This window comes from Pinus tabuliformis, chromosome X (assembly GCF_031772625.1).
Source record: "Pinus tabuliformis cultivar Carrire ecotype Pingquan chromosome X, CPIR1, whole genome shotgun sequence".
Classification (NCBI taxonomy): Eukaryota; Viridiplantae; Streptophyta; class Pinopsida; order Pinales; family Pinaceae; genus Pinus; species Pinus tabuliformis.
This window is the reverse complement of record NC_142308.1, coordinates 954544578-954688756: the sequence shown is the minus strand read 5'-3', so window position 1 is coordinate 954688756 and position 144179 is coordinate 954544578. Positions and strand designations below refer to the sequence as shown.

At 38.0% G+C, this 144179-nt stretch overlaps 1 protein-coding gene across 2 annotated transcripts; it reads right to left on the bottom strand.

Moving 5' to 3' along the window:
* Positions 1-34465: 34465 nt before the first annotated feature.
* Positions 34466-137478, bottom strand: LOC149142859 (homocysteine S-methyltransferase 2-like). 2 transcript variants are annotated; one of them, XM_089451399.1, is made up of 7 exons: positions 136930-137478; positions 60399-60455; positions 60026-60255; positions 59742-59871; positions 44057-44260; positions 35398-35469; positions 34466-34841 (listed from the first exon to the last, which is right to left on the bottom strand). In XM_089451399.1, exons 1-7 carry the CDS (start codon positions 137104-137106, stop codon positions 34674-34676), a joined length of 1038 nt encoding a protein of 345 aa, XP_089307525.1. In that variant the 5' UTR covers positions 137107-137478; the 3' UTR covers positions 34466-34673. The 2 variants fall into 2 exon arrangements, with proteins under 2 accessions (XP_089307525.1, XP_089307524.1); XM_089451398.1 differs by lacking the exon at positions 136930-137478 and adding an exon at positions 109635-110518.
* Between the last annotated feature and the right edge of the window lie 6701 nt (positions 137479-144179).

Below are 144179 nucleotides of genomic sequence, written 5' to 3'. Positions count from 1 at the left end.
TGCTTGGAAGATCAGGGTGGAAGTGATATTGGATGATAATGATGTCTTGGAATATGTGAAAGGAAAAGTACGTGAGCCTCCCAAAAATTCTCCCGCTACTGCCAAGTACAAAAAAATAGAGAGGTGAAATCAAAGCCAAGAAAATTCTTATTTATTCTTTGAAAGATCATTTGATTACTTATGTTGGACAATAGAAGTCTAAGGATATATTTGATAGGTTGGTTGGGATGTATGAGATCAACAATTTGAATCATATCCTTTCCTTGAAGAATCAGCTCAAGCATATTAAGATGAACAAGGGGGGATTTGTGCAATCCTATATTATGAGGATATCTCATCTAAGGGATCCATTATAGGCTGATGAAGAGCCTATATCTGATAGAGAGCTGGTGTTGGTCACTCTTCAAGGTATTCCTCCTATTTTGTAAACCTTCATTACTACTATAAGCAACAATGATAAGTTCCCGACATTTGATGAGCTAATTGGTAAGTGCACTCAAGGAGAAACAAGGATGATATCTAGAGGGAGGATTCAAAACCGTGAAGAAGGAGAGCCCTCTCTGTTGTTCAAGACAAGATGAGGAAAGGTAGAGAGAGACCATATAATCCAAGAAAGTATTCTCCACAATCCAAGAACTCCAAGCGAAGGTATAGAAAAGATAGATCTCAATTTGAATGCTTCAACTGCCACAAGCATGGTCACTATGCTTGAGACTTCCCAGAAAAGAGAGATGCTCCAAGATCTAATTACAAGAACAACCATGGCTCCAACAAATTCATGTTCAATTATAGAAGAATAGGTGATGATAGAAGAAGGAGGGATGATAGAAAAATAATAGATGCTCCTAGTGATAATGAAGTAGGTTATCACTGCAAAAGAGGTCAAGGAACTCAAGGTATGGAAATAATGTTGTTGCTACTCAATTTGAATATAATCTTATTTCTACTCTTTAAATTTCTTCTCCTCCATATTTGTGTGATGGTTGGTAGATAGTGGGGCTTCTAGACACTTATTTGGATGCTAGGAAGTCCTCTCAAATATGGTTTAGAGGGATACTAATCTAAATATTATCCTTAGGGACAACTCTAATCATCCTGTGAGGGGATTTGGTCCTGTTAAATTTCATTTGGACTTTGGGGAATCCATTATTCTTCATGATGTTATGTATGTTCCAGGATTAAAGAATAACTTGGTATCTATATTTTCCTTAGAAGATAAAGGGATGAGAGTTTCCTTCATTAGAGGAAAGGTCGTCACTTGGCCTATGGAGTCTCACATCAGGGATGAATTCACCTTGGGATCTAGAATTGGAGGACTATATAGAGTAAATGGAATACCACTTCGAGCATTAGTTCATGATATCAATCATCAAATTGAGCTACAACACCAAAGACTAGCAAGCCTACACTATGAAGCCCTGCCTAAAGTTAGAATATTGGTTACATGGATGCCTGATGTTCAATCTATTCATGATGTTATATGTTTGGGATGTGCTAGTGGAAATAAGTCAAGGGGGCCACTCCCCTCTAGCAAAAGAAGGGCCAACGATATTCTAAAACTCATCCACTCTGACCTATGTGGACCCATGCATTTGCACTCCCTTGGTGGCTACCTCTATTATATAATTTGTATTGATGACTTTTATAGGAAAACATGGATATTCTATTTGAATAATAAGGATGAAGCATTTGACATGTTAAAGGACTTCAAGGCATTGATAGAGAATCAAACATGGAAGAGAATCAAAGTTTTCAGGTCTAACAATGATGGAGAATATACCTCAAATGAGTTCGTTGACTTTTCGAAGGAGGATGGAATCAAGAAAGAGACTATTGTACCATATAATCCTCAAAAGAATGGTGTGGCTGAAAGAAAGAATAGGGTTATCATGGAAGCTTCTCGAGCCATGTTGCAAGATCAAAAACTATTGAAGTTCCTTTGGGGAGAAGCTACAAATACAACATTCTATGTTCAAAACAGGGTTCCTCATCAAGCCTTGGGTGACAAAAGTCCCGAAGAAGTGTTCACAGGTGTAAAGCCCGATGTTGGTCATCTAAGGATATTTGGATACCTTGTGTACTTTCATGTGCCAAAGAATAAGAGGAACAATTTGGAAGACACCAGAAAGAAAGGTACATTTGTTGGATATTGTGAAAATTCTAAGGCCTTTAGAATATATGTGTTTGGTCAAAGGAAAATCAAGTTTAGTAGGGATGTAACTTTTGATGAAGATGTTTCCCTTGGAAAAGCAAGGGACCTTCCTTTGCCTCCTCCTGTTGAAAAGAAGGATGATGACATGGACCTACTAGAAGGTCCTTCTATGCTAGAATCTGAGAAGGATATTGTTGATGATCCCATGGAGCCTATGGACCCCTTGGATCCTCCTCCATGTGATCCCCCTACCAGGAAGAGACCCCTTTGGCTTCATGATACATTACAGGATGTTGAGAGACATGCCAATACCAGAGGAACCTTTAGAGAAAGCAAGAAGCCATGTTGGTACCAAGGATACATTGTAGCTATGAGCACCATCATACAAGTTGAACCTCCCACCTTTGAAGAAGTAGTAAAAGAGAAGGTTTGGAAGGATTCCATGGCCGAAGAGTATGAGTCTATTATGAAGAATGATGTGTGGGATGTTGTTCTGAGACCCAAAGGAAAGTTTTTCATGACTTCAAAGTGGTTGTACAAGATCAAGCATGGAGCTAATGGAAGTATTGAGAAATATAAAGCAAGGTTCATGGCTAGAGGTTTCTCCCAGAAAGAGGGAGAAGATTATGATGATATATTTGCACATGTTTCCCACTATACCACTATTAGGTCTATTGCTTCCCTTGTCGCTAGTCATGGATGGACTCTTCACTAAATTGATGTGAAGATTGTGTTTCTTCATGGCATAATCCAGGAAGAAGTATATGTTGAGTAGCCTCAGGGATTTTAAGTGAAGGATAGGAAGACTCATGTTTTCATATTGAAGAAAGCACTATATGGTTTGAAGCAAGCACCCAAATCCTAGTAGTGAGCTTATGATTCTTGAGTGCAAGAGGGAGTTGGCCTCTGAGTTTGAAATAAAAAATATTGGTTTGATGCACTACTTCTTGGATTAGAGGTGTGGCAAAGACCTGATGAGATTTTCCTTTCTCAAGGAAAATATGTCGTGAAATTATTGGAAAGATTTGGAATGGTATAATTCAAGTCCCTAGCCACACCATTGGATATTAACCTCAAGAAGTTATATGGAGATGATAAAGGACCTAATTGGTGAATCCCTCTGAGTATCAACAATTGATTGGGGCCTTGATGTTCCTCGTCAACACCTATCTTGATATATGTTTTGAAAATAACACTTTGATTCAATTCATGACTAAGCATATTTATGCACATTTGGTTTCTTCCAAGCATGTGATAAGATATTCACATGGGATGATTAATCTTGGTTTGAGATATATTTTCAGAGATGTAAGACTTCATGGGTACACAAATGTTGACTAGGTTGGTAATATTATTGAAAAGAAGAGCACTTCAGTGTGTTTCTTTAGTTTGGATATTGTCATGATTTATTGGATGAGTAGGAAACAAATTTTGTAGCTTTGAGCACAACTAAGGTAAAGTATATTGTTGTTAGAATGGCTAGTTGTGAGGCTATATGGTTAAGGAAGCTCTTTAGAGAGTTATTTGAGTAGGTACTAGATATGATGGTGATATATTACAACAAAAAGAGTGGGATCTGATTAGCAGAAAATCCCATGTTTCATTACAAGCCCAAGCATATTAAGATAATGTATCACTATATTCGAGACATGGAGTAGAGAGGAGCTATGAGACTCCATCATATTTTGACTGATGAGAAGATAACAAACATACTCACTAAGGCTTTGCTGAAAGGGAAGTCCTTGGTCTTCAGAGAGTAGCTTGGAATAAGGGAGGTGACCCTCTCGGGGAAGGGTCCTGACTGATGGAAAACACAGAGCTATGCTCTTCCCACTTGTTTGAGCTCATAGGGAGAGGAATTCAGCTAGAGAACTCCTAAGGCTGAGGGAACTTGTGGACAATAAGTGTATGATCCTTACCTCATATAAAGTATGTATCTCTCCTATTTTCATTGCAGGGTTGTCTCTGATCCTTACCTCATGGTAAGTGTATGATAAGTGTATGATCCTTACCTCATAGAAAGTATGTACCTCTCCTATTTTCATTGCAGGGTTGTCTCTGATCCTTACTTCATGGTAAGTGTGTATCTCCCCCTACCAAGTATACACCAGTATGAATCATACCCACAAGTTGAGCTTGTCAGTATTTCCACCCATCTGGCTAATGGGCGAGGAGACTTGGGCATGTCTGATACTTATCTCTCATGGTAAGTGTGTATCTTCCCTAAGTGCCTTTCGTTGTGTTTGATCATTACCTTTCACGGTAAGTGTGTATCTCCTCCCAAGGTAGTGTATGCAAGTGTTCTACCACTGAATCTGAGGGTCAAGTTAGGAAGATCAACAAGTAATAGGATAGTTGTGATCCTTACCTCTCGGTAAGTAGTATCCTGCCTATTATCCTTGGATAGAGGGTGGTATCTTGAGCTCCCCTGTGATGTCAAATTATTCTTTTTTAGATTTGAGAGTTTTCAAAAAATGAGCAGATATGAAACATGACTTAATTCAGTAATGACGATGATAATATGAGATTTGTGATGGAGTCGGAAATTTCTCCCTCGCTGAGAACGAGTGTTAATTTTGGAAACTCAAGGAGAAATTTCCTCCTTTGGAAAACCTTCATCATCCAGAGAAGACCCTCTTTCCCTTGGAATAATTTAATTTGGTCAAGGAAGAATATTATTTTTAACGAAAAACCCACAAGGTCACAAAAGTACAAGTCAACCTAGACAAGGAAAAGCCACCTCCAAAATCACATATAAATACAAGACAAGGCAACCTCATTTGGACATCATCATCACGCATCTTCTTCTTCTCTTGTAGGTTCAATCACTTCTAAAAATTGCAAGTCTACTTCACACATGTGGAGAGGAGAGAGAAATTTTCATATTAGGCTAAATTTTGTCTTTGACCAACCTTTGACTAGTGTTGACTTTTGATCTTTGGGATTGGTTTGACTATAGTTTTTGCATATGTTTTGGAGGTTGAATGTTTTTGCAATGAGGACGAAATTTTATGGGAACTTTGACCTTAGTTGACTACAGTTTTGCAACTAGGGTTTCAACAAACTTTGACTTTGACCAATTTTGGGGCACTATTTTGGGATTGTTTTGACTACATTTTGACCAACATTTAAGGCCCCCTTTTTTGGACAGCTAATTGAACTCTTTTGGGGGAACGTTGATCGTTGATCATTGACCATTTGGGATTGTTGTTGCTACCATTGAATTTAACCAGAGTTGTAGATTTGACTATTGGGCTCATCATTTGGATATTGATTGGTTGGTTTTGGTTAGTCAAAGAATTGACTTTGACTCTTGGTTGATGAATTGGAACATTGTAATCTCTTTGTTGAACATTTGATAAGAATCTAATAGAAGAATAATTTGAAAGGGTTTTCCCCCTTGTGGGGTTTTTCTCTGGTCTTTGACCAAATCTTGTGTCTCTTGTTGTTGATCTTGGTTATGTCCTATTGTACATTGCATTTATTGTTATATCTACAATTGTTATTTTTTATTGGAGAAGAAAGAATTGGGCTAAGTGATTATACTAAACATAGAAAAATGGAAAATTAAGAGTTAATAAGAAGCAAGGGGAGATAACATACAAGACAAAGGAATGTGCAAAATAGTATGTGCATACAAAAATACAAACAGTGTGCGAGAGAACACTCAAAGATGCAGACCTAAAATGTGAGAGAGCTTGCATAAGACAAAAAGTGTGTAGCATATGCACAAAAGCATGAGCACGCTAAGGAGCGTGATGTGAAGCGAAGACCATAGAAGAGTAGGTGGAGATATTGTGCAAATTGGACTCTCCATTATTAGGTGGATACATTGTGGGCTCTCGATTCTTGTAATGTTTAGCTAGTTGGGACACTGTGCTCTCTGGACTCCTATTTAGTGAGTGCAGACACTGTGGGATTTGGATTCCTGTAGTGTTTAGTTGGTGGAGACATTGTGTTCTATGGAATCCTATTTAGCAGGTGGAGACATCATGTTCTCTGGATCCCTGTGTGATTTGGCTTACTTGTATTGGTGTGAAATTCCCTTGAGCACTTAACTCCTCAGACTTTGAATCCAACTTAGGGGTGGTCAGCTGCAATAATGGTTTCATTTTAGTTGGCCTATGGTTGGGTGGACAGTTTAAGTCCCTCCCTCAATTTACATTCATTAAATTTATACAAATAAGTGTATATTCTTACATATGTGTTGCATTATAAATGATGGAAACTATTTGATATGTGTTATAGTATTGAATGTGTCAACATTGGAGGAATGTGATATTCTTATTTTTCTATGATGAGTTGCCTTATATTTATGTTCTCATGGTCATGAGGGGCTTGGATGCCTTTGTATTTGTTGATATATTCATGAAGTTTAGAGCTAATTTCATGGTTATGAATGATTTCTTAATGTGTTCATCAAAACCGTCACAATGCATGGATTCCATTGTTTGGTATGTTATGAATATCATGGATATCTGATTGTTTAAGACTATAAATTGTCTTTGAAATGTATGATGTATCATTGGATATGAGAGTGTTGTTTGGGAACCATTATTCGGTATAATATGATGTTGTCGTGTTTGAATTTACAGAGAAATGTTAGTTATGGTTTAGCTTATTTCAGTGCATGATAGTAGGCATGTTGATCCATCCATTGATTGTATTATGGCTATGTATAACGTTTGGTATGCTTATTGTTTGGGTAAGGGTTTATCTCTATAAAATGGGGGTTCTGAGTAATACCCTGCTTTAAGGAGAACCTTGGAAAAGTCCCTTCAAGTTCTTATAATTTATATTTTTGAGTATTATAGAAGATTAGACTTGTATCTGAGGTCAAATAAGTTATTGGTTGGAAGTGGTATCCGATCCAGATGCACTTTAGGTCTAGCGTATGTATACGGGAATCAAAGAATCTGGTTAGTTTACATGTGCATCTTTGTGAATGGAGTGGATTTGAAGTAATCCATATATCTCACGAAGAATGCGAGAAGGAGGTAATATCTGGCGAGGGCCCCACTTAGGCAAAGTTGGAGCTGAATGTTATATATTTTGGTAAATGAATTTACGATCTAGGTGATCTAAGTGTTCACACACAATGCAATGTTGGCGGCATTAGATGTTGAATGGGTCAGATCTCTACGAAAGCTATGGATCAATATTGAAGATTTGAAGTGGGGCTTGTTTGGGAGAACGAAGCAAAAATATGTATTTTGTATCTAGTACTCGAGGTGGGCCCAACCTAATGGAATGTTTGTGTGAGCCCAGATTGGAATAGAGTGAGATTTTGTAGAATGTGTATTATATCCGAGGTGGGGCTAGTGTATTGGAATAATCACATGAGGATTGGACATCCTTTGGTGATGTGGCATATGAAAGTCTACGAGTCTGGGAGATATGCCAAAGTGAAAATCCATACACTCTTGGATATCCCCCTAGACCATATGCAAAGGAAATGTTGCATTACACAAAAGGTTCAACCTTATGGGGCCCATGAGTTGGGTTGAGGTGGCAAGGAAAAAAATACATGGCTATGGCCATGTGGACGCCATGTAAATGATGTGGGTGACATGGCAGAGCCATGTGGATCTCAAATGGGTGCCACATAGTAGTATCTTGCTGACATGACAAGAGTTAATTGGTTGAATCTTTAAAAGGGTATAACTTTCAATCCAAGAGTTTGATTGAAGTGAAATTTATATCGTCAAAAATCTCTTGACAAGTTGAACATGATGGTGGTTTTTATTTTGGGTTTGGACAAAGTTTAAAAAGAAATAATTTTGTAACCCAATCTTCATAATGAGGCCATGGAGTTCGGGCTAATTAAAAGTAACACCTTCCATAGCCTGAGGAATTACAAGGGGTGGGAGGGGGCGTTACAAGAAATAAGAATGTTGATCATGGCAATTGATATGTAGCACAATCCCAAGAGGAGTAGCCCATCAGGACACACAATTTCAAAAGAAGTACTTGCTGCCAAAGAGAATCATGTTGTTGATCGTGGGAATCATGTGGGAATCAATCAAATGTAAGAAGAAGAGGAGAATCATATGTAAAAGGAAACATAAGCACAAAGGGAGCCTAGGAGAACTCAAAGGAGAAGTAAGCAATCATAGGAAGTCAATATCATTGTTATCTCAGTTAAGAGAGTGCATCCAAAAAGGGAAAATTTATATTTCCCCACTATTATCAAAAGAAGAAAACATAATGAGAGTCGAGTCCTATAAGCAACCCCAAGGAGAAAGTAAGTTGTAGGAGAAGAATGATGAAGGGGAAAGTTTGCAGGATATACAAAATTGGCATCAACACCAACGATATTAATTGGTGTCAGCATATCCATTAGTTTCATACCATCAGTAGTCAAGAGCTTCGATTATTTTGTATTAAAATAGGGGGAGAATTATCAATAAACAACATCAATTCAGGGGTAGCTAGGAGATAGAGATACAATATTAGATATAACCCATGGTTTCCACAAGGGGAATTAGATAGCAGATTAGGTGGAAAAGTCACAAATAGACAAAGACAATCAACCAAAGGGAAGATTTGATGGGAAGGAGAAACATCCAAGGTATAGTTGCACAATTGTGCAATGACATAATAAATTGGTCTCAACTAGCATTGAATTTCAAAATAGGTATCATCCATTTAATCATAGTCGCAGACATAGCCCCTGATGTCAAAGGAGGATTTAAAATGGGAATATGTGCATATTTAGTTGGAATCAAATGAGCCTAGACCTTATGAGGTGTTGTCGGTGTCATTGATTCAATGATATCAAAAGTTTCACACCCAACCCTTTTCCCTTGATGTCAAATGAAGGGAGATTTGGAGAAAAAAGAAGGAGAAATTGATTATTGATGTGGTATTCATCCATTAATATAGAGCCTAGAAATTGGCATTATGAAATAACTTGGTGCAAATCTTACTTGGTTCAGAGCTTAAACAAAAAATTGCAATTGTTGTAGAAGGATTGCAAATCAGTTTGTGAAAACACTAGTAGGTTGGAAGACATTACTCAAGTGCAAAAGAATGTCAGGGGTTGCAAGTGCTCCAATAACAAGGGTTTCCATCAATGACAAAGTGTTTGTTGTCATTGATGTCAAAGGTAGCTCAAGAAGATCCATGCCAAGATCAGGCAACTGGAGATCAAGTAAAGTAAGCTCCGAAGGAGTCACAAGTAGATCAAGGGGTATAAGGTCATGCAAGTAGATCAAGCAGTAGAAAGTCGAGCAAGAAGATCAAGTGGAAGAAGGAAAAGAAATCATATCAAGTGGCAGAAGGCCGAGAAGGTTGAATTGATCATCCCTTGGTCATCGATCCTTGTCATAGAGGGCCAATAGGCTAGTTCCCAAGGGGTAAAAATATCTTATACCTCAAGAGTATCATCTTTGTTCAAAGGTACAAAGTCTCCTTCACTTAAAAAATGTCACCAAGTCTAAGCTTGTGGGAGTAATACTTTGTGGGAGAATGGATTGTGCAATGAATGGCTTGGAAAATATTTTGCACAATAATGAAAATTAACTATGGGTTGTGAAATTTGCAGTGTGAAAAACATTTGAGTAAAATTTAAATGACAAAAAAGTGTGGAGGTATAAGTGTTGAAATTGATTGAGGGTGGTGCATTTTGGAGGATGTTAAAATTAGAGAGCAAGTTAAATGACTCGAAAGTGCGAAGGTAATAAATAATTGTTTTAGAAAAGTGGTCTGACTATTTTGACTTGAACATAAATAGAAAATAATAAATTTTATGGTAAATGAAGTAGAGAAGTGGGTAATAAATTATTATTTATCATTACCTAGATACATGGAAAGCTTAGATTGGTTGTAGTAGATGATCTAATAGATGACATGGCAAATGATGTGGAAACTATGGGTCCCATATTGGGTCACATACTATTGGGACACCATAGTGTTGAAGTGGTATGGAAGTAGATCGATCTGAAGTGCGAAGTATCGAAGTAATAAGAAATTAGCCATCAATCACAAATGGCCAAGATGATCGTTAGTTGAAGTTCTGTCTACCAAGAATCGCAGTACAGTGTCATGTATGAAAGTTGAGGCCGGTATCTAGTGTGATGTGGAAGGTATGACGAGACATAGATGACTTAGAAGAGGACCACGTGTTAGGTACTCATTGGTCCACGATGTATTGATTTGGCAGACTCTAAGGTCTTGGGATTTCCACCAAGGTAGTGTTTTGGTAAAGGTTTCTTGTGTATTTTGGTTTGGCCAAAATAGTTGACGAACAAGGATTTGCGCCAAAAATATCAACTCCAAAGAACCACCCCCAGTGGGGCCCTTACTAGGCTACCAAAGTATTGAGATGTCGAAATATAATGTGGCTTGCTGAAATGGTTAAAGGACCCATGATACCACAAATGAAAATCATGGATCTATACCCATGGTAATAGAGATCGTAAGCTATAAATACTAAGTTAAACATTGTAGCAAGTTCTTACCTTAAATATACAAAATGATCAAGAAAATTGTAGCAGATCAAGTAAAGAAGGGAAAACTAATTGAAGCAAAGGAAGCCTAAGAAAACATGTGGAAGAATGAAGTGTGGTAATAGTGCCAAGTGTGCAAAAGAAAAGATCAGAACAGATTTGAATGCATTGGAAATTAATACATTTATGTGATGGATCCGGAAGGCATATATCTAAATCATTATACTCATAGAAGCCTACATTCAGAGCATTTTGAGTTGTAGTTGAATATGAAGTTGAGTTGACAGCAGAAGAGAGTGTGAGTTGATGATGTGCAATGCGAGATCTGAGCTAGTGTGGTGATTGTAGGATGAAATGCAATCTAATGCAATGTCACCAAAGATTGCAAGAAATATCATATTGTCACTAAGGTAATGGAAATGAAATAATATCAGAGATATAATAAACTTGAATGTGTAAGAATTAATGTGGATGCATGTGGATCTAAGTTTGAAAATTTTATGAATATGTTGGTGCCTATAAATTTGGGGATCAAAGTCTCCTTTAGGTTAGTGCGTGTAAATCTTATGGGATCTATGTCTCCTTTGGGTTGGTACCTATAAATTAGGGGATCAAAGTCTCCTTTAGGTTGGTGCCTATAAATCTCAAGGGATCAGTGTCTCCTTTAGGTTGGTGCTTGTAAATCTAGGGATCAGTGTATCATTTAGGTTGGTGCCTCTAAATCAAGGGTTCGTGTCTCCTTCAATTTGGTTCCTATAAATCTCAGGGGATGGTGCCTATAAATCTCAAGGGTTCGTGTCTCCTTGTAGTTGGTTCCATTATGAATATAATAGTAGGTTGGTGCCTACAACAATATTCAAACATAAGTTTTGTGGTTTTATCCATTAAAGGGTTTCTATGTACATCTGGGGTTCTTTTGTGTTTCTTATATGATTGATGTTTTGAATGGTTTGAATTGTTTTATATTGTCAATAATTTAAAATATGTCACTATACTGATTCACCTCCCTCCCCCCCTCTCAATATAATGAACATAGCCTAAGTATCTTCATTGATAAGGTGACTATTCTCTAAAAATAAATGTTTTTGACTATGCCAAAGCTAGGATTTTAATTGAAAAAGTTGTAAGACAAGAAAAAAATTGCATGTGTATTTCTAGCCCATTTCATGGTCCAAAAATCAATCCTTACTACCATAAAGAAATTCTAGTAGTAAATTTTTGATAGCTAGATTTAGACTATTATTAAAACTAGTTTACTTTATATTATGAACTAATATAAATGACATAGCAAATATGCCCAAGCATGAGAAATAGATAGCTCAACATAATAATCATATTTCAAGTGGATGGCTTTGGTTAAACAATTATGATTTTTAATTAGAATATAAACCTAAAAAAAAAATTTGGATGAATTGATAACAAGGGAAGAAAGTCTTAGTTTGTTAGACGAAGTGTAGGTTAGATATATCGAAGTACGAATTGTGGAACAAAAAGGAAACAACATGCAACTTAACTAGGTCCTCCCATAAACCACTCTAAGGAATGTTTCCATCAATAAATAAAGGATGACCCTCCTACAAAGTACATTTTGAATTTAAAGGCATCCAAATATAATATCATAAGTAATTATAAGAATTTCAAACATTCTTTGTGTCTAATACTATAGACTATAATTAATGAAGGCCCTTATAGTGGTCAGTGTCTATTAGAGTTCTTAGAACCATATCTCTCTTATAAATATTTGTGTGAAATAGGTGAATTGATAAAGTAAAACTGTAGTGTATGGATAGTTTTTTAATGTATATTATTAATCACCCAATGTCCATAGTTTAGCTATTTTGTTTTATTTATAGAGCATTTTATCCAAAATAATATTTCTATAATGATCAAAATTTTTCTTTCTCTCACACCCAAGCAAGCCTTATCATTGCAATGCAACACAATTTATGGTTCAAATTCCGAATTGATCTTATCCATTCCACTATTGAAGCATTGATGGATGTTGAGAAACACCTAAATACATGCTCTATTCACACTTCACCAATTTATTTCAAAAAAATAATGTTCTAATGGTCATGGATGGTGCTCCTTTCTAGAAAGAATTCCTTGCAATACACCCTATGGCACACAAATATCTTCCTCCATACATTGTGATTAAAGATATAGAGACATTCTGTGATATTGTAGAATATTTTGAAGACAAAAATATTCATCATACATGCCAACATATGGAGGAAGGATAGAGAAAGTGTGTTCAAATCATAGAATATTTCATACTTGATCATATTTACCAAAGTTCTTGAAAAGAGAATATTTCTACAAGCATTGTTGATTTATGACACTTGGCATGAATTGGGAGTCTTGATCCCAAGTGGTAGATCTATATATTCAAGCATTCCATCATTTACAAGGCATCAAGAAAGCTTGGGAGTTTGATTTTTGAGTAACATGTCTTTGCTCGTGCAGCCTTTGGTGTTCATAAAACTTGGCTATTCACAAAGTCTTCTAATCTTCCCCATGTTTGTGGCCTAAGTCTTTATATTAGATGAGAGTCCATCTAAGAATTAAAATTAAGGTTTGCGTTGGATTCACATTCTTTGATCTTGTCTATATATTTTGAGGTGGACCACCACCTAGCTTGGCACTTCCCAAGAGTTGAAATTAATGTTTGTGTTGGATTCACATTCTTCGATCTTTGTTTATATATCTTGAGGTAGACTAACACCTAGTTTTCACTTCCCAAGTTTGACAAGGCTCATAATATGAAAAAAAGATATGGTTTGGATAAATATTCTTGTATCAATGAAATATATTTCTCCAATATCCTATTGTGTTGAGTTATATCTAAATTTTGGAAGTAATTGAGAAGTGATTGTGCCAAGCAAAAGATTTTCAAGAAAAAAATATTAAAATATTAGGGATCTGTTGTAGTAGCTACAACCACCCACCAAAATTTTGGCCTGCACCCAAATTCGGAGCCTCCCTTGAGAGTTTCACTTGATGGTTGCATACACTCGGGTTCACTCCGTGAGCTCATCTAATCCTTCGCACCCACCTTGCTTGTTCGTTCCACCCAAGCTTTTGCATGTTGATGTGAATGTCTTGCTTGCAACCATGTTCTGGTCATGCTCAAGGTCTTCGCTTTGTGTGTACATGTTATGTTCACTATGAAATCATCTGTCGCACTTACACATGGAGTCCCATTCACTGTTGCGTTAGCGTCATCATGGTTGATCAACGATCAATAACGAGTGTCACGCTTGTCGCTTACACCATCGGTAAGTCATGTTGAACATGTGTGTCTGGTTGGTTTGAGCTGTCTCGTTGTCAAGTCACGAGGGTGTGTGTTGTAAGATCAAATTTTCATCTTTCACTCGTTCACACACTTAGTCATCTTGCTGAAGTTTTGACAACTAGACTCCCCTCTGACATCTAGACCCTGCCATCGACTCAATCAACTGTCACCCAAAACAACATGGAAGCACCAAGAAAGTCTTTTCAAGCTGCGTTGCTTGCAAGAAATTCAATCAACCTTCATGCTGGCCATCCGGAGAGTCGGACCCAACAACCACCCCGGGACTGACTCCCCTCAAAAATTGCGCAGAGGCTACTGACCTTGCCCACCCCGTTGACTAAAGAAATTGCACAGATAGGTCGGATAGTCACCAAGTTCATGTCCCTATCTCCCTTAGAAAATTACGCAGTTTTCCCAGTCAGCCCTCCCGATAGTTGACCGACTGCTCCTCCAGAAAAATGTGTAGTTTTCATGAGCAGGCCTTCTATTGCCCAACAGTCCACTCAGCTCAGAAATTGTGCAAATATGATCACTAGGTTGGCCTCCCAGCCTTAGTGTAGTTTCCCTCGCCAGTAGCTCCCAGCAGCAGACTTCTAGTTCCCTCCAGGAATTGCGCAGTTTCTGTTGCCAAGCTCCTAGCAGTTGACTGCTTGTTCCCATAGCCAATTGTGGAGTTTCTGTTGCTAGTGACCCAGCAGCCAAATGTCAGTTCCCTCCAGGAATTGCGCAGTTTTGGCTTCCAAGCTCCCAGTCAGTTCCTCCAAAAAACTGCGCAATTTCTGCCTGTTGATCCTCCATGCAAGCCCGACCTATTCCTCCAAAAAATCACGAAAATTTTGTTGTCAAGCCCTTGCTTCCCGCTTGTTCCGAAAGATGTGCAGATTCTGTTTGCCTTGCCTTCCTGCAGCTCGGGTTGTCCCTCCCAAAATTTGTGCAGTTTTACCTTCTAGCTGAGCCAGACCCTGCGGACAATCCTTGATAACTTGGATTTCCCATCTTCATCACCCAGTGACTCTTGCACAGTTTTCATCAGCAATGCCCAGAGCCATCATCCCACCTCGCAACCTTGCTGCCTATCCCGGTCACCTGCATCCGAAATGAAAATTTTTCATGGTAGACTAGGAGGTTTTTCGATTTGATGTCATCTCGTCATGAGTGACTGTAGGTACAGGTACACCAACAAACATGGCACGATGACAAACGAGATCAACGAAGGGAGCACATGCAAAAGGAAAAGTTCACCAGTGGAAAAACGAATGATGCATGCGAAGAGATGTGCTTGCGAATGGATGATCATGAAAAGATGTGTTCATAGGCAAACGGATAAGCAAACATACAAGATGTGCTCATGGACGGACGAACTGACAAACATGCACCTTTCACGAACAGATGAACCTATCAAGCTTTCCAACATACAAGCAAGGAGCAACGTGCCAAAGCAACATCAAGCGAACCAATTACCATCGAAGACTCCACGCACCTTTCCATGTGGAGGTGAAGTTGTGATAAACCATGAAGACATCCATCACCCAGCAACGTTGCAGCTCGACATGCACTCCAGCAGCAGCACGAATGTACCAGCACTGTCATGTCGAGTCATGTCTTCCACATCTCTACTATGGGCCATGTTGTCAAACAATGTAATGTAACATGGAAGTCCAAGAGACCCACTTATTGTACAAAGAGTCATGTAAAGTCGAAAAGTCATGGAAGTCAAATAGTCATGAGGGTAGTCGAACAACCACAAGGGTCAGTTTCACCCTTGGCTATAAATACCCCCTCACTTATACATGAAAGGGACTTTTCACCTCAACTCCTCCCACATAGCCGAGAGAGTCTGTAATCTTTTATTTGAGGAGTAAGTAGTGGCTCCAACGCCCCACTCATAGGGTTAGTGATGTATGGTGTAATGATGTGTCTTGGAAGTTTCACTTAATTAAGAAGCTTTCTAACAGGCCAACACGTTTTCACACATGTATTGTAACTATTGTAAGACTAATATTGAACACTTGTAATGCATGTTTCTTTAATCTGTGTTGAACACTTGAACTATTTCACTTGTCGTAATACATAATCTGTTAATGGAAATGTGTTGTATATGTTGTTAACGCTATCTCGCTCATGGTGGATATCTCCCTGAACATCAGACAAACCTATCACATAAAGCTTGTTGTAACAATCGTTGCACTCATTTGGACTCATCCATTCAGTGTTGTACGTGTTATCTTACCTTGTGTGTTGTGACTGCCGCATCCATGTGGACTGCTCCTCCGGAAGTTGTGCACGTCCTGTCGTGTTGTGTGTTCCTAGCTGAATTGGGACTTCATCTCAACCAACTTGGGACTCACTCTCACCCTCTCCCCTTTACAGTGAAAGAACCATTGACACAAGTACACTAGCATTCACCAGGCACGCGAACCTCACTTCTCGAAGGAAAAGCAGACCACTCACCTGTGCTGACAAGCAAGAGCTGAGGCAAATCCTTTAGACAATGGCAACTGGGCCATCATACCAGATGGGACTCCCACACCAAACCATGTGAGGTCTAGTTGGGACTTCATACCAGGGTGATCCCCTGAATGTTGTTGGATCCAACACCATCAACATTTATGGTGCTAGGAGGGCAGCAAGTTGTATATGGCTGAACATCCTCTCGCACTCATTCATCAACCATCTGGACAAGGCAGTAACTCGCACTCCCTCTCACCTACATGCAACTTTCCAGTTGGTTACTCATCACTGCCCAGGATCGAACACAAGATTTCCTATCATCAATTTTGCTCCATCCGTCCCATCACTCGCCAGTTCACAGAAGTAGTCGGACTGATCCCAAGCACACAACATCTTCCATACGCATCAAGGAAGCCAAAAGCCACTCCTATAGGAGTTTTTGTATCGAAGGTCTGGCAGAAGCTATTGAAGACGGAGAGGAACCTTCGCTCTTCCAGCAAGGCAAACATGAAACTCTTGTGATCTTGAGATCAGAATCCGTTACAGGAGGCGAAGGGGAAGGCAATGAGGAGGCAGAGGCGGAGACGAACCAACGGACTCAGAGCCAGAACCATCTGATTCTGAAAGAGAGGAGGAGGATGATGAAGAAGAAGATATGGCTAACCCAAATCTAGAATGCATGACTCAGGGACCATTGTCTCTCTCGGCTATTTTTCACAATATTCCGAAGCGGGCAGAGAGGATGAACATCAAGTTCGACCCTGTCAGCACAGTGGAGGCAGAAGACCATTTTGATAACTTCTACCTACAACTGCAGAACCTTGAGGTACAACATGCCGACATAGCTTGTAGATTGTTCCCATGTACCTTGGATGGTCGCGCAACTGCATGGTATCACAACCTTCCACCAAACTCCATACAGAACTGGGGTGCATTCAAATGCATGTTCCTTGAAAGTTTCGTTGATGACAAGACTCCAACTATGTTACTAAAAGAATTGGGAAGCCTGAAGATGGAGGGGAAAAAAAGGTAAAAAACTTCTACCAGAGGTTTACACGCATATTGAACAAATTTGCAGCAAACACCAAACCTCGTGACTCCATCACTGTTGATTACTACACGTCCACACTGTCGACCAGCATTGCGCAGTTCTTCAAGTGAGCTGCGAAATCAACACTTTTGGAAAATTGTGAAGAGGCTATTGTTGTAGATAAATACCTGCACATGATTGGAGTTATCAAGGATGATGAGCCAAAAAACGACTCCAAAGATGCGAGCAGGAAGTTCCAAGTAGTTGCGAGCATGGATAGAGACAAGGAAGCAAATGATATTGAAACCCTCACTTGCCTCGTCAAGAAATTAACAACAGAAGTGTCTGAGCTTAAGCAACGGAAAACGGACACATCTGCAAGCAACCATCTGCCCAGATAGAGACAAGGAAGCAACTCATCAGGTAGCAACTGGTTCGCTCAAAAAACTGTGTAGGAGTAGCTGGATGACAAAGATAATGATGAAGGTATTTCACCTGATGAAGCCTCAAGTTTTGAGCATGTGGTGAACGCATATTAGTGCTCGCAAGTGATGTCGAAGATGAACACCAAGAAGCAACCCCAAAAGCAAAATGACCATTACAATCTTAGAAGTAAAGGGGCTCCCCCTACACTTGGGGAAATGTAAGAAAATATAAGACTACTAATGAGGAAGGCTGACCCACCAGCTGCCCCAAAGTAGGAAACACAAAAAAAGTCTAGGAAGATAGCAACAGACAAGAGTATATCCATGAGAAGCAAGTTGTAAAACACTCTATCGGATAACACGAACATCCGTTCTACCCCAGACACCTCGGTGAGTCTACCACCTCTGGAGTACAACATTGTAGATGACATAAAGAAAACTCGACAAACCTCAATTTGTTCAATTTATCTAAGATCCAGAGTCAGTGAGACATCCTATTGCGTGCATTGGGACATGCAACAATGGACAGTGTAGCCTCTACCAGCAAGGGAGCAAGCACACCTCCCGAATCACTTTCCACCGTGCTCAACACACTCTGGATGGAAGAAGCAAACTCAGGTTGCCCTCCATTCCTGCTATCATTTGAAATTTTTAACTGCAATGTTCACAACTACTTGGTTGATTCTGGCGCGGCAACCAATGTCATGTTGCTCTCCATTGCGAAAAGTATCAATGCACAATGGAGCGAGACATCCGCGCGGATCATCCAACTTGATCGAACATCAATACCAGCCATTGGTGAACTACGAGACATGATCATTCGACTATCTCATGACGGTCAAGTCCACCAATGCATCAACATAGTTTTTGTGGACATCTCGGAAGCATATGGTCTACTACTCAGCAAAGACTGGTTGAGCAAGCTGGACGGGTATTTTTCTACAGACTGGTCGCACATGTGGCTTCCGTACAAGGGAAAATGCAACCAAATCTAGGTAGTGTCAGAGAGGTATATGAAACTCAATGTCACTCCCCTTAAGGGCGAGAATGAATCGTTGGTCTTCGCAAAACTCATGCTTAGAAACTGCCTCCTGGAAACAACGTTGGGGTGTTATCCTGCACAGCCAGCTCCAACCCCACCAGACACGCAGTTGGGACTCCTTCCTTGCCCAACTGATGGTAATGAAACATGTATAGTGCATTGTACCAATAGTAGCAGTAGTAGTAGAAACAGTAGCAGCAACAATACTAGCATGCCAAACAGTCTGTGTACAGACAAGCCGTGGGCCATGGATTTTGATGAATCAAAGACACATGATAGCTCAAGGACCGGGTGTATCTCAGTTGCCCAAAATAACAGAAAATGCATGATTTCAAGTTGCTTGAAGTTCGAGTGCACAAACAACATTGTTGAGTATGAAGCACTCATGTTGAGCTTACAAAGGACCATCAGCCTCAACGCGGTTGCACTCAAAGTGATACTGCACCCCAGGAGAAGTGTTGATGATTTCAAAGACATAACAATTGATGAAGATATGCATGAGCAGCCCTTGAAAACTGCAGCTAAGGGAAAGAAAGGCAACCCCACCCCCAAGGGTGTGATTTCCCTCAACAAGCTCAATGATTCGCAAAACTTCTTTCGAGGGCCAAGAAATAGTAGAACCCACAGGTCCACCACTATGAATGAACAAAGCACCTTGGGAACCAATCACAATCTAAAGATAGCTAGTCTCAATACAAATGACACACCACAGTAGTGACAATTCTTTGACTGCTTGATCAAACAGCACTGAGATGTATCTACATGGATAGATGATAACCTGAGTACACATTATACGCAATCAATCTAACATGGGATTCTAGGTAAAGGAGGAGTCAAGTTGTTGCAGCAAAGGCCAAGTGAAACACATATGTCGTTTGAACTCCTTATACAGAAAAAATTGACTAAGATTTTAGATGATTGGATTACTTGCAAATTTCGTCATCATACTTGGGTTTCTAATTTAAATCCCGCACGTAAGAAATCTGGGGAAATCCGCTTATGCATTGATTTCAGGAACTTGAACTGCTCTCGGAATAAAAACAACTACCCTGTGCCATCATCTGAGCCTATGTTGCATGCAGTATCTGAAGCAGTGGTGTCATCTTCACTTAAAGGTCTTTTGGAATACCACCAGGTTCCGGTAGCAGAGCCCAATGGACTTACATTGGTCCATGAGAAACTTGGCACACACACATGCCATCTACAATCACTTGACGGGAGGGTTGACAACCTTCCTGTCAACAGCCAATATCTCAAGCATTACTTCCAGTAGGTCGGGCCATGCCCTGTGCCATGTACATAGTCTGCTTAATGCTTATTGTTTTCATCTTGTTTGCTTTGCTTACTATCTTTAATTTCACTTTGTTTGTTTTTCTCACTATTTTTGTTTACATTCGTTTTGTTTGCTTGATATATTACTATTTTTGTTTCCGAAAAAAGTGCTACCAACTACTACGTTCTAGCTTTTGAATTGAGTATGTGGTTGAAATTGAAGAGACTTGTGACACTGCAGCACTTGGCCAGTATTATGTCTATCTTCTCTGTGCTTGGTTGTAACCTTCAACCGATGAAGTCCTGAAGGAAAATACGAACCGTCTGCAAGGGAAATTTTGTTCCAACCATGAACCTGTGTCCACACTAGGAATCCCTGTGCTTGTACTCGGCCTTCTGCTCTATGTGTTCAAGCTCATCCAACTAGTAGAAATGGAGAAGGGGAAAATTTGAACAAGAAAACCTATGTCATAGGTCTTACATGCTTCTTTGAAGGAACAACCTCTTCTTCTCTCAATTAGTCGAGATCCCTCTTCCGCCCCAAAAATAAATAAGTGTCTATGCACAGTCCTCTTGAAAAATACAAAGGCGAAAGAAGAGAAAGGCTTCCTGCACAGAGAGGTGAAACATGCAACTCCACCGAGGTACTTACCAGGCTCGTTGGCAGTGGAGCAATGTGTGTGTTATTACGTGACTCCATCGGGGTACTGTCCAGGCCTGCTAGTAGTGGAGCAACATCAGAGATGAAAACTTATACTCTGAAAACATTCAACTCGCGAGCTAAACTACCCTTCCCGGATTCGAAATATGGAGATCTAAGTTGAACTTTTATTATGTTGACTGAGTCGACAAAAGGTGAACCATGTATGTCCATGGGGTAAGTGGGGAAGCCGAAGTAACCCACACAGTGATTCAATACTCCCCGAATGACCAAGGCCTTGTGTTAATGATGAACCAAAACAGAGAAGTTGGAGTTTTACCAGTGTGTCGGCAAGTGTTGTAGCGGCTACAACCACCCTCCAAAATTTTGGCCTGCACCCAAATTCAAAGCCTCCCTTAAGAGTTTCACTTGGTTGCATACACTGGGGTTCACTTCGTGAGCTCGTGTAAGCCTTCACACCCACCTTGCTTGTTCATTCCACCCAAGATTTTGCATGTTGATGTCAATGTCTTGCTTGCAAACATGTTCTGGTCATTCTCAAGGTCTTCACTTCGTGTGTACATGTTATATGCGCTATGAAATCATTTGTCGCACTCATATACAGAGTCTCATTCATTGTTGCGCAAGCTTCATCACGGTCAATCAACGATCAATAACAAGTGTCGTGCTTGTCGCTTACACTGTCAGTCAGTCATGTTGAACATGTGTGTCTAGTTGGTTTGAGCTGTCTCATCGTCAAGTCATGAGGGTGTGTGTTGCAAGATCACATTTTCATATTTCACTCGTTCACACACTTAGTCATTTTGTTGAAGTTTTGATGACCAGAATCCCCTCTAACAGTCGGACCCCGCCATTGACTCGATCGAATTTTACCCAGAATAGCGCAGAAGCACCAAGCAAGTATTTTCAAGTTGCGCTGCTCGCAAGCAATTCAATCAACTTTCATGCTGGCCACCCAGAGAGTCAGACCCAGTAGCCACCCTGGGACTGACTCCCCTAAAAAATTGTGCAGAGGCTACAGACCTTTCCCACTCTACTGACTAAGGAAATTGAGCAGACAGGTTGGACAGTCACCAAGTGCCCGTCCCTGTCTCCCTCGGAAAATTGCGCAGTTTTCCTAGTCAGTCCTCCCGACAATCGACCGACTGCTCATCTAGAAAATTGCGCAGTTTTCATGAGCATGCCTTCTGCTACCCAGCAGGCCTGCCTCCCAGCCTCAGTGCAGTTTCCCTCGCCAGCAACTCCTAGAAGCAGACTGCCAATTCCCTCCGGGAATTGCACAATTTCTGTTGCCAAGTTCCCAGCAGCTGACTGCCTGTTCCCCTTGGTAATTGTGTAGTTTCTGCTGCCAGTGACCCAGCAACGAGCTGCTAGTTCCCTCCAGGAATTGCATAGTTTTGGCTACCAGGCTCCCGGCTAGTTCCTCCAAAAAACTGCGCAATTTATGCCTGTTGATCCTCCATGCAAGCCCGACTTGTTCCTCGAGAAAATTGCACAAATTTTGTTGTCAAGGCCCTGCTGCCCTCTCGTTCTGGAAAATGCGCAGATTCTGTCTTCCTTGCCTTCCTGCAGCGCGGACTATCCCTCCCAAAATTTGTGCAGTTTTTCCTTCCAGCCGAGCCAGACCCCGTGGACAATGACTGTCAACTTGGATTGCCCAACTTCATCCCCTAGTGACTCTTGCACAATTTTCATCAGCAGTGCCCAGAGCCATCATCCCGCCTCACAACCTTGCTGCCTTTCCTGGTCACCTACATCTGAAATGATCATGTGTCATGGTAGACTAGGAGGTTTTTGCATTTGATGTCGTCTCATCATGAGTGACTGCAGGTACAGGTACACCAACAAACATGGCGTGATGACGAATGGGATGAACGAAGGGACCACATGCAGAAGGATAGGTTCACCAATGGACAAGCGAATTATGCATGCTCAGAGATGTGCTCGTGAATAGATGATCATGCAAAGATGTGTTCCTGGACGGATGAACGAGCAAACATACAAGATGTGCTCATGGATGGATGAACAGACGAACATGCACCTTTCGGAAGTAGACGAACTTGTCAAGCCTTCCAACATACAAACAAGGAGCAACTTGCCAAGGCAACATCAAGAGAACCAATGACCATCGAAGACTCCACGCACCTTGTCATGCGGAGGTGAAGCTATGATACACCATGATGACATCCATCACCCAGCAGCGTTGCAGCGCGACCTCCAGCAACAACACAAACGTACTAGTCATGTCATGAGTCATGTCGCCCACATCTCTATTATGGGCCATGTTGTCAAACAATGTAATGTAACGTGGAAGTCCAAGAGACCCACTTGTTGTACAAAGAGTCATTTAAAGTCGAAAAGTCATGGAATTCAAATAGTCATGAAGGTAGTCGAACAGCCACAAGGGTCAGTTTCACCCTTGGCTATAAATACCCCCTAATTTGTACATGCAAGGGACTTTTCACCTCAACTCCTCCCACATAGCCAAGAGAGTCTCTAATATTTTCTTTGAGGAGTAAGTAGTGGCTCCAACGCCCCGCTCACAAGGTTAGTGATGTATGGTGTAACGATGTGTCTTGGAACTTTCGCTTAATTCAGAAGCCTACTAACAGGCTAGCACGTTTTCACACATGTATTGTAGCTGTTGTAAGACTAATCTTGAACACTTGTAATGCATGTTGCTTTAATCTGTGTTGAACACTTGAACTATTTCACTTGTTGTAATACATAATTTGTTAATCGAAATGTGTTGTATGTGCTGTTAACGCTATCTCACCTATAGTGGCTATCTCCCCAGACATCAGACAGATCTTTCACATAAAGCTTGTTGTAACAACCATTGCACTCGTTCGGACTCATCCGTGGAGTGATGTATGTGTTATCTTACCTTGTGTGTTGTGATCGCCGCATCCGTGTGGATTGCTCCTCTGGAAGCTGTGCACGTCCTATCGTGTTGTGTGTTCCTAGCCGAGTTGGGACTTCATTTCAATCAACTTGGGACTCACTCTCACCCTCTCCCCTTTATAGTGAAATAACCATTAACACAAGTGCAATAGCATTCACCAGGCATGCGAACCTCACTTCTCGAAGGAAAAGCATACCACTGTCCTGTGCTGACAAGTAAGAGTTGAGGCAAATCCTTAAGACAAAGGCAAACGAGCCACTATACCGCATGGGACTCCGACACCAAATGGTGTGAGGTCTAGTTGGGACTTCATATCAGGGCGATCCCCTGAATGTTGGCAGTTCCAGCACCGTCAACATGATCTCACACTTGAGGAAGCAAGAGAAGGTAGAGTGAGCCATGTAAAACTTCCATAACCACTAGTAATTCCAAGTGTCGTATACCAATAGTTTTTCTTTATCTTACCTTGTTAGAAAGGATAGATAATTACTTTACAATAGTCTAAAATGACAAATAGAACTTCAATATTTCCAGGATAATAGAGAATACCAAATTTTTATATTAAGAACTATATATTTGAAGGTTATGGCACATGAAAACTATCCCTAACTCTTGCTCCATTTACTAAAATGATATAAATATGAAAATGTACCATGAACATAAAAAAGACAAGACAATGAAACTCTTTGGAATATTTGTGTATCAATAAACATAGTTTTGATTGCTTTAAAATGTTTAAAAATCATAAACATAGTGCAGGTTATGGCACGTGAAAAATATCCCTAACTCTTGCTCCATTTACCAACAAAATATAAATAGGAAAATGTATTACGAACACAAAATTTGGAAGATATGTGGTATCAATAAACATAGTTTTGATTGCTTTAAAATGTTTAAAAATCCTAAACATCATGTTTTATCACAAATATGATTATTCACCTCGTTGGGTAGTGTGGCATCCAAACCCATGGACATTGTAACTTGTATTATAAGTCGTTTTAATACTTTGGGTAGAATAGCAATAAATTTCTATACATTGTAACTAGGACGTGTTTTGTTAGGCATGTAAGTCCTACCTCTAATGAATTATCATTATCATTCATTAGAATAGTGTAAGCTTATTATTCCTTCGAGCCCTTATTATCTTTTATATATACATTAAGAAAACAAAATTGAATTATCACCGTATTTTGTGCATTTATATATTATAGTAGGAGATTGCCCCCTTCAAGATATTTTTTACACGTTTTCTCTTATTTGATTATTTTGCTCACAATGTTTAATACTAGAATAGACAATACTCGATTTTTCTCATTCAAACAAGTGACCTTATTATTTTCTTTACAAATTACTTTCGCAATGTTTGAATTGCATGGAAATTGTAGGGTTGGAAGGAGTGAAGCGTATTTGGTCAACATTTCAAAACAAATTCCTTATAGTCTTGGAATTACAAGGAGTGCAAGTTAGGATTTTTGTCTAGTTCTAAAAATAGACTTAAATGGGTTGTTTTAGTGACCCAATGATAATTAAAATTTGGTGAGGCCTAAATTGTGTTCTACTCGTGGAAACTGAGACAAAATTGTACCAACATGCTTCAAGTCCAAAATTCAAAGAAATATACAAAACAGGGACATTGTGGCAATCTATTCAAATTTTCTTATTGAAAGACCTCGAAATCAGCAAGTTTTGGGATAGTGGCCATAACTTTTGATTCAAAAATCCAAATTAGTGAGCCACGTGACATTATAAAGAAGACATATTAGGATTTTAGAAGTTCTAAATTCAGACTCAGAAGTGCAACACTATTGAAGATACATCACATACAAAGTTAGCCTATGAAACAATGCCCAAATAAAATACCTAAAAAGTATGTGATCTCAAAATTGTTGTAACTTGTTATTAGAAAGTCTTATTAGAATGATTCAAAATACGTTCGAAGATAAAATATTGGAGAATATATTTGTATAAAAAAATAAAAAATAAAATTACGATTTGGGATAATTATTTAAGATATGGGAAGTTGAACTCATATTTATATAGTAAACCGTAACCTTCATAATTATAGCAAGGTGTCCAATCATGATGTCTAGACATAATAAGCCAACTTTTTGTCCATCTAAAACTACAAAAAATCTGTCCATGGTACATGAAAATGAATATTGGGAAATTTTCATTTATCCCTTACAAAAAGGGAAAATGATCGCCATAATAAAAATAATAATAATTAAAAAATAAATCAAGGTACTAATTGATGAACTCTTGGAGATCTCAAGATGCAAATGGAAAGCACTAAGGACCTTGAAGACCTCAAAACAAGAATGGTTGACAAGGAGGATTTTCAAGATCTAAAGATAAACATGACAAGCAAAGAAGATTTAGAAATTATGGAGGGCATTATGAAACAACAATAAAATATTTGTATCATATATTATCCTCATCTAGAAGAGGATAAGGAAACTAAGATGATCAAGTCTTACTCGCATATGGAGAACACATTAACACATCTGGAGCATAAAAGGATTGAGTCTCGAAGTCTTGATCATTCATCACATCAAGATTCACACAATTGTGGCTTCAACATAAGGTCAAGGAACTACATTATTCCCAAGATCAATATGAGGAAAATTCATGTTAATGATCCCATGACATGATATTTGAAATAGTGCACTTTATGTACACCAAGTGCACTCTACAAAAAGTAGCTAATGCATCATTATATTTAGGAATTAATCAATTTGTGTAGTGTTTAGGGCTTTGTGAACAAAAAATGGATTTTATTGCCTTGGTCCATTTTTACATATCAATTGATAATACATTATGGAGATAGTATGAGCAACATGTTATTTAGCCAATTGATGAATCTCAAGCAAAGATGTTTAGTTAAAGACCACAATCAACAATTTCACAGGTTGAATCTTAAAGAGTGAAGGACCTTGGATGAATTATTTGTCTCTTTATGGGTAGTCTAAAAGAAAGTAGTTAACATGGGGTGATTATCTTGGAACTAAAATCCTTGGATAATGATATTAGCATAGAAAATATATTTGACAAGAAAAATATGGTCACTAAAAAGGCTTTCACTCATATCTATAGAGATTGCAATCTTCTCACTCTAACCTAAGAGGTTGAAAACTCAACAAATGGAGGAAAGAAGAGCAAAATGAATATGTTTCAATTGTGATGGAAAATGAAGTAAGAGGCACAAGTGTGGTGAGAAAAAATTATCATCCATACGTTGCAAAGGGGAAGAGTAACAAGAACTAGAACTTTCTTAATACCTAGAACCAAAGGAGAATATTTCCACCATATCTTGTCATGCTTTGATCAACGCTAACACTCTCTAAACTCTCAAGGTGGAAGGATGTATGAAGGTAAACAAAGGTAACCATGTTAGTGCCAATAATTTCATTGATCACAAATTTTTAAATTTCTCAGTTGCTTTATATATCCAACACTAGTGTTTCAAATAATGATCGCAGACGGAGGTACCATAAACTCTTGAAGGAACTGTCATAATATTAAGATCAACATGGAAAACAACTCCTTGAAAAACTCAATGATCAATATTTCCATGGGCGGTGTTGATATGGTCATAGGGGTCCAGTGGTTAAAACCATCAGAAATAGTTACAATGAATTTTCAAGGATTTTTCGTGAGATTTTTCTTGAATGGGAAGGGAATCGAATCATATGAATTAAAAGGAAACCATTTAAAGTGATGAGAACCAATAGCATGTCAAAGTTGTTAAAAAAACAGCCACGAAAAAGTAATCACACAATTGTGCTCACTAGATGTTCAAACATCTAAAGCCTTCAATCTCTTGCATCTCCAAAGAGTTACGAACAATCATCCCAAAGTATTTGGAAAGGTTCCCAAATGTGTCTCTTGTTTGAGAGGATGATCACACAAATCAACTAATTTGAAGGAGTCTTCCTCCTAACATTCAACCTTATATTCTTATGCCTAGAAAAATAACATTTGATATATAGTTCACAATATTTTAGAAGTTGGCATCATTCAACTTAGGCAGAGTAATTATTCTCCACCAATGGTGATGGCTTACAAAAATGCTTCTTCATGGCATATGTGCCCATATGAGGGGGGTGCGGGAAATTACTGGATATATATATATATATATATATATATATATATATATATATATATATATATATATCCTGTTTGAGAGGATGATCACACGAATCAACTAATTTGAAGGAGTCTTCCTCCTAACATTCAACCATATATTCTTATGCCTAGAAGAGTAATATTTGATATATTGTTCAATATATGTTAGAAGTTGGCATCATTCAACTTAGGCAAAGTAATTATTCTCCACCAATGGTGATGGCTTACAAAAATGCTTCTTCATGGCATATGTGCCCATATGGGGGGGTGGGGGGGTGAGGGAAAGTACTAGATAAAACACACACACACACATATATGGGGAAGTGGGGAGGGCGTATTCTATTTGAGGGTGAGGGTGGAGGTGGGGAGAAATATTGGGTAAAATATAAGAAACATATTAGATTTTATCCAGTATTACGCAATATTTCCCCCCGACCTTATGAATATTCCTATTCTTATAAGAGTAAGATTGGATGTATAGTTTAAGACATGCTAGAAATTCACAACATTCAATTTAGGAAAAGTACTTAGTCTTCACTAGTGGTTATGATTTACAAAAAAAACTTCTCTATGGCGTATATGCCCAAGTTATTAAGAGCTCAACAATATCACCATTAAAGATAAGTTTCATATTATTATCATTGATGACTTGGTTGATGAATTGCATGACACTATTCTTTACTAAATTGGATCTTTATTCGAGATATAATCAAATTAAAATGAGGGAAGATAACATCCTCAAAATGGTGTTTTGAACACATGAAGCTCATTATGAGTTTTTTTTAATGCGTTATGGACTTACTAATGCACCTTCCACATTTCAAAGCTTAATGACATTTTTTTCCAAGATTTTCCTTAGAAAATTTGTTGGTATATTTCAAGAATCTTGGGAAAAACATGTTGACATGGTCTTAAAATTGTTAGAGGAGCAACAATGATATGTGAAGCCTTACAAATATACTTTTGGGATTCAAAAGTAGAATATATAGGTCAAATGTAACCTATGAGGGTGTCAAAGTGGACCCTAACAAAATTAGAGCCCTTACAAATGTGTTTTTGGGATTCAAAAAGTGGAATATATCAGGAAAATTATATCTTATGAGGGTGTCAAAGTGGACCCTAACAAAATTAGAACTATGGTGGAATGGCCAATTCCCAAAACCTTAAAGAATTTTAGAGGATCCTTAATATTCACAAGCTATTATTACAAGTTCGTTAAGAACTATCAATGAATAGCAACACCTCTAATAACAGTACTAAAAATGGTATTTTTTCTTAAATTCAAGGAGAAACCGAAACCTAAGCCTTTGGGAAACTTAGGATAGGCATTTGTAATGCTCTAGTTCTAACTATGTCCAACTTCAAAAAACCTTTTACTATAGCATGTGATACATTAGTCTATGGAATTGGTGCAATTTTATAGCAAGAAAGAAGAAAGATCCATTTCCCCTGAAAGTCGCCAACTTAAAGAAAAGAACTTATCCAACCCATTTATGCAAAGAAAATGTTGATCTTAGCCATGGCACCCTCACCTAATGGGTAAGGGATTCATGGTAAAAAAAACACATAATACTTTGAACTGTTATCAAAACAGCAATTTTCTATAGAAGAACAAAAGTGGGTCACCAAGATTTTTGTATATGGCTTTGAATCATCAACAAAATAAAGGAAAGAGAACATGGCCCTTGAAGAATTTTCAAGGAAGAGAAACTTGATGCCTTTGTATAATTTCCATTCCACATATTGATTGGGTAGAAGGAACAACGATAGAGAACGTGGCCCTTGAAGAATTTTCAAGGAAGAGAAACTTGATGCCTTTGTATAATTTCCATTCCACATATTGATTGGGTAGAAGGAACAACGATAGAGTGGTCATAAGACTAGACTACATGTGGCAATGCATTCAACTACTCCAACATAACCCTAGCACATCAAATAAATGTGTGTGGAAAAATGGTTTTCTCTAACATGATCATCTACATTGATGTAAAACATCTCGACTCAAATTAGTGATGCTTTCAAAATTCCTTACTTCTATTTTAAGTAAACACTATATATTTTTTTAAACTTATTACATGATCAAACATGGTTTTGGAGATGGTTTTTATACTAATACTTAAAAGTTTGTAATGAAATGTTTGGTTGTTGACAAAACAAATGAAAAACAATCAAGACCTTGTGTCTTCTAAAATCCTTAACCATACCAAGTCAACATTGGGAAGAGGTCTTAAAGGATTTTATCACAAATCTTACAAAGTCTTAAGAAAGGAATGTCATGTCATCTTACTAGTTATGAATAGTCACAAAGGATGGCCATTTTTGCTTATTGTCTCATCTTTTTAAGTATAGTAGCCTTAAGAAAGGAATGTCATGTCATCTTACTAGTTATGAATAGTCACAAAGGATGGCCATTTTTGCTTATTGTCTCATCTTTTTAAGTATAGTAGCCTTAACATTCATGAAAATAGTTAGAAGTTACATGACAATCCCAAAATTATTTTAAGTGTCAAAGATTGTAAATAAATGCCTCTAAGGCAATAAGAGGTAAGGCAATAAGAGGCAATCCCAATAGTAAAGTGGTTACCTTTGGCCAAATGGATTTACAACATTTCTTACCATACTTCACACAAAATGCCTCCTTTTATGACAATTTACAAGTATTTTCCTACATTCATCACATCACCTTTGAGAGGGAAACCTATGATTCAAGCAAGAAGTATTAATATAACATTGGTAACAAGTTATATATATTAAAGGACATCTTGGCTATAGCAAAATATAGGATGAAACATGCCATGGATCAAATCATAATGAAAGGAACTTTGAAGTGAGTTATTAGGCATTTCCAAAGTTTTGGCCACACATACAACGGTTCATAAAAAAAAAGAGGACAACAATTTAGCATTGAAGTATTATGAGTGTTCCAAGGATTGATGATATGGCTTACACATTAGAGTGCCTTCCTTCACATGTACATCTGGAATTCATGTTTCATTTTTGAAGAGATGATAAAAAGAGAAAAATGCGTAATAGAACCTAAATCAATAATTGAAACAAGGGTCAAGCAACTAAGGACTAGAGCAATTACCAAATACATCAAGTGAAAGAACATGCCAACATGATATGTGACTTTTGGCGAAATGAATTTTCCATACATAAACATAAAAAAAGCAACAGCATAAGGAAACAAGGCATGAGAAGACCTTGAATCATAGTAGTGGACATTTAGCAAGTGCCAAGACCATAAAAGCACTATGTTGACCTCAACTCTGATGAAGTTATTTTTTTTGTCCTTTAGAAAATGACAAGCCTGAGCAAAAAAGGCCTTCAAAGCATGAGAAGTAGCCAACAATATCAAATATCCATCTCACAAGAACCCCCAACAGCCCACAAGGCTTTTCAACCCTTATTGATGCACCTTTGCCAAGTAGCTTGCTACATTGATTGGGGTTGATGAGGTTTTCTTTTTATGGTTAAGACTATTTCCCTTGGGGGCAAACATTGTACCTCAATGGATGTCCTCAAGTCTTGCAATAGCAAAAAGAGCCTTCAAAGCATGAGAAGTAGCCAACCATATCAAATATCCATCTCACAAGAACCCCCAACAACCCACAAGGCCTTTCAACCCTTATTGATGCACCTTTGCCTAGTGACTTGCTACATTGATTGAGGTTGATAGAGGTTTTCAACCCTTAGTGAAGCATCTTTGCCTAGTGACTTGCTCCATTAATTGGGGTTGATAAGGTTTTCTTTTTATGGTTAGGACTCTTTGCCTTGGGGACGGACATGATACCTCAATAGATGTCCTCAAGTCTTCCAATAAACTCTTTTTTATAAGGTTTTAACCAAATCCATGTGTCTTCAACATCCCTTTTCATTATTGATTAACATTAAATGCTCAACATCCCTTTTCACAATTGATTAACATTGAACACTCAACATCCCTTTTCATAATTAATTAACAAATAACACAACTAACACAACTTCTTTCATAATTAATTAACAACTAACACAACTTGCATGAAGGGGACATCTTAAACCCCTAAATCCTACCCACAATAACTACAATCATACAAACTTGTTATTATCTTATAGTCCTCTTTTCATATAGATATGAATGAGATTCATTTTGAATTATCATTTTAGTTCTCTTTTCATATAGATATGAATGAGATTCATTTGAATTATCATTTTAGTTCTTTTAACTCTGAGACTACTAAATTAGGTTTTTTATTCACTATTTTCTCTATTTTAACGTGATATTTGCTAAATTAGGTTCTTATCCTATGTATTTAGCTATTTGATTTTTAATATCATTTATATGTTTCATAATCATTGTTTATATGGTTTACGTTTTTTTTATTCACTATTTTCTCTATTTTAACATGATATTTACTAAATTAAGTTGTTATCCTATGTATTTAGCTACTTGATTTTTAATATCAAATATATGAAATATATGTTTCATAATCATGTTTCATATAATCATTGCTTATATGGTTTACTACCATGCAAATGCTTCTAATGAAATAGATTTGGTTCACGTCATTAAGATAGTTGAATATTTTAAATTAGTTTCAACTTCAACCTTGTAATCAGGATTCACGTCATTAAGATAGTTGAATATTTTTTTCTAAGAGATGAAACTTCCATGGCTTACTGGAATTTTCACACTTATCATGCAATGGCCAACAAAACAAAGTAATTGGTGCATGCCTGATTGGTACAAGTTACAGCCAACGCAATTGATGCATGCTTGCTCGCTACAGCCAATGACTTAACGCCTATTTTTGAAGTTTGAACCCTATTCTAGAAATAGAGCAATTGTGTACTATTCATAACTTTATAATCTAGGTCTTATGCACCAAGTTCTAACTGGTAATTCTTCACTTCATACTCTAGGTGTCAACTGGTAATTTTTGACTTCATACTCCAAATGTCATGCACTAATTGATAATCTTTGAGTAATCTATCAGGAAAGTAATAATAAAACCTCAAGTCCAAGTATGCCACTAGACTTGTCAATATGCTAAATTGAGGCCGGGTATAGCAAAATGAAACAAGGAAAATTAGCAATACAACCAGATAGGCTTCCATAGGTTTCTAATGCATATCCAGCTATGTATTGAAATAGTGTATGTAAGTCCAAGTATGCCACTAGACTTGTCAATGTGCTAAATTGAGGCCGGGTATAACAGAATGACACTAGTAAAATTAGCAATACAACCAGATAGGCTTCCATAGGTCTCTAATGCATATCCAGCTATGTATTGAAATAGTGTAATCAGAAGGAAAAGGAATTTTTCTTTGCAAGTAAATTATGCAATCATTATCATATCTTGCAGTTTTTAGGATCATATGGTTAGGCAGATAACTCAAGTACAGGGAATTTATCCTATAAATGGTTGAATTCACTAAAAGCTCAATGGAATCTTAAGTCCAAGATTCGCATGTTATGAGCAGGGAAAGTCAAATAAGACTTCTGCGATAGATGAGTTTTGCCACCTCTCAGCATTCGATTTCATACCCTCGTCTCTACATCACACCAGGATCACTGCCTTGGGATACTTTTACCTTTCAATATATGCAATGGAAACTTCCATCCATGACAATGAATTTCTCGGGCGTACGAGATAAGAAACTCCTCAGACACAGCTACCACGAAACTCATAAAATATATCTGTGATTCTCTTCAACAAATTTCAGATCCTCATTTCCTACTGTCGTAACTTGCAGCCTTGAATTCACACAAAAAAATGACAGCAGTGCATGTGTATTTACATTTATCAAAATTTCACGTGTAAGTACATATTAAATTTCCTTTTCCATTAACTCACATTGCAAGGGAATGTCGTAATTACTGGGAACTTGAGATTTGCCATGAGAAAGCAGAATAACGTGTCATTACAAACCCTATGGCAACGTAATGTTTTAAGTTCCTTGGAGAATGGACTCATTTCTTTTGAGCTACAATTATATCAGTCGCATCTCTCTAGTATAACATTACAGATAAAGATAGCCAATTGATGCAGAAAGAAATCAGAGCTAACAGCTACCACTATTGTACAGTTCCTTGCATATTTTGAGCATGCATCATATGCAAATATAATGATATATTTAAGCTTTTGGAGGCTTTTACATTCCGAGATATAAGATATCATTTTTCAGATTGTCTGAATATAGGAAGTCATTAAATACGACCTATGTCCAATAAGAACTAATTAGAATGACCAATTTCTCATGAACTGGAATAGTTAACCTTCAAATTGCAGGATTGGACTCTTAGAATTCATCAGAAACTGCTCATTCTGAATAGAAGCTGGATCATTATTAATCATGCATTAATACTCTATAATGTAGACAATCCCAAAAATGGTATCTCAAATGATATAAGTATTATTATTTACTTATTATTATTGATAATGTCAAAAATCAATATTATTAGAAAAAAATTAATATATTTATTTTTATTTATAATGTGTTAAAACCATTATTACTAAAATAAAACTCATAAAAGCAATTAACCAGGGCCGCAGGCATAATTTAGTTATTTTCGCATTGTGTCACAGAATATGTGGCATTCAGAAAGTGGGGAACAAGGAAGACTCTTTCATTTTTCGTTTTTAACTTACGCAAGATTGTTGTTTTTACTTGTGAAAAAAAAACACTTGAAATTTCTGCGATATCTATATACAATGCATTTGTTAAGAAATTAGATAGCCACTGTTATGGTAAAAGAAGTCCTATGAACGAGAGACTACTGTTTTGGTTTGAATAAAATGAACTCAAGAGAGTCCACATGATAATTACACTATCATTATGAGTTCCCATTTAGATAATAAACACACCCCTGTATCATTTTCCGTCAAGCATGCTGAGAGGGTAGAATTAAAGATTTCCTGTTCATAGCCCTTGAAATTGCTTCAATGGTATTTGGGGTTGTCCTGCAACACCCACCTATGAGTGAGGCTCCAATTTCTTGCCACTTTTGTACATAAGAAACAAAATCAATATCGGATACTCCAGTGGATGCCTACAGAGATACACAGTAAAAGCAGATAATGTCATAAGCACCCCAACCATAACAGCAACATTTAGAGGATAAATAGTCTCAAATCCAGTGTTTATTCTACCGGACCCCAAGAAAAATTAGAACTGAAGAGAAGAACCAAACCGGAAACAGTATCCCAGAGTTTAAGGATCAAAAGTAAAATACAGTCTATTGTTTCTTTACAAGAAGTTATGTCTACCATGCATATCTTACATTTTAAAGAGCAATAAACATATTTGTTAATATCATCTTATCCCTCAGTCGATACCAGTCATATCAAGTACATTTCAAAACAAAATTGAACCATCTACAGAGCTATCAAAGGTTCTGTTTTCTCAATTTTGTTTTGGAAGCTAGGTTCTCCTCTTTAATTGAAGATTGAGTATGAGAGTCCATATCATGCCAAAACATTAGCGTGCTCAGAAAGTATTGTAGTAATTTAAAATCCAGCAGAAAGTATCGTAGTAATTTAAAATCCAGCATAAAGTATTGTAGTAATTTAAATCCAGCATTTGTCCATGGATATCTAAGAGCTTACCACCCATTGCTTTCTCTCAGCATCGTATGTTTCTCCACTGTTTGGATAGACAAGTATAGGCTTCGCAGTGACCTGTATCGCAATAGATTAAACAAGAATGCCATATGATTAGAATCGGTCATCCAAGGTAAAAAATTCAGCATAACAATCATTAAGATGAAGACAATGTTGATCTGAAATGCATGGACCTGCAACATATACAGTCGGGATATATGAAGAATATTTGACGTTGACACATCAAGCAGAAATTTGTAGTGCAGTTTGTATCAAATGTTCTTCAATCATGTTACAGTCTCAGATCAAATATTCAGATTATTTCAAACATACATCTAGAGTTGAGACTGAAAGTGTAGCATCTCTAATGTCTGGTAGAATGAGAGACAAAATATATACAATAATTTTATTGATGTCCAACAAATGACCACAAAAGTAGCCCAATGGGACTGCTAATTACAAGAGTAATTGAGAAATTCTTTATTATACTTTATTCCAACCATCTCAATGGACAAGAACTGTTATGCCTAAAAAGCTAAAACCCATCCACACATCACAACCATATTCTATCCGAGAATGCCATCTTAGATGTAAGCTTTTTTATAAAACTCCAAGGAATAGCCTCATCAATATTACATACATCTCTATTTTCTGTGAAAATTCCCTGAAATGCAGCAACTGGTTTATTATTATGTAGTTTATTTGCTATGACAAACAATGAATAATTCACACCACATTTTTTTCACCCTAAATAAATACTGCAGAAGCAAAAATAAGAACTAAGAAATGTTAGCACACACACATAAAAATGACACCGTTATTTTTGGACAAATGTGACAATGTCCCTCGAAAAACCCAATGTGGGAAAACCGGTGCAACAATGAGGGTTTTTATTATTACGCATCAGTAGAATTTCTGAGTACAATAAAATGTCATCAAACTAGCCATTATATCCAAGAGAAATACTGGAAAAAATATATTGAGGGTTTTACCCTCAATATATCCAAGAGAAATACTGGAAAAAATATCTTGAGGGTTTTACCCTCTCTCCAAGAAATCTCAGCGCCTGATTTCCTCTGAAAAGCTAGTCGTCCAAACCCTCTGTGCAGGCCCTGGATCACCTCTACACAGATCCTCTCACGCTCAGCCCGGAACAGCTGCAACCAAGTCGTCCTGCCTGCTGCTGACTAGGAAAATGTCTCTCCAGCACTCTAGAAAATCTTCCCGACCTCTAGAACTGAAAACGACCTTCCCTTCAGCCAAATTGAATTGCTTTGTTGAAGCAACTGCGCAGTCCCTGCGCTACTTCTTGAAGAATAATTTTGGCCTCCTCTTTCTGACTCTCTAGAACTGGAAACTCCTCTAGAATACTACTATGTTGTCCCTCTATCACCTGTTATTCAATTTCTCTATTGAATCATCTACACTGGAAAATCAAACTGCTTAGATCACTAAGTATTTGCACTAGTGTGTTCTCCATCTACCCATCAACCTCTTCTTATAATCTCCAGTTGGGACTGCACCGGCCAAGATTAAAACTTAATCAATGGCTGAGATCATCTCCAAGTCGATCTGTGTGAGTTTCTAGAGAATTCTCACCTTTCTCAATTAATTGCTATATATTAACCAAATTTTTTATTATGGTCAATTAATTTAATTGAGCCATCTCTAGGTGGAATTTCCATAAATGATTTCTAGATTTTGGAGAACTCCTGTGTTTTAGTCTCTCCACAAAGTTTTGAGACTAGAACACCATCCAATGCTACAAAAACTAACACTCTTAGCAAAGAAGGTGTTCTAGTGTTGCACTACTACAACACCATGTCCTTGCATCATCCTTCCTTTCCATATACGTTGATGTCTGACACAAAACTGTTATGGAAATGACTGTGTTGCTCCCTCAGTCACTGTGTCGTTCCCTTAGTCACTGTCCATCAACCATTGTGCTAACTCTAATTCATCTGTTGTTCGTTGTAGTTGAACCATTTTGCATCTGCACTGCAACCCAACTAATACTCCTTCTCAATTGTTGTTGTTGCTACTACAACTACTGCATCTAAGAAGCATCCAAAAGACTGAATCAACAGTGTCTTTGTTCTGCAACTATCCCCTGAGTCTCTGATTGCTATATGCTTATGCCCTGTCCAGTGGGGAGTCTGCCCTGTTGTTGACTCTGCCATTGAGCCTCTTGCTCTGCTATCAACACCACTCTGTGCTCCTCAGCATCTGATTGCCACTAGTCTGCAATTGTCACTCTGGAATCTCACTGCATCAACTGACATTAATCCTCTTGCTACTGAATATTGTGGGCCCCTGTAGCAAGGGTAATGATCCATGAGGAAACACCATCTGATGCTCGCCTCACTGGATCCTGCCCAAATCTCTACACAACTTTGGGCTAAAGTTCCATACCACCCCACCTCACTCCTGGAGGTATAGCTGCAAACATGGTGAAATCTTCCTCCAGCCTCGAGGACAACTTGTCTATCTCTGCAGATTTTGTCGCTTGATCCTGCTTGTCCTTCTTCCTTTGAGGACACTGAGTACTATATTTGCCAAAATCGCCACACCTGAAGCACTTGATCTTAGATAGATCCTTTTTCTTCTTATTCTCCCCCTACAAACCTTGTCTCTAACTGGGACCTTTTGCTTTCCCCTTTGATGCAAGGGCCACATTGTCTTCCTCCTTCACACCTTTTGATCCCTTGTTGTTGTTACCGCTAATGGAGCTCTTCACTAGAGACAGCCTCGTCTCTTCCTGCTGCAGGTATGACCACATTTTGTCCCACCCTGGTAATGTATCTCATGATTCATCCCAAAATGCCTTCGATGAAGATTCCCCATTCCTTTGAGACACTAGTCAAGGCCAAATGCACAAGCTCTATAGCTTGAGGCGCTTCTCCAATGGCTACAAGTTGATCCCGAATATCCTGAATTCTGGTGAGAAAGGGATCTACGCCTTCACTCTTTTGCATCCTGGTGTTCCTCAGCTTTTCCTTCATAAACATCTTCCACTGCTTAGAAGGATTTTGATATAGCCCTGAGTGAGCATAACACATCTCTTTGGCCGTATTCTTCATCGATATGTGTGAGACTATATGGTCCTGAACTCCATCTAGGATCATCCGCTTCGCCTTGGCCATTTCTTCCCTGTATTCTTTCAGCATATCCGCATCAATAGGTACTGCCGCAACGTTTTTCTGCATAGGTTTTCAGGCCTTGCTCATATAGCGAGGACATCCTATCCTTCTAGATCATATAGTTGGAAGCTCCCTCCAACCTATCCAAATCTCTAAGCCCGACTGTGGGTATCTCTGCAAAATACTTGATCTGGGATGCAAATCTACTTATTTTTCATGCTCGGTTGCAAGCTCTGGTATCCATACTCCCTTCTAGATTGAGAAAACTTGCATGCTGCTATTGCCTTCTGCAACTAGAACTATTGGACTTCTTAACTAGAAATCCTCTAAAAGAAATTCCCTCTGTGTGTGCACTTTCTCTTCCACTTGGCATTGATTCTGCTCTAGCAAACTGGTGCAAAACCCTTCTGTGCTCGACAAGAAATTTGCTCAGTGAAAATACTGAGTTGTTTCTCCCTCTGCCTACTGGAATCACTATTCTGGACAAGTTGAATTTTTTGCCACCCTACAACTAAAAATCGAACCCTCTATCCAACAATTCGCAATGCCTCGCTAGGTACTGTGCAGCCCCATAAAATTTTGGCCTACTAAATTTTGGCCTACTACTCCTTTCTGAACAGCAAATTTTCCTCTTCCACCTTTGAGCATCCCTCTCTGTCAAATATGCTCTGATACCATCTGAAAACTCCTTGAAATGCAGCAACTGGAAATTACTCTTCTAACTGGTTAATTACTATGCAGTTTATTTGCTATGGCAAACAACGAATAATTCACATTGCAATTTCTTCACCATAAATAAATATTGCGAAAGTAAAAATAGGAACTGAGAAATGCTAGCGCACACATAAAAATAACACCGTTATTTTTGGACAAATGTTCCCAGAAAAACCCAATGTGGGAAAATCAGTGAAATAGTGAGGGTTTTTATTATTATGCAGTAGCAGAATTATTGAGTACAATAAAATGTCGTCAAATTAGTGATTCTATCCAAGAGAAATACCAAAACTGAGGGATTTTACCCTCTCTCCAAACAATCTCAGCACTTGACTGCTTCTCAAAAGCTAGTTGTCCAAACCCTCTGCACAGGCTTTGCATCACCTTTGCGCAAGTCCTCTCACGCTCAACCTGGAACTGCTGCCAATCCAGCCATCTTGCCTACTACTCACTCGGAAAATGTCTCTCCAACACTCTAGAACTGAAAACAACCTTCCCTTCAGTCCATGCATTGGTTCCTGAAGAATAATTTCAGTCTCTTCTTTCTGACTCTCCGGAACTAGAAACTCCTCCAGAATACTGCTATGTTGCCCCTCCGCTACCTGCACTGGAAAATCAAATTGCCTAGATCACTGAGTATCTACATTGGTGTGTTCTCCATCTACCCATCAACCTCTTCTTATAATCTCCAGTTGGGACTCCAACAGCCAAGATTAAAACTTAATCGATGGTTGAGATCATATCCAAGTCAATGCGCGTGAGTTTTTAGAGAATTCTCACCATTCTCAATTAATTGCTATTAATTAATCATTTTTCGTAAGTTAGACTTAGGAAATTTTAAATTATGGTCAATTAATTTAATCGAGCCATCTCTAGGTGGAATTTCCAGAAACGATTTTTGGGTTTTGGAGAACTCTTGTGTTTTAGCCTCTCCACAAAGTTTTGAGACTAGAACACAATCGGATGCTACAAAAAGTAACATTTTCCTTTAGCCACATTAGCAAAGGCCCACATTTATCGAGGGAGACAATTCTTGCCATACAATTCATACTCCTAACAGCTACTCACTAAGACAATTTGCCTAACATGCAATCATATTGCTCAAACATGATATGTGTGCAATGTTTGAACTTTACATTTCAAAGGAATACATAACAATGACTATTTATTGATTCCTAGACCTAATTCCGAACTAGAAACTGGCCAACCAAATACAGGGGGCAGATATTCAATAGCCTATCTCCAAATTACTTGGAATCTAAAATCTTCTCATAATCCTATGCACTTCTCAATCTCATCACAAGTTGCCATGATCTTCTTTAAAGGCTAAGTTGCCCCTGGGAAAGCCCAACAAATTAACATTAGAGTGCATCAAGGAGATCCTACATGATAATCTTGTGATTAAGCTAGGCCTTCAAGCCACTATAGCTTAGTGGAAAGACTAGAAATGGAATGGGACTAAGTCCTTCGAAAAATATTGGTTTGTGGATGGATACAAATGGTAGTGTCAAAAACGCTGTTTTAAATGGTCAACTAAATAAGCTCTGCAGGCTTAAATATGGGTAAAAGAGCTGCCCATTTCAACTTTAAAGTGTGTGGAAGCCAAATAAGGCCTTTTTTCCTAGTCCTTGATCCTTGGGGATCTGCATATAGCACAAATATTAGTTCATTTTGGGCTGCCCAATCCAAATGCTCTATCTGTGGTAAAAATGAAAATCCAAAACATTTGTTCCAGTATTGTGACTTCTCTCAATCTTGGGAGTAGGTGTCTATGCTTTGTAGCAAATTCATCCATGTTATTGTTTCCTAGAAAGTCATCATGTTAGGGAGCAATCTTAGTTTGGCCATAAATTTTAATGTAGCATAGCAACTTAGTAAGAATGAAATCCTCCAAATATGTGCCCAATCTTAAGAGTACAAAATTGCCAAAGTTTAATCTTGCAGAGGATTGAAGTTGCAGTATGCTCATTTTTTATCAGATCACCATGACCCTCATTACTGGTAAGGATGCAACACATTTTACTTGCCGACCATTGTAATTCACCCATTTACCCTCCACTCTGCATTCCTATCAAATTGTCCTAAGAAACAAGAACAACTTTTCCTCCCTCGCCACAAGATTGAAATTTCAGCAGAAACAGTGTACCCACATTTGCTTTCAGATTTTGCCAATCTTTGCAATATATTCAATGTCACTCTCATCCTACATTTCTATAGAGTGACAAATCTGCCAGGTAAGAAGCACGCTGCAGAGAACTCCCTCCTTTATTACATGTTCATTAGCATAAATGGTCCATTCCCATTAGCTTTTAGCTACTCACATGGGTTCCATAATATTGTTTTGTTAGATCTTCTGCAATTAACATCAATTTCTTCACAAAATTATAATATTTTACCCAAGATCTCTTCTGTAAAGTTGGATTCTCTTCACAAGATTCAATTTGTTGGGATATGGTTATTATATCCGTTTTACAATCCATGCTAACCAGATCTGCACTCCTACAATCCCTTGGTAGCTTAAAACTGTTTAACTCATCAAAACTGCGAGAATGCTAAATCTACAAACACATGGATAACTCAGAACACTGAACACCAAGCTAAGAATCCAGCACTCAATCACAATGTCTATTATCTCCAAAACATAAAAATTACATAGCAACTCAAGTGCCAAAATCTCTAATATATATAGATATGGTCTTCCCCTATCGCTCCTTTCTAGAATAGGAGAGTATAGGGTTTACATGAATGTAGACTGCCCAAGTAAGATGCCTAGTTTGATTGTATCAAACTCAAACCCTGCCTAGAAAAGTGCACCCAGCTTGCATGGGAAATTTGCCTAGATTAGTATGCCCAATCTAGTTATGCCCACTGGAGAAGAGAAAATACAAGTGTATAAGCTTCTTCTATCCTCGGAAACAGTGCCCTATCTAAATCTGGAAATAATCCCTAATCCATGTGCTGTTCTAAATCTGGAAAGGCCTCTAATTCCTGCATTTTAGCAAAATCTGGAAAAGCTAAACTAAAATAAGAAAAGCAATTTTCTAATTCTGGAAACTGCCCAAGGCTGATACATGCATGTTGTAGGCATGCATGCACCCACTATCACTATCTACATCCTCATGTGCTGTACCTCCTTAATACTGGAGCACCCTCAACCAATGAGCCTCACTGCTGCACACAGGAAGAGAGATACTGGTGCTACAGAATCTGCTTATCATGCTGTGCCACAACACGCTAATCACTTCTGTACCACTTCCACTGTCATGACTCTACAGATCCGCTGAAGCACTCGATGCTGAAGGAGAATCAACTTCAGAGACAAGGTAAAGTAAGGCCAATAAGGGGGATACGCCCTCTGCAAGATGTATGGTATTTTTCCTTTACCCTATATTCTGCTTCTAAATGTTCCTTATTCATGCATAAATGATGTAAATTTACCCATTCCTCAACAGACCCCAAAAGTGGCTTAAAAAAGGACATTTGTTCCATTTATGTATTCAAGATAAGTGACCTTTTGGCCACCAACACTAGGCCATCTTTCAAGCTCTCGGTCATTAACAATAAATTGCCAACTTTGAGAACTCAGAAAACGAACCATCAATCAAAATCTGATCAGCCTACAGTTACAACTTACACTATAGAACATAAAAAAGGAAAAACACAATGCTTTGTCACAAGGCCGAAAGCACAAATTCAATAGAACAATAATATATCCTCAATAGATTTATGAAACTTCTCTGGGTTCTTTAGCAGCAACACCAATTCAGGATCATAAGTAGAGAATGTCCTCTTTATACTTGTATTTCATGATGTTGACTTTTATGGCTCGGGCAGGTACCTCTGCATAGGCCTTGTGTCTAGGCATGTAGAAGTCGCCCACATTCTCCTCAGAACACTTGCTCTAGTGTGATTAAGTTGCTAATGTAACTTAGTCTATGTCTAAGTTAGGAAAAAGCACATATTAGTATGTTAGCTTATTGAGCTAAAAAAAAATTGGAAAGGAAAGTAATTTACTTAGTGATTTTGTTTTAATCTTAGCCATTGATCTCAAGAGAGGCCAGCTCTAATCTCAGCTGTTAATCACTTTGAGAGTAGGGTTACGTTTAGGGATTTAGCTCAATGTAAAGTTATAAAATCAAAGCAGAGGAAAGGGAGAAGACACACCATACAGTGGCACTAGCTTCAAGAGGAGGAGTGTGATACTCCAGAGTGTTGGGTTCAAGGAAGTATAGGAGGGAGCCTGGAGATCCAGATCTGACAAGGAGATCGAGCACGACCTAGCACAGATCTGCTGTATCAGATCCAAACCATTTGTAATTTTGTATTTTCTCAGTTGGGCCATTTTTTTAGGGCAGGAACCCAAGTAAGTTCCGAGGTTATTTTAATGAAGAACTGTGATTGGGCAGAAATCTGTTGTGTCCCTGTGATTGAGATTGGTATATTTGCTTCCACTGAATTTTATTGTGTTAGGAACCTAGAAATGCATTTAAATCAGTAGATCAATTTTTCTGCTAGGAATTTATGTGTTGGGTGCTAGGTTTGCATGAAATCTAACACATGATTCATCAGTTTTCTGTTTCTTGCTGTGTATTTAAATATGGGATCATAGTTGCCAGATTCTTGGGAGAACATGAAAAAATGTACAGCTTACAACTGACAACTAATTTCATCTAAAATTGTTTCCTTGACAAATTTTGGATTTGATGTTAAACATTGATATCATCACTTTAAGAAACACATAAAATGAAGGGACTCAGTTTCGTGAATCAGAGAAAAAAATGGTTTCGTGAATCAGAGGAAAAAGATGCTACCTTCTGAATGGTAAGGATCAATCCGTGAATAAAACGAGGTGCGGTACAATTGATGCCAACAGCAACCACGTTTGGACATGAATCAGCTAAGGCAGCACATTCAGTGAAGGAGTCTCCACCTACTACATTCACACCATCCTTGGAGTTGAAGGAAAACCAAGCTGGTATTTGTATATTATTTTCTTCAAGTAATTCGATGTATGCCTGAAATGAATAAAATGATATTTTTATTACTCAAAATGACATATGAATCCAAAATTATTGACACTAGAAACCAGAAAACTTTGGAGTTGAAGGAAACCAAGCTGGTATTTGGATATTATTTTCTTCAAGCAATTCAATGTAAGCCTGAAACGAAAAAAAGATAATTTTATTACCCAAAATGACATGAATCCATATAACTTTTCTTGGCTTCATATGTGCATATGTGTTCTAAATCCTATCATAAATATTTAATTCAAATTCCAAAAAGAGAATGTTCTTATGCATAGTTCTTTAAAATAGTGGGAAAACTTATTAAAACTCAGTTGTCACACCCACAGTGAGGTCAAATATTTAATTCAAATTGGGAAAACTTATCATAACTCAGTTGTCACACCAGCAGTAAGGTCAAATATTTAATTCAAATTGGGAAAACTTATCATAACTCAGTTGTCAAACCAGCAGTGAGGTCAAATATTTAATTCAAATTTCGAAAAGAGAATGTTCTTATGCATAGTTCTTTAAAAGACCGACAAAACCTATCATAACTCAGTTGTAAAACCGGCAGTGAGGACAACCATCTCTTGCTGCTATCCATGAATGCATGAAACCAATTTCCAATATAAATATATTTATCCACTTTAACATTCTCCTAATTTAAAGCAAAAGATTAAACAAAAGACAATGAGCAGAAGGTTGTAAACAAAAGTTCAAGAAACAGAAATATTTGCAGTGGAAATTGAACAAATACACTAGCTAACAAGTAGCAGCTAAATGAGAATCAATCAGAAATAATCATTTCCATTAGATAAGAATATCCACAAACATGTTACAAGGCATAAATCATTTTTATATACAAAAAAGTAAACTTACATCGGGTTGCACGACACTCTAAATAGACAGTACAGGGTCAACCAAGGAAAGATTACTAGGAACAGTATTATGAAGATGTTATCATCTAAGCAGGTCAATCCTTCCTGGTCTCATCTAAACAATGGATAAAACCAGAATTCGACCTAATTCTAAAATAGCCTCCTGAGTCCTAACAAGTTCACTAGAGAGATAGTTCTAGTATGCTAGAGAAAGAATACACAACCCAAGCACAAGTGCTGAAACAGAAATATACAATTGCGCCTAACAGAAAAATGCCAATCACAAGAGAAAAGCACCAAAATTAAGTGACCTTAGATTTATAACACTTTGAAGTTTCAGAGCAAGAAGATCGCAAGACGAGATTAGGAAAATGAGAAGATGACTTGTGTATCTACAGACAACTCAAGTGCAGCATTCCTTTGAGACAGGGTTATGGACCCATAAAACAAGGGCACACACCCAAAGAGGGTTATCGAACCTACATACCAAGTTTGACTAGGTCAGCCTTAACCGTAAACCTAGTATAAAATAAATGAAATAAAACAGGATCATAGCCATAATTACAAGTACATGATGATGATACAAAGCCTGAGGGTACCCATCAAAGTGGGAAAGCATTCCATGGCTTTCCCTGCAAAGTTTTCATTGGAAAACAAAATTACATAATGCTACATAAGAATGCATTGTAGCCACAGGCACAGGTTACACCAATAATTCGAACACTTACCTCTCACGAACTTAATAGGGGATCCTGGAGAGAAATTATTACAATGCAAGATTATGAAATGTACTTAACCCACCCCCCCCCGCAAGGGGGCTGAATCATCCCCCAAATTCCACATCACTCCATAAAACCATCAACCAGCACTAAGCTCTAGACAGATTTAGATGGGAAAAATTGTAATTCAACAACGGCATCAAAATATTGTGTAACGAACTGGTGGAGAAGTTTCCTCCTAATAGTACTTAAATGGGCCAATAAGAAACCCAACTACATCAGATCATCCTAAAGACAATCAATAGTCTAAGCAAGAACAGCTAAAAGGTAAGGAGATTATAACACATAAATGGACAAGCATGAAACTCTGCTGCATCGACAAGAATGGAGATAGCCCAGTTAGGTATAGGCCTTATCCTTTTTGAAAGAAGAAACAGCGATACAAGCAAATCATGCAATGTGTCACCATCACCACTAAATAATGGAGTCAAACTTTAGGATCATCTACAACATGAGGACTAAATGAGCCTCGAACATGAGAATCTTGAAAAAGTGAAAAGACATCTATAATAGGAGGACTAGATAATCATAAATAAGGTCCACAACAGCCATTTGAGTACCCAAACACTGTAGGAGTACTTGAGAGAGAATTCACAGAAGTCAAGAGAGGATCGAGACCGGTAGGGGCTTGCTTGACGCTAGGAAAGCAAGGACCCGACAGGGGGCTCGACTGATAAGGAGAGGAACTTTAGTTACTTATTTGGGAGGGGCCACCAAATAAGTAAATTGAACCGGCAACGGGGCCCTTTTTTTTACTTATTTGAGAGCCCAATAAGTAAATTGAAATTTATTGCTTGCTTGACGTTACCAAAGTATGAAGGGGAAGGGTCCATTAAAACATGTCAAGAATCATTTAGAAGAGTTCCTACATGGTGGTGAGAAGTAGCATGATCCAATGACACATGCTGAGTTCCATGTAAAGAGGAAGGGTCCATTAAAACATGGTAAGAATCATCTAGAAGAGTTCTGATATGGTGATGAGAAGTAGCATGATCCAAGGATGCATGCTGAATTCCATTTAAAGAATCTTCTGAAAGAATAATGGGAGATCAAGACGATTCCAAAGGAGCAAAAATCACCACAATCAAAGCTCTTAAGCAAAAGTTATGTCTCACCTTGTTGACCTCATAAAAAATAGTCTCTATATATTCAACGGTCAACCACTTTGTGAGTTCTAGGATCATAATTCATAAAGGCAATATCTCTAAAAGGTTTCATCATAGCCGACCACAGCGTAGTGGCAGTCTAGAGTTGTTGATTTGTTTCACCTTTCATTAGGAACAGGGACCCTTCCACTTGATCCAAAAATTCTGAAATGTGAAATAGGTGATCTTTTGCCATACCATTTTTCATGAGTCATACTTATGATAGCACAAGTAGGAGTTTTATTGATAATATGGGTTGCAGAAACAACTGCCTCTCCCCCATGAAAGCTTCATTTTCCTGGAGTGAAGCATGCCATGAGCCATCTCCATGATATCCCTATTACCTCATTCTACTACTCCATTTTGATGTAGAGTGTAAGGAATGGTTCTCTACCAAGAGATGCTCTAAAATATGAGAAATCATTGGAAAGCAATGCTAATAAATTCACCTCCACCATCAGTGTTGAGACACTTCATTTTCTTGTTAAGTTGATTTTCCACAAAAGATTTGAATTCTTGGAACTTTCCAAACACCTCATCGTTAGATTTAATGGTGTATAACCAAAGAATGTTGGAAAGTATTAATAAAGTTGAGGAAGTACTTAGCTCTCCCAATAGAAGATGTAACAGCCATAGGCCCATAGAAAACAGCATGAAATCAGCGCAAAGGAGGTTGAGAAGCTCACCTTGTGATCCAGAAAGGATTATTACACAAATTTTCATCTATTTTGGTACTTTTTGGGTGGAAAAATGGGAGGAATTGGCTTGCAGGGCCCATTTTAGTGGCAGGTCCCAGTTTGGAAAATAGGGGTATGGAACCTTCCGGAGCCATTTTGAGGCATCAAACAACATTTTGAGGTTACAACGTTGCAATCTTGTGCCCACCCCCTCAACATTGATCTACGCATCAAGACGATTCCAAAGGAGCAAAAATCACCACAATCAAAGCTCTTAAGCAAAAGTTATGTCTCACGTTGTTGACCACCACGGTATAAGAAGATGCGACATTAGCCTCCATTACTCACAATGTAGGGCTAGTCAAGTGCGGACTTCTAAAAGATCCTAGAGGTTCCAAAACCATATCATTAACTAAGGGTTGAGGATGCAAAAATCCTAGCACTAGACAATATCAAGCTACGTGAAATGCCACGAGGTTAGGAGAAGAAAGGATTTCATTCTTTAGCATTATACTTATTCCACCAAAAACATCTAGAAGTGGCATTTTGAGAGCATAACAAAGAATGATAATAATTTTGTAGCAACCACGTAGGCCACAATGTGAAAAGGTAACTCCATAATGAGTTCACATTCTTTTGTATGTGCATTTTTATAATTGAAATAAGAGAGAAGAGCATAGGCCTTACCTTCTAGCTAGGTTCTCTGCCATATTGGATTCCCCAAGATAAATCTTTTGTTCATTTGGATGGATGTTGTTTACATGTGCGTATTCCTTCATTTTTGTATTTTAATTCAAGCAAAGCTAATCATTAATATGGGATCTAAGGAAAATTAGTTTGCATAGTCTAAGATTTCATAATATTATAAGATTTGTTTTAATGAAATGTTCCAATGGAATATCCACAACAGTTTATAGATCACCTTGATTTTTCATTAGGAAAGGACTCTTTTTTTTTTTACATGAAGAAATCACGCCTGAAGTAGCTCTCAGGTATACAATCCTGCCCCGAATTGGACCATGTCCTCGGGACTAGGAAAGGACTCCTTATGATGTTTCCCCATTACACACCCTCACAAACATCACTAGGAAATGAAATCTATGGAAGGTCCCATTACACACCCTCACAAACATTAGTAGGAAATGAAATCTCTGGAAGGTCATCACCCATAAGAAGACAACTCATATCTCACAAATAACCAAACTTGGCATGATTGAGACATTTCTTGTGGGTGTTTTAAAGAACTAAAACACAAACCCAAAAAGATCTGTAGCAAATTTGTCAAACTTGCAAGGAGATCTTTTCAGATCTATAAATCAGCAATAACTTTTTATTCTTGTGGGTGCTAAAACAATTTAGCACACAACATATTTTATCAGATCTAGTTATGGCAATAGCTAGTCGTAGATTTGAAGATTGGCTAGATGGGACATTAACTTCCTCTCTTGAAAGGCAAGGGTGACCTTTGCCTTTAAAGGAGCATGCCTTGTGGGAGATTACAAAAAAGATTGATCATTGTTCCTATATTGATAGACGCAAAACTCAAGGCACTCATGAAAAGCACATCAAAGACCTGAGAGTGATCATGGGTGATCATCGAAGTTGTAAAGGATGTTTTAATCCTGCACTTAATAGAGAAGCAGTCAACCATAGATATGTTTAAGGCTCTAGTAGACCTATTCTAGAGTGATAACAAGCACAGGAAGACAATATTGAGAAATACGCTCAAATCCATCTGATATTGAGGTCTAATAACATTACCAACTATTTCATGAGGATCACATAGATGTTTAAGGCTCTAGTAGACCTGTTCTAGAGTGATAACAAGCACAGGAAGACAGTATTGAGCAATAAGCTCAAATCCATCTAATATCGAGGTCTAATAACATTACCAACTATTTCATGAGGATCACACAAATACGGTATCAACTTGAAGCCATTCAGTAGAAAGTGGATGAGACAAAATATTAGATTTTGGGCACTAGACTCAGTGCGCATGCACACACCAGATATGGTAATAGTCTCAAATTAACTAATTAACTGAAACAAACAGATGCGCCTAACCGGAAACAAATTTAGCACAACACAACTTATCAAACCAGCAATTAGATCATACGCAATAAACAAAAAAATTCAGCCCAATCCAAAATTCTTTATTAAATTCTTCTCATAACCTACTAGGGCTCCCTTACTGGGATAATGGCCCTCGAGGAAATTATATATACAACAATTAATCTGGATTTGATCTAGCGAATCAAGCCTTAGATCCATCCTCAATCTGGCTAATACAAATCTCCTTTGTTACTCCATGTTCTTTCCTCAGACTTAGCACAACCTGGCATCTTACTCACATTAAACTTGTTGTATTACTCATGCAGATCTCTTGCTTACTTGAGAGAATCTCTCTCTCAATGTCTCATGCCACCTACATGTCTCCGTGCTCTTACACACAAGAGGCCCTCTTGGCCCTCTTTTCCAACAACAGGCCCTCTCAACCCTTTCAGTCCTCCACAGACCCTCTCAACCCTCCACAAGTCTGAGGCCTACCACAGTCCCTCTTAGTCCTCAAGGGATCTGAGGCCTACTCTACCTTCTCCCCGCAAGATGCTCTCTTGCCAACCACTTTCCACAGGCCCTCAAAGGTCTGAGGCCTATTCGACCTTCTCCTCCACAAGATGCTCACTTGCCAACCACCTTCCACAAAGCCTTTTATCACTCAAATTAGCAGGGGTCCTAGGAGGAGATCCTATAGAACAACTACTAGGTCAAGGGGCAACAATGGAGCGATAGTCCATTGTCACCTCAGCTAAGGCTCCCTACTCATTAGGGAATTTCATCGATGGGAGGAGACCCGGTATAAGGGGAATCATTAGGAAGGATAGATCTATGAATGAACAGAGAGTGATCCCTAATGCCTATTCACAAGAGAGGCTCAATTAGATAACTTGCTTGCTTCAAAAAACAAGTGATGGGCTCACTAGGAAGGGCTAAGAGGATTCTTGGGCCTAGGTTTGGAGGATATGCCTTAGAAAGGGGGTTCTTGGACCTAAGGATCCTTATGGATAAGAGGCTTCTATGTAATCCTTGTGGAATTGGAGTTACAAAGTTGCAGGACCACAAAGAGCCAAGTGGACCCAAAACTAGGTCAAGGGTATGGAGTTGATCAACCAATGAGGGGCTTGACCTAATTAGGGTAGGGAATATGATCAAAAGACTAATTTTTTTTTGAGATTTGAATGCAATGATCCTAATGAGGACGCTAACCCAAGTCAATCTAAGGCAAGAAATGGTCTTGTGGCTAGGGCTTGCTATATCTCGGGATTCCATCATCGAATTTGCTTTAAACTTGGAGGACCTCTAGACAAAACCCTAATGCAGTCGTGGACCAAAAATCAAGGTTATTGGATGGCTAGAAGGGAATTCGATTAATGCCTTAGGTGACCTATTAGGGCTAGGCCTAGAAAGAGAAGGGGAAGGCGAGAAAAATAATCGTTTAAGTGATCACCAGTGGTTGGATTAGTGACTTGCCTTCGGGAGAGATGGAGTCAAGGAGAATTTGTGATTTGGCGAGACTATACCCAATCAAGGAGTCATTTTGAAAACTTTGCATGGAAAATTAGGGCATGCAACAGCTACCAAAGGAATTTATACTTCGATATTCAATAATTGATGACTTATCAAGGTATATTTAATGAAAATAACCTCTAAGAACATTCACCCATTCATACATGACACATGTAATGCATGCAAGAGATCAAAAATTCCACAATTTCACATAAATTAGAGGCAATTTCAGACCTAGATAGCAAAAATCCCAGCAACATTCATGTGACAAGATAAAAATAAGAATAAACATGAAAAAGAGATCACTTACATGTACAATGAGTATATCCAATCATCAAATTATGACAAGAATGAAGCTCCAAGATCAAGAGAATAGTATCCAAACATCAAAATTCATCCATGAAACCAAATTCGTCCTCCAAAAGGGAATGCGAAATTCTCCAAGTAGCTACTAATTCCAAGTGATGATGAGAGAAATGAATCACCTCTCATTTATTTATACAATTCAATAGGGGTTTGAATGGCCTAATTTGACTAATTTAGCCCCAAATACTAAAATAATGTACAATAATGATATGCCTTGGTGACAAGCCCACCAAGATAGCTCAAAAATACGAAGAATAGTCTCTCAAGAGGGAAAAATAATGAATATGATGGGTCGTTGGGACATTGAGGAGGCCTAATGGAGTCCAAATGTGCCAAGTTGAGTGAAAATGCTCCAAACATAGTGGACAATGTTGGCATTATGATTCAAGTGTTGTCCTTGATGGCAACTCACTCAGAGGATGGTTCAGGTTGGTACAGGTGATGGCAACTTAATCAGAAGACAGATCTTAGTACAGCATGCCAAGGAAGTTCATATACGCATGTTCGTTAAGCCCAAGTCGCGTGTACACGCTAGTTGGATTCATAAAAAGCGCGTGTATGTGGAAAAGTATCTTTGGTCCATGGTGGTTAGTCCTTGGAAGTTGTGCCTATGATTTCGGACCATTGTGTCTCGACGGGCGTGTCGATCCCTAGTTTTGAAGTTGATGGTATTGTGTTACTATGGTTTTGGCTCTTGGTATTGAGCTAGGCCTAAGACTATATAAGGAGAAGAAGATCATTAGGCAAAATCATCTTTGTTAAGGCTTGAATATCTAAGAGAGAAAGAGATCTGATATGCAGGTTCTGGGTTGCTTGATCTAAGCCAAGGAGAGATCACATCGGTTGATGGAAGACTAGATCTAAGGATAGATCGGGATCTAATGGTTTGAAATGCACTATCATTATATGGTTGATTATGCGTATTTCTAGATCTGCATATTGTCGCAATGTTATGTTCTGGATCTAACTAATGTCTAGTACATCTGCAAATTGAGAAAGTCTATTTTTAGATCTGTACGCAGGTTGGCTTCGGTAAAAGCGCGTGTATACGCGGGTTTTGCTCATTGAAGTAGCGTATATCTTTTGAAGCTTGATTTTGGGTTTACAGTGGGGTCTGACTGTTATTGCAGAGTTCTGTAGTCTGCTCTGTGATTGACAGGGTTCAGTGGTTCAGTGATTCAAAGTTTGGTTGTTTTATGCTCTGATTGAAAAAGGCACTCTATGGACTCAAACAAGCTCCAAGGGCTTGGTACTATCGGTTGGACAAATATCTTCACCAACAAGGCTTTTCAAAAGGATCAGCAGATAGCAATCTCTATATAAAAGTTGAAAATAACAAATTGCTAATTCTTGTTGTTTATGTAGATGATATTATTTTTGGCAGCAATGAAGAGACTATGAGTCAAAACTTTGCCTTGGTTATGAAGAAAGAATTCGAAATGTCACTTCTTGGAGAATTGACATATTTTCTTGGATTGCAAATCCAACAAAATGAAGGAGGTATCTTCTTGTCTCAAACCAAATACCTCAAGCAGATCTTGAAGAAGTATGGCATGGAAGAGTCAAAGCCAGTATGTACACCCATGGTTACAGGATGCAGCCTCAGTGCAAATGATGAATCAGCAGCAGTTCACCAACCCACTTATAGATCCATGATTGGGAGTTTGCTTTATTTGACAGGTACTCGACCAGATATTACACATGCAGTAGGAATGGTTGGAAGATTTCAAGCCAACCCAAAAGAAACTCATCTTCAGGCAGTCAAAAGAATCTTCAAATATCTTCAAGGGACCCAAAACTATGGCTTATGGTATCCTAGAAATACAGATCTCACTCTTCATGCCTACACAGATGCAGATTGGGCTGGAAGTGTGGATGATAGGAAAAGCACAAGTGGAGGTGCTTTCTTCATGGGTTCCAGATTAGTATCTTGGTTCAGCAAGAAACAAAGTTCGATTGCCTTATCTACAGCTGAAGCAGAATATGTGGCTGCAGCATCTTGTTGCACACAACTTCTTTGGATGATGCAGACCTTGCAGGACTTTCAAATCACCTGCACTCCACCTGTCTCTATCTTATGTGATAATACAAGTGCAATCAGCATTTCAAAGAATCCAGTCATGCACTCAAAGACCAAGCACATACCAATCAAGTACCATTTTCTTCGAGAACAAGTGCTTGAGCAGAAGGTCAAGTTGGAGTATGTTCCTTCTAAGGAGCAAGTTGCTGATATTCTCACAAAACCACTGCCCAGGGAAAATTTTGAATATCTCAGACAAAAGCTGGGAGTAGTTGATGCTTCATCCTGTTGTTGAAGTTTGTTTGTTCTACAGAAAAGTTGGTATACGCAGGTTACGGAAGGGATATGCGCGTATATACGCGGATTCATGATGGGTAAGTCGCGTGTATGTTGGACGCTTGTTGCAGAAAGTATATCCGCGTACATACGCTGTTTTATACAGGACAAATCGCGTATATGAAGTTCTGAACAGCAAGGGAAAACTCTGGAGTTCTGAACAGCAATGGGAATGTCAGAATTCTTCAGGCACAGTTTCAGGGAGTGCAACAGGCACAGGTTCAGGGGGAGCAGCTTAAAAGTCTCATAAAGCATTGTTGGCATTCAGATGTTTTGGTTGTTGGTTTCAGGAGAAGGAGCTCAGAAAGAAATCCTGATGGCTGATCTAACAAGATGTTTATCAGATGCTGCTGGTGCCTTTCCTAAGTCTTGGTCTAGATCTGTTGTCTCTATGTCATGTATCTCTCTTGTCATATCTCTTTTATGGTGTCAAGGTCATGTAACGGCCTATGTTGGTTTCCCCACTATGCCTGGGATGAATGCTGTAATATAATTGGTTGTTTCTGATATGTCCCCTCTTGGTAGGGAGTATGGATGTATGTATTGAGTCTTTTGGTGATAGGACGGTCCCTTATGGTGTATAAGTCTTGGTTCTTGTTGAAGAACATCTTTTGCAGATCTGGCCTACTGTTAGGGGGAGCACGAGTCAGCACAGCCAAGCAGAGGTATCAGCATGTCCTCAGGGGGAGCACAGCCCTTTGCCCTTGATGTCAAAGGGGGAGAGTGACTTGGTGTGGTGGTTGCCATCAAGTCCAAAGGGGGAGATTGTTGGCATTATGATTCAAGTGTTGTCCTTGATGGCAACTCACTCAGAGGATGGTTCAGGTTGGTACAGGTGATGGCAACTTAATCAGAAGACAGATCTTAGTACAGCATGCCAAGGAAGTTCATATACGCATGTTCGTTAAGCCCAAGTCGTGTGTACACGCTAGTTGGATTCATAAAAAGCGCGTGTATGTGGAAAAGTATCTTTGGTCCATGGTGGTTAGTCCTTGGAAGTTGTGCCTATGATTTCGGACCATTGTGTCTCGACGGGCGTGTCGATCCCTAGTTTTGAAGTTGATGGTATTGTGTTACTATGGTTTTGGCTCTTGGTATTGAGCTAGGCCTAAGACTATATAAGGAGAAGAAGATCATTAGGCAAAATCATCTTTGTTAAGGCTTGAATATCTAAGAGAGAAAGAGATCTGATATGCAGGTTCTGGGTTGCTTGATCTAAGCCAAGGAGAGATCACATCGGTTGATGGAAGACTAGATCTAAGGATAGATCGGGATCTAATGGTTTGAAATGCACTATCATTATATGGTTGATTATGCGTATTTCTAGATCTGCATATTGTCGCAATGTTATGTTCTGGATCTAACTAATGTCTGGTACAGCTGCAAATTGAGAAAGTCTATTTTTAGATCTGTACGCAGGTTGGCTTCGGTAAAAGCGCGTGTATACGCGGGTTTTGCTCATTGAAGTAGCGTATATCTTTTGAAGCTTGATTTTGGGTTTACAGTGGGGTCTGACTGTTATTGCAGAGTTCTGTAGTCTGCTCTGTGATTGACAGGGTTCAGTGGTTCAGTGATTCAAAGTTTGGTTGTTTTATGCTTCAATGATCTATTGTGGAAATTGAATGAATTGTGGACTTCAAATTGTAATGTTGTGCTTCAGGAATATCCAAGTCTGAAAATGTATGAAAAGTGATACCTGAAAGAAAGAAGATTGTAGGTCAGCACCTACGTACTAGTATCTTGGCTAGTACAAGAGCAAAGGGGGTTGGAGCTCCCTTCCAAGGAAGTTTGGAGAACGAAAGAAGGTTGTAGCCTTCTGCAGGTTGTAGCCTGCGTACTGGTATAAGGCTGCACCAGTACAAAAGATTGTAAACTGAAGTTTCATATTAAAGAAAGATAGAGACAACTTGCAGCAGGTGGTTTTCACCCACATTGGGTTTCCACCTTATATCTTGGTGTTCATGTGTGTGGCTTTTGATCTGTTCTGTTATACTGCACATGTTTACTGTTAATGTGGTGAATAATGTCCTGATGCACTTAACTGAAGAATAAGCTAACTAAATTGTGAGTTTTATTCTTATACGTTGTTTTACTTAGTCACAGTAGCGTGTACACGCGGGTTCACTTAACTGAAGTAGCGTATATGTTTCTGAGCATTGAAAAAGTTTGATTGATCTGATAATACTGATTCACCCCCCCTCTCAGTATTATTTCCAACAGACAAGGGTTTGGCCCCTTGTTTTCCAAGCAAGCCACATGTGGTGCTCCTAAGTGGGTGTGGGGGCACAATGACATCCTCATGGGTCTCCAAGTGGATCAATAATGTCTATAAACAATTTGTAAGAGCTAGGATGATGACATAATCCCTCCCTTTGTCTCCTACAATGAGACACATCTTCATCTGGACCCTGGAATATCTACCAAGTGTATGGGGCAAGTGTGGAGTTGGCTAGGCATGTTGAGCCAAGTGCATCATCCTCATCCAAAAGGTGGAACATGAGAAATCATTGAATGGTACAAGGGATCCATGAAGTGTTGTCTGCTATGGTGGAGGCCCATGGCTCTCAATGCTCACCCTACCTGCAATCCTACATAAGATCCAATGCATCCCCTTGCCCTCCAATACAATCAATCATCAGAGTAATCAAGTAAAAGAACTTCCAAATCATGGAATCAAGTGGGCAATTCATGGTGGCATGCCCTTCCATAGTGGGCTTTGGCATGTACAGGTGTCTCCAAGCTCAATACAGGGGTTAACCAAGGACCCTATTAGGTGGTTTCGGCCTTTAAATGGGATGGGATGTCCATGGTAAATCCATCAATGGGTAGCTGGCATATGATACAGTGATGAGAGGGGGTGGTGATTAGGGGAAGGCTCCAAGCCACATGTCATGGTACAAAGGTAGTTATGATGAGGGAAACCCACACTTGGGTATATGAGTGTAGGAGGGAGCAAATCGTGGTACATGAGTTACCTCGGTCTTTGTTTTTCTACCCTTCTTCATATGCCTTTTGCCTTTGAATGATTTTTCTTCATAACTGCTCAAGGCTCCAGGGAATGGGAGCATGATGTGTAGAATATAGCAGTAGATACCCCCCTTTAAGGTGGAGCAGCTCATTGCCCACCGGGGGTTGGGGCAATCATAGGTTCCTTAATGTAGAGGGGGCTCATCTAGGGCCCATAGGAACTAGGGTGATGGCCATGAATGAGGGGTAGAGCTCATGTTTGGCTTTTGCCCACATGCTAAATTTATGTCACGGCCAACTTTTGCATTTTGTGGTGTACATTTCCTGTTGTAAGTGGCCAAATTATGCTTTTTCCTTTCCTTTTAGTTGCATCGACCTCCAGGCATCGTTCCAGGCCCGACCCAAAGTGTTGACCAGGGGGCAGGGAGGCTAACCCTATGTGGACCAATGGACACATGTGGACCCAGATGCGAAAAGTGATGAATGGTATTAAAATGAGCAGAGGGGAGTGACATATATGGTGTCGGGAAGCGGGACCACACAACCAAAATTGGGATTTCCCATGTAGTGCCATCCCTAAAGCTAATAGCCAGTGAAGGAGATCCCATGGGACTAGGATATAAAGCTAACCACCAAATCCGTCATAGGATACAAGAGTACAAACCTAGCCCACTCTTTCCGCCGAATCCCCCCACCAATCCATGCCCAAAACTGTCCATGATAAGTAAACAAAATTACTCAACTACACTAATTAAAAGCCATATCTTCGAGGTCGGGAGGCCCACCTTCAAACCTCCCACCTTCAAATATACAATCATAACAGATGGGCGAGAAACCACATGGTTGGCTCAGGTGGTGAAGATAGTAGCACATCGAGCTACTTGGTGACCTGCAAGGGGTTGTTGGCTACCGGCTAAGGACCATCTAGAAAAAAATTCTCCTATGGATATCACCCAAAAAGTGGTGGGTAACAAGGCCGTCTTGACCCACAAAGGGGCCTAAGGCCTGTTACCCACCAAAATGGGTAACCCCATAAGAGGAAGTTTTTCTCTTACATTTGAGAAAATAGCCAAATAGATAGACATCTACCAGCCCCTACAAACCACCATTCGATGATGATATATCATGTACTTCTGCCACTTGCATCAGCCATTTGCTTCTCACCCATCTGACATTAGCACTTGGAGTGAAGGTTGGCTGCCATTCAAAGGTGCATTGATCATTTCGCAATCATGTGCTTATACTTGTTTGTTTTGAAGCATTTAGTATGGACAATAGGATGATCTGGAAGATCGATATACCTTAACCATATTCTTGTTCTCTGACCTCACCAAGGGTGTTAATCTTTGACCCTAGTCCAATGGGACCTCCCTTTGGGTTATAGGAGGGGCACTACTTGGGAAGCCATGATTGAGATAGCATGTTCCATCTTCCTTATATCATACTTAACGCCTTCCATGCCACATTACAAGCCCTATATCTCATCTCCATTCTTCGGGTGCAACTTGTAGTAATCCTTTGTTTGTCAAGGATCATCTAACTCCTCATTTAGCATTGAGTTAGTTCAATAAATATGGGTGAATTTGATGAGATTCACAAATTAAAATAGGGAATCGAATTAAACCAAAACACACCCAAATTCAACCATAGTTGAGTCATTGGTTCTTGGTTCATAGGGAAGTTGAACTCAGCTTGGATGCTTGCACAGGGAGCCATATGGTCTAGGTGTAGGGTGAGCTATTATTCCAATGCACAGTCCGTACAGGGCTAGGACAGATGATGTTGAATTCAGGTTGAAGAAGCCGATTTTTCCAGGGTCTGAAAATTTCAAAGAGGCCGAGTTGTCAGAGGACCAAAACTTCCAGGGCGGTGAGATTGCCAGGTACCAATTGCTGTATAAATTCTGCATTTCTCTATGGGCCATTTTCCCTATTCGAGAGCCCTTATTTATTCTGAATAATAGAAGTGACAAGTAAATAGGAGGATTTGAAATTTCTGTTGTGAGGTTGATTTTTCTACTTGTGCTTCTGCTGCATTGTAATTGTTAAAATAGAAGTGTATTTTTTATCCAGCAACACAGAAAATTAATTTACAGGGTTAAATAATTTTTGCATATAAATATTGCTGGGAATACTGAATCAGATCTGGTGTTAGAAAATTAACAGTCTAGTATCAACTAAACGAAGAAATCATAAAGTTTTCTGACAATTGCAAAAGCATTGTGTATCTTTTCTTTTATTATGATACCTCTCCTTCAAGTATAAGATGGCCTAGTGCCCTTCCCATGACAGAAATAACCAGAATGGTCAATCCACTCTACCAAAATGCATCCTCGGGGGTCACAAATTGGCATTTACCCTCCATTCACAAGGATTAAATCATTAACAGTGCAGGAAGGATCAGCCAGCGATATCTCTAACTTGATGAACCTGGCAAAAGCACTTTCACCACTAGAACTTCACCTTGGGATAAGCAGCAAGTCATGAAAGATTCAGGAGTAGCATACCTGAGCCTCCAACTTATTTGGTATTTATTCATAAGCTAATAAATCAAAATGGTCAATCCACTCTACCCAAATGCATCCTTGGGGGTCACAAACTGGCATTTACCCTCCATTCGCAAGGAGTAAAGCATTAACAGTGCAGGAAGGATCAGCCAGCGATATCTCTAACTTGATGAACCTGGTAAAAGCAGTTTCACCACTAGAACCTCACCTTGGGATAAGCATTCAGTCATAAGAGATTCAGGAGTGGCATACCTGAGCCTCCAACTTATTTGGTATTGTTTCAAAAGCTAATAAATCAGCTCCTGATTCTGCAAGAACTTGCACACGTCTTCGATGGAAATCTTTTAAAGCCTGTACTGTCATACCAGGTCCATAATCACCACTGCAAGTCACATAAACCCAACATAATACCGGCCACTTAGAAATATATTGTCTTAATTGTCTCCTAATAGCCAATCCAAAAATTCATGCAAAACAAGAAAAACTGGCAGAAGAAGTTGACATGCAGGTCAAGAAGTATATATGCATATGTTCACCTGTATTCAGAACCATCTGCCAGGTAAGCCCCATAACTTCCCACGGAGGCTGCCACTAATATAGGTCTAACTTTTGGAATTTGGGCATCATCAACACTACCATTTAAGATTTCAGCACATTTTTTCCAAAACTGTTCACGTGCTTCACAAGCAATCTCAACACTCTTGCGCAACAAAGCTTCTCCCTCTGTTACTGAAAAGCCTTTTGATTCAAAGCCTTGAATAGTTGCCTGTATGGAGTCAAATTATAGTAATTAGGAATTGAAAGAAGAAGCTTATATTCAAAAAAGAAAAATTTGAATAAACAAAAAAAGTGGAAAAAGAAAAAATCATATATTGAATAAATAGATAGTGAAAAAATACATGAACTCACTTGGTATGATGCTGTGATTATGATCTCTGCTCCAGCTTCAAGATATTCTTGGTGAACCTAACCCATTACAACAGATTAGAACTGATCTTTGAAATCACCGCAAATAAAAGCAAAGTATATTACTCTTACAGTTCTTGTTTTAGAGTTTCCAAAAGAAGCAACAGACCATAAAAAATGCAAGTATCAGAAACACAACCATGCTCAATTAGACATTGAAACAAGACTCGAACAAAGTCTTCAAAATATTTGAACTTTGAAGTTTGAACCACATGAAATATTCAAATTAACTTTCATTACTTGTCATGCTGAAGTCCAATTCATTTGGTGATACTTGGAGATGGCTTATTGAAATATTAAGCACCAGATTAATCTTAGATCAGTTAACATGGCAAGAAGGTTCATGTTAATATGTGAAACATGATTACACACATAATCTACTTACTCAAAGCATGAGAGCACAATGTTCAAATTCACAGGTAAAACCAGGTTAAAATCTGACACCACCAATGAAGCTGCCTATGAAGACAAGACAAGAAAATACTATGTGGAGGACACAAGACAATCCACAAAACCAGTATACTAATCCAAATTTGACTAATAGACCCCACTCTCCTACAAGAAAGGGCTGCAATCAAGATGTCTGTGTGGCTGGGATGCACAGAATCAACAGTTCTCTCTTCCTGCGGAATGGTTTAACCAAATTTTTCAAAAGCCCATGGTCACATCTTTTCTACTTTTAACTTGGAGAAGGCTAATCCTTGGGAACCAACCCCTCCATTGAGCCCATGGCCTGCCTCAGCACATATTCAGATTCTAGAATCCAAATCTGAATTGAGTGCAGCTCATTACCACTGATGAGTAGAGTGAACGTGATTAGTAATGTATTTGTGTTTGTGTTATTGCATCAGCCCTGGGGCAAAACATATTTTAATATTTTTTAGTATATACACAATGTATTTGTGTTTGTGTTATTGCATCAGCCCTGAGGCAAAACAGATTTTAATATTTTTTAGTATATACACATCACACATGATGAGGAACTGGTGTTCTTTGATTTGATATTGAGGTGTGTCATGTACCTAATTATTCTTTTAAGAAAAACCTCATGGGATCCCCCCCTCTTGCCCGGAATATCTCAATGGAGGTCAGCTCAAATGCCAGCTGAAATAGCAGCTGGTAACCCAGCAGGACTCAGCCAGGCTCCAACCTCAACCAGACTAGAACCCAACACCTCACATCAAACACCACCTTGATAGGATAATGTTATTTATTTACAATAATTATTATTTAAAAAATTAAACCTTGTGTGGTGTGATTCTTGTATTGGGGTTACAATTGTAAGATATATACCCCACATTGTATGGCAGCATCCATCATCTCTTATTGAATTATGCTTTATTATTGCAGATATATTTGATCCCCGTGTCCTGAATCCCAATATACGATATTACTAAGTGGTATACTTCAGAACTGACCACCTTCACCTATTTGTGTATAGGCAGGTAACATTTTCTACCTCTAAGTCAAAGGGTCATGTCTCACAAGATGATGACAATTCATTAATAATTATAATTATTTATTTTATGATATTATTTTTTGACACATAAGATGGTGCAAAACAGTTTTGATGGCTCTAGCATCTTCTTTTTATGTTGACATGCAACCCTGTACTTCAGACGCTTTTAAATCGCTTGATGAGCTTCACGCCCTGAACAGTTGTGCAAAAGAATGCAAATGCTCACTGAGAACGCTTGATGGAAGCCCATTGTAATTTCTGGAATAGTTGGATAAGTTTTCAAAAATAAAAATACCATGCGCTTGTTACTCTCAAATAAAAAGAAATCTCTGCAGGATTCAGAGATACACTGATAAACATAACCTCCAGTAATCCCATAACGGTTGTGTATTAATCTTGAAATCATGTGAACAATTTAACATGTCATATCACTGGAGGATTCAGAGTAACACCAATAAAAATAACCCCCAGTAATCCTGCTCAAAGTACTTACATTACAATCCCATAATGGTTGTGTATAAATCTTGAAATCATTTAAACAATTTAACATGTCATGTCACTCCAGGATTCAGAGAAACACCAACAAACATAACCTCCAATAATCCTGCTCAGAGTACTTATGTTACAATCCCATATTGGTTTTGTATGAATCTTAAAATCATGTGAACAATTTAACATGTCACAGACTCGTACCACTTCCGCTGTAGTAGGAAGTAAAAACTAGAATCTGAACAAGTCCAAAGGGGTTGGAACCAACGGTGAGGAATGAGGAATTTATCATAGTTGACCAAGCTTCAAGTACCATAAGGGCTGATCTGGCCCCTTGTGGTTTCCATGGGGACACCTGGAGATAGTGGTCAAATGTGTGACACATGAATTGCACTCCCTGCACACATATAAGTGGATCAAAGCCCACCCTCTTCTCATCCTTAAAACTGGGCAGTAACTATCACAATAAAATTTTGTTAACAGCAGTTTGTTAGTCAATGAAAGAAAGGCACTTCTGTTTCCTAGTGCTTGTGCATGCCAAAGGGGCTAGGTGCAAGTTCTGGTCAACAATTGCAGAATAGATACCCCCCAAGTTACAGCCACTTATGCAAACGGATGCTTCCTAGCATGTGAGACACGTCTACCACCTTGTATATCTCACATCAAACAGTAGCCTCCAGATCATGTTCAACGAAAGAAAACTAATAAAAAAATATGAAAGGAACTCACTCAATGCATGTAGCAGGCATTGAATACAACCAGAGAGAGAGAGTTCAAGGTTTCTTACTCCTATGTTTGAATCTAATAAAAATATCAAAATAGCTCATGATGTGATTCAGATAGTTTGAGAGCAACACAGCTGGAATCAGTTACCAAATTTCATCTACAGTACACTATCATATCATCCAAAGGCCTGTCAGATAATATCAATCTGTAAAAAGAAATGTTTGAGGTACTTGAGGGACCATACTACAACATAGAAGGGCACCTACTGCCTTGTCCACTACTGATATCAGTTTTGTCTTCAAAACCAAACCTCTGGGTGTGAAGAAGAAGCTAGAGATAATGTCATGTCTTGGAGCTGTGAGATAAGAACAACATTTCAGAAAAGAAACTTGACATAAAATTCCAAGAAAAACAGATGCTTAGAAAAAGAGTACATGCAAAACTCATGGCTACTCCAAAATCACTCTAATGGGCACATATGATAGCACGTCAACAGCTGGGTTCTAATCTGAATAACATTCTAGAGTGCTTTCTAAGATCTCATGCTATTAATAGTTGTTAAATTTGGCAACAAGGGCAACAGCTCATATGATGCAGCTGATATTTTTATTGGATTCCTCTCTCTGAGAGGTGTACGATTGATCTAAAGATCATCTCATTCTGACATGTACAAATGGAATTATGAATCTATTTTATTTATGGACAAATTGTCAAAGTCCGCCAGCAAATTAATGTAGCCTCAGAAACCCAACAGTCACGTCTATTCATCCTCAACATTTGCATATAAACAGAAAGTGGCTTTGCTTCATTTGGACATCACTCATCTTCTCATACATCTCTCTCTCCTCATCTGATTGGATACGGATTTCTGGGCTCCTCTCTCTCTCCACACGTGCGAAGAAGAAAGATTTTATGTTTCAGCGTTGACCAAATTTCAGGGAAGTTTGACCAGCAGCGTTGACCTTGTTTGACTGCAATTTTGGTGGGATAATTTCTGTTTGGGCAGGCCGCATTTCTGCACACAAAAATAGAGGCAATCCATACTGTTTGACCAGCATTGACCTGCGTTGACCAAGTTTGACTGAGTTTTCCGGGACTGTTTTGCGCTGATTCGGATGACTGTTGGAGGCCGAGTTGACTGGATTTGACCAAGCTGTCTTGGAGGTCAAATTCTGCCCTGTTGACCAGCGTTGACTTTCTGGTTAGGGCTTTCTGTGGCTGCTGTTTGTTTGGACAGATTTCACTTTGATTGGGCAAATGAATATTGCATATTGTACTCTCTCTCTCTGCTGAACTTTTGAAGAATAATAAGAAGAATTGATCAAAGGGTTGGCGCCATAACTTGTGTCCTCTTCTCTTGGCTTGTCTTCTACTGTCTTATTTATGTTCTATCTGCATTTACTCTCATGTTAATGTGTTAAAATTGGCAACTAGGGCCAAATTTCACATGGGTCATCTTATTTATGACAGCTGATATTTTTCATGGATTCCTCTCTCCAAGAGGTGAAGGATTGATCTAAAGATCATCGGATTCTGACCCATGCACAAATGAAGTTATGAATTTATTTTGATCATGGTCAAATTGTCAAGGTTGGCCAACAAACTTATGTAGGCTCCGAAGCCCAACAGTGACATCTATTCATCCTCAACGTTGCATATAAATAGAAGGTAACTTAGCCTCATTTGGACACACTCATCTTCACACTTCTCTCTCTCTATCCTCATTGATTGGGTACGGATTTTTCTGGGCCTCTCTCTCTCCACACGTCCGAAATTTCAGGAGGCCGAAATTTCAGAAGAACGAAATTTCAGGAGGCCGAAATTTCAGGAGAGCAAATTTCTGTACAGTTTAACCATGCGTTGACCAGCAATGTTGACCTGTTTGACTATGTTTTTGGGTGAGGCATTTCTGTTTGGGCAGGTTGCATTTCTAGGCACAGAAATCGAGGCCAAACATTCACTTTGACCAGCGTTGACTGCAGCTAGGGCCACTATAGGGTTGGCTGTTTGACCGATTTGACTGGACTGTTTTTGGCCTGTTTTGAGGGTTGATCCATCTTGTTGTTTGGAGGCCGAAGTTGACCAATTTGTTGAGGGTCAAATCTTCCCTGTTGACCAACTTTGACTTTTCTGGTTAGGGCTCTTTTGTTGTTGTTATAAATTATCAGATTTGCAAATTGTACTATCTCTCTCTCTCTGCTGAACTATTGAAGACTATAAGAAGAATTAATCAAGGGTTTCCCCACATTAGGATTTGTCCCTGGCTGGTGCCACATCTTGTGTCCTCTTGTCTTAACTTGTCTTCTACTATTTATGTTTATGTTCTATCTGCATTTTATTATCATGTTCAAGTGATTGCTAATCTGAATATTGATATCGGGCTAATGAAGAAATTGAAGTAAAATTGCTCTAAAGCATAGAACATACCATTGTTGCCTGAAATTAACATGGTATCAGAGTTGAGGTGAAGACAAAGCCCATGCAAGAGTGAAAGAGAAATCACCAAAGACAGTTGGACAAGGACAAAAGGCTCAATGGGTTCCTCATCCTACTTCTAGGCTGAAGACAAGCTCCATGATAAACCTAACTATCATGGAAGATGTCTCTTGATTTGACCTTGGAAGAGAAAGAAGTGATGGACTATGTGTAGGGTAAAATCCCTGAACCTCCTTCAAATGCACCAGCTATTGCGAAGAGCAAGTAAAATAGGGCTGAATTCAAAGCAAAGAAGATTATCAAGGATTCCAATGACAAGCATCTGGTGGCCTATATCTCCGAATTGAAGACCTCCAAAGAGATCTACGACAAGTTAGTCGGCATGTTCAAGGTTAGTAATGCTAATCAAATTCTATTTCTCAAGAATAAGTTCAAGGATATTAAGAAGGGTAAGGACAAGGATATTCAATCCTATTTCTTGAGGATTGCTGAGATCAAGAATGATCTACCCTCGATTGGAGAAGTCATTCCTCACAAGGAACTTACTCTCACCACCCTTGGAGGACTCCCACCTAAGTGGTATGTATTTAAAACCACCGTCCTCAACAATGATCGAATTTCAGTGTTTGAAGAATTGATGTCGAGATGCATTCAAGAAGAAACAAGAATGGTGGACCAAGAAATGCCTTCTAATAAAAGAAACCCCACTGCATTCTCCACTCATGCCAAGAGGAAGAACAATGCAGGTTCAAAGCAAAGTCAAGGAAGACCGGGATTCAAAAATCGAAGGGAAGATGCTTTGTTTGCAATAAGCAATGTTCCACCAACACTCCGGGACGAGGAGACGCACAAGGGGGACATGTGGGAATACCCTCAAATTTTAGGGAAATTTAGGGGGGATGGGGGAACATCGGGGTATACAATTTTTTTTCTTTTTTAATATATATATATATATATATATATATATATATATATTTCAAATTCATACTCAATAATGAAAGAATAAATATAATGATACATACATAATTGAATTAAGTAATGAAATACATTGATCCATGCTCATCATCCTTACAAATACATACATGATTCATCCATAGACCATGAGATTCAATAATGGAATACTCTGATCCATATTCATCATTCATTATTCACCATTCTAAAATCTACATTGATTTAAAAATTAAATTCATCATTCATCATTCTAGATTCTAAATTGATTTAAAATTAAAATCCATCATTCATCATTCTAGAATCAAATTAGTACTAAGCAAAATAGACTATAATAGATACTGAAATCTGAAGACTCGAATAGTAAACTGATATAACTAAAACTAAAAAACAGTGGATTGATGAGTCTAAAAGTCACTCTAAAGTAGATAGAGGGCTTGGTGCTCTTGATTAAATACTAATTCCATACCCTTGTACATGACAAAATGCAATGGGAACATTGCAATCCATCGAATCCTAAATTCCTGAAAAACTGTTAAGTCTGCTGGATTTTGAGTGAGATCTAAAATTCTGCTTTCTCCATATGAAATCCAATGAGGTCGGAACCACTCTCAAACATCCTGAGTCATTTCATGGTAATGTTAAAAATTTAAGTGAAAGGATGAAAATGAAAAATAAAGGAGAATGTCACTTTTACTTTAAGAATTTAACATTACCATGAAATATATAGCATGAGTACGACAATATGATCAAATACTAGGGTCCTGCTACCATAAATCATTGTTTACAAGCAAATTTAAGGGGGGACGCATAGCCCATTTTAAGGGGGGACGCCCTTTCAGAAAGTTGTGTCCCCCACACTAGGGAAATGTCCCCCCTGCATCTCCCCACGTCTCCCCCCAAAAGGGGGACGTGGGGAAACATTTCCCTAGGCGTCCCCCCGTCCCAGGTGCATGGGGTGCGAGGGGTGCGTGCACCCGACCCTGGGGAACGTGTCCCCGTGGAACACTGGCAATAAGTTTGGCCACTATGCAAGGAGTGTCCAAATAGAAGGGACACATCACATGATGATGATCACAATCATTCCAGGGGCAACTTCAACATCAACGATTAAAGGAATGGCAGGTCCAATGGCAAAGGAAAAAGGAATGCAGGACATCAAGGAAATGGTCGACCCTCCAAGAAATCAAGGAACTCCAGGTATGAAGAATCAAATGTTGTTAACAATAAGCAAAAAGAGTACTATCTTATATTGGCCCTCTCCACTGCCTCTCCCCCGGACACTTCGGGAAATTGACTGATTGATAGTGGTGCCTCAAAGCACTTCACTGGATACAAGGAAGCCCTCTCTAATCTGATAGAAAAGGAGACAAACTTGGAGATCATCCTTGGAGACGATGCCACCTATCATGTGAAAGGAGTAGGAAATGTTACGCTTCAATTGAATCAAGGTAACACTATTCATTTGCAAGAAGTACTATATGTACCCAATCTCAAGAAGAACCTGGGGTCCATTTCGACAATGGAAGACAAAGGATTCAAGGTGGCTTTTATTGATGGAAAAGTACATGTTTGGAAAAGAAATTTTAAAGATGCTTTTACTCTTGGGTTTAGGGTTGACACTTTGTTTCAAGTTGGAGTAAGTCCATTGGGAGCCATGTCTTGCAACACATCTCTACAATCTGAACTATGGCACCGGAGGTTTGCCCATCTTCATTATAAGGCCCTTCCCAATGTGAGACAGATGGTGACAGGTATGCCCGAGTTCAAAATAGAGCATGAAGGTGTATGTCTGGGATGTGCCGAAGGAAAACTTACAAGGGGACCATTCCCCTCAAGTAATAGCAAGACCACAAATATATTGCAATTGATCCAATCCGACATATCTGGTATGATGCCCGTAAACTCTTTGGGAAGATACTTATATTATCTCACCTTTATGGATGATTATTCTCGCAATACATGGATCTACTTCTTGAAGGAGGAGGATGAAGTGTTCACCTGGTTCCGACACTTCAAAGCCTTGATCGAAAACCAATCTGAGAAAAAAATCAAGATATTGAGGACTGATAATGGGACCGAGTACAAATCCAATGAATTCCAAGATTATTGCAGAGAAGCTGGCACTAAGAGGGAGACTATAACTCCATACACTCCTGAGCAAAATGGTGTGGTTGAAAGGAACAATCGCTCTATTGTAGAAGCAATTTGTGCCATGCTTCATGATCAAGGCTTTTCGAAGTTCCTATGGGTTGAAGCTGCAAATACCACCATGAGCACTATCATTCAAAGAAGTCGTGAAGCATCAAGTATGGAAGGATGCTATGAATGAAGAATACGAGTCAATTATGAAGAATGATGTCTAGGATGTGGTCCCTAGACCCCAAGGCAAATCACTTGTCACCTCTAAGTGGCTCTACAAAATCAAGCATGGAGCTGATGGAAGTGCAGAAAATTTCAAGGCTCGCTTTGCTGCTCGAGGCTTCTCTCAAAAGGAAGGTGTAGATTACGATGAAATATTTGCACCTGTTGCCCGATACACCACCATCCGCTCAATCATAGCCCTCGTTGCCTCACAAGGATGGAACCTACATCAAATGGATGTCAAGATTGCTTTTCTGCATGGTTCAATCAAAGAGGAAGTCTATGTGGAACAACCCGAGGGGTTTGAGGTTCAAGATCGGGAATCTCATGTATGCAGACTGAATAAAGCTCTTTATGGATTGAAGCAAGCACCTTGGGCTTGGTATGAGAGGATCGATAGCTATCTGATGAAAGTTGAGATTCACTAGAAGTGAAGTCGATCCAAACTTTTACTTTAAGGTTGAAAACGATAAACCTCTCATTCTGGTACTTTATGTGGACAACCTCTTTCTGACAGGTGCAAACCCTCTCATTCACAAATGTAAGAGGGAGTTGGCTTCTAAATTTGAGATGAAGGACCTAGGATCGATGCACTATTTCCTAGGGTTGGAGGTCTGGCAAAAGCCAAGTGAAATTTTCCTATCTCAAAGAAAAGACGTTGTGAAGATATTTGAAAGATTTGGGATGGTGGACTACAAGCCTGTGACTACCCCGATGGAACTTAACTTTAAGAAGTTAAGTGGTAGTGTTGCTGGACCTGAATTGAGAAATGCTTCTAAGTATCGTCAACTCATAGGAGCACTGATGTTCCTGGTGAACTCCCGTCCAGACATATGTTTTGCAGTTAACACATTGAGCCAATACATGGTTGAACCTCAACATATACATTGGATTGCTGCGAAGAAACTTCTGAGATATCTTCGGGGCACAATCACTCATGGATTGAGATACACTGTCAGAAATGTGAGGCTACATGGTTATTTTGATGTTGATTGGGCTTGTAGTGTGGTGGATCACAAGAGCACTTCTGGATGTTGTTTTTCCTTGGATTATGCTTCGATATCCTAGATGATCAGGAAGCAGAAATCGGTTTCCTTGAGCACTGGCGAGGCGGAATACATAGCTACTAGTATGGCCTCCTGTGAAGTTGTCTAGTTGAGGAAGCTCTTCAGTGAGTTGTTTGGACATGTGCTAGATACCACCATGATCATCTGCAACAACCAGAGTGGGATTTGATTATCAAAAAATCCTGTGTTTCATAATCGCTCCAAGCATATAGATACCAGGTACCACTTTATTTGGGATATGGTACAACAAGGAGCAATAAGGCTCCATCACATTGGGACTGATGAGTAGGTCACCGATATTCTAACAAAGCCCCTAGGAAAGGTCAAGTTCTTGGCCTTCCGAGAACGACTTATTGTCGTGGAGAGACGCTCTTATGAGCGTCCTGTATGGATGGGCATTGAGCTTCAGAAGCTCCGAGGGTACTTCTTGGAGCGATGAGCAACCGTAAGGTGGGTGGTTCAACCTTCCCCTAGTGGTTTGTTGTGTACAAGGTGAGTGGTTTAGCCTTCCCCTGCGATACACCTTGGCGACATGTAGGCAAGATCAGTTCATCCTTCTCTTGCTGAGACATCCTGATTCCTACCCATGCAGTCTGGGACTCATGGGAAGTACCTCTCATCTGGCCAATGAGTAGGGAAATGAGGATAGGGACCATAGTACTACTGATGGGCGCATCATGTACTACCATACTCCCTATGCTAGGATGACCGATATTCATCTGGGATCAATTGGAACTGACTTCGGATCAATAAGAGTGGTATAAGTCACTCTCTTTTGATTGGAACCGACTTCAAGTCAGTAAGAGTGGTATGAGACACTCTCTTTTGATTGGAACTGACTTCAGGTCAGTAAGAGTGGTAAGACACACTCTCCTTTGATTGGGACTGACTTTGGGTCAGTAGAGAATGGTATGATACATTCTCGATCACTTCTTCTTTTTCATAGTTCAGTAGAGAAGAGCAGAGCAATGCATTGATGGCAAAGATAGTATAGATTGGCAGATGGATTAGCAGATGGAGTTCTCCCTAGTTGAGAGGGACTGTTAAAATTGACAACTAGGGCCAAACTCCACATGGGTCATCTTATTTATGACAACTGATATTTTTCTTGGATTCCTCTCTCCGAGAGGTGAAGGATTGATCTAAAGATCATCCGCTTTTGACATGTACAAATGAAGTTATGAATTTATTTTGATTATGGTCAAATTGTCAAGGTCGGCTAGCGAACTTATGTAGGCTCAGAAGCCCAAGAGTGACGTCTATTCATCCTCAACGTTGCATATAAATAGAAGGTGGCGTAGCCTCATTTGGACACACTCATCTTCACACTTCTCTCTCTCTCCTCATTAATTGAGTACGGATTTTTGGGCCTCTCTCTCTCCACACATCCGAAATTTCAAAAGAGCAAAATTTCAGGACGCCGAAATTTCAGGAGAGCAACATTCCAGGAGGCCGAAATTTCAGGAGACCGAATTTCTAGACAGTTTAACCATGCGTTGACCAGCAATGTTGACCTGTTTGACTGCATTTTTGGGTGAGGTATCTCTGTTTGGGCAGGTTGCATTTCCGGGCACAGAAATAGAGGCCAAACAATGACTTTGACCAGCATTGACTGCAGCTAGGGCTAACCGCAGGGTTGGCTGTTTGAGCTAATATTCATCTTGCTGATTGGAGGCCGAAGTTGACTGAAGTTACCAATTTGTTGAGGGTCAAATCTGCCCTGTTGACCAGCTTTGACTTTTCTGGTTAGGGTTCTTTTGTTTCTGTTATAAATTATCAAATTTGTAAATTATACGGTCTCTCTCTCTGCTGAACTATTTAAGACTATAAAAAGAATTGATTAAGGGTTTTCCCACATTGGGGTTTGTCCCTGGCTGGTGCCACATCTTGTGTCCTCTTGTCTTGGCTTGTCTTCTACTATTTATGTTTATGTTCTCTTGTTTTGGCATGTCTTCTACTGTTTATGTTTATGTTCTATTTGTATTTTCCTATCATGTTGATGTGATTGCTAATCTGAATATTGATATTGGGCTAATAAAGAAATTGAAGTAAAATCGCACTAAAAAACATACCATTGTTGCCTAAAATTAACATAATGTGATTGCTAATCTGGAAATTGATATTGGGCTAATAAGAAAATTGAAGTAAATTGCTCATAAGCATAGAACATACCATTGTTATCTAAAATTAACAATAGTCAAATACAATAACCATATAAGAATAAGGCAAAGTACAGATAAAAGTAATAGTAGATACACTTTTTCGCAATTCCCTAGTTTAAGGATTTGAAGCATATCACTTCCAAAAGTAAGATATACAATGTCAGATAACATGCAACTTGACAGCTTCCCAAAATATTAGGAAGATATTGAGCAAAATTCATAGACATTGCTGAACAAAAATAAAGCAACATGAGTCTCCATCTAAATATCAAATGATGAGGGAACAAACAAGCAGAATATACTTTGCTGCTTGATCCAAAATGCTATTCAGAATGGTAATAAATCAATATCCAAAGTTTTAAAAAAGCCACGAAGCTTTATTACCCATGAAAATTGGATTTTCAGAGTTCTAAAGAAAGCTAAAATTCAAAAGAAAAGTAATGGTTGCCAGTAAAGGTACTCAAAACTTAAAAGAACAAATGCTGGCGGAAAAGGAAGATAAATGAAACAGACTAAAAAAAAGACACTACAATAAATTTGAAGAAACTTACAGACTACAGCATAAGCAGAAAACACAAGCACTCAATGATGCAATCAGCATTTGGAAAGGCCATTTCATAAGTTAGACTTAACATATAATATTTTAATATCTCTAAAATCTGGCAGAGTTTAACAAGGCAAAAGAAAATAACTATGGGTAGTGAGAGCCAGGACTTGGAGCTTGAGATGTTGGGGTGCATGCACTCTTGCTACTTCCCATTTTCCACCTTTACCATCCATCCCCTCTGATTTGCTGGCCTTTGCTGGTCATGAAGATGACCATAAAACCAGTTACTCACCTTGTCTTCCAAAGTGCATTGCAGGGTATGTATCCAAATATCCTGATCCACAATATAACTTTATTCATAACCCCAATGAACGATATAATATGTGCTGTGGCAAATTGTGATTAAGTAGGTTGAGATGATCCATGAAAAATAACCTATAATATCAAGCAAAGCCTCATGGTAACCTTTATGCAGAGTTTGGTGAAACTTGAAATAGTGTAGCTGTGGTCAGTATTTTAGTCAATAAAGTCAAAGGGAAACAAATTAATATTTTATTCTTCATGTAGGCCCCAAATCTGACAGGTCGGCCCCACCAATTGGAGGGGTTTGACTATTGGTCAAAACCCACAAGATAAAACACACATAAATTGACAAGAAGACCTCATTTGGATCATCATTTCAATCTGTTTAAGAGAAGACGAATTCTGTTCACACGTGCAAAGCAGAAGGAAGACACTTTGACCAGTGAAGTTTGACCAGCTTTTCATCTGTTTGACCGCATTGACTTTGACTGTTTTCTGGGCTGTGTTGACCAAATCTTTGACTGGTTTATTGGAGTTAATATTCTGGCATCTTTGACTGAAGGTTGACAGATTTTCTGAATAGAAATTCTGGCATTGACTTTTCTGACTTGACTAGCTTTGACCGCAGGTCAAACTGGACAATTTGGCCAAATCTTTCTGTGGAGTAGCAGCACCAAAATTCAGCTCCTTTTACCTTAGTTGACAAGGAGCAGAAAAAGGCTGAATTTTGGCCTCTTTGACCAAATTTGACTTGTGAGCAGAAGAATTTCTCTCTCTTTTGACTTGGTTTGACATAGAATATGGTATGGTCAATGGGATGATATTTTGACTGGAAAATCACATGTACATTTTGATTGAATTGGACAATTTCTCCTAAGAAAATATTTGTTGGGTTTTTCCCTGGTTTGGGTTTTGTGTCTCTTGTTTGTCATTGTTTTATTGTGATCTCTACTTCCCTACTATATTTATGGTTGAAATTTTTCATTTGGAATGAGCAAAAGAAGTAGTTGTATCATTGGAAGTAATTATCTGGCAGAAAATTTGTTCTTGTTTTAATTGCACTATAAAATCAACATGGTATCAAAGCTTTGGTGAAGGTAAAAAGGGCATTGAGATCACTCTTGAGGATATCTACGTCTGCAATCTGATTGTTTGACCAGATCTATGACCATGATCATCTATACTAAGACAGAAAACAAGTTGGAAGGTGCTACAAACTTCAGGGCATGGAAGACAAGAATTGAGCTTATTCTTGCAGAAAATGATGTTTTGGAGCATGTGAAAGGCAAGGTTATTGAACCAAAAGATAAGGAAGGAAAAGCATGGTACAAGAAGAATGAAAACACAGCCATGAGGATTATTGTTGAATCTATCAAAGATCATCTGATTCCATATGTTTCAGGTTTGGACTCTTCAAAGAAGATGTATGATGCCCTAGTTGGATTGTATACCATCAACAACATTGGTCAAAAAATGAGTTTGAAGAATGAACTTCGTGATGTTAAAATGACAAAGGATGATATTGTGGCTTCATATTTCATGAGGATCTCTCAATTGAGAGATCAACTTCAAGCTATTGATGAAGTTATTTCTGATACAGAACTTGTGACTACAACACTTAATGGTTTGCCTGACTCATGGGATTCGTTTGCATCTAGTATTTGTGGCAGAAAGGATATTCCAAGTTTTGAGGAATTATGGACCTCATGTACTCAAGAGGAATGTAGACTTGTCTCAAAGGGGAAGATTCCAAGACCTCAAGATGGTGACTCTCAAGCTTTTGTAGCCCACTCTAAAGATGGCAGAGGAAGGAGAAATTTTGGAAGGTTTCAAAGAAATGCAGGAAGAAAACCTCCTCCCTCTCAAGGAATGACAGATATGTCAAAAATTCAATGTTCTCGTTGCAAGTTGCAACGAGTATGGCCACTAACAAGACAAGTGTCCTAAAGGAAGTAATAATAGGAAGAGGAAAGGCAAGCATCATGCCTCAGCTGCAGACAGTGATGATGATGAGCATCCACATCAAAAGAAATCCAAGAATGACACTACAAAAGCATTAGTAGCTGATGATAAGAACGAAGATACATTTTACTAGGTTGATAAGATTGCAAATAGATTTCAGTAATTTTTGCAAGTAGGCAAGGAGCAGGAGGGGAGTTGACAATCTCCTACAATCCTCAAAAGGTAAGTAATCTACATATGTCTTCCTTGATTATTATTGTTTTGATTTGTTAGCATCTTGTCTTTGTTTCATTTGTTGGGTTATAATTGGTCTTTTATGGGCCTCCTAGTGAGGATTGCAGGTGCATCATGAAGGTTACCATGGCTTTGGCAACAATTGAAAGCATTGGAAGAACGAAGCAAAGTTTGTGGAAAGAGGATTCTCCCAAAAGTGATTTGTGTTCAAGAGGGAGAAATTGTACTGACCAGAAGGGCTCCATAAGCAAGCAGGCCATCAAATTTGAAGGATATCAATGTGTCGAGATCTGTGGAAAATCGGTGATAACTTCAAGGTGGATTTACAAGATCAAGTCGTTGGGTGATGGACAACAAGTCCATAACCATTCCCATGGTATCCAATCTGATGAAGCTGAGTGGCAGAGGGAGCAGCCTAGATTCTCAGTGGGATTTGTTTCAATGTTTGAGGGGAAACCCAATACGGGTGACCGAAAAGCAGTTGTGGTAATGGATTCAAGTTGGTCAGTTTATGGTTGAGCCAAGGCATGTAGCACATAATGGTACAGTTGGATATGAATTGAGATATGTTTCATACAGTTGTTGGGATTCACAGATTCAGATTGGGCTAGAAGTACTAATGATAGGAAAAGCACATCGGGATGTCGTTTTAGTTTGGGACCTGCTATGATATATTTGATGAGTAAGAAGCAGACTTCTATTGCACTCAGAACAGCTGAAGCTAAGTATATTGTTGCTTGTTTGGTGAGTTGTGAAGCGCTATGGCTTTGGAAGCAACTCGCGAGATTGTTTGATCAAGTGTTGGAACGGACCGTGATCTATTGTAATAACCAGAGTTGCATGAAGCTTTCAGAGAATCCAATGTTCTATGACAGGTCGAAGCAAATCGAGATCAAGTACCACTACGTCTGGATCATTGTTCAAAAGGGAGCAGTGAGGCTTCAATACATCTCTACCAATGAGCAAGTGGTTGTTATTTTCACAAAGCCTTAACCCTAGGTGGAGTTTGTTTACTTCAGGGATAGGCTTGGAGTGGTTGAGAATCCCTCCCTCGATGAGAGGGAGAATTGATGTTATAGCATCAAGGGGCAAATAATCTCCCTTAGGTCATGGGTTTTGACTGAGAAACTATGGTTATGGTTGGGGAGATTGGCTCAGTTAGCACAAGGCCTGGATTGCTTCCCTGACAATGGGGTTCTGACCATATTGCAATGAGGTTTGGCTAGTGGGTTGAGCTTGTGCCTTATAACATCAGGCAAGTATTTTTAGTATTTACCATTCAATAACATGTGACAACATGTGGAATGGAAAAATGGCCCCAAGTTTCACCATGGGTCAGGCGGGGTTCCTAACCAGACTCCAAGTGGTGACTTGGCAAATTGTTGTGATCTCACCATGGGTCAGGTGGGGTCCTTGACAAGACTCCAAGTGGTGACTTGGAAGATTGTTCAGGTGGGTGCCTGATAAGACTCCAAGTAACTTGGAAGATTGGTGACCCAAGGACTAGTGGGTAGCTAGTTCCTTTATTTGATGTCGATGCAGAGATGCTTTCCACATGGTTTTGGTATAGAACATGAGGTGGATGTATTCATCAACATAGCTGAGCTCTTTCAAATCTTTTCTTGGAATGGGGAAATTTCATTCAGCATATGTACATCTGTGGAAGTCAAGGAGAAATACCTCCCTACCTAAGAAGGAGTGTTGAAATATTGTAGTTGCAGTCAGTATTTAAGTCAGCAAAGTCAAAGGGAAATATATTAATATTTTATTCTTCATGTAGGCTCTAAATCTGAGAGGTCGGCCCCACTAATTGGAGGGGTTTGACTCTTGGTCAAAACCCACAAGATAAAGCACATATAAATTGACAAGAAGACCTCATCATTTGGATCATCATTCGCATTTGTCTGAGAGAAGAAGATTGATGTTCACATGTGCGAAGGAGAAGTAAGACACTTTGACCAGTGAAGTTTGACTAACATTGACTTTCACTGTTTTCTAGGTTGTGTTGACTGAATCTTTGGCTAGTTTATTGGAGCAAATATTTTGGCATCTCTAACCTAAGATTGACCAATTTTCTAGACATAAATTCTTGTGTTGACTTTTTTGTTTTGACTAGCTTTGACCATAGGTCAAACTGGGCAATTTGATTGAATCTTTCTGTGGAGCAACAGGACTGAAATTTGGCCCCTTTCACCTCAATTGACCAAGAGCAACAAAAGGTCGAATTTTGGCCTCTTTGACCAAATTTGACTTGTGAGAAAAAGTTTGGCTTTCTCTCTCGTTTATCTTGGTTTGACTTGGAATATGGTATGGTCAATGTGATGATATTTTGACTAGAAAATCAGACGTACATTTTGATTGAAGGGCAATTTCTCCTAAGAAAAGATTTGTTGAGTTTTTCCCTAGTTTGGGTTTTCCCAGGATAACTTTTTGTCTCTTGTGCAACATTGTTTTACTATGATCTCTACTGCCCTACTGTACTTATGGTTAAAAAATTTGAAGTGTAGTTGCTTTATGATTTGGAATGTGTTAAAGAAGTATCATTGGAAGTAATTATCTGGTTGAAAATTTGTGCTTGTTTTAATTGCACTATAAAATCAACTGTGTTCCTACTAACTTCCTAGAATAGTCGAACAAGTAATTGGAGCAAACGCCCAATTCCATGCTTTACCGATTCCATGTTTCAAATTTTCAATTCTTTAAACATCATCAAACTAGAGTGGAGTCACCAAGGTGAACTCTTAAAGCCTTCATTTGTTGTTGGCTTCACCTCTACAAGCAATAAGCCTATAAGGGAAATGGGTTTCTTTCCTTCAATTGAGTCATCAAATGACAATCGTACTCATCATTTTTTGTTGAAGGCAAACTTGGAATACCAGGGAATGGACTTTATCCCCAGCAACAACGCTAAAATGTTGCAACTCAAACTCTGACCTAAAGGTGACAGTCCTAATCCTAGCAGGAGAGCCAAGGTGTAAGATACCCCCTCAGAAATACCTTGAAAACCCCATGAAATTTCCAAGTTTATCTGCTTTTGGTCACTATGAAAGTTTGTCAAACAATTGGTTTACAATTTGTTGTAGGTGTATTGCTTTTGTTTTTTATTCAAATAAATGTATAATGCCAGGGCAGGTACTTATGAAAATACTTCAGAACAACAGTATGATACTTGCATGAAACCCAGCAAGAAAAATAAACATCATTGATAATAGTAATGACAGCCATAAAATCATCATTCTTCACTTAAATACAACTTCAAAATTACACAATAGTTTTCTAGGAGTTTATAGCCATTTCGTTGCTTTGACAAATAAGACGATAAACTCAGTGCACAAAAGAACCTAATATATACATTATCCATGAAGGCTTTAACTCACAATCAACTTCAGCAATTGGTTTTCAAGAGTTTGATCAAGCTATAACAAGGAATACGACCTCTTCTTCATGGTGAGACTCGACTTTTTTAGCACCTTCAAGCAACTAGAACAGAACTCGAGACTTTCTCCACTAGTATACTCAGCAACAGAATGAAGGGCCAACGAAAATAACTTGGCCTACACAAGCCCAACTCAACAACCAATGAGTGTGTATTCAACCAGAAACCAAGAGTTATTTCAATCCCCTTCAGGCAATGGAACTCAACCCTCTCAAGGCTGAACCTTAAAAATGATATACTCAGCCCCACATCTAAAGAAGGAACTCAACCCTTAATTTTCGACCAAATTTCAACCTTATGGAGAATAAAACTCGACCCCTATATAGTAATAAATTTGGCCAATAAGGGAATTTTTGTCATTCAGTTGATTTTTAGCTCTGCAACCTGCGAGTCTCGGCTCCTCTGCAGCGAGATCCGCACTTCGCGGGTTTTGAAGCTCGCGCCTGCGCCCGCTCTTTCCAGCAGCTGATCCTTGCGGGCGTGCCCGCAGAAGGCTTATTTCTGATCTGCGGGTGTTCAAAAATTTTGGCTAGGGTTGGGCCCCCGCTACATGGCTACCCCTGCGACGGCCGGCCTCAGGCCAGATCCAATGGAGACACAGGGACACTTCAAGGATCCGCCCTCTGCATCTGCCCTCGACGCTTTCAACCTGCTTCTGGCCGATCTGCCTCCGAAGAAAAGAAGCGAAGCATCAAAATTTGTTAAGAAGCTCGACGAAATTCCTGAGATCTCATTACCTCCAGAGACACCCATCCAAGTAGCTTTATCTCTGTCTGATTGGGGTCTCATTGGCCAATTCACGGGACTTTGGCCCTCTCCAAAAACTACTGAGCAATGGGTCAATAGGAACTGGGCTCCTCTGATCAAGCAAAGTGTTACCTCTTATTTTCTTGGGCGAGGATACTTCCTCTTCAAATTCACCTCCAAAGAAGACAAAGATCTAATCTTCCAAAATGGGTCGTATTTCATGGGCCCTCAGGGTCTCTACTTGAACAAATGGACTCCGGACTTTGATCCGGCTGTAGATGTCCCCAAGGCTGTACCGGTGTGGGTTCGTCTTCCAAATCTACCAGTCCACTGTTGGAACTGGGATTCCTTGAAACACATCGACAACTCTCTCGGAAAATTCATAAATCGGGCAAACAACAAGGACCAGTACGAGTGTGCTAGGATCTGCGTAGAAGTGGATCTAGAGGTGGGTCTCCCAAAGGCAATCAAAATCAAAGTCGGTAGCTGGTCTCATGTGCAGATCTTGGATTATGAGCAACTGCCATTCAAATGCAGGAAATGTTGTGTTCATGGACATTTTGCAAGAAACTGTCCATCCAATGCAGAGCCAGAAAAAGGGAACGAAGAGGGTTGGAATCAAGTCAAGAGAGCAAAATTCAACCACAAAGGGCAGAAACCGGGAGGACTCACTGGGAAAGGCTTTCTCCAGGCTAATGCTCAACGTCCCCCTCCCAAAAAGGCGCAAGAAAATAAATTTGATCCTTTAAGCCAGCAGACAGAAGATACTCTGGAGATCGAGACCCAAAAACCAGTTTCTCCAAGCAAAGATACTCCTTTAGTCCCCAGCAAAGGAGCTGAAGAACCCAAAGGTATGACTTCAGAAGCTGAGGAAGAAGAGCAGGAAACGGACGAGTCAGAGGAGGAAGGAGAAATAGGAGAATCCCAAACCTCGGTAAGAAGATCTACAAGAGGACGTAAAACTGACAGGGAAAAAAGAGAGCAGGAGACTTACAAAGACAAGCTACAGGGCAACGAGCCAACTCTAGAAAAATTACTAGCCTCAAAGCCTAAGATGATGAAAAGTCAGCCCCAAGGCTCCAAGGGAGCCCATCAAAAACACAAATAATGAAGGTAATCTCCTGGAATTGTAGAGGTATGGGGAGCAAAGTTAAGGAAGAAGCCATGAGAAGCTTAATAAGAGCTGAAACTCCAAACATACTTCTAGTCCAGGAGAAAAAGCTAGAAGATACAGTCTTCCTGCAAGCATGCAAGAAATTTTGGTTCAAAAGTGAAGCAAGAGCAATCTCTGCCCGGGGCGCCTAGGGAGGGATTGGCACTCTATGGAACGCCAACAAATTTACAGTCATTTGTGAGGCGAGCAATACTCATTGGTTGCTACTGAAAATGCAGAACTTGGACACCAAGAAAATCTTTTGCCTCTTCAATGTATATTCTCCTGTCAACATCGGGGAAAAAAAGGATTGTTGGGATTCAATAAGGCACCAAGCAGACTTGATAAATCTCGAAAACATAATCATTGCTGGAGATCTCAACCTCACTCTTCATTCGTCTGAGAAAAGGGGAGGAAGTGCAGTTCGAGATCCGACAAGGGAATGGGCAAAGGATCTCATGCAGGACTGGGACTTGCTGGACATCAAACCCTCTTCCGGTAAGTTCTCTTGGACTAACAAAAGAGTAGGACCTGGACATATTGCTGCCAGATAAGATAGATTTTTCTTTCAAAGCTCCTATCCGTTACTAGGTCTTGAACCCAGAATGCACATTCTCGCTAGCAGTGTCTCGGATCACAAGCCTTTAAAACTAGAGCTTCTTGCCCATCTAGATCTTGGTCCTATTCCCTTTCGATTTAGCCCCCTTTGGGTCAAGGAGCCAAACTTCATGCAAACAGTCAAGGATTGTTGGAATCAGCCCGTCAAAGGTTCTCCTTTTTTCATCTGGGAGGAAAAGCTTAGAAGGGTAAAAAGAGAGCTAAAACGTTGGGCCAAATCTCTGTCCAACCCAGCTACAGAAAGGAAAGCTATTAAAGCCTCTCTTGCCTCTCATCAAACTTACATGGAAAGCGCTACAATCACAGAAGAGCTATTAGAGAAAGAACTTAGCTGCAACAGAGCTTTCACAGGGCCTGTCTAGCTGAGGAAGAGTACTGGAGATTAAAATCCCGGAATCTCTGGCTTAAAGCAGGGGACAGGAACACTGCGTTTTTTCATAAACAAGCCCAGGCCAGGAAATGCTTCAACACCATCTCTGAGATCAAGGAGGATAAAGATATTTACAAGGACTTTGCAGACATTAAGAAAGCAGCCTTTTCTCATTTCCAAAATTTGTACAGCAAAGATAAGGATCCGACCCATCATCCTGATCTGTTAGACGTCATACCTTCAACAATCACTCCTTGTATGAACAGGCTTCTTGAGGACAAAATCACTAAAGAGGAAGTAAAAAAGGCCCTCTTTGAGATGGATCCGGACAAGGCCCCGGGGCCAGATGGCTTCTCCGCCAGATTCCTTCAAACCTGTTGGCCGATCGTTGAAAAGGACCTTCTCAAAATGATCCAAAAGTCCCAGAATGCTCAGAAAATAGGAGGCAGTACAAACTCTGCCTTCTTAGCCCTTATTCCCAAGGAAAAAGGCGCCAACAACTTCAGTAGATTCCGTCCGATTTCCTTATGTAACATTGGGTACAAGCTAATCACCAAAGTAATTGCAAATAGACTGAAGCCCATCCTTCCCAAAATAATTCCGGAGAATCAAGGTGGCTTCATAAAAGGAAGGCAGATCGTGGACAACTTCACCCTAGTTCAAGAGGCAATACACTCAAGTCTTCTCCGACAAGAACAAGGTATGGTGATCAAACTCGATTTAGCTAATGCCTTTGATCGTGTAAATCATAGTTTTCTTTTAAAAGTCATGAGCAAATTTGGTTTTGGGGAAAACTTCATTAAATGGGTCCGGGCATGCATCTCAGAGCCATGGATTGCTCCTCTTGTAAATGGAAGAGCCACTGATTTTTTCAAAGCCTCGAGAGGACTTACACAGGGGTGTCCCCTTTCCCCTATGCTTTTTGTCATTCAAGCCTCTACTCTCAGTTTTCTGTTAGACAAAAAGATGCAAGATCAAGAAATTAATGGACTTTGTATTGCAAGAGGGGTTAAAAACATAAACCATGCCTTATTTGCGAACGACACTCTGCTTTTAAGTAATGCCTCTCTCTCCTCTGCCTCTAAATTTAAAGCTGTATTGGATGAATTTAGTGAGGTCTCAGGCAGCGTTGTGAACAAGAACAAATGCCATATCTTCAGCTGGAATACCACGCCCAGATTGCTCTCTGTTATCTCTGTTTTGCAGCCTCCTCTTCTTGGACCTCTTTCAAATACCTGGGCCTCCCTGTTTTTCATAAGAGACTTACAAGTAAAGATTCGCTGCCTCAGCTTGAAAAATTCAAGTCCAAGATCCAAGCCTGGGGCTATTCCTGGCTCAATTCTACAGGCAAGTTCGTCCTAATAAAATCCATTCTCACCAGCCTCCCTCTATTCCATTTTGTTGGGCTTCTCGCTCCGGCAATCATATTAAAAAAAATGGAAGAGTTCATGCGCAAGTTTTTCTGGAAGGGTGGAAAACGGAATGAACAAAAGATTCCCCTCATCAGCTGCGAAACCATCTCCAAGCCTCTTTGGGAGGGTGGTCTGAGCTTCAAAAATCTCTGTCAGCAGAATGTGGCTATGGCAGCCAAGATTGTCTGGAGGATCATCGCGCCCAAGCCTGGCTGGGCCCAATTGGCTCTCTGGAAAAAGTATTTCAGAGGTCTGCGATTAAGCTGTTTAGACAATGTGATCCACATGCCCAACTCGTCCTTCCTCAACTTGTACGCTAAAGCTGCTCCCTTAATCAAACAAAGCACATTCCTACTGGATCCCAGCCAATGGCAAAAAGATAAATATATGGACTGATAAAATCATGAATAAGGACCCTATCGAAGACAAAGCTTCCATTAGAGCGTTGTGCTGTTGGATGGACAGAGAGGGCCTATGCACGTTGTGGGATATATCACATTGGAGCGACTCTGTTTGGGCAAGCTGGAAGAACATTGAAGTGTTGGTTCATCTATTCAAAGAATGTTCCACGCTGCTCGATCTTCTTCATGGACTGGCGCCCATACATATGAGGAAAAAGGATACGAAAGGCTAGGGTTCGAATAACATAAGCTATGCGGTCTCCATGGGATACATCAAGCTGAATGAGAGGCCTTATGTCCCCCCCGACCTAGCTCCTTGGCAAGGAGTCTGGCGTACCCCTTTATGGCCCAAGGTCGATTTCTTTGCTTGGCTTATTTGCCATGGCAGAATTCTAACATACGACATCTTGCAGAGGAAAGGATTCCACGGTCCCTCCATATTCCCGCTGTGTAAAGAAAACGCAGAAACTGCAGTCCACTTAACTCTTGAGTGCAAATATTCTAGGCAGATCTGGTTCACCTTCACTCATAATTTGGATCCAAACTTTCAGCTGCCTGGTTCCATTGCCGATCTCTTTTCAAATTGGGCAATCAGATATCCTGGACAGCCTCCTAAAAATCAAGTAATCAAAACTGCATGGGCTATTTTTCCAAAGATCCTTTGTTGGCAGATATGGCTTGAACAGAATAGAAGAATTTTCAGAAACACAATGCAGAATCACAAGGTCTTAGAAATCAAAATCAAATGCCATATTCAGCAGTGCTTGACTGATTATAAAATATGACTCTAATCTCAGCCAACAGGACATCGCTTGGGGATCATTCCTTGACTTGCAATTCCATCCAGCAGTCAAAAACGCCCCTTCTCTTCAGGACTGGCAAATAAGGAAAACTGAAACAGATTTTCAAGACTGGCTCAAAGCGCAATCAAGACACTCTCTCTTCTTTGATGGGGCAGCAAAGGGCAATCCGGGCAAAGCTGGTGCAGGAGGTGTTGTTGTAAATTCTTCTAGGGAAAAAATCCAATCATTTTCTTGGGGGCTTGGACATTTAACCTGCATTCAAGCTGAGGCTTTGGCCCTCTTTCAAGGCCTCAAGATCCTCAAAGATCTAAATATAAGTGAAGCTACTGTTATAGGCGACTCCCAGATAATTATAAACGCAATAATCTCCAACTCCCCAGCGTTGGATTTGAATCTAGCAAGGCTGACAGAATCAAGGACCTGGAAAACGCTTTTCAGAAGCTGAATTATTACCATGTGTTGAGAACTCATAACAAAGAGGCGGACAATGAAGCCAACAAAGCTGCCCTTCTCTCTACCGGGGTCAAGATGAAAGGCGAAGAGGAATCATGGGAACCCATCCCATAAGCTGATCATTGTCATGTTCTACTGCTTACTCTTAAATAAATTTGTTTGTATCTTCAAATGGGGAAAAATCTCTGAAATTGAAAGCATAAATCCCTTATCAAGGAAGAAGTCTTCAAGCTTCAGCTGCACTTTCATTCTCAGCAAAGAGTTGCAACAGGACACAGAAGTCCTCAACGTAATCAGATTTCCGACATTCAGGGCAATATGAATATAAACACCCCATAACCATTTCTGTCAAAAAAAAAAAATTGGCCAATAAGCAATATAGATAAATCGGCCCTCTTCTTTATCAGTGAACAAGGTTTCCCTTGTGTTTCAAATTTGTGGACTTTGACCAGCATCAAAGGAGGAACTTCGACACCCACAAAAATGCCTCAAGTTTGGCTCTCCATCTCCAATAAACTCAGCCTGCAAATAGATATATAGAAAGCCCAATATTTGAAGATAAAATCAACTGATAACATTGTTACCTCAATTACGCTTTAAAAAATTCAAAAACGAATTTAATTTTTCAGGGAATCGCCTGCTCTGCAACTCGGATCCCACTCTGCAAACCCTCGAGATCCGCATCTCGCGCGTTCTGTAGACAGCGAGCGCGCCCGCTCTTGGCGCCCTGATCCCTGCGGGCGTGTCTGCCTGGGGCTCTCCTTCATACTGCGGGCGGACTGGTTCATGGAGGACCACGCTGCTGCCTGCTAGCTTTTGAAAGGCCCGTTCCCTAGGGTTTGCGACCACGGAGGTGTTGGGCACTCCCCAGGCACCTCTACCTTCTCCTCCACCGCTCTCGCCTTCTGAGACCTTCAATCGGCTCTTGGCAGGGCTCCCAAAGAAGAAGAATTATGAAGCTGCGAAATTTGTTGTAAAAATGCTGGATGATATTCCTGTGATCTCCCTTCCTCCAGAAACCCCAACCCAAGTTGCATTGTCTTTGGCCGAATGGGCTCTCATCGGCCAGTTCACTGGGCTATGGTCGTCCCCAAAAACCACTGAGAGCTGGGTCAACAGAAACTGGGCACCGTTGATCAAAGAAAGTGTTACCTCCTACTTTATGGGGAGAGGATACTTCCTCTTCGAATTCACTTCAAAGGATGACAAAGATCTGATCTTCCAAAACGGCCCCTACTTCATGGGCCCTCAGGGTTTGTATCTGAATAAATGGACTTCGGACTTCGATCCGGCAGTAGATGTGCCCAAAGCAGTCCCGGTGTGGGTTAGACTTCCAAATCTCCCAGTGCATTGTTGGAATTGGGACTCTTTGATGCACATTGGAAATGCCATGGGGAAATTTATAGACCGAGCGAACAATAAGGACCAATATGACTGCGCCAAGATCTGTCTAGAAGTAGATCTGGAGGTGGGGCTACCAAAGGCCATCAAAATAAATGTCGGACGTTGGACGCACTTGCAGAAACTGGACTATGAGCAGCTGCCCTTCAAATGCCGAAAATGCCATGTTTATGGTCACTTCACCAGACGCTGCCCGACCAACAATGAGGCTGTGCGAGGGAAGGAAGACGGATGGAATCAAGTCAAGTGCCCAAAACCTTATCTCAAGACACAGAAGCTGGGAGGCCCTAATGGCAAAGGACCTCACCAGACCTCTGCTCAACAGATCCCGCCCAAGCCTGCTCCAGAAAACAAGTTTGATCCTCTTAGCTCGCAACCAGAGGACACCCAGGAGGTCGTGGTCCAAAAGGAGACAGAAGCTACTCAAGAGATCGAGAACCAAAAACCAGTTTCTCCAAGCAAAGGTACTCCCTCAGCCTCCCTTAAAGGAACAAGCGCTGAAGATCCCAAAGGTATGACTTTAGAAGATAAGGAAGAAGAGCAGGAAACAGATGAGTCAGAGGAGGAAGGAGAAATAGGAGAGTCCCAAACCTCGGTAAGAAGATCTACAAGAGGCCATAAAACTGACAGGGAAAAAAGAGAGCAGGAGACTTACAAAGACAAGCTACAGGGCAGCCAGCCAACTCTGGAAAAACTGCTAGCCTCAAAGCCTAGGATGTTGAAAAATCAGCCCTAAGGCTCCAAGGGAGCCCACCAGAAACATAAATAATGAATGTCATCTCCTGGAATTGTAGAGGTATGGGGAGTAAACTTAAGGAAGAAGCCATGAGAATCTTAATAAGAACAGAAACTCCAGACATCTCGTCCAGGAGACTAAGCTGGAAGACATAGTCTTCCTGCAAGCAGGCAAGAAACTTTGGTTTAAAAGTGAAGCAAGAGCAATCTCTGCCCGGGGCACCTCGGGAGGGATTGGCACTCTATGGAACGCCAACAAATTTGCCGTCATCTTTGAGGCTAGTAATACTCACTGGTTGCTGCTAAAAATGCAGAATTTGTATACTAAGGAAATCTTTTGCCTTTTCAATGTATACTCTCCAATCAATGTCGGGGAAAAAATGATTGTTGGGATTCTATAAGGCACCAAGCAGACTCGATAAACCTGGAAAATATAATCATTGCTAGAGACCTCAATCTCACTCTTCACTCGTCTGAAAAAAGGGGAGGCAGCACAGTCCGAGATCCGGCAAGGGAATGGGCGGAGGATCTTATGCAGGATTGGGACTTGCTGGATATCAAACCTTCTTCCGGTAAGTACTCTTGGTCTAACAAAAGAGTGGGCCCTGGTCATATTGCTGCCAGATTAGATAGATTTTTCATTCAAAGCTCCTATCTGTTACTAGGTTTAGAACCCAGAATGCACATTCTTGCTAGCAGCATCTCGGACCATAAGCCCATAAAGCTAGAGCTCCTAGCCCATCTTGATCTGGGTCCTATTCCCTTTAGATTTAGTCCCCTCTGGGTCAAGGAGCCAGACTTCATGCAAACAGTCAAGGAATGTTGGAGTCAGCCTGTCAAAGGATCTCCTTTCTTTATCTGGGAGGAAAAGCTTAGAAGGGTAAAAGGAGTTCTAAAACGATGGGTCAAAACCCTGTCCAACCCTGATACAGAAAGAAAAGCCATTAAAGCCTCTCTTGCCTCTCATCAAACCCATATGGAGAACACTATAGTCCCAAAGGAGTTGTTAGATCAAGAGGCTCATCTGCAACAGTGCTTTCATAAGCCCTGCTTAGCTGAAGAAGAATACTGGAGATTAAAATCTCGAAATCTCTGGCTCAAAGCAAGGGACAGGAACACTGCTTTTTTCCAAAAACAAGCCCAGGCTAGGAAATGCTTCAACACTATTTCTGAGATTGAGGATAACGACACTCACAAGGATTTTGAAGACATTAAGAAAGCAGCCTTTTCTCATTTTCAAAACTTGTACAGTGAAGATAAGGATCCGCACCAATACTCAAATCTGTTAGACATTATTCCTTCTGCAATTTCTCCTCGTATGAACGAGATCCTTGAGGCCAAAGTTACTAAAGATGAAGTCAAAAAGGCCCCTTTTGATATGGATCCGGATAAGGCCCCTGGGCTGGATGGCTTCTCTGCCAGGTTCCTCCAAGTTTGTTGGCCGATTGTTGAAAAGGATTTGCTCAAAATGGTTCAAAAGTCTCAAAATACTCAGAAAATAGGAGGCAACACAAACTCTACTTTCTTAGTCCTCATACCCAAGGAAAAAGGCACCAACAACTTCAGCAGATTCCGTCCAATTTCCTTATGCAATAATGGGTACAAGTTAATCACCAAAGTAATTGCAAATAGGCTGAAGCACATTCTTCCCAAAATAATTCCGAAGAATCAAGGAGGCTTCATCCAAGGAAGGCAGATCGTGGACAACTTCACCCTTGTTCAAGAGGCAATTCACTCAAGTCTTCTTCGAAAAGAACAAGGTATGGTGATTAAACTCGATTTAGCAAATGCCTTTGATCGAGTAAATCATAGCTTTCTTTTAAAAGGCATGAGCAAGTTTGGTTTTTGAGCAAACTTCATTAAATGGATCCGGGCATGCATCTTAGAGCCATGGATTGCTCCTCTTGTAAATGGAAGAGCCACTGATTTTTTCAAAGCTTCAAGAGGGCTTAGGCAGGGGTGTCCTCTTTCCCCTCTGCTATTTGTCATCCAAGCCTCTGTTCTCAGCTTCCTGTTAGACAAAAAGATGCAAGATCAAGATATTAATGGACTGTGTATTGCAAGAGGGGTCAAAAACATAAATCACGCCTTATTTGCAAATGACACTCTGCTTTTGGGTACTGCCTCTCTTTCCTCTGCCTCTAAATTTAAAGCAGTTTTGGATGAATTCAGTGAGGCCTCAGGAAGCATTGTAAATAAGAACAAATGTCACATCTTCAGCTGGAACACTTTGCCCAGATTGCTCTCCGCTATTTCTAGATGTTTGGGTTTTTCAGCCTCCTCTTCGTGGACCTCTTTCAAATACTTGGGCCTTCCTGTTTTCCATAAGAGACCTGCAAACAAATACTGGCTCCCTCAGCTTGAAAAATTCAAGACTAGGATCCAAGCCTGGGGTTACTCATGGCTCAACATTGTTAGTAAATCTGTCCTAATTAAATATGTGCTTACCAACCTCCCTCTATTTCAATTTGCTGGGCTTCTCGCTCCGGCAATCATATTAAAAAAAATGTAAGAGTTCATGCGGAGGTTCTTTTGGAAGGGAGGAAAACAGAATGAAAACAAGATTCCCCTTATTAGTTGGAAAACCATCTCCAAGCCACTGTGGGAGGGTGGTTTGAATTTCAAAAACCATTGTCAGCGGAATGTGGCTATGGCAGCTAAGATTATCTAGAGGATCATTGCGCCCAAGCCTGGGTGGGCCCAATTGGCTCTCTGGAAAAAATATTTCAGAGGTCCTCGTTCTAGCTGTTTAGGCAATGTGATTCATTTGCCTAACTTGTCTTTCCTCAAACTGTATGCTAAAGTTGCTCCTTTAATCAATACGCACTCCTACTGGATCCCAGGAAATGGCAAAAAGATCAACATCTGGACCGATAAAATCATGAATATGGACCCAATTGAAGATAGAACCTCCATTAGAGCGCTGCGATGCTGGATGGATAGAGAGGGGCTGTGTTCGTTGTGGGATATTTCTCTTTGGAGCGATTCTGTTTGGGCAAGTTGGAAACGTATTGAGGTGCCGACCCATCTGATCAACGAGTGGTCCACGTTGCTTAACCTCCTCCATGGCTTGGCACCCACGCACATGAGGAAAAGAGATTTGAAAGGCTGGGGGCCGAATGCCAGAGGCTATGCTATCTCCATGGGATATGCCAAGCTGAATGAGAGGCCATACGTCCCCCCCAACCCAGCACCTTGGCAGGGTGTCTGGCGTTTTCCTTCATGGCCCAAAGTCGACTTCTTTTCCTGGCTTCTTTGCCATGGCAAAATCCTAACGTATGACATATTGCAGAGGAAAGGGTTCTACGGTCCCTCCATCTGCTCGCTGTGCAACGAAAATGCAGAGACAGCAGTCCATTTAATCCTTGAATGCAACTTCTCTAAGCAGATCTGGTTCTCCTTTATTCACAATTTGGATCCCAACTTTTTGCTTCCTTGTTCCACTGCTGATCTTTTTTCTAATTGGGCAATCAGATATCCTGGCCCCCCTCCTAAAAACCAGATAATCAAAACTGCATGGGCTGTCCTTCCAAAGGTTATTTGTTGGCAGATATGGCTAGAACAAAACAGAAGAATTTTCAGAAATACTAATCAGAATCACAAGGTCTTAGAAATCAAGATTAAATGTCATTTAAAGGAGTGCTTGACTGATATAAAAGATGATTCTAATCTCAGCCAACAGGACATTGCTTGGGGATCATTCCTTGGCTTGCAATTTCAATCAGCAGTTAGAAACATCCCTCCTCTTAAAGATTGGCAAATAAGGAAATCTCAAACTGACATTCAAGACTGGCTCAAATCGCACTCAAGGCACTCTCTCTTTTTTGATGGGGCAGCAAAGGGCAATCCGGGCAAAGCTGGTGCAGGAGGTGTTGTTGTAAATCCAATTGGGGAAAAAATTCATTCCTTTGCTTGGGGGCTTGGACATTCATCCAGCGTTCAAGCTGAGGCTTTGGCCCTCTTTCAAGGCCTCAAGATCCTCAAAGATTTAAATATAAATGAAGCTAATGTTATAGGTGACTCCCAAATCATTATAAACACAATGGTCTCCAATTCCCCAGCTTTGGATCTTAAACTAGCAAGGCTGATTTCCAGAATTAAGGGCTTGGAAAACACTTTTCAAAAGTTGAATTACTACCATGTGTTGAGAACTCATAATAAAGAGGCGGACATTGAAGCCAACAAAGTTGCCCTCCTCTCTGTCGGGGTCAAGATGAAAGAAGAAGAAGAATCATGGGAACCCATCCCATAAGCTAATTATTGCCATGTTTCACTGCTTGCTTTTAAATAAATTTGTTTGAATCTTCAAGTGGGGAAAAATCTCTGAAATCGAATCTATAGATTCCTTATCAAGGAAGAAGTCTTCAAGCTTCAGCTGCATTCTCATTCTTAGCAGTGAGATGCAACAAGATATAGACATCCTCAATGTAATCAGATTTTCAGCATTCAGGCCAAAATGAATATAAATACTCCATAACCGTTTCTGTAAAAAAACATTGTTACCTCAATTATCTTCCTCAAATCTTCTTCCCCGTTGAAGCACAATGGCGAAATTTGAGTGATCTCGCTCCCAAAACTAATGAGGGTGTATGGTTTCAACACTGGAACTAGAAACCAGACTTAGGGTTTCCAGAAACCCTAGACTCTTCTCCAAGAGCTCTCCAAAAATTCTATTCTCAAGTAATAAAGTGCAAGAATGAGGAGTTGCCACCATTTTACCCTTTTATTTTAAAAAAGTCACTTTAGTGGGTTTTCTCACTTTATAATTTTAAAGTGGCTTTTCATTAGCCTAGAACCCATGTCGCCCCTTTTCATCACTTTAGTTTTGTAATTTTTCCTCCGAGGCAAATAATGTTCCCTTGATTAATTTTTTCCACCCTAGCCTTCGACAACCTTATAAGGCTAGCTAGATAAACCCCTTCCTTATGTCTCTTAAGTGAATGGGGCATTACACAAGGAGCAACTATCAGGTAAGCCACCCACTGTCACCTCATTGGCTTTGCCTCTCACTTTAAGGCTTAGGAAGGGGGCCTCTTTACCTAAGGGGATTTTGTAAACCAAGCTAGCTAGGTTGGGTAGTTGGAAAGTGTTAAGTTCTTCTAGGTAGAAGTACTAAGGCAACTTACTACCATAATTTCTTGTAGACTATTAAATTACCAAAGTGATTAAATCAAAAAATATTAACTTGAATCAACCAAAGGGTTCTTGCTTCTTTAAATGAGATACGAGCCAGGAATCATATATTATTCACCATTTATCATCACAGGATCAATTCTGTGTGAAACAATAGAGATAGTTACTTCATGCATTTAATGTTGAGAAATCCTTAAGGCAACATAGTTAGGGTTTTATTTAATTGATTTCTCTTTCTTGACACTTTCTTGGGATGTTCCTTATTAATTCTTCTTTGCAATTATTATAAATTTATCATCAAGACAAATGTCAAACAATGAAGATCACAAACACAACAAGAGAACACCAGAGATAAGCTCCAAGCCAGGGAAAAACCCCTCTAAAGGGGAAAACCCATAAGAATTATTCTTATCAACTTCCAAGGAGACTTCCAAGACCAAACCCTAAACTAGGGCTCCCACCAGAACCATGCCAGCCAACCCTTCTTCCTTCTTCCAATGCAAGATTCTTACCAAAACAGTGTTCAACATGTACTACAATTTCAGACTTGAGGAAAACGTAGCAACCTAGTCAACTTCGCATGTGTAAGCATCAAGGAGTAGATTTCAGACCTCCGCTTCTCCTTCTAGGACATCCTCCTTCCTCGCTATCTTTATCTTGTCTTTTTAGATCTTCATAGTACTTCTTCACTTCATAATGAACCAAGGATTGCTTGCTTTCCAAATGAGGTCGAGTTTATTCCTTTATATAGTCTTCTAAGTGGCCTTTTAAGCCCATTTCAGGTTGACTTCATCAGTTGGATGACTTGTTCTGTGGGATCCCTTCTAGACACAGTTAATTACAAAAAATAATATATATCTTTCTTTGGTCAAGAGACCAATAGGGTCTTTTACATAATGACAATGACACCTTGACTATAGACAATCCTAAAGGCATGCAATGGATGCTTGACCTATGGACCAAAGACTTTGAACATGAAACCCATGCTTTAATAAGTAAATTTTCTTTTACAATAAAAATACTTTTTTCTTTTGACAATACATAAGAATTACATCTTAACATGACACAAATCATAATTATGAAGACCAACACTAGTTACATTCTTCAACATTTAAAACATTCCACAATAATTGTTTTCCTTCACTTTGAACACCATTAACACTGTCATAGATTAGAGATATATGCAGTGAAAAATTTACTCTTTAATAAAGTGAGTTCTCAACCAAGTATACAAGGACTCGAGAAGATTGATTTTTGAGTACTCTCACGGGTCATTGTGCTTGACTGAGAAACCATTGTTTATGGTTGGAGAGTTTGGCCTCATGAACGGTATTGATTGATCCCATGGTCATTTGGCATTGAATTTGATGCCATTGGGTTTTGGCTTTTGGAATGTGATTGATGCTATATATCTTTCCTTATGATGAGACTTGTACATTTGATCTCACTTAGGTTATTACCGAGAGACCAATGGATTGGTCAGGGAGATTGATCTTAAGAGAGAGAGAGAGAGAATGAAAAATACCTCCCTGTCCAGGAGGGAGTGTTGGAAATTTAGTAGCCGCAGTCGGTATTTTCATTAGCAAAATCAAAAGAGAAAATTTGAATTTATAATTGTTGGTTTATTACCCCACAAGTGCTCAAGTCGGCCCCTCTAAGATCAAGTCAGCCTACCTAAGAGACATGTCTTTTCGCATGGATGAATAACTATAAATAGAGCCTATTCACTCTCCTCCAAGACACACTTCGGGTCTCTCTTTGTAGCTCTATGGAACATTTCAAATTTGTGGTTCCTTATCTCTGGTAAAGCGAAGATTCTATGGCATCTAATCTTTGTATCATGTGTGACAACTGTGGCATCTAATCTCTACAACATGAGCGCGATTTGTGGCATCTAATCTCTACAACATTTGTGAGTTCTGTGGCATCTAATATCTGCAACATGTGCAAGTTCTATGGCATCTAATCTATGTAACATGTGTGAGTTTTGTGGCACTATTTTTGTGGTTCAAACGAAGATCTATGGCGCTTGTCTCTATAGGAAAGCAAAGAATTGTGACACTTGTTTATATGGCTAATCCGAAGGTCTGAGGCACTATTTGTTCTATGGCTCATGTGAGTTTTAAGATTGAGGAAGAGGCCGAAATTAGGCCCCTCTTGCAAACTTTGATTATGAACTAGCATTATGATTTATCTATCTCCATCTCCTTTGAATAGTTTTCTGATGTACATTTTGATGAATTGAACTCTCTTGTAAGGAAAGATTTGTTGGGTTTTCCCCTTGTGGGTGTTGCCTTGACCGCTAGCCTAAATTTTGTTGTCTCTTATCTTCTTGTTTATTGTGATCTCTATTGTTGCTCTATTGTTAATGGTTGAAATTTTTCATGTATAACTGCTTGATGATTGGAATGCTCTAAAGAAGTCAAATTGTATCATTCGAAATAGTAATCAGTTTGAAAAATTATACTAGTCTTGATTGCACTAGCAAATCAAAACTTTACTTCATAGCCATTAAGCTCCTTATCACCCTTGAGTCAATCTTTACTGAAGCTCTTTATAGGGGATTTATCTAAAAACTCCTTAGAGAGCCATTTGGCTTGGAACCCTAGATATCTAATCTCTAAGTCTTGCCAGGGAAGCCTCCCTTATGGGGATAACATCCGACCACAAAACAACAAGAGAGAGGTTGTTGAGGTAACAGTGGTGACCAATCTCTTTGTTGCCAGCCTAATAAGGCTCTGCACTAGGCCTTCTAGTTTTTGCAGTGACAATCACCATGAACAATATTAAGGAAGATGTTGGATCTATTTAGTATTGGTTGATTCGGGAGTAGCCTGAATTGTAGCTATAATAAATGTTATGGAAATTAAAGTGTTGAGACTCGAGAGCATACCACTAAAAATTTACACCCTTTTTCTTTAGCACTATAGTGGTGATTTCAACATTTTTCAAATCATCCCTTGCTCAAGACATGAAATTGAAATTTACCTGGTATGAGAGACCTATGGTGGTTAGACCATAATGTGCCTAGCTTTGAAAAGAACACTTAGAAATCATGGACATCAAGCTTAAGGCAACAGAACAGTGGTATCACATGTTAAGTAAATCATCTGCCTAGTTATGGCACAAATTGATCTCTTGTAATCTTGTGAATCAAAGAGATATATCAACATATCATCGTTTGTAACCATCAACATTTCTAAGATAAATATTATGCTTCAAAATTAGACCAGATTTATATCATGTTCAGATCAATCACAAGGTACTGCTAAAGTTAAAAGATACTATGAGAGGGGCAATCAACAATTACAAGATCTATTGCATGATGTAATGTGAAATGACATAAACCATCCAACCCAGATCAAGAATCCAACAAGCAAACCCTAGGTTGTGCAAACAAAACACAAAAAAGGGAAAATCAAAAGAATTTTTAGGGTTTTGGGGTAGTTCGGAACAAGATAGACTAATGCCTCAAAGCTATGGAGTCTATGTGAAAATTCAGTGACCCAAATCCTACTGCAACAATTGATAATGTTTCTTCTATTTGTCAAATTAACCAAACAAAATATTTGCAATTTCCTACGGCAAATATCGAAACATATACACTGCAACCTTCACAAAATAAATACCATGGAAGAAATAAAAACACTGGAAGAATAGATGCACACACAATAAAACACCATTATTTTTGGACCAATGTCCCCAGAAAAACCCAACTTTGGGAAAACCAGTGCAACAGCCGAGGGTTTTGTTAATATGCAGTAGTAAATCTGAGTACAAACCTATGGAAGCTCAAATCTAGCTTTCCATACAAAGAAAATGACTAGCAGAAGTCTAGTGAGAAATATCTCACTTCCACCGATGATCCGACCATAGTTTTAAAACTCCGACTTCAACTCCGAAACGGTAATGACTCGGCCGGCTCGATTTCAATGACTCAGTCGTTGTAAAAAATACATTAAATATTTATTTTTTTTATAAAAAAACATAATTTTAAAGATTTTAAACATAATTTTAAAGATTTTCATTCATGTTTCCAAACACACAACATTATAATATAGATGGAAGACAACATATGATCAAAGTAGGCTCATGAACCAATCCATTATATCAAAATGGTACCCAATGGCAATACATAGTCAACTGTCATACATGATCAAAGACTCAAAACAAAAAACACATAACCAAGGAGGCTAGAAATGGCCTCTACAACAAAAGTAAACTGTGACGGTGACCAGACTCCAGTACTAGTACTACAGTACTAATGGCTAGTAGCTACTGCCAGAGGAGCCAAGATCATGTCGATCAATCTCTGGATCATCATCATCAGAGTCAGACAGGGGGCCCCATGGCTCCTCCTCATCAGCATCATCTCCAACTGCAACTGTAGAAGTGGTACCACTAGCAGGCTGTGCAACTGCAGCAGATGCAAGCTGAGATAGATTAGATATGCGGCTGCGCTTCTGTCGTGGCTGAGCAGAGGAAGCACCTACAACTGGAGTCCTTGCTGGCTGTGAGACTGAGGCTAGTGGATTGGGATCTGCATTCAACTGAACAGGCTGAAGTTGAACAACATGTTCAAGTTCAACTGATGTCTCCATATCTAAATCTAAATCAAGATCCTCATCAGGATCAAACTCTGCTGGACAACTCTCCACTACCCAATCTGATGTTGGATCAATGTCTTCCAACACAATGGGATCTGAATCAGGTCTTTTGTTCAGCAAATGGTTTCGTCTGAGCCGAAGGTTGTATTGGACATAAACTAGATCATTTAATCCTTTTTTATCCAAACGGTTTCTCTTCTTTGTGTGAATCCTCTCAAAGACAGACCAATTGCGCTCACACCCAGATGCACTGCAAGTTTGACTCAAAATACAAATTGCAAACCTTTGCAATTCAGGACAATGGCCACCAAAGGCCTCCCACCATTGTGCTGCAAAAAACATAGGAGTGTAATGAGTTAGCTCAACAAAATTACAAATTATATCTAACTTTCAAATTATAAACGATTTAACAAACTTTAAAAAAAAAAAAGTAAAACTATTAAGAATTTGAAAATTGAAATTTTTGTTTACCTGGCTCATCTGCTTCTCTTGCAATTTTTGCTAGGTTCTTCCCAAAGGTAACTGATGCATTGTTGAAGATATTGGCCTGTCAGTGTATCTCCAGTTGATCAGACTCCAATGGGATCATGCGATCAATGCAATCAATCAGTCCATCTCTGACCTCTCCCCTCAAAGCTCCTGACTCCTTATCTTTATAATGATACCGTGGGTTCAAAAAATACCCAGCTGCATGTATAGGGCAATGTATAGGGCGATGGAGTTGATTGTTCCATCTTTCATCAATGATTGCCCAAATGGGCCCATACTTTGCCACTCTGTCCTTGTATACCGTCTTTATTTGCTCATTTGCTTGATCCATAGCCTCATAAATGAAGCCCATAGCCAACCTTTCCCCATCCACCAACCGCAACAACTTAACTAGTGGCTCAGCAAGCTTCACAATCTCTGTTGCCTTTCTCCAAAAAGTTTCTTCATGGACTTTCCTTTTCAATTCTTTTCCTTTCGGTTTGTTAGACCAATTGCTTTGATTCCATTCATCACTGGAAAACATCTTTTGCAAGTTTCTATGTTGGGAAAGCATAGATTGCAATGTCAAAAAATGTGTAGCAAATCTAGTGATGGCAGGCCTAATAATATCCTTGCCCCCAGTGTGTTTCCTCATGAGGCTCAAAACCAATGTATGATTGTAGATAAATTTTGTTATGCTTTTGGCATGATCTATAGTGTTTTTGACCCAATCTAATTTTCCAAAATCCTCAAGCATGAGGTCTATGCAATGTGCAGTGCATGGGGTCCAAAAGATGGTCTTGTGTTTTTCCTCTAACAGTTTACAAGCAAGAACATAGTTATAGGCATTATCTATGATGATTTGAACAACATTAGCCACTCCCACCTCCTCAACAACCTGATCCAATAGCTGAAACAACAAGTGGCCATCTTTTACCTTATCAGATGCATCAACTGATTTTAAAAACATGGTTCCCTGTGGGCAGAAGACAAGAAAGTTTATGATGGTACGGTTTCTTTGATCAGTCCATCCATCTCACATGATGGTACACCCTCTTCTTGCCCATGAGTCCCTGAACTCTTGCAAATACTCATTAATGGATTGAATTTCTTTCTGCAAACAAAACCCCCTTAGCTCATGCATAGTAGGGCCTTTGAAGCCTTTTCCAGCAGCATGTATGGCATCAAACATAGGCTCATAATATGGTGAACGAGCGGCATTAAAGGGGATATCAGCATCATACCACCATCTAGCTATGTACTCACAAGCAGTCTCCCTCAATTCTTTCTTCCAATGGTCATCTAAAGTGGGCTGCATTTGAGTTTTACTAACTTCAGGACCATGTGCATCTGATGGAGAAGAGGGAGTGAAATAACTTTTGATAGTCACATCACCCTTTTTCATTCTACCCTTTCCCTTATCTTGAACAGAACCAAAAGAGGGAGGAACATATCGGAAAGGGTTGGATGTATCAGTTTGATGGATAGAGGAAGAACCCTCAAAATCATAATGGGGGTTGGCAGCCATCATTTTTTGTATCTCCCTCTTCCTCCCAATTTCAGCCTGTATGTCTCTTTGCATAGCCTTATCTTCTTTAAATTTCTCAAAGCTAACCAACAAATTCTTCCTAATCTCCCCAATTTCTGGTGAGGTACATGGGGTAATTTGGCCTCTAATCCCTGCAAAGTGTTGTTTCAGCCTATTAATGCCCCGGGACCTTCCTTAATTTTCCTATGGCAAAATTTGCATTGCATTTGACTATCAACCATTTCAACATATGCCCAAGCAGGATCTCTTGCTCTAGGTGCCATTTTTTGAATAGGAAATGAAAGCAAACAATCTGAAAATGAAAAAAAAAAAAAAAAACCTTGATTCAATGTTCATTTATTTGACAAAAAACACTCTCTAAGCTTTCTAGATATGCACCTAAAATTTACTAAGTAAAAACAGATTTATAGAGGTGAAAAAAATACCTCCAGGCACAAACTGCCTCCTCAAGCTTGCTCCAAGAATCAGCTCCTCACTCCAGCTACAATGCTCCTCCAAGACTCCTCACGGCTGCTCCAAAACAAGCTCAAGAACTGCTCACTAACTCTCAAAGAAGACTCTCACTCAAATGCATAAGATTGCTGTGAGTGAATGAGAGCACTTGGGTGTGTTAAATAGGGTTTGGGAGGGGGAAATGGACCCCAAAAGTCATTTAGCAAATTCATATAACTGCTTGGAGTCCAAACCAACCAAAAGACACTTTAAAAATCCATTAAAATTTTATTAAATCTCAGTTTGACGTGGGCCTGGGCATTTTTTTGTGACTCGGCCGAGTTGGCCGAGTCATGGCTGACTCGGCCAGTCGAACCATTCCAAGGGCCGGGTCACAGCAAAGGGTATTGGCTCGGATCAACCCGGTCGTTTCGGTATCGAAACGGTCGTTTCTTAAAACAATGGATCTGACACTGACCTTAACTCAAGATGAGCTGCCCCTTGTTGCCTCTGCGTCAGCTTACTAAGACCAACGTCTCTCTCACTATGTTGATCAGTTGTTGCTCTAGAAACTCAATCTTCTGGCTCTTCGAGCTCCCACTTCAGCTCTTGCCTCTGACACTCGACTTCTCCTCAGCAAATACAGATCTCCCTCTGAAGCTTTGCTCTGCCTCTCTGCATTGTGTCAACCTCTTTGTGGAATACATTGTCTCTCTATCATGCACTCACCGGACTGGAAAAACTTCCTTCCAGCCTTACCATCCCCGCCCCTCTCACTACTTCGAAACTACTGAATCACCTCCGACAACACAAAGCTGCTACTCTAGAGTTCGATTTCCCAGCAATATCAAATTCCTTGCTCCTCAAGTGTGTTCTCCAACCCCCATCGAATTTCTTCTTATAATCTCTCATTGAGGCTTCAACGGCCAAGATTAAAACATAATTGATGGCTAAGATTAACTAGAAAGCGATCCATGTCTTCTTCTAGAAGATTCTCACCATAACTTAATTGATACCCTTAATTAACCAGATCTCCTAAGTTTAACTTAGGAACCATTAAAAAAAGTTAATTATTTTAATTAAGTCATCTCTAGGTGGAATTTTCATAAACGATTTATGGGTTTTGGAGAATACATGCATTTTAGCCTCACCACAAAACTTTGTGGCTAAAACACATCCGATGCTACAAAACTCAACAGCCTACATAAAAGAAACTAAGTGAGATCTGCGGTTTTAAGGGGGATAGTATTGATGGCACCCAGAGGATTGCTAAGGTGAGGAAACCTTCTCCAAGATGGTGGGGGATTGGTCAATGATGCAGCCTCTCCAAATACACTAAGGTGATCTTAGAAGATGGCCTTAAGAAGAGGTGAGAGCCTTTATGACGTCCTACCTCAATGGCAAGGGTGCAAACCTCCAACAGTCAAAGGAAAAGGTAAGAGATTTGTACCTTTAACGTCCTTCAACTAGAGCATGGTTCCCTTCTTGCGCCTTGGCATAGCTTTGTCCTCAACAAATCTATAAAAATACTAATCTAACCCTCGATAAATATCCCAAAGGTAATAATTTGAAAAAAAAAGGTAGATGGTCAAAAGCTCTTCCAATCATTAATCTCCAGCAAATTGCAAATGAGGAGACATTCATCTTATATAAAATGGAGTCATCATTGCCTACAATGAGTTACATAGTATTGCGTCAAACCATGAATGCTCAAAACCACTTATTCAAAACCAGTGTGGAAAAAGTCGTGATAAAGTTGCGATAAAATTGGCAAAGTCCGATTTTTTGGACTAGCCAATTTTATCGGCCGACTTTTTGGCGATTTTTTCCCAATCGAAAAAGTCGGGATTAAATCGGGAGTCGATTGAAAAATTCAGGGAATTTGCCCAAGTCAAAAACACTCATTTTTCACTCTTCTTTCTGCCATTCGTCCCCGTGGAGAGAGGAGGTGTTTACCATCACCCAAGAGGAGGAGATTTGCTAGTTTTGTGGTGTGGATTTGGAGATTTGTCCACTCCTCAATGTGAGAGATTCAAGGTGCCAATTTGCTGCTGCTAGGTATGTATTTTAATTTTTCTCTTAGTCTTTGTTACACAAATGGCTCCTTAAATCTTTCTATTAGTTTGTTTTAGCTTATTTTTGCTTAGAAATTTGAATCAAAACATTGTTTAGAATCTAGATTGAATCAAAATTTCAAAATGCTTAGATTGTTTACATGTTTCAACTTTCAAGAATAAAAAATTCAAACCCTTGTTTAGTGAATCTAAGTGTGTTCAAATGAGTGAGAAGAGGCATTTAAAAATTAAAATCAACAATTACATTTGTGTTTGCTTCTTATGTGATGAGCAATTTTTTATTTTTTTCAAATTTTTTTTGTGCCTAGGTTCAAATTCAAGTTCAAAGTTTCAAACAAAATGCCAAGGAATTTGGACCCTATATGGGAATATGGTGAACTTGATCCTATACCCGAATCTGGGGGGGTCAATAGAATGTATTTGACTTGCAAGTTAATGCCAAGGAATTTGGACCCTATGTGGGAATATGGTGAACTTGATCCTATACCCGAATCTGGGGGGTCAATAGAATGTATTTGACTTGCAAGTTGTGTGGCAAGCATATGTCAAGGGGTGTCAACAAATTAAAATTCCATTTGGGGCAAAATATAGAAATTTGCCCAAATCCAACTCCAGAAATCATCCGGCAGGCCATTAAATAATTGATGGATAAATAGGAGGGCAAAGACTTGATGTTGGAGGATATAGGTAAGATTCCTCTTGTGAGAGATATTGTTGAATCATCCAGTAACATAACAAAATTTATATATAATCATGCATATGTGCTTAGCTTGATGAGAAGATTCGCCAACAACAAAGAGTTGGTGCATCCTGCCATGACATGATTTGCCACTACTTTCATATCTCTCCAGTCTTTATTGAATTCTATGTGGGATGTGAAGAGCATGTTTCTTTCACAAGATTGGCGTGCTTTATCTATTAGCCGCAAACCAGAGGGAAAGGGAATATGCAAACTAGTTTCATATGATCAGAGCTTTTGGGCAGGAGTAGAGGAGGTGTGTGCCATTTCAGAACCTTTGGTGAGGGTTCTTCGATTGGTTGATGGAGACAAGCCCGCAATGGTCTACTTGTATGAGGCCATGGATAGGACCAAAGAAGCCATTCGTGCTTATTATGAAGATAAGGGAGACGAGGGGTTAGAGAAACAACAAGTCATATAGAGAGTGATTGATGAGCGATGGAACAATACCCTCCATCGCCCCATTCATGTTGCAGGTATCTACCTCAACCCTGCATTTTCTTACTCCTGTGGTTTCAAATTTGATGCTGAGGTGATGGATGGATTCCTCACTTGTGTTGAGAAGATGGTGGCATCTGAGCAAGAACGTGAAGATATTTCTAAAGAAATGGAGATATATAGGATGGCAAGTGGCACATTTGGTTTTACCATGGCTATTAAGAATAGGATTACCAAAATGCCAGGTAAGCTTCAATTTGTTTCAACTTTCAACTTTCAAATTTCGTAATTCATTGTCTCTTCATAATTTGCTTCAAGTTTAGAATTTCAATGTTTTAACTTTTTTTTATGTTTCTCATGTTTCTTTTAACTTGTCGATGCTTGGTAAGTTATGGTGGCAGAGTACCTTGTCTCCAAAAGCTTACCATTCAAGTGCTTAGCCAAACATGAAGTTCCACTGCATGTGAGCGCAATTGGAGTGTATTTGATAAAATACACAGCGAAAAGCACAACAACTAAAAACAATTCAAATTAAATTTTTGAATTCATTTTTTTATTTTTAATATTTAAATTTTCTAAGTACTAATTTACAATCTATGACCCTAATACAGATTGGAGTTCCAACGCCTCAATGACATGGTCTACATCTACTACAATCTTTGATTGTGGGTGAAACAACTTCAGAAACTCTTGATGTGGAAGCCATCTCATTGGACAATATTGATAACACTATTGCATGGAGGGTTAAGACTGAGAGGTCAGCGATGGACTCGATCCATAAATGGTTAGATGTGGACCCAGAGGCACTAGCGGCAGAGGAGGTAGCAGTTGCAAGAGAGGGAGAGCCAAAGGTAGAGGAGGAGGAGGAGGGGGGTCAGGAGGCAAAGAAGGGGGAGGAGGTGACACCATATAGGATGGGTAGTAGCAGAGGACAAAGGCCACCTCTTTTTTTTTGGCTTCTAGAGGACGACAGAGTCCATTTGTAGCCCCGGGGGCAGGGCCTTCTTCCTCTAGAGGAAAAGGCAAAGCCATCCCCTATTCCCGTAAAAGGGGCAGAGGATCTCAATGACTGATTACTTTATGACATGCAGATGATTCATGATATACATTTATTATATTTTTTGTTGATATTTTGACTCTTGAGACTTGAGACTGAAGTCTGAGACAGGACTCAAGATTCAAGACTTGATTCACTATTTTGATATGTGATGTAGCATTAGACTTCATATACATGTTATATATTAGGTTTCTTTTCTTGTTTATGTGGAAATGCATTTTTTTGATGTTGTGGATACTTTAGATGCTAAATTTTCTTTTTAAAAAATGAATATTTTTGTATTTTTTAAATTTTTCCGACTTTTTCAAAACCTCCAGACTTTAATGACTTTTTCGATTTCTGGACCCTTGTCGATTTAATCCTAACTTCGAATTTTTCCACATTGCTCAAAACCATGAGCAATATTACAATAGTGAATATGTCATCCTCTGAATGCTCATCAAGGGGATTTTTACAAAACAATAATCAAAGTTCCCTTAAAAAGATTCACATTACAAATCATAGAGGTTTTAGAAGTGCATTATTTCCCTAAATCATGGAATCAGTAGCTATATGTCCAACAGGAAGCTAAGACAAATTTCCAATTCTAAAAAATGTCTTTAACAATCTTCCCCAATACTTGCTAAGCTCAATTAAGGTGTCCACCAATAAATAGTTGTTGTGGAAGTCTTCTATGCAATGGAACAATTTTACCTGCATTTGGAATGACGGCATGAACCTCTTTGTGAGTTGTTAGGTGATGCAAACTTAATAGGCCTTCCCGACATAACATAAATATGATTAGTTTATGGATTTTCCTATGCACAATATGAGGGACAACAATAAACTCTATAAATGTAACCAATTCTTAGGATAAGTCATGCTTTTTGATAGGCCTAGTAAGGCATGCTAAATTTGTAAATAATTATGGACAAGAAAAAAGTGGGACCTTCATGGTATGACCCTCGAGGTAAATTGGCACATGGGCCTTTTATCATTATTTCTAAGTCTGGCCTTAGAGCTAGAATTCTTTTCAATAGCCTTTCAAGAGGGAGCTTGGAGCATTGGTTGCCATTCCATGGCATCGTTTAAGTACCCACTATTGTCATTTAATCAAGTGTTAAATTCATTGAACACATGCTTTCATTTAGATAGTTTTTTAGACAAGCCAAGGAGTAGGGGAGAGCCCCATAAGGAGGTGACACTAACTCAACCTTCATTTTTGACTTAATTTTGCTTTTCACCTCTGCCCCCTTAGATATTCTATAAACAATTGTGGAATTCCAACCAAGTTATGCTTTCATGTGATTTCATTGCACATACCTCTTTAATGATGACCCTCAATAAGCCAAATATGAAGTGGGGCAGCTCATTATTCATTAAATGGAATGGAAGTGAAGTGATGAAGTGGGGAGCATTATGTATGGAGAGGAAGTGGAAGTTGGAACAATAACTCAACAAGTCACCTAGTAACACAACTTGAACATGACCTCAACAAGTCACCTAGTAACACAACTTGAACATGGGAGATGGTACACTTCTCTGAGCACATCATGTCCTAACATAGTATAACAAGATAAACCAATAAACTAGAGGATCATGAAGCGCCATTAGGTCCTATTCAAGTAAGCATCACTATCACCACCCAAAGCCATAACACCATCCAATTAAACATGTATACATCACATTATTCACAAGAACATCATTGCATCTACCATCGGATAGGTGAGGAAGTCATATAATACATAATCGTTGAACCGGTTGAGAAACTAAATGAGAACTTGAATGATTTGTGTGAATGAGCAAAAAGCAAATTTGAGCAAAGAGGTCCTACAAGTTAGCAACATACACCCTTGGGGTGCCTCTTCAAGTAGTTGCCCCTTGGGGGCACAGTATTTAAAACCGATCGATTTACGACGGAACTGACTAGTTTTCCCATAAATCGGTTGGTTCCATCATAAACGGAGCGGTTCACTGCCAAGCCAGTCGCGGACCCACCGAACATGGGTTTTTTTGCTTTTGAGGTGGTTTTGAGGGAAACTAAGGGTTGCTTCCCTCCAAAAACAATCCCTCCAAGCCAATAAAAGAAGGTCTCCCCTCTCATTTGCCTCACACATCTCATTTGGACTTTTTGTGAGCTTCATTGTGAGCTTGGAGAGTGTTGAGTTTTTGCTAGAGTAGTGGAGCAGCAGAGAGTTTGAGCTAAGTAGTAGCCACCATGCCTCCAAAAGCCAAGGACACTGCATGGGCTCATTGTAATAGGATTGATGGCAAAATGATCTGCAAATATTGCCAAAAATCTATTGAGAGGGGGTATTAAAAGGTTCAAGCAACACTTTGCTGGGATAGGAGGCCATGTAAAGCCATGTAGAGCACCAAATGAAGTAATAGGGCATATTAGGGCAGAATACGCCTTCAAAAATTTGAGACTCAAGTCACTCAACAAGCATAGAAGTTTATGACTCAAGCAATAGCAAAGCTTGAGAGTCGAAACTCAACCAACTGAGTTTGATCATAATGAGAAGTTTCAAGGGATGATGTTGATCATTAATATCCTTTGTTACACGGGAACCGCTCCTAGAAGTGGGAAACTCGTTCCAGTGGTTCCCGCGCTCCCGGAAGCTTTGCAACGTTCCCTTTTCTGTGGGAGCTGCAATGGGAGCTTGGGAAAGTAGGTTGGGGAATACAGAGCATGTAGAAAAATATGTTGAACTTCCCACAAAACATGAGGCTTTCTTGAAACCTTCGCAGGGAGAAAGGCCAAAGACATCCTTAACACCGATATCCTTAATTGAGAAACTGGAGCAATCCCTTGATGGGTTAAGGAAGCGTGTGACACCTCAATGTAAGGGGGATATCTGGGGTGTCATGCTGATGAGTATTTTTTTTTTGTTTATGTATATGTATCGCAGAATATTGTGTGCATATTGTATGTGGCAATCAATGCTTAACCATTAGAGTCACTTTACTTTTTCTCATAAGAATAACTAGAGAAACATAGGTAAAATTGTTCCTTTGTATTTTTAAGGCAGATTGTTTCAAACACTGGTCATGTTTCAGAGAACTAATAATGAACTTGACATTTTAATATTTTATATATATAAAAGGGAGAGACTCGGGAAGAGAGACACCCAGAAAATATATTTATATATAAGAGAGATTATATATTTAAATTGATTTTAATACTTGAATATTTTGATTTAATATTAATTTTGATTATTATATAATTATATATTTTATATTTTTATATTTTGAATTTTTTTATTATATAATATTACCGTTCCCGATTAGCCGTTTCCTGTAAATTTTGGGGAAACCTCTAGCCGTTCCCGACACCCGTACCCAAGTTCCCAACGTTCCCACGTTCCAGAAACTCATGCAACATAGTTAATATCATATATGTAGACTTGTAGTAGGCTAGTGGCCCCATAGCTTGTAGGCTTTGTTTTTGGACTCTAGAGGCGATTTAGAGCCTCATTGATTATATATTTTGTTATTGATATGTATTGCACTCGGTGCCATTTTGATATATTCACCTTTACATGGTATGTATATCTATATATATATATATATATATATATATATATATATATATATATATATATTAAGCAAACTTTGCATATTTTGTCTCTATTGGTTTGAAATCATGGTTTTAAATCTTAAAAATAGTTTTTTCATTAAAAATTAATTTTTCATGTACCTTTTTTTAAACCGGTTCTTTGAGATCTAACTAGTCCTAATTTGACCAGTTCCGGTTTATTAGGTGGACTCGTCCGGTCACCGGTTCCGGTTTTGAATACTATACTTGAGAGTTAACACTTTCCTAGAATATTCCTAGAATAGTTGATTGTTCTAGACTGCATAAGGATTTAGCTTTTTTCTTTGAGCCTCCAACAAGGGTAGGTATTCACCAATGTTGCACGTTTGTTGCTTAGCTAGGTTATTTGTTCAAAGTAGGTGGAAAAAATTATTGAACCTCATTTATGTTGAATTTTGGTCATTCTGGTTGGTATTCATTTATTGTATAAGCCCACAAAATTAAAAGAGAATGAAAATATAAATTTGATTTTAAGTCAGCTCCAAATAAAGGAGGGAAAAGTCAAATTTCGAATTTTAATTTTTGCCTCCAAAAGTCAAGTCAAAGAAGGAATAGTCAAATTTTGAATTTCAAATTTTGCCTCCAAAAAGTCAAATCAGCCCCACTAAGAAATACACAAATTCGGTTCCTTCAACAACTATATATTTCCATTCGTCCTGGCCCATTTGGAGCATTTCAGATCAACAAAATCATTTGTTTCAGTTCACACATGCGAAGGAGAGAGAGCAAAAGGATGAAGTTTGACCTGTGTTGGCCAACTAATCTTCTGGGCAAACTTCTAGGCAGCAGACCGAGTTTTTCTGGGCAGGAGCAGGAGGCCAAAATTTGGCCTGTCTCTGGAAGTTTGACCGCAGATTGACTAAGGCTATTTTGTGGGCAGTTTGACCAGGTTTGACCTGCGTTAATTGCTGGTCAGATTGACCTTGTTTGACTGGGAAATATCACATTATATCTCTTGTTGAATCGGACAATTCCTCCTAAGAAAAGGTTGCTGGATTTTTCCCTAGTTAGGGTTTTCATAGGGTAAAATTTGTGTCTCTTGTGTTTGGCTGTCTCTTTATGATCCTACTGTCATTATTGCATTTATGATTGAAATTTTTGAAGTATAATTGCTACATGATGATCTGGAATATGCTAAAGAAATTACAATATGTTTGGGAGTAATTATCAGTTTCAGAAATTGCGCTGGTCTATATTGCACTTGAAAAATGAAGGATGTATGCATGCATTGAACAATAGTAAATACACTCAAGGGCATTGACACCACATCATTTTTATTAGATTTGGTGACAAGAACTAGAGTTGCTTAGATGTTTATTTGTTAGCACCACACGTCCATAGCTATGTACTGGTTGCATAGCACCTCCTTAGCTATGGAAAGGTCTTGGGTGAGGAGCGAATTCCTCAAGCTCATAAATACTAGATATGCTAACTACTTTCAAAATTCTTTTACTCAAGAGGAGACTTGAAATGCAAGAGGCATTGCAGCCCATTGTTTTGAGCAATGACTGGTCTAGGTCGGGAGAGTCTAAGACGAATAAGGGGAAGAGTGTGACACAAAGGGTGTTAAATGATGATTAGTGAGCAGATTGTAGTGGTGAGTAACACTCTACCATATTAGAAAAGGCATTTATTACGCAAACGCAGATTCTCCTAGTTTTGGGGAGATTTACGAGACCATATCGGAATAAGATAGAGATACCATTCATGAGAGGCACCTTATGCTGAGTTCTACAAATAACATTATCAACCCATCATTTAGAGGAGTTAGGACCACATGCACACACCATTTCACATGGCTGTCTATACGCTTAATCCTATAATGGTGTGTGGAGAGGCTTGGGAGAGTGCCTTTGATGATTATATAGAGGTGAACGAGGAATTCAAAGCAATTATTGCAAACACGTTCACAGTTGATGAGGGCAAAATACTTTGGTAACAGTTTCTTTTATTTTTTTGAACTCAGTGGCCTCTTTAACACATCCGATTTAATAGAGGATTGATTTCCCATAGCTTAGGAGAACCTGATAGGTTCGTGGAGGCTGCAAAGGGATGGGTTTCCAGAGCTTCGTTATTTTGTCGTTAACTACTATCTCGGGTTGTCAGTTCCTTTGCGACCGATGGGAACAGGCTTCGCTTAGGAGAGCGAAGGAGCTATTTGTAGTTCACAGAACCTGACATCACTACTCATTAAAACACGGGAACACGCTTTACTATAGAAGAGCGAGGAAGCTATTTGTAGTTCACAGAACCTGACATCGCTATGGAATATCACCTATATATCTGAAGGGGCCAGCAACAAGATCGTATGTCAGTCCAGAAGATGCCTCACAGATAAATGAAGAGGTGGGTGCAGCGTTGCAGTTGGGATTAGGTGGGGTGTAATTGAGCATCTTTGAAGATACGGACGAGTCAAACAGTGACACTGATGCTGGCATGCTTGCTGATGCCAAAGAACAAGCAGAAGATCAATCAAGCTTCTTCTATTTAGTACTTAAACCTGGCAAACAATATCCACCGAGAACTGCAGCATCTAATGGTCAATGCAGCACCGCAACATTCAACGGTGCATATCCCAACATATACAACACTAAATGTTTGCATTGTTAGGTGATTATTGCTTGCCCTTCAATCTAACTAATGACTGGTTGGCTCCTCCACTTTTTTAATTACTGTAAGATCATTGGTCATTCTCCCATTGATGTCTGCAAGACTAAATATAAAAATTGAAAAAATTGAACATTTCAAATTGTAATGCATGGGATGTGTCATTCAATGCTATACCATGTTTGGACATAGAAGTGCACCCAACTGGACTTAAAATGTATAAAATTAAAGCAACCCATTATATTGAAGACCCCAATAAGCGCAAAATTACCTCCTGGATGAGATGAGGAGATTCAATCAAACACCTGCCGCTCCATAAAGGATCATTGAGATCGGCACCATGGGACTCTAACTGCGTGGCGAGGCCTCCATCGATAACACCGAAGCCTCCCACCTGCTGCAGGAACTCTTCCAAGACCTTCATCCGTTCTCCACTTCCAAACTTCATTGCTTACCAAAAAATTGCACACAACTAGGTTCCCCTGATCACAGAACCCTGCAGACAAAAACCCAATACTGTACTCCGCGCCAAAAGTGTATTAATGCCAATGTTACCAAAGACCGTGGGAGGTTGGTAAGAAGTGATAAATAGGGCTTTCCAGAGTTTATGGGATGACATTAAAAAAATTGAAGATACTTCATTAAACAAGTAAGGGTGCGTATTTCCAAAGGCATTAGTTCGACATGATAAAGATGCCATTTGTCATATCCGTGTCCAAATTTCAGGACCTGCAACTTGGAAGGCTGTTCGTACTGCTGGCTTGCTCACATTTTGCAAGTAAAAAAATTGAAGATACTTCATTAAACAAGTCAGGGTGCGTATTTCCAAAGGCATTAGTTCGACATGATAAAGATGCCATTTGTCATATCCGTGTCTAAATTTCAGGACCTGCGACTTGGAAGGCTGTTCGTACTGCTGGCTTGCTCACATTTTGCAAGTTGTGTGGCGTGGTGTATTGTCACCCGTCACTGGCATCCACTAAAGTCCATTGAAAGGTGTGGGTTTCAGATGCATCCGACAACACGTATTCGAATAGGCTGTTAGTGCTTCTTGCTTGCTTCCCTTTCTCTGAAGATGGCGTGGTGTGTCGTCGCCCGTCACTAGCGTCCAGTAAATTCCTTTGACAGGTGCATTTCAGATGCATCCCACCAAGACGTATTTCAATATTTTAAGATTTAATATTAGTTTCCTAGATCACTTGGCCTTTTTTGCGCTATCCTACTTTAATGGGTTTTAGGTTTTTCTTTTTCTATCGTCACACGTGCTAATTTTGCAGGATGAATCCTCTTCAATTTAGAATGAACCCCTCTTCCATTTTTAAATTCGCTGGATAAGGGTTCCTGGCACGGATGAATCAATCCTCTTCAATTTCTAAATGACGTAGTCTTTAACGCGACTTTTTGAAAGCCTTTCCGATAAAATCCTGATTTATTGGAATCCAAGTTTGATAGCTAATTTCTGCACAATGAAACCGTCCCACAGGAATCCGAATATGCAGTTATTTTAACTGCTCATGATTTCATCTCAATTTCTATTCCGTCAAATCTCAAAAAGTCGCGACAACTAAATTCGTGCGATAAGACCTCTTGACCTAAAGGGCGTTGAGTATTCAAACCTCTTCCTCCGCGTATTTTTCTCAACTTTCTTTTAATTTCTAAATTCGTTCGATAAGACCTCTTGACCTAAAGGGCGTTGAGTGTTCAAATCTCTTCCTCCGCGTATTTTTCTCAACTTACTTTTAAAGGCTTAAAAGAAACCCAATAGAGAGAACGCATGACACGACATTTTGGGATCAGTTCGAGGTGAAGAACATCATGGACAAATGACACGCCCATGCCATCGATCACATCGTTTTCTTTTTGTTATTTTTATGTTTTAAAAGTTGTTTTATCAAAATGAATTATCGGATGTAACCGGTAGTTAGGTTGTTTGTTGACACGTGGACTAATATAGTGGTAGGATATATGATTTTGGATTATATAGTCTATAGTGGTGGGATATATGATTCTTTTAAATGTGGTGGATTTTTTTTTATGTATTATTATTATTCAATTTTAAGATGACAGTCAAGTTAGATATTAAATTGGAGTTACATACAAATTTAAATATTAAATTGGAGTCTAAAATTTTTTGTTTGTGGGACAAAGGTTTTAGGTGGTGAACCTTTCCATGGGTTATTATTATTATTATTCAATTCAAGGTCATGGTCAAGGTAGATATTAAATTGGAGTATGAGACTCTAAGTCTAGAGAGGTATACATACTCTATCCAGGTTTTGAACCTGTGATTTCTTAAACGGAAACACATACACTTAGCTATTAAACCCACTCAAACCGTGGTGAACACATGACTACATTTATTTAAAATTATAATAATAATAAATTATAAATTATAATTACTTCCAAATAGAAATAATTTTTAAATAATTAAATATCTATACATATTACTTTGAAAAAAAATGGTGATATATTAAAATTTGACTTTAGATTATTTTATTAGTAAAGAAAATTTAAGTTTTATTGCAAAGTTATTGAGTAATGATAATTGAGTTGGAAATATGAAAAAACACCACAACAACAACAAAAAATAGTTATTACAGTAACACTTTAATTATTAAAAATAAACTAATTTTAAAATGATGATGATGATATTGTTTAACGTACATTAAAATTAATATGATCTATTGAACTTAAAAAAAATAAAGAGATTAATTGAAATTTTTAAATGTATGCAAAATATTTGAAAACAATAAAATAAAAATATTTAATTTATATTAATTTTTAAATGTAAGGTGTAGTTTAATTGGCAATCACTTTGTTATGAAGTAGTATGTAAAGCATGAGATTTAAAGTTCAAATCCCTGTGGGTTAAACCAACAAAAAATAACTTTTAAATATGTAAAGCATGAGATTTAAAATTCAAACTCTTATAGGTGAAACCAACAAAAAAAAAAATAACTTTTAAATGTGTAAAACATGAAATTCAAAGTTCAAACTTCTATAGCTTAAGTCAATAAAATATCTTTTAAATGTGCAAAATAACTAAAAAATACCTAAAAATAATGTGTACAAAACTAACATAAAAATACTTAAAAATTTGAAACAATTTATAATGTTTAAATTTGAAAATATTATATATTTTCTCATATGATCAAAAAAATAAAAAAAAAATAATAATAATAAATAAAATATATATATATATAATTGTAACCTACTCGAGATATAACTCCATTTCTACATTTTTGTGATTGCGTTAGCGTTCATATCAGGACAAGGTTAAAATAAATTAACTACTTGGGTGGACACATTAGCATTCATGATAGGCCAAAGTCGAACTAAATTAACTACCACAATGTTGAACCACAACATTATTGAGTCAAGGGAAAACTAACTTGTTTAATTGCATTAGCTAGTAATACTCATCAATGGTTTTCGAGATGTTTGGAGAAGCTCAAGTTAATCAAGAACAAGGGAATATTTACTATTGCATTATAGAGGGATCCCACTTCTTATTAAGTTAATTAGTTGAACAAGACAATGGAGGAGGCTCTGCATTTCATGCGAAGCACCTAGGGTTTGAATTTCTCTTCCTATGATTATGGTCTTGCAAAAAAATTAATCACATTTATTTCGTCGAAAAATGAGAGTCCATACTTTGGTAAGTACAAGCCATTCCATGTGCTCTCTCATATATTCTTCAAGGGAATTATTATATGGGGTGGTTTGATAAGTTGTCCATTCAGTACTGGCCATTTCTTTTACAGTATGATAGACTGGGTGATTACATTCTTTGTTACATTGCATAATACAGGTTTTACCCATATTTTTACAATATTTTTCATGTTCTACAGGATCCATGGCTGTCATGTTCATCCCATAGTCTTTCCACCAATCCCTGAACCATTCACATTGTTGATAACCTTGGTAGTGGCCAACTGTGCTGAACTTGATTCTGGTATAATGCGTCTCTGTTTGATCATCAATATTTAAAAATTGCCACCAGAGTTTCTTGTAATCTGCAAAATCATAAACAGTGTCAGGAAACATGATATGGGGATCATTTCTGGGCCATCTGGCTGCTGGGTGAACTTTTCCATGACCAGGCTCTCTCCATAAGTCTCTGGTCCTATAGATACAGACATGTCTTTCATATATTCCTGTGTTTTTCCCTCCATGATACCAGATAGTAGCAATATCATGAAAATTTTGTTCTAATGCTATTCTTGCTACTTCAGCATTCCTCCTAGCTTTGTCATAGACCATATCGTGTATCCATTTTCTTCCTTTGGGGTAGACTTTTCTTTCTGGTACATAATACTGGAGATCTGTATGAGGTTGTAGATTAGCATCCAATACTTTGGTATTACGGAGCTGCCATGTCGGTTTCCAATCTCTCTTGTAAGTCTCCCACTCCATTTCATCTGGCATTGTCTTCAAAATTTCCTGTCTCTGGTTATTATCCCATTCAGTGATAATAATCATTACATGAGCTTCTTTTTGTTCAATATATTCTCGGCTGAGGAAGTCAGGAAGGCTGTTATCTTTTCCCTTGATATGCTCTACTGAAAAGTCAAAATTTGCAAAGAGTGCTTGCCATCTAGCAAACTTTGCTTCGCCCGCTTTCTTGATATCTTTGGATAAAACTTTCTGCATAGCTAAGGCATCTGTTCTAAGAAGAAAAGGCTTGTTTACCAAGTAAACTTCAAATTTGCTAATGCAATTCCATGCTGCTTTTACCTCCCTTTCAATGACAGAGTAGTTTTGCTCTGCTGAATTCCAGATTCCTGAAGCAAATTGGACAACCTGTTCTTCTTTTCCAATTCTTTGTTTCAAGATTCCTCCCCACCCAACATTGCTTGCATCAGATTCAACTATCTTAAAAGCTTGGTCATCAGCTACGTATAAGATAGGTAAAGATTTTACCTTGGCTTTAATTTCTTGGACTGCTCTGGTGTGGAGATCTGACCATTCAGGAGGGTTCTTACCAAGTCTTTTATTTAGCAGCTTCCTGTCACTGGCACAATCCTGGTAGAAATTGCTGACATAATTTAGGCACCCTAGGAACCTTTGCAGCTGTGTTTTGTCTTTAAGCACATCTGGGAACTTATCTGCAAATTCGATGGCATGTTGTTGTAGAGAAATTTGTCCGTTACAAATTGTGTGTCCCAAGAATTTTATAGAAGTCTGGAACACTTCTATCTTTTTCTTGCTCAATACTAGTCCATTCTTTTGAACCAATTTCAAGAAAATATTTACATGTTTGAAATGGTCATCAATATTCTTGGAGAAAATTAAAACATCATCAATATAAACAATTAGCCAATCAAAGTATGGCTTGAAGATATCATCCATTACTTTCTGGAACTTTGAGGGAGCATTCTTGAGGCCGAATGGCATGACGTTCCATTCATAATGCCCTGCTGGAATACTAAAAGCAGTCTTAAATTTATCTGCTTCATCAATGGCAACCTGCCAAAATCCTGCCTTTAGATCAAATTTAGAAAATACCTTGGCACCTGCAATCCTTCTGATTAAATCTCCTTTGTGCGGAATTGGGTAGGTATCATCAGCCAGAACTGAATTTAGAGGTTTGTAATTTATAACAAGTCTAGGAATCCCTCTAATTTGTTTGGCTCTTTTATTCACATAGAATCCGTAGCAATTCCATGGGCTACTGGATTCTCTGATTAATCTTCTGTCAAGCAATTGCTGGATTTCTTTTTGGCAAAGATCTCTATATTCTTTGCTCATTGGGATGGCTCTGCTCTTACAGGGTTTTCTAGTATACCCTTCTTTGTAAGGAAATTTGATGGTATGCTGCTTCCTATGCCAGAAAGCATTTGGCTCTTCTGAACAACATGTTTCTTCCAATTTTTCTTTCAGATCCTGGATTTTTCTTTTTATGTGGGGCAATTTTAACTGCTCTTCAACCCTTAGCGTGCCTTTCAGATCTTTGAGATCTGCCAACAGAGATTCTGCTTTATCCAATTTTTGCATGGCTTGGACCATTGTTGAAATCCTTGGACTTGAGACATAAGGAAGTTCAAATTTCTTTCTTTTACCTTTTGAGGTAGGAACAGAGATAAAATAGCCAGCTCTTCCTCCCTTTAGCCTGGCTGAGCCATGGGGCTCTACTGCAGCTAGAAAGACATTTCCTAATATACAGTCAACAGGAATATCTGCAATGGCAAACTTCATATATACACAATGAGTGTCAAAACATAATGAAGCTCTGGGAATTTCATATTGGAGTTTCTTGTTTCCCAGTCCTACTACCTCCCTTTCAGCTGAAACCCAGTACTTGGCTGGAATATTTTTGATATTAAGGATGTTAATGTCTGCACCTGAATCTAGTAATGCAATCATTTGAAAAAAATTTCCTTGGATGCAGATTTTTACCTTAACATGATGTTGCTGATAGGTGATTGTGAATAACCTCATATCTTTAAATCCATAATGTGGATCTTGCATTCCTTCAGCAATTTGCACTTCTTGGTGATAAGCCGTAGGATTCCAGGAATCCTCTTCTTCTTTTTTCTCGCCTATGAGGTTTTTCCCTTTTTGTATTTCTGCAATTTGAATTTTTATTGCAGAGATTTCTGCTTTGAGGTGGTGTATTTCACCACTTACTTCTCCCAGAGTCAATGACCTGACTTTTCCTGGCTTTTGATGATGCATTTGGAATGACTTAGTATTTCTTTCATAAGATGCATCAATAAATAAAGGCTTTTTACCTGATTCTTTGGAAGCTTTGGTTTTGAGCTGGTCAGTGAATGCTTCAATCAGGCGATTCTTCATATCTCCTTCCTCCATTGCCCTTATTTGAGACAGAATCTTCAATTCTGCTTCTTCTTCAGTAGATGCCATGAGAACCTTTTCTTTTGGAGGCTTAGGCCTTTCTTCTTCACTGGAGCTGGTGTAGTATTCAGAATCATCTTCATATAAAGCATGACAAGCACACTCTTCTGAGTTTGAGCATGGACATTCTGATGAATCTGACTCATAGTACTGGCCTATATTAGCCTGCAATTCTTCTTCTGATGTAGTACTAAAAGAATCAAGAGAAGATTCTTCTAGTTGATGCTGCTGGGTTGTATCTCTGATGGAAAGATTTGGGCATCTTTCTGTAACATGTGTCTTGGATTTGCATCTAAGACAAAAAATAGGTCCTGAATGCTCTTGCTTGACTTGCTTGGACTTTTGAGCATAAACAACTATTTTCTTTCCTTTATTGAGCTTTGATTCTTCTCCTTGAGGACATCTGGAAGCTGTATGCCCATTCTGGCCGCACAACCAACAAGTAATTTTATTCCACTTTTCTTGTTTGGTTGAATGTAAATGAATATCAGAGGGGTTGTAATAATGAGTCTTTGGAACATATCTGTAATAACCCTTTTTCTTATATCTGTGATTTTTATCTTTTGCAAGATATCTTCTCTTATCCTTTGGGTAATTTCTTTTATTTCTGTAGAAAGTCTCTTTAAATTCTCTTTTGGCTCTCTTTCTGGACTTTCTTTTCTTGACCAAAGGATCATCTATTGTGAGTCCATACTTGCTGCAAATGGACTTTTTATCTGGCAATCTTGATAAGTTTTCCAGAGACTTGTTAATCTTTGAGCTAGTACAAAGACTTATCAATGTCTTTGTAATATGAAAATATAGCTCACCCCATGTGTAAGATTCAAAAGTTAAAAAACTGAAAAATTTCTTGCATTCTGATATAATCAACAAATCTAGAGGGTAAAGCAGCAAGGTATACCTGTTTCCACAACAAATTCTTGGAGTATTTTACCTCATAGATCCGCTGCATCCAGTCTCTATGGAAATCATCGAACTGTGACATTTTATGGCACTTAAGGTTCATAAGAATAGCCTCATGTTTATTGGCTATTTCTGTCTCACGATCGCACCAATGCTCCAGAATCATTGATGTCAATGCACCAATCATATTGCTGATGACAGTGCCATCCAGATTATGAATAATGTCTCCTTTCTCATCTTTGAGGACCTCTGCTTCCATTGTTTCAATGAGTTTAGGAGAGGATTCAGTCTCCCACCACCTGAGGAGAGTACCTGTAAAACACTGAATGATGGTTCTGCAAGCATCTATTTCAGATTTGCCTCTGAGACACATGAGCTTATATTCAGTGTACATTAGATCTATCATTTGGCATATTTGGCCAATACTCATGTTGTCAATGTTCCATTCTCTGTCCCCGGATGCGGGTGGTTGTTAGCAATATTGGGCCCATGGCTTGTCAGCAGGGCAGGTGTCCGCCCGGACAAGCCACGTACACCCAAAGGACAAGCCTTAAACACACAGGCATGCAGCATTCAAGGAGGGTAGTTAATTCTGGTTGCAGAGCCGTCCCCTCGGCATTCACTGCGAGCATTGAAACGCTAACCATGGCTCTTCATAGCCGGAAGCTCTCGGACATTCTCCCGCATTTCTCGCCTGCACCGATTCTGATCTTGAAGGAAGTGGCGGAGGCTCAATGCTTCGGCTCTCTGTCAGGCTCTGAGAGCGATTGCGACGGTTCAGGTGCTATAGACCGGAGCAATTGGAAAGCTTCCCGGCAGTTCAGTCGTGAACCTGGTCGTTTGGAGGTGCTGCATACCTTCCATCCGCAGTCTTGCTGGGGAATTGGGAGTCTGGTTCAGGGGAATAATCTGTGTGTACACGCCCGCCATCCGCACTCCTTCAGAATGCAGCGTGAACGGCTTCGGGGTACCAGTCGACGGGGCAGTTTCAGTGGAAGAGCCCCTTCTCCCTCCTCCTCCATTGAAGATTCCTCTGAGCATAGAAGACCAAGAGGAAGGCCTCCGGGCAGAGGAAGAGTTGTGGAACCTCCGGAGCGAATGGAGTGCGGGCATACTGAGCATCCAATGGTTAGATATCGCCTTCCCTGCACTCTGTCCAATTCTACCTTCTTCGTCACTGTTTCAGTTGAGCATTGCCGAAATCAGTGGGGAGATGATGATGCTCCTCGTGCTGACCCTCCGCGGAATCCTGGGGTTGTCCCGACTGTGGACATGGAATTTCCGGCCGTTGATATGCTGAGGCTTGTTCATGATCCTGGAGCTGGTCCAAGCGAGCCTGTGCAGCGTAATGTCGGTAAGGGTAAGGCTATTCTCCAGCCTCCCTACTGCAAGATGGAGGATGAGCCACAGACTACGGATGAAGGCTAGTTTGCGCTCCAGGTTTCTCTACATGAATTTTCTCTCTGTCAGCTCTCTTTGCGACCACATATGTATCTGCACTCAGTCTTTTTGTACTTCTGTTCATCTCTGTTATGGTGTCGGTTATCTGTTACTTCTGTAATGGTGTCTATGTGTCTATTGTGTCTATGTTGTCTACGTGTCGGTTATGTGTCTATGTTGTCTCAGTCCATGTGCCGGCTACATAAGCATCACTCTGGTTCCAGCTTTGTAATCCTGATATGAACATTCTCGTGTTTACAGTCGGTCCCAGGACCAGTTTTACAGGGCCACGGCCCTGGTGTAATACTGATAATGTAATTTGGCTCTCGCTGTAATATATTTTAGCTCAGTCTTATTTAGAAAAAAAAAAAAATGTTCCATTCTCTGTGAGAGTCAGGGAAGAAAGTATGAGCTTCAGGCATTTTCCCTTTTCCTTCAATATCAGGAGCAGAATATCTATAAAATCTATGTTCCAGAGGTTCATAAATTGGAAGAATCTGTGTCTCTGGTGATTTCTGCTCTATTTCTTTCCTTTCTGTTTCTGCCTTCGTTTCCTTGAATAAGGAAGCAATACTAATATGTTCTGATTCATCAGCTCATTTATTAGTCCCTGCTTTCGGCATAGCAGGGACTATAACGTTCCCATCAGCGTTGACTCCCTATTAATTTGTTTCAATGATGTTTGAAATTGATATTATATAAAAAATGTTTTTGAAGTACACCTTTTTGCACTCTTTCTGTCACTTATATAAGCCGAATTTTGTACTATTCTATCATCTATTTAAAATTTTGCTAATTTATTTATATATTTAATATTTATATAAATCCATCACATGGTAAATTATATTCTATCATATAATAAGGAGGGTTTTAGAGAGGATTTAATATTTAATGTTTATATAAATTATATTATATCATATAATAAGAATGGTTTTATAGAAGATTTAATATTTAATAAATCAATCACTTGGTGAATTATATTGTATCATTAAAAAAAGGGTTTTACAAGAGGGTTTTACAAGAGTTTTGGTATGACTTGCTTGTTAGAACATTTCATAATATTTTGATCACCTTTTGTAATAGATTGGCGAGGGTTTTATTTTTAAAAACTAAATTATGCACAATGAAATAAAAATATATCAATGAATGGGGTTTTAATAACAACTTTGTTTATAACAACTTATAACATAATGACATATTTTAGAATTTTAATAAACTAAATCATTCAAGTCTAAGTATTGTATAATTTATATTAATAAAATTTTATTGATAAACCAAATCATCCAAGTCAAGCATTGTATAGTTTATATCAATGATTGGTGAAAAAAAATTAAGATGAAAGATTTTATGAGAAAAAATTTCGGCGTAAATCACATGATAATACATTTGTCGATGCGTTTCGAACCAACAAGTGTGGTTCATCGTCAGGACAAGTTGAGGAATCAAATCATGGCTGCATGTTAAATAAGAAAAGCAGATCTTCCAATGGCTAGGTTTGACTAGAAAACGACTATGTTAGACTAGACTGAACTAACGACAAAACAAATCTTCCAATGACTAGGTTTGACTGGAAAACGGCTATATTGGACTAGACTGGAGTAACGACTATATTTGACCATGAAACGGCTAGAATTGACTAGCTAGTTTCATGGTGAAATATTCTAGCCGTTTCATGGTCAAATATAGTCGTTAGTCCAGTCTAGTCCAATATAGTCATTTCCCAATCAAACCTAGCCGTTGGAAGATCTGCTTTGTCGTTAGTCCAGTCTAGTCTGATATAGCCGTTTTCCAGTCAAACCTAGCCGTTGGAAGATCTGCTTTCCCTATTTAACATGCAGCCATGATCTGATTCCTCAACTTGTCCTAACGATGAACCACACTCGTTGGTTCGAAACACATCGCCAAATGTATTATCATGTGATTTACGCCGAAATTTTTTCTCATAAAACTTGATATAGATCACAGAGGCCTCAATTCAACAAATGAAAGATTTTTTTTAATATTAAACAATAATACATTTCATAATGATATAGAGATATATAATTTTTAAAAATTCAAATGTTTAATTTCTCATATAATTTTTTTTATATAAATTACTAATTTTATTTTAATAATAAAATTTTCATTCATATTAATCACAATTTTTAGATTTGATTAACGTCTGGAACCAACTAATGTGATTTATCCTAAATATATTTTATTTTATTTAATATTTCGAAAATCAATTCTTTGTCATAATTTTTTTCCATTCACATGATTATAAATATTTCTCTACATAATCATAATTAAATTAATTAAATTATACTTAATAAAAAAATACCAATTTTTTATTAAAAAGGAATTCAACAACAACTTCAAAATAGCAATTCTTTGATTAAAAAAAATTCTACAAGCTTCAAAATAACAATTCTTTGATTAAAACTTGTTAGAGTATCATACTAAAATTGTTAATATAAATTAACACTCAATAATATATAGCACTCAAAATAGTGTTTCCTTCCCGAAACACATTAAAAAATATTATATAATAAATAAGATTAAATATATAAACCAATTCCGTAGAAACCATGCCACTTTACAAACTTGTTGCATATAGTTGCCTTTTTTCTTTGTCGTCGGATTATTTCTTTGCTTTTATTTGGTTGCAAAGAGTGTTTATTTGATATTTTTATTTTTAAATTGTGGTCTAAAACTTTTCTTTGTTGTCACATTATTTTTTTTTGTTTTTATTGGGAGGTAAGGAGTGGTTATTTGATATTTTAATTATAATTTTTTTTAAATTTTATTTATAAATGAATAAAATCTGTATATATTTATTTTAAATATGGAATTAGTATGAGCCGAAAGGTATTTAATTTTTTTATATGAATAAAATTTTAATTTTGATGATAGATAGACAAAGTTACACATTATATTTGGTTGTAAAATAATTCTCCGCTCAATAAATTGTTTTTTACATATTATTATAAAAATATAATTATAATAGTTATTTATTTATTTAAATTAAAAATATATGTTAAAAAAATCAATAGTTTGGTGATTCAAATTTTTTAGAAACATCTTGTTTATGAAAAACTATAATTATTTTATAAACTCAAATTTTTAAAAATATATATGATGATGATCATCATCATCATCATCATCATGGTTAACGTCCACTAAGACCAAACATTGGTCTATCGGACCTAAAGAAACAAATTATTTATTTTGATTTAAGATTTTATTCCTATGCTCAAAAAAGCTTGGAGAGAAGCCTCCCGAGCTCACTATAATTTTGCTATTGTGAAAGGCTAGGAAGGTCAGTATTGTAACAAAGATTGTGAAACTGAGATCTAATGTGGTTGTACGCAAGGCACTCTAAGAGGAAGTGGTTTTCATCCTCGATGTTCCTATTCTCACATATATGGCATATCCTTTCCATCCATGGCGTTTTAGGAACTGGCCAACGACCTGTTTCACTATGGAGCTCATGAGAATTTGTTCTAATCTTTGCTATATTAATTTTCTTCTTTGAGCTAGTTAAAATAGAGAGATACTTTTGATCTTCTAGAGTGGGGTTGATGACCTTCTTATAATAACTTAATTTTCTTTTAACCGCTAAATCTTTTTCACACTACATTTTTTCTTTGAACTTAGAAGTAACAATATCTTTAATGTTATTATATATACTACAAAATTACATTAAAAATAATAATTTAAATAATTTAAAAATATTATAAAAATATTTTTTTAAAAAAATTATATTATAAATAATAAGGCTACATTCAAACTTCCTTTAGTTAGAAGATTAGTTACAATATTATGTTTAGAAGCTTAGTTACAATATTATGTTTCTAGGCATCACATTGGAAAGAGTGAACTTTCCTCTCTTTAGATGTTAGACTAAAAGAATGTGTTTTAACCACTTTTAATTATTAGTTTGAATGTTATGTTTTAACCACTTTTAATTAGTAGTTTGAATGTTATGTTTCTAGATATCATATTGGATAGAGTAAAGTTTGAATGTTATGTTCTTGGACATCATATTGGAGAGAGTAAATTTTTATTTGATTAGATGTTAAACTAAAAATATATGTTTAATTATTTTTAATTAATATATTTTATATTTTAAATAGAAACCATAATTATTACATCTAGTTTATTAAAAATATTAATTAAGTTATAACAAAGAAATGAATATAATGTCATGTTTGTAGAATATCACATTAGTAATTTTTTCCTAGACGTTAGATTAAAAAGATATGTTTTAATTAGTTTTAATTGATATATTTTATATTTTAAATAGAAACCATGATTACTATAATATTATTATAGTTTATTAAAAATATTTTATTAAGTTGAGTGATTGGAGATTTTACAGTTAATCATATTGTTTCATGTTACTAGATTTATTGTGTAATGTGGTCGATCCGTCCAACATTTTGGATGGTGACTCCATCCATCATCAGGGACCAAAGAGAATGCATTGTGTAATGTGGTCGATCCGTCCAACATTTGGGATAGTGACTCCATCCATCATCAAGGACCAAAGAGAGCATTGTGTAATGTGGTCGATCCGTCCAACATTTCAAATGGTGACTCCATCCATCATCAGGGACCAAAGAGAGCATTCTCTTTGGTCCCTAATGATGGATGGAGTCACCATCCCCATTCTCTTTGGTCCCTAATGATGGATGGGACCAAAGAGAGCATTCTCTTTGGTCCCTAATGATGGATGGAGTCACCATCCCCTGATGATGGATGGAGTCACCATTCGAAATGTTGGACGGATCGACCACATTACACAGTGAATCCAGAAACATCAAACAATTAATTAAGTTGTAATGAAGAAGTGAATAGAAAATAAAACTTTCATTCATATATTAATAAATTATATTATTATTATTATTTTCAATAGGAAAAAACCAACTATTTTTATTGAATAAAAGTAGTTACAATGTCATAGATATGTATCTCCAATCATTTCTTGGTGCCAACTTTTATCATTCCGTGGTGCAAACTTTTGCCAAGAAAACATTCTCTTGTAGACTAGAAATTGGAGTTTATAACCTACAGACTGAAAAAATCTTATCCGATCTAAATACAATTCTCTTTGACAATAGGGAAGATCCATAAAACAACTAATATAAAAAACACTCGATTTGGGATTAGGTTGGGGCATAAACAACTTTGCAGAATTAAACAACCTAAGACACCTACTCATATTTGCACTTGAGAAAAATTGCAACAGGATTCAGATCTTTGGGGACTCAAAAATGGTCATCAATTGGATCAACTTTGCATCTCATTGTCACGTGCACACACTCAGGGGATTACTGGATGAGGTTACTTCTCTAAAATCACAATTTGATTTTATTGTCTACTCACATATATACAGGGAAAGGAACCAGATTTCTAACATGCCTTTCCAAGGAAGCCGCGCAGCAACCCAGGGGTCAGTGGAGAATACAAGAACAACGAGATCACACATTGTACCAGTTCTATCACATGCCATTTATCGAGCACGCGAGAGAAGATGGGTTGAATGGTCTACCATGATCCTTCAGTTGTTTTTTGATAGATTCATATGATTGATATTATGCTTTGCATGTTTATATTTTCTAGCTTATTATGTGTATGTTTATGGACATTTTATGTATGAACTATGATCTGACACTGGATAGATGGCTCGGTCCATCTCTGATATATGCATAATCCTTTATGCAGCTGATACAACATTCATAATGGAAATTACGATTTTTTTCTTGAGAAAAACTTATATAAAAAACATAGTGTCTCCATACAAAAAAAACTAATATTTTACTACTAATACCCAAAACACAAGTAAATTATCATTGACCAAAAATTAAAACAACCTCAATAAAGAGTACATCTTAACCTCATAAAGTAAACCCTAGTTTGAATCCTCAACGATGGATAATGCATAACTTAACCCTAACAACCAAGAAAAAGATTAGAGAAAGTAGATTTGCCATTGAAACAGAGAGGAGAAAAACAAAAGTGTTGACCTCTATAGGACAAAGAAACTAGTGCTTAGTAGATGGTTTCCATCGACGAATGACTTGTAGCAAATAACCTCTGGCATATTTGTGCACCCACTCTTGAACAAGAGATCGACCACTTTGTCCCACTCAAAGTAGATGTGAACAAAGGATATATTTTTAAATGGCACCTTCAACTGACTAATTTGTTGTTGCTAGTAGTATAGAGAGAACCAAAATTTTTGTGCCCTTGTATCTATTCGATTATTGCTTTGGAGTCCTCAACAACATTCAACTCCTCGATTGCCATTCAACTAGCACACCTCAATAGCCCCATAAAGCAACCAGTTATATTCTGTTATTGGTTCATGCAACCCCGAACCAACTAAGTGGTAGGATTGCCCGGACACCAAAATGATGTGTGCCCCACACTCACAAACAAAATGATGTGTGCCCCACACTCACAAACACCATTAGATGAGGCATCGTAAAAGTAGTCCACATAAATGGACAACCCAATTTCACTTAAGTTGCATGTTCTTAAATTGATATAGGCTCGTTTTAACTATGCTTTAATAGTAAATCAATTAACGTTACTACAATCTATTAAAAATATTAATTAAGTTATAACAAACTGAATTGAAAACAAAAACACCATTAATATATTAATAAATATTTAATATAATTGTATTATTATTATTAAATTGATATAGATTAATATTAATATATTTAATATAATTATATTATTATTCTTAAATCGATATAGGATGATTCTAACTATGTTTTGATATTTTTTATTTAAAAAAAAAAAATTAAAGTTTGAGATTAAAGTAGATGTCTCAGTTTTTTATATTAATTTATATATATATATATATATTTCTCAATCTAATAAAAAGATTATGTTCATTTGTGATAATATTAGCATAGATTCATTTTAATTTTGGATCTAGCAAGTGTATAGAGGGATCAAATCTCTCAATATGCAAACCTCTTTTTTAATGCAAAATTTGAGGGAAGGTTTACATCTAGAGATATTTGATTCCTATGTAGATTTGTAGTTAAGATGGATCTATGCTGGTTTTGAGCAATACACTAATAAATTATTTTATATTCACTTATTTTATATAATATTTACATAGTTGACATACACACACATATATTCTCTAATTAACAGACAAAATGGTTTTTTTAAGGGCATTTTTTCTAATTAATTTTAACCAAAATTGGGCAAAGGTTATAGAATTCTAATTCCCAAGGGTTTTCATAGTGTTAAAACTATTTATGCATTCAATAATATATTTTAAACAACAAAAAATTACAATCTTACTTGAAATTATATTGCAAATGAATTCTAGTTATATTAGGTGGTTGGGTGAAATGCTTCTTATCTTTCCCACCAAGGTTTAAATAGTTTCTAGGGACATGATAAAGTTTATATATATATATATATATATATATATATATATAAAACGAGTTAAACAAGGTAGGTAGGTGTGTATATACCTACCTACCTACCTTGTTTAATTAATATTTTTAAGATGGTCCATGTCTATTCATAGTAAACATTAAAAGCACTGTGAATCTCGTACATACCTTGAATTAGAAAGAACTTATTAATGGAATAAAAAACTCTCTCACTATTTCTCTATATATTTAATGTTAAATATTTTATTGAAGATACATATTGATATATTTAATTCATATTCCACACACACACACATATATTAGATGTTACATATTAACTCTATATTAAGAACATAATAAATTACACGTCCCTCACAATTGAAAGTAAAACGTCCCTCACAATTGAAAGTAAAAATAATAATAATAATTTAAATTATTTTATTTTTCTATGTTGATATAAAATTATGTTATTTAATTTAAACACTACATACTTTATGGATGACAATGAAATATGACATATCAACTCAAACAAAAAATTAATTATGCATCGTGTAATATTAAAATATTATATTTACATGTCATATGTGAATAGTACGTTTACATGCCATTTATAAACTCTATATCAAGTAATTGATGAAATTACATATTAAGTAATTTTTATTTTTATTTTTCACTTTCAATTACTTTATCTCTCTCTATAAAGTTGACCTAAAATTAAGGTGGAAATTAAAAGCCGACATTGATTTTTTTTATATTTTTAATTTGTTAATGTAAGTATTATTTTACTATTTTTAAATGTAATATTACATGACAACATCCCTCATACTAGGTTGTAGAGTACCTCTCGGTGCAAACATCTCTCTCATATAGAGTTGTAGAGGCACAATAATTATCCAATGTAGAGGTGTATTAGAACTTATCAAATCCTCATAATTTTATGATGCAAATTAGTATTGAGCAAACAAAAAATTAGGAGTCAACTACTTTGAAGATATGATAAAGGTGAGTCCGCTCTATAAACAATAGATAGATTACTAACTTGTTGAATGACAAGCTTCCTCCCATTACTACTGAACTTGTATTTGTAACCAAATGGATGTGTTTATTGTCTTTCCAAAGGCTTATCCATTGAATTTCTCCCTACTAACATAATAGGTATTCAATTTTCCCATCAATGTAATAGTTGTATGACATAAGTGGTTTTTAGGATATTAAACATATTAAAAGTTAGTTATGGGGCATTGTAGCATGTAAGCCATTAAGTTGGTTGCAGGGTGTTGTGGTGTGTAAGCCTTTAGGTTTATGTAATAGCATTCTCTCTCCTTTAAATGTTAACATTATTGGTGGTTGGGAGTTTAGATATCATGTCTTGTAGGCTACTATTGACTTACGATTATTATATATGAGCTAGAAGTACAGAGAAAGTTGAGAGAGATTGCACATACAACACAAAACCACTCTTATTTAATTGATCACAACAATTATATATATATATATATATATATATATATTCACTGACTTCGACAAATCTTGGTCCTAAGAAAGTTGATCTATGACTGGGACATGACACAACAACAATTCATACATAGAAAACAACATCTTTTAGATTGACACCTAGGGACTCACAATGACAACTCACAACAACCTAAAACACATGGAAGTATTACTTCCAACACCCTCCCTTAATGCTTATATGTAACAAATATAGAAAACACACATTACAATAACAAGAATGACTTTTGTCTCACTAGTCTTCATTAACACTCACATATTCTCAACATTGTGAATCGACTCCCATCATTTGTATTGAACCAATACCTATTCATGCAAATAAAATCCTCTAATCGATAACTAGGCCTACATCCACCATTGACAATTTTTTCTTCAAATTTGTAATCAATGTGGCGAAATCAGTCAAATCCTATTCGGAACTTAGAAACTCGTGCATACTTGAATTGTTGTAGGCAGCTATCTGGTTTACGCACAGAGAAACAACACCATTCCACATGTTCAACTCAGATATTTTGCTTGAACTCCAGATCTACACACAGGAACAAATCTACACGCACAAATCTTCACACGAACAAAACAAAAAATAAGCACACATCTAAACTACTTTAATTACAAAGAATCAATCCTCAAAGTTGTCTCATGTTCATGGCCCTCCCTTGAGGGAGTCCAGCAATAACAAGCTCTGATACTAAGCTAGAAGCACAGAGGGAGTTGAGAGAGATTGCACATACAACACAAAACCACTCCTCTTGTATTCATCACAACAATTATATATATATATATATATATATCACTGACTTCGACAAATCTAGATCCTAAGAAAGTGGATCTTAACTGGGACATGACCAATGTTTTAAAAACCGACCGGTTTGAATTGGTAACCGATCAAACTGGCCAATTCACTAGCCAACTGGGTGAAACTGGTAGAAAAACCGAGTTCGACCCCTCCCTTCGCCCATAAACCACAAAAACTAGTGCTAACCGACAGGTTTATGGTCAAATCGGTCGGTTCCGTCCTAAACCGGTCAGTTAGCTGCCAAGGCCACAGAGGACCCACGCAACGCAATTTAGAAAGCTTGTAGGGTGTTTTGGAGGGAAAATAAGGGTTGTTTCCCTCCAAAAACACCCTCTCCAAGCCTTTAAAAGGAGCTTGTCCCTCTCATTTGTCTCACACATCTCATTTGGAGTTTTTGTGAGTTTGATTGGGAGCTTGGAGAGTGTTGATTTTTTGTTGGAGTAGTCAACTTGGAGGCTTGGAGTTTGAGTTGGAGTTGGAGTTGGAGCTATTTTGGAGATAGTTTGGAATTGGCAGTGGAGTTGGCATCTTCAAGAGGAGCGAAGGAAGCTAGTTTGCATTTCCAAGTAAGGATTTTCACTTGAAAAATTCCTCATTTGACTGTTGTCCATGTATTAAATTTTTTTGTGTTTTATCATTTATGCTATCAAATCTCTAGTTCTATGTTATCAAATTTTATAGGCTACATGTGCATTTATTTTCCTAAATTTAGCTTTGGTTTTCCATGTTTCTTAGCTGCATTTTTTTTATATGGCAGATTTCTTTGCAAAATTTTAATTATTTCAAGCCAACATGGCTCCAAAAGCCAAGGGCAGTGCATGGGCTCATTGTGATTTGATTGTTGGAAAAATGATATGCAACTTACGCCATAAAGCTATTGGAGGTGGGGGTATTCTTAGATTGAAACAACACTTGGTTGGGATAAGAGGCCAAGTAAAGCCGTGTGAAGCACCAAATGAAGTGTTAGGTCCTATTAGGGCAGAATACCTTTCCAAGTTTGAAAAGTTTGAGGAGAATAAGGCTAGGGAGAAGGCCATCCAAGATGACATTGAAAGGAAGAGAGAATTATTAGAATTCATTGAAGAGACTGGGTATGATGACTATGAGATTCAAGACTCCTCTTTTATCCCTTCCACTAATGACCCCTTTCACTATGTTCCTCCTTCTTTTGGCCAACAATCAAAAGGAACAAAGAGAATAAACATCTAGAGTTATTTCTCATCCTATGCCAACATTACCTCTTCTAATCTCACTTCCTCCCAGCCAAGTTGTCAACCCACTTTGGATCAACATTGGGAAAAACAATGCAAATAAACTTCTTATCAATACATTGCTAAATGGTGGTATGATGCAGATATCTCATTTAATGTTGCTCACTCACCTTATTACCAAGCTATGTGGGACTCTGTTATAGCTGCAGGAAAGGGCTTCAAAGGCCCTAGTATGCATGACTTGAAGGGAGCTCTTTTGCAAAAAGATATTTCTTCCATTGATGAGTATTTGGATGAGTATAGAGATTCATGGCTCAAAACAGGTTGTTCCATCATGTCAAATGGATGGACCGATGGAAAGAACCGCATTATCATTAATTTCCTTATTTCTTGCCCTCAAGGAACTATGCTTTTGAGATCAGTTGATGCATCTGATAAGGTGAAGGATGCAACCCTTCTATTTGAGCTTTTGGATGACATTATTCAGGAAGTGAGGGAGCAAAATGTTGTGCAGGTCATCACCGATAATACCTCAAACTATGTTCTTGCTGGAAAGATGCTTGAGTCCAAACATAGGACCATGTTTTGGACCCCATGTGCTGCACATTGCATAGACCTCATGCTTGAGGACATAGGCAAAATGGAGTGGGTAAAAAACATTGTAGAGCATGTCAAATGCATTACAAAATACATTTATAACCACTCATGGGTATTGAGCCTAATGAGGAAAAACAATGGGGGCAAAGAGCTTGTTAGGCCTGCAATTACGAGATTTGCAACTCACTTCCTCATGTTGCAATGTCTCAATGCTCAACATAAAAACCTACATGAAATGTTTTCTTCTGATGATTGGACTGAATCTTGGTGGGCTCATAGACAAGATGGCAAAGACACCAAAAAGAAAGTGTTTTGAAAATTATTTTTGGAAAAGGTCTGCAGAGCTTGTGAAAATTATCGAGCCCCTTGTTAAGGTGCTAAGGATGGTGGATGGGGAAAAAATGGCCATGGGCTACATTTATGAGGCTATGGATCAGGCAAAGGAGCATATACGGGCAACTTACAAGCACATGTTAGCTAAATATGGTCGTATATGGGAGATCGTTGATAACAAATGGAACAATCAACTCCATTGTCCTATACATGCAGTTGGGTATTTTTTGAACGCAAAGTATCATTATAAAGCTCGGTTAGGAGATCTGCAGGATGGGGAGGTCAGATATGGATTGATTGATTGCTTGGAGCGCATGGTCCCTATCCATGCAAACCAGTTGGAAATACATAGACAACTTACTCTTTTCAGTATGGCAGCTAGTACCTTTGGCAAAAACTTGGAAAAGATGGCAAGAGATGTGGATCAACCAGGTAAGCAATTCCAATTTCCAATTTGTTTTTCTTTTCAAGTTAGATTGTTTACAAATTTACAATTCAAATTATCTATAAATACTTGTAATTTGTAAATAAGTAATGAAATGAACTAAGTTACTAATTAATGTCTTTTTCTTTACAGCACATTGGAGGGAGTCATTTGGCGGTCAATGTCCTCAATTGAAAATGTTTGCAATTAGAGTCCTCAGCTAAACTTGCAGTGTTTCGGGTTGTGAGCACAATTGGTCTGTTTTTGAGCGCATACACATGAAGAAGAGAAACCGTTTAGAACAAAAACGGTTAAATGATCTTGTCTTCACGCAATACAACCTTCGACTAAGACGGAACCAAATGATGAACAAAACACTTGATTTAGATCCCAGCGTGTTGGACGATATTGATCCAACATCAAAATGGGTGGAGGAGACTGAAGATCCCGTGTTTGATGTTGATTTTGAGATTGACATGGCATTAGCGGAGGATGAAGCAGATTTGGTGGCGCCATCAGAACCAGGATCAATAGTTGCATCAAGGAAAGGCAAACAACCAATGGAAGGCACTAGTCATGCAACTCAACCAACTCATGCTTCCATTAGGTCCACTTCTACTGTTATTGGTGACAGTGCTACTGAGGTTGTAGATGAGGCTGAGGCATCCTCAAACTCTGAACCAGAGGATGTCTATGTAGTTGTTGCTGATGATATCGATCATGTGTCTAGTAGTGGTGATGAATTTGATGATTGATCATGTGTAGACTCTAGAGTCTAGAGTCTAGACTTGTAGTCTTGTAGTAGGCCAATGGCCTCATAGCTTGTAGCATTGTTTTTGGACTTTATAGGCCATTTAGAGCCTCATTGCTTATGTATTTTATCAATGATATGTATTGAACCCAGTGCTATTTTGATATATTCACCTTTACATGGTATATAAATGAGCAAACTTTGCATATTTTGTCTCTATTCACTTGGAATCATGGTTTTAAATCTTAAAAATAGTTTTTTTCATTAAAAATTAATTATTTAATGTATTTTTTTTTAAACTGATTCATTTAGACCTTACCAGTCCCAGTTTGAAACCCGGTTTATTAGGTGGACTGGTCCAGTCACCGGTTCCGGTTTTTAAAACTATGGACATGACACAACAACAACTCATACATAGAAAACAACATCTTCTAGATTGACACCTAGGGACTCATAATGACAACTCACAACAACCTAAAACACATCGAAGCATTACTTCCAATAATATGTGACATCCATAAAAATTGCAAGTTTTACTATTAAAATCACATATCTTGTGACTAGGATTTGTTTTATATTAAAAGTATCCTTCCAATTTTGTGTGTATGTGATAGATGTGTTTAATGTGGATAATCTTGCATGCATAACAATTGTGAGAGATAAGTTGTTTATAATACATAATCGATCATGCTAAAAGTTTTTCCAATTCAAAAGTTGGATTTGGGGTGCAAGTGCTTAAGTTGATACAACAACATTCTCCCTTGCTCTAATATTACTATTGGCAGTGGTTTGAATGACATACATTATGGGTCGTATTTATCTTATGGTTGATATCCATATGACGTCCATAATAATTAAAAGTCTTAATAATAATAATAATAATCTAATTTTAAGCCTTCATAGTCAAGCCAAACACTAACATGCATAATAATTGTGAGAGATAAGTGGTTTATAACGCATAAACAATAACCTAAAATTTTTGTCAATTCAGAAGTTGGATTTGGGTTGCAAGTGCTCAAGTTGATAGAATAACATCCTCTCTTGCTCTAATGCTAACAGTGTCAATAGCTTCATTGACACATTATGGGTTGTATTTGTCTTATGGTTGGTATCCATATGATGTCCATAATAATTGCAAGTCTTAATAATAATAATCTAATTTTAAGACAGACGCCAAATTGGTGCGTGAGACCTCCTTTTTTGTGGGGCGAGAAACCCCTATCTGTGTAGCCATTTAACTACTAAATTATATGGAGGTGTACATACTTTACTCCCATTTGGATTTGGATATATGATCTCCTAGGAGGAAACATATGTGCTTATCCATTAGGCCCACTCAAGCTACTATAATGGTATATCCCACTATCCACATTTTGTTTTAAAGCAATAATCTCATTCTTTGTGTACTCTCATGCATTACATTAAAAGGAATCATTAATTTATTTCACATAAGCCTTTAACCATGATTATATATTTTCTTTGTTTTTGATCTAGATGAACCAATAACTCATTGGGATTATCTAGGTAAGGCCCAAGTTCAAATCCAATTGGATACCATTATAACCCCTCGATCGGTGCCATTAACCTGTAAGCCAATGCCTACCAGATAACTTATGACTTAAGAAGGATCGAAACATTCAGAACACACCTGCAAGGGGGATCCTGATGCAGGAGCATCCGACCCTCAAGGCTTAGCATTTTTTTTCATTATGAGGGAGTTGGGTCCCTAGTCTATGTAATTAAATATTAATGTATTTTCCTAATTATTTTGAGAGATTTTTAAAAAATTGTAACTAAGAAAAGAATATGTAATGAGATCTACTCTTAGGGGAGATATCTCGGGAATATTTGAGAGTTAGAGAGAATGAAGGGTTGTTAGATTTCATAGAGAGATTTGGGGATCTAAAGAATCCTAAGATAGTGGGTTTTGGTGAGATTTTTATGGATCTAAGAGAGATCCTTGAATCTGAAACCATAATTGGTTTTAATCCCCTTTGTAAAAAAATACTGGGATGTAATTTGAAAAGAATAAATTGGTTTTAATCCCCTTTGTACAAAAATATTGGGATGTAATTTGAAAAGAATAAGCCAAGGAGAGAATAGAGAGGATAGAGCGAGCGAGTGTGAGGGCTTGTGAAAAGCCAATACCCGGCTTAAAGTCAGAATGGCCTTCATGGAGTAATCAAGCCATAAAGGGCCTTTGCAAATTTGTGTGTGTTATAATTTAGTCCAGCTAATGAATTTTGATATTTGTGTGGAGTTGACGTGCATAATATTCCTAGAATGTCGAGAATTAGTAAGTGTGTGCATTGTGTATGTGTGTGAGATTCAAGAGGGTGACACCTGTTTATTTAATTCAGTGTTTGTAGGGGTAATCAAACCTGCACCAAGCTCAGAAGGGATAGTTTGACCATCAGATTCTTCAAGAATCCAAGTCAAAGAGAGAGGAAGTCGAAAGGAGGATTTCACTTTAAAGTTCAAGAGAGATAGGCAGCCCTCGGATCCTTGAGGCTGAGTCAATTGATAACAATAAGCGAGAAGGGGATATTTTTGTGTGTGTCCCTACGCAGAATTGAGATTGGCCTCAAATAGAGACAAAACAAAGGTTCTAGACTTGGAGGTTCTACATCCATGTAACCATGTTCATCTAAAGATACTTTTGAATTGTTTCAAATGATGATGTTGGAACTTTACTAATCACCTATAATGATTTTCTAATTAAAGGATAGTAAACACTAGTCGAAATATCGATTTTTAAATTTAAGAGATTTAATGAAATTTAATTCAATACTGTTATAAACATTTGCACAAAAAACATTTACCAATTAAATTTAGACAATTTAGATAATACAACATATCATAACCATTCAATTAACCTCACCACAAAATAAATTTTGATAAATAATATACTTAATTCCTCTTGTTGTTACACATATCCTAAGATATTATTCTTTCCACCTAAAATCGATTTGTAAATCTAAAGGATTTAATGAAATTTATTTCAATACTTTTATAAACATTTGCACAAATTGAAACAATTTAGATATTACAACATATCATAACAATTCAATTAATCTCACCGCAAACTATTTTTTGATAAATAATATGCTTAATTCCTCTTGTTATTGCACATATCCTAAAATATTGTTTGTCATACTTAAATAAAATGGATTTCTATAAATAATATGTGAAACCCATAACGAATATATCATTATACTAACCTTAAACTTTAAATTTTGTTGAGATATACTTTTCTACCTTAGATTTTAATCCTGATATGGAAACAGATCTCTTATATTATAAAAAACAAAAATATTTTCGCGCATCAACCTATTTCTATATATACTAATTATCAAATTATTAACTTATCAATGTAATAACTTATTATTCCTTTACAACCATTTATAAGGAGATTATATCCATAAAATAATTATTGCTTTGATCTACCAGTCATCGTAACTGTCACATAACCATCTTTAACTAATCATCCCTAAGCAATCATTTAGGTAAAGAGAGGATCAATACTTCAACGATTCATGCCCCTACCTGTTTCTGTTTCTTGATATCTTATACCTTATTTATTTTAATCACAACCTCATAGCTTATCTCCTTTGCTCTATCAATCCCAAGTTGGGGTTTGCAATGGGATGTGGATTTAGAAGATGCCTTATATAATCAGGTAGGGTAAGGAAAACCATTCAGTAATGGTTTAAATTTAGTAATTTTTAATTTGGATTTTAGGAATATTTTGGAATTAAAGGTAATTTTATTTTGGAATTGAATTTTTTCAGAAAGAAAAGCATTATATATATATATATATATATTTTAAGGAAATATATACATCATAATTCTGATGGGTCTTAAGGAAACAAGACCGCGACAGAGAGCCATTGTTTTAGGAGAAAACAGCATAGCATCATAGCTGAAGCATCACATAGAAACATATTGAAATAAATAGTAGAAATATTCCCATATTTCTACTATTCCCAAAATTGACAATAGAATGAGTCATCCTATTCCAAAAATATTGTCAATTCCCAAAATTGACAATAGAATGAGTCATCCTATTCCCAAAAATATTGTCAGTTTTGGAAATTGACAATAGAATGAGTCATCCTATTTTAAAAATATTCTTAAAATTAGCAATAGAATAAGTCCTATTCTAAAAATATTCCCAAAATCAATAGAGTTAAAATTAACAATAGAATAAGTCCTATTCCAAAAATATTCCCAAAATTGACAATAGAATGAAGCTCCAGAGTTGAACTAAATGGCCTCTTTAACGAGCATCCTCCCAAAATTGACAATATCCTCCCAAAATTGACAATAGAATGAGTCCTATTCCAAAAATATTCCCAAAATTAACCATAGAATGAAGTTAATATTCCCAAAATTAACAATAGAATGAAGTTAGAACTAATCCTTATCCCAATTGCAGATCAACGGCCAGAGCAATGTCCGATTTCAAAAATATTCCCAAATCAAACAATCAAATTAAGTTCTACCGTTGAACTAAGTGGAACTAAAATTAAGTTCTAAGGTTGAACTAAGTGAAACTAAGTGACCTCTTTAACGGGCATCCTTATCCTGATTGCATCCTTATCCCAATTGCAGATCAACGGCCAGAGCAATGTTCTTTAACAAAGATCCTTATCTTGATTGCTTATTCTAATCAGGTTGAATTAAATGATCTCTTTAACAAAAATCCTTATCTTGATTGCACCACTAAAATCAAGTTCTTAGATTGCACCACTAAAATCAAGTTCTAAGGTTGAACTAAGTGAAACTAAGTGTCCTCTTTAACGGACATCCTTATCCTGATTGTAGGTTGAATTAAATGACCTCTTTAACAAAGATCTTTATCTTGATTGCTTATTCTAATTCGGTTGAATTAAATGACCTCTTTAACAAAAATCCTTATCTTGATTGCAGATTCAAGAATATCCTGAAATTAAATAAACAACAGAGTGGTCAATTGTTGGTGTTGATCAGATTCCAAGATACTGTCAAAATTTACGGTCAGTTAAACTTTTAACACATTCAATTAAGATATCAAAATTTACTATCAGTTAAAAATTCTTTTAACACATTCAATTAAGATATGATTGATGTATAGCCTAGGAGAACCTGATAAGGTGATGGAGGCTGCCCTCAGATTTTCAGTTCCTTTGGGACTAACAGTAACAGACATTCCTAGAGGAGAGCGAAGAAGCTATTTGGAGATACAGTGAGAATGAGACCTGTCATACCATGTCCAGATACAGTTCACCTAACTGAACTTAAAAAGAAAGGTAGGTATAAAATGAAAGCAGCCCATTATATTTGAAGACCCCAATAAGGGCAAAATTAAAATTACCTCCTGGATGAGATGTGGAGATTCAATCAGGCACCTGCCGCTCCATAAAGGATCATTGAGATCTGCACCATGGGACTCTAACTGCGTGGCGAGGCCTCCATCGATAACACCGAAGCCTCCCACCTCCTGCAGGAACTCTTCCAACACCTTCATCCTTTCTCCACTTCCGAACTTCATTGCTTACCAAAAACTGCAAACAACCAGGTTCCCCTGATCACAGATTTCTGCAGACAAAAACCCAATACCGTACTCCAAGCCAAAATTGTGTCAGTGCCAATGTTAGCGAAGACCACGGGAGAGCGTTCAGAGCCTAGTACTGAGCGATAAATAGGGCTTCAGAGAAATAAGTAGTGGGATGACCCAAAAAAGTGAAAATACTTCATTAAACAAAGAAGTGTGCTTATTCCCAAAGCCTTTATCTGTATATGATAAAGACTGAGATGCCATTTGTCATATCCATATCTCATCTTCAGGACCTGCAGATTTGAAGGCTGTAACCTGTTGGTGCTTGCATGTGCTGTGTGTGTACATGCCTGGTGTGTTGTCACCCCCCACTAGCGTCCACTAAATTCCATTGATAAAGGATGGATTCCAGATGCATCCAACAACACTTATTCGAATAGAATGTTGTTGTTACTGTCACTGTTTGCTTGCTCGCTCCCATTTCGCAGGCTGTATGGAGATGGCGTGGTGTGTCGTCACCTGTCACTAGCCCTCAATAGGGATTTCAGATGCATCCTATCCAAGCGTGCCAATTTTTAGGATTTAATAGACAATTTTGGCTCCCATCATATCGTACCCTTGTCCTTTGCGCTATCCTACTTGGTGGGGCCTTTTCTTTCTCTATCGTCATGGCCTGCTACTATTCATATTGGAGGATGAATCCTCTTCAATATTTAAATCTAATTGATAAGACCTCTTCACAATACGTTTTTGATAAAGGGCTCTTGACAAAACGGTTGTAAAGATTTCATCCTCTATTTCTTTTATTTTTTATATGGTTTTTTCAATTAAGGTGATTTTGGATTAGGCCTATTCATAACCCTGGATGGAATGTTAGGATGGAAGAATGATATGTATAATGAAATATTGTAATTAAAATTATGTAAAATTTAATTTTTTAATTTTAATGGTTTTGAGAGATTTGACTCTTTGATCTTTCAATTGACAAGGTACTTAGCAATGAGAATTCAATCAATTGAGCTATCCCTTAGGGCTTGCCAAATAGTGTTTAAAATATTAGTTATCTTTGTGTAAAAGTGATACAAAATATGATATCTAATTATATTTTTATATATAATATTTAATAAGAAATTCTAAAGTATAATTATAATTTTATTTTATATAATAAAAAAATAGTTAATAATGATTTATTTTATCATAATTTTTATATCGAAATATAATATATATATTTCAATTTAACAAAAAAAAAAAAAAAAACTTATTGAAATTACATAGTTATAAATTAAATATTTAATTAAATGTTAGATTTCACTTTTTAATTATATTTTAATAATAAAAAATAGCTTATTTTTATATAAAATTTTAATATATTTTTAATTATATATTTATTACTTAAACATTTAATAGTTTAAAATGTTTAATTTGATATATGTTTATTTTAATATATTTTTTAATTATATATTTATTACTTAAACATTTAATAATTTAAAATGTTTAATTTGATATATGTTTATGTGATTCATGATTTATAACAAGTATTTTTCCGACAAAATCATATATAGATTTTAATGTCAACAAGTTTCGAACCACTTACTCTGGTTCATCATCAGGACATAGATAGATAGTTGAACCACATAACTAATAAATCATAGAGATGCAACGGATTAATCCCAACAGTCGGAAAAATAAAAAATTATTATAATAAAAGTGAATGTTAGAAAAATAATAAAGTCAAAACTAGAAAATAAAAATAATGAAAAAGTCCTAAAAATAGGAAATAATACAAAAGAATAAAAATAAAACTTAAAAGGTCTGTATGGGGTAGCTCAAGTGGCAGTGGCCGTGGAAATGAAGTCTCACGAACCAGAAGTCTTGGGGTTCAAATCTTGGGCTACCCTTCCCCTGTAGTGGGCTGTGTAATGGACATGAAAATCGGAGAGTCCTACCAAGCTTACAAAAAAAAAAAAATAGAAATTATTTATTATTATTATTATTTAACTTAAATTCATATAATATATAAGAAAATACTACTGCACAGAAAACAAACACAACAACCTTGATTTTATATATATATATATATATATGATAACATTTCTAAAATGTACATGATAATTACTAGTAACAAGGGAATCATATCTAAGCAAGTGTAGTAGTAGAATACCATATCTATGCATATCATATTTTTGCTTAGTGTCATACCTATGTCTGATGCCAAGACTAAGGGAAGCATATATAGTAGATCTAATCTAAACCCTCAAATTCACATGTTCATGGGTCATCCTAGTAATTATCAATTGGTTGTCATCATCAAGACAAAAAATTTACTTTAATTTAGTTATATTTAAACTAAATGACAGGTACTAACTACTATATAGCACTTGTTTAAATCGATATAACATCTTTGAACCAAATAGTGTTTAAAAAAACCATGAGATCCATTAATGTTCCCCAAAGTAATCCATGAAACGACGTGGGATTAATTCGTGCAAAGAGCATCATGGGCAATTGATGAGCCAATGACAATAATCACATTGTTTTATTCCTTTTCATTTTTTATTTTTCATGAGTTGTTGACCAAAAGAATCATGGGAATGTGAATGTCATTACACTTCAAAGATATGTTTATTATTACAATGGGATCACATGCTAATAATATTATTATTAATTTTTTTCAACATTGTATTTGCAATTATTACATTGGAATTACATGTGGATGATATTATTATTAATATTAGCATGGTAATTGTAAGAAGGGTTACACACACACACACACATATATATATGATTGTTATGATTAGCCACATTTTAGTTAAGTTGTATAAAATTATTTTGAAAACAAAAATAACTTAATATTACTAAAAGCTATGGTAAAAGAGTTAAAAGACAAAAGGGGTTTAGGATATATTATTCAAGTCTGAACCACCTTGTTACTTTCAAGATCATTGCATAGGAATGCCACAATAATAAAATTGATCTCTTCTATTGTTTTGTTGACTTTAGAAAAGCTTTTGACACCATTCCTAGGACAAATTTGTGGAAGGGTCTGGAAGAGATAATCATTCCTCTCGAGTTGAGGATTGTTGTGACAAGGTTATATGAGAATGTTAGTGCCAAGTTTATGACCATTAAGGATTGGTTAGAAGAAATTAAATGTAATATCGAAGTCAAGCAAGGATGTCCCTTATCACCTATCATTTTTGGCCTATACACTCATAAGTTAGAAGAGCGTTTGGAAGATGCAAGTTGTGTTGGGCCCACACTCATTGGTATAGTCATAGCTCATCCTTTATGTTGATAACATTGTTCTCTTGGTGGGGAGCTATTACGATCTTGACAAGTAACTAAAAATCCTCCTAGATTTATGTTGCAATATGTGTATGACTATTAATACTAACAAAACTAAAGTCATAATAATTAAATCCGAAAAGATCACATGTGATATTTTCATATATGACAACAATTACTTGGAGGAAGCTCCTTCATACAAATATTTTGGAATAGATATCCATCACAAGCTTAATCTGAATTATAACATTGAGAAAAGGATAAATGAAGGATGGAAAGCTTGCTATGGGCTTGAAAATAATTGTAAGTCAACAAATATTTAGATATACGATAAAAAGAAGTCCACTTTGAGACTCTCATCACTCCTATTATTTTATATGGATGTGACATTTGGGGTTGCAGTATTTTTAGAGTAGGGGGTATTTTAGGGGTTAATAATCAAAAGTAAGCTAATTTTTCATATTTTTTCCTCCCTAATTTCTATTTTTTATAAAAATGATTCACCCAAATTTTATAGTATAAAATTATTTGACCTTAGAAATCACCAAAATTTTATAGAGACTATATAAAATCATTATAAACTTAAATATTTTTACAAAAATATCGCCAAACATTTTACAATTTGCATACTTGGGACTAGTAAGATTCACCAAGGTTTCTAAATTTTAGGATAAATTTCCATCCTTGAAATTTTATGTGCTTTAAAGAGTCACAGAAGAAGGTATAACATATCCAAATGCAGTTTATAACCTACAATCTCAAGATAAAAGAAATACTCCCTATCTTATCTTCTTGATTGAAGCAAGCATTTCCCCTATTGAAAGCATGGTTATGACTTCGTGTCTTATGTATAAGAAGAAATTAAACAACATGGAAACTAAAAGATTTCCTAAAATTTCTTCTAAAATCTGGCCAAAACCCCCACCTCCGACTCAAGTAGGGATGGCATAAGGATGTAAAGTCATCACTTGACCATTGGGGGATAAAGGAGGAGACCATTTTGTAGAATAAGGATAATATTAAAAATATTATTACTTCAAAATATAAGGAGAAATTGTGGGGTGATAAAGAGTCAAAGGAAAAGATGAAACTAAGATGTTATAAGGAGGTGATCAACCCCAATCTTGAAAATCAAAAGTATGTTATTATCTTGAATAATATTAAGAAGAAAATGAGCATTGCTAAAATAAAAACAAATTCTCATGAGATTCATAGTGAAATTGAATGTTGGCTAATTCCAAAAACATTATGGGATGAAAGAGTTTGTCACATTTGTGACACTAAGAGAGTTGAAGATGAAAAGTACTTTATCTCTAGTTATCTATCTTATACTCACAATCGATCTATTTTTCCAGATATTTGTCACATTATTAGCCTTATTGGCCTTTTAAGTCAGCAAAACTATAGTGACCTTGAAATGCTCCTCTCAATGTTTTTTGTGCATAGATAAAATGCTAAAGAATTCTAAGTAATCTCTTACCTTCTTAAGGTCACTTAAACCATATCAATCTTAGTGGATGTTAATTATCATCATAGTCATAAACTAATGTTATTATTTTTACATCACATCATTTTTTTAATAATATTTTAAAAAGAATAAAAATATATATAATCATAAGCTAATATTATTACTCTCACATCATCTTTTAAATTTCAAAAAATTACATTTGGGGTTGGTAGGAGCGGGAGGGGTTATTCTCAACCCCGATGGAATTGAAATTGAGTATAGTTGGGAGTTAGGCAATTGCGCAAATAATTTGGTAGAGGCATATGGATTGCTACAAGGTGATGCAAGAGCATCTACAAGTCGAATTCACCTTGACCTCCTTATGTCAAAACCCCATTTACTAAGGGAGTTGGTTCCATAATTTATTTAAATTTGTAATATTTTTCCTAGCTATAGTCTAGAAGGAATTTAATTTGTTTGGAAATTAGTCAAGTGTTAGTTGGTTTCTATGTTCAAGGGATAATGTAGTAAAATATGGGATTTTGTTAAATAATATAGGAAACAGATTTGGGTTGTTGAGTTTGTATGATAAACTTATTAAAATAATTCTCTTATGTATGATTAGATTTTAGAGAGAAGATAGAGAGAGAGAGAGAGAGGTTTGGAGAGATTTGAATCTATGTGTGTAAAGGGAAACTATAGTGATCTAACCTATTATTTTCCATTTCATTCAAAAATCCATATTCAGTATCAGATTCTATGTGTTATCAATTTTGTGCATTAACGATTTTTGTGCATTAACGATTTTTGTGCATTAGTCCAATTGAATTAGTTGCAGGGATAGCTCAAATGTACAGTAAAGTGGAGTTCGGTCACTATGGTAAAAGCTGCACAAAGTCGTGCTTAGTTAAATATTGAATTTCCAAGCCTTCATGTGTTGACAAGGATGGGAACATCTCCTCATTAATCCCATTCCATCGAAGTGTGAATTGATAACATTTCATTAACCAACGGTGCCAAGAATACAAAAACATTCCTATCATTTCATGTCCCGTTTGCCGCCATTGCGCGACTAGGAAGCAAAGAAAAGTTATGAAACACGGGATCGGTGGTGGGGGGTCCTATTAATTGATGAGTCTAATAGATGAAAACCCACTCTTTCATCTTTTGTTGTCTACCGACAAGAGCTCTACTAATATGACCATCGAGCACTCTATCGCCCCACTATCGAGTGCTCTATTTCCCAACTCTTCACCACCATTATTGTTGATATTTCATGGTGTGGATATATTAATTAATGGTGTTGATAGAGAAAAGAATCTGTCAATTGAAATTATGTTATGTCGGCCTCGAAATCTTGGGATCATGAAGTTCTCATGTTATTATGCTTAACGCCCAAAGCAGAGAGGTTGGGACGTGTGGCTGAGTGACACCATAGAGCCATTAGTTGTGGGGTACCAAAGCAACGTTAATGCAAAAAAGGATGATGGAAGATTGACGAGGATCAAACAGAGGAGAAACTCAAGGATTAGGTCAAGGCAGACCTGTATCAAATGCGGCTTTGCAGGCATAAGTAAGGCAACTTCAAGAGAGAATGACATTTGTGAGACTATGAAAAGGAGAGGAAATAGACTGGGAGATGTCAGTGATGATGGGGAAGAGTCTTCCAATGAGGAAGAAGTGGAACAATCGTTAGAGGAGAAAATTCTAAAAACGATAGCCACGATGTCTGCCAAACTAAAAATGGAGGGATCGCTTTATGAATGTGTTAACGGTGCTAGATACCGCCAACATACAGGGGGTCTCCCCAATGGGAAGCCCCAATTAGACCTCACACCATTTGGAGTAGGAGCCCCATACGAATTATTGGCCTGACCACCAAAACTCTAAGGTTTGCCTTAGCTACAATGGGTAACAAAAGAGATTAACACATAACCTTTGAAATCAGCAAGCAAGTTAACACTGTGAAACACTAATTGTAATGTATAAAAGGAGGCCTTCACGAGAGGGGAGACAAGAGTGAGTCTCTAGAAGGAAAGTAGTAGTACTATTTGAAGAGAGACACACGAGAGGAAGGAAATATTTGTTAGTTATCTAGAGAAATAGTTCGCATAGACACAATAATCATTAAAGAAAATACAACACACATTCAACAAGATAAGCACCGAAGCCAATGAGTTAGTTCAATTTTTTTAGTACATATGAACATAAGATATACCACAAACATCCAAAGAATAGTCATACAATATTCACGATATATGCATGAAAATGTGTTGGCTCAATGAGCTTCTAATTGTTAAGTGAAAGATCTAAGTACACAGTTACAATGGTGGGC

Excerpts from the sequence above, each read along its gene's own strand:
- LOC149142859 (XM_089451399.1), bottom strand. The coding sequence starts at position 137,106 with ATGAAGTTCGGAAGTGGAGAAAGGATGAAGGTGTTGGAAGAGTTCCTG. Across the intron at positions 44,261-59,741 it reads CAAATAAGTTGGAGGCTCAG|GCATACATCGAATTACTTGA; the intron begins GTATGCCACTCC and ends TATTCATTTCAG. Across the intron at positions 34,842-35,397 it reads CTGAGAGAAAGCAATGGGTG|GCATCCACTGGAGTATCCGA; the intron begins GTAAGCTCTTAG and ends GTATCTCTGTAG.